This window comes from Epinephelus lanceolatus, chromosome 18 (assembly GCF_041903045.1).
Source record: "Epinephelus lanceolatus isolate andai-2023 chromosome 18, ASM4190304v1, whole genome shotgun sequence".
Lineage (NCBI taxonomy): Eukaryota > Metazoa > Chordata > Actinopteri > Perciformes > Serranidae > Epinephelus > Epinephelus lanceolatus.
In genome coordinates, this window is record NC_135751.1 from 4,865,296 (window position 1) to 4,972,938 (window position 107,643).

The 107,643-nt window shown below is 40.4% G+C and overlaps 2 protein-coding genes and 1 long non-coding RNA gene across 8 annotated transcripts; all 3 read left to right on the top strand.

Moving 5' to 3' along the window:
• The first annotated feature begins 25,775 nt into the window (after positions 1-25,775).
• On the top strand, positions 25,776-27,357 carry LOC117268884 (uncharacterized). The gene is made up of 2 exons (XR_013488008.1): positions 25,776-25,961; positions 26,600-27,357. It is a non-coding gene; the product is annotated as an uncharacterized LOC117268884 (long non-coding RNA).
• Positions 27,358-30,128: 2,771 nt separating this feature from the next.
• Positions 30,129-42,035, top strand: LOC117268811 (glucose-6-phosphatase catalytic subunit 1-like). The gene is made up of 6 exons (XM_033645508.2): positions 30,129-30,392; positions 36,232-36,454; positions 36,598-36,707; positions 36,798-36,903; positions 36,988-37,103; positions 39,788-42,035. The coding sequence occupies exons 1-6, from the start codon at positions 30,341-30,343 to the stop codon at positions 40,309-40,311; spliced, it is 1,131 nt and encodes a 376-aa protein (XP_033501399.1). The 5' UTR covers positions 30,129-30,340; the 3' UTR covers positions 40,312-42,035.
• A 3,477-nt stretch (positions 42,036-45,512) lies between these two features.
• Positions 45,513-101,508, top strand: nbr1b (NBR1 autophagy cargo receptor b). Of its 6 annotated transcripts, none has more exons than XM_033644112.2 (23): positions 45,513-45,761; positions 53,217-53,279; positions 56,309-56,327; positions 56,445-56,467; positions 57,979-58,167; positions 60,204-60,281; positions 63,103-63,356; positions 65,903-66,028; positions 69,071-69,277; positions 69,857-70,016; positions 73,065-73,148; positions 73,351-73,536; positions 73,685-73,801; positions 75,252-75,327; positions 75,650-75,760; positions 79,134-79,310; positions 81,043-81,315; positions 84,345-84,555; positions 84,786-85,037; positions 85,617-85,702; positions 87,213-87,291; positions 91,728-91,821; positions 94,926-101,508. In XM_033644112.2, the coding sequence occupies exons 1-23, from the start codon at positions 45,660-45,662 to the stop codon at positions 95,097-95,099; spliced, it is 3,141 nt and encodes a 1,046-aa protein (XP_033500003.1). In that variant the 5' UTR covers positions 45,513-45,659; the 3' UTR covers positions 95,100-101,508. The 6 variants fall into 6 exon arrangements, with proteins under 6 accessions (XP_033500003.1, XP_033500004.1, XP_033500005.1 ...); XM_033644113.2 differs by having other exon boundaries at positions 81,046-81,315; XM_033644114.2 differs by having other exon boundaries at positions 79,134-79,304.
• Positions 101,509-107,643: the final 6,135 nt, after the last annotated feature.

The window sequence follows — 107,643 nt, forward strand, 5'->3', positions numbered from 1 at the left end:
TCACAGGGTGAAATGATATCTGAAAACCTCTGACCTGTTGACTTCAGGCCTGCCTCTGCCCATTATGTAGTTTTTAAGGTGTAGTGCAGGGAAATATGATCAGCCGTGAACACTGTGTATTTTATTTTGAAAATTAACCGGATGTTTTATCGTGTTTCTGTGCACGACTTCCTGCCCCGCACTATCTACTCTGTGCTGAATTGCTGCGTTGTGCTCCGGCGTCTGGCAAAAATAGAAGTCCTGCGTATCTGTTGCGGAGGGCTCCGGAGTGCCGGAGCTGAGACGGAGCCGGAACGCAGCACAGCCGCAGCACACACATTGACGAGACGCAACCAATACGTATCTGGTGGAAATTGGCTTTTAGTTACTGCTGACGGACCAGGTAGCTGATTCGGCCAGAAAGACTGATACCCTTTTTCAGCAGTCATGGGCTGGCTTGACTTGGGCCATCAGCCCAGCTCAGCAGGGGCTTGCATTTCCATTACAACAGGGCAAATTTCTTGAAGGTGTGTCTTCAACTGATGATGGCTGGTTTTGAGTGATGACGTTTAAATGCAGTGGGCTGATCCATGGCTTAAGTTCCCTGTTATTTTTGTTGCATATGTTTTTCCACACCAGGGCAGGTAAAAGACATTTACCTGTTGAAGGTGAGTTGTTTGCAGAGGTTAAGTAAGAGCTTGCTGTCTGCAGCTCTTCATCTTACATCTAACTGTGGCTGTTTCTGCTTTCACTTTCCTCCCTGCCATATTATTAGACTTGCCTTTATTGAAGAAAAGTCACGAACAAAGTTCTGCTAATTCAGTAACAACACTTTTCATTTACTATAGATTCCTCACAATAAAAGTCCCCTTATTCCCCCCTTATTAAACATGCATTTCCTTCCTCATCCTTAGAATTAGGGGTCTAGGCCTTATGAAGACCCCCTGATAACCCTCCATAGCCCTTTGTTGTGTTTTTGTTCTGAAATGCTTTTTCTCATAGATCTCTGATAAATGATAGCTTAAGCCTAATTCCTCTCATAGCTTCATTTACTATGTGATGAAATTGTATGGTACTAATATAAGATGCTTCCTGACTGTAAATGTTCTGTATATTTATAGCGTTCTACCACTTCTTGTATTTTATGACAAGTATGCCTTGCAGTACTCAGTTCACTTCCCAAGTGGAGCTAGTGATTAGAATGGGATTGGTTATTATTTGCTGCCTGTCTCTTGTTAAATTATGTATGCTCTGCTGGAGGTCTGATAGACTGAAAGCTCCAAATAAAGTGAAACAATGCATAGATCTAACTGTGCATTCCCACCAAAAGCTTCATAGTCGCCTGCGGGCGCTCTGGTCGCTCTGACATAGCTCACACTGACAGATCCAGCAGGCAATTGCAGCGGCCAAAGGGGCGAGGCCGGGCGCTGCAGATGTGTCCATCTAGGCTGACTTTATGAACAAATATACTTATCTCTTATACTTATATCATTTATGTCTTCATTATGTATACCCTATTCATAACTTTCATTACACAATTAAAATAATGCTAATAAACACATTTAGCCTTTATGAGTCTTTTATAATTATGATTTTACCCTCCTGTTGGCACGTAGGACCACTGAGAAATGTAATTCGTAATAAATAAGCGGGAGCTCATTAATCGCACTTTCGGAAGCCTCCTTTGTCTTGTATCAGTGTATTTGCTGAGGAAACGCAGGGTCCTGAGCCATCGGGCTGTCTGGGTCCACAGAGTCCTGCGAACCCGGCAACTCCACGGGGAATGTCACCGGCTGGTACAGCTCCGGGAGAGCCCAGACCTCCATATCCAAATCCCGGTCTGCAATTGGCTGCTGCTTCGGCGACGGCACTGCTCATTTGCATAAAGTTCAGCTTCTCTCAACTTCTACTTGACGCTCTGGTCGCTGGCATCACACCGCTTGCTGCAGCCAACGCCCCTGACGCCCTTCGTCGCCAGTGTGCATTAAAAATGAATGGCTGCCGGCCGTTTATGACGCTCATGAAGCTTTTGGTGGGAATGCACAGTTAGTGTACTGCAAGCTCTATCAGTTTGGATTCTTTGATGCTTCCAGTCCATAGCAAAGTTTAAGCCAATTGGAGCCCTGGTCATTCTTTCCTCATCGAACATCTGGTAGGATTTGAAACCTACATTGTTTACATTTATGTTTGTGTGCTGGGAGTCTTGTTCACTGGCCTGTTGTTCGGCACATTACTGCCAACAGTTACTGATCACTGAAATTGTGTGACACCATCAGCAGGGTTGTGTGGCGCATCATCCCTGTGCACTTGCATGTGCTTGTGGAAATACTAGAAAAAACTTTGACAAACATTGTTCCACAATGCTGCCAGTGGTCATTGTTTTCAGCTAAGTTGTACTTCAAATTTGGACCTCTTTCAAAATCTCATCAACATTTGTGATGATGATTACAACAAAAAATACAGCCTTGGAACCTTACTTAACAATATGTCATATGGTTGACTCCTTAGTGTAGCTAAAGATAGAGTGCCTTGATGGGAGTTAATAAAAAAACACACTTTTATTGTCAGTTATTTTCACTGGAGCAGTTTGTCCTCCTGTATGGTAATTTACCAGTTACTGTCATTAGTCTGATTGGCATAATATCATCTGCAATTTTAAATAACTGATCATCATTAGCAGTCATTAATAGACAAAGATTACAGCAGTACACAAATGCAGCAACCCTGGGGAGTGTATTGTCAACTTTAAGCACCTGTGAGTGACCTCCATTCTCAGTCAAGTCAACCTGTAACAGTTTGTAGGGAGCCATATGGTTCATGATCCATTAGCTACTGTACATACAGTGACGTAGGTTACTGTATGTGTCTGTAAGAAGTTGATGGAAGGGGTGTTTTAGTGGACTTAATGTGGTCAGTGTATCAAAACACTGGCAGGTGTATGGAAGGGAGCATGAAAACAGGAAAACTGAAATAACACAATAACAGGAGGGGGAAAAAACACTAAGTACCAGAAATTGGTTTGGATACAGTGGTGGCAGAACAAGATTTATGAAGAACAGTTAATGCAGTGTTGTATTTCCCAGATCACAAAGAATATAACATGTCCGACCTCTGTTTTACTGCTTCTGTGGACATAGTGGCAGCAGGGTAAGTAAGGTACCCCAGACATCCCTCTCCCCAGCCACACCCTTCTCCTCCCATGCCAAGGTACCCCCACACCAGAACAATGTAAAAGATGGCCGCATGCATGTTTCCATGCTTGTTCGTTTGTCTTGTAAGTTTTACGCGTTTTATAACTGGCTCTAAGTTGTTTGAGCTCAGGAACTGCTTCCCTTACCACTAATTTGGGGGGTCTTCTTTTAAAGTTGTTTTACCTATCGCTGAATGAAATATAACCTAGGCTACCCTCCTGTTCCCTCCCTGCCTGCTTCCTGCTCAGGTCGGACTGTCTCCCTCCTCTGCTCTGCTCTGCCTTCCCCCGCTTGCTGCTAGCCTCACTCCGGGCTCCTCTCCCTTCTTTCCCCGCTCTCCATAAGCCTTCATATGCTACACTCACTCACTGACTGCACACATATTGATCGCCCTTTCCCTCCCCACTTCCCCTCCGCGCTATCAGCCCTTATGGGCTATTGGCATTTCACTCGCATATGAAATTGACTGGCCCGGCTGTGTAAGCCAGTAGGCTACGCCTCATTCTCTTCCCTGTTTGTTCAATCAGGCACAAACAATGAGCTTCTCTCTCGTACTGTTCTTTGTGCTCCCGCTCTGGGACTATGGGTATACCGTCGAGAGAGTGTCCCAGCAATGCTGCACTCTCCACCGATCGTACCCAACGCGATATCAGTCTCTCTGCCTGAACTGCATGAACAAACACTGACATGCTCCTTGAGGGACTCTGACTCTGAAACAGAGTGGCTGCGTCTTCTCTACCTTCACGTTATAAACAGCTGTTATGTATTCCCTGAAAAATCTATCATTAGGCTAACTTTATTGCCATGATTCAGTGTAAAAATAAATCACATTGCAGGATGGATAATAAACAGAGATTATTGATTCTTTTGTTATTGTTATTATCTGGCAATGTACAGCCTAACCCTGGTCCATTTGATCACAACATAATGATGTGTAGTACTCCAGCTGATTTTAAGTGTAGAAATGGTCTGGGCATTGTTCATTTAAATGTGAGGAGTTTAATCCCTGAATTGGATATGGTAAAGGTGTGGATAAATTCTACTGATGCTGATGTGGTTGTATTGTCAGAAACCTGGTTATCTAAATCTGTTTATGACAAGGATATTTGTATGAATGGTTATGTGTATCGTTCTGATCATCCTAAGAAAGGCGGTGGTGTTGCTATTTATGTCAAATCTAAATTCAATGTTGATGTGGTGCACTCTGTCTTACTTAGTAAGCAACTTGAGTTCCTGGCCCTAAATCTCGAAATTTCTAAGGATCACCGTCTATTAGTCGTTGGCTGCTATGGACCTCCATGCACCTAGTAATGCACTGCCAACACTGATAAATTTGTTGTCTCAGTTACAGTATAACGAGATTGTTGTGACTGGGGACCTAAATTGGGACTGGTTGATGCCTGCATCAGACGCTTTTAAAGCAGAATGTGATTCTTTAAATTTGACACAAATAATTAGCTCCCCCACTCAACCAAATGCAAAATCTCCTGACAAATCAACACATAGATCTTGTACTAACTAATATTCCCTTTAAGTACTCATCTGTTGGTATCTTCCCCAGTGACATTAGTGATCACTGTGTGATAGCAGCTGTCAGGGATATTAAGGTCCCTAAGTGTAAACCACGCATTATTGAAAGGCACAATATGAAAATATGACTTGTTCTATTTTGACTGGAACAGAATTGCTCTTATTGATGATGTTGAAATGGCCTGGTCATTTGCATGACAACTTTCTTTCGATTTTAAACAAGCATGCACCAGTCCGTGTATTTAGAATAAAGGGGCAGGACAACCCATGGTTCTCAACAGAGCTCTCAAGCCTGCTCCATGACCGAAACAAAGTCTGGGCAAACGCAAGAAAATCGGGCAATGAATTTGATTGGCTACTATTTAGACAATTGAGAAACACATTTACGTTTCTTTTTAGAAAAGCCAAAGCAGACTTTTATCTATCTGTAACTACAGACAATTTAAATGATCCAAGGAAATTCTGGAAAGCAATTAAGTCCTTATCTACTGCTTGTGATACCTCAACTAGCCTTCCCTCAAATATAACAAAAGGTGATGTCTCCATTTCTGACAAGCATGACATGTTAAATTGTTTTAATGAGCATTTTATATCCTCTGGATTCTTGTTCAATTCTGCCCCGTCTCCTACTGAGGAAACTGTAAATGGTGAGAATGTGGTTACTGTGGCTACAGATCATGCTTTTAGCTTTGTTCTCTTCACAGTAGCTGAAGTTCACAAAGCCTTAAAACAACTGAATCCCAGGAAACCTGCTGGTCCAGATTATCTGGAGCCTGTTTTCCTAATACTAGCAGCGGATATTATAGCTGAACCGCTGACCCATCTTTTCAACCTGACCTTGGTTTCGAATGTAATCCCCCAAATCTGGAAGGCTGCCTTTGTGTTGCCTCTATTAAAAGGGGGGGATCCTAAGGTGCTAAATAACTACAGGCCGATATCCAAACTTTGTGTATTAGCCAAAGTTCTGGAATCCCTTGCTAGTAAGCAAGTTACCGATTTTTTATACACCCATTCTCTTTTATCCAAGCATCAGTCAGGGTTCAGGAAAAGCCACAGTACTGTAACTGCTGCTGATGAAAGTTGTAAATGACATTACCAGCTGTCTAGACAATAAGCAGCATTATGCATGTCTTTTCTTAGATCTTTCTAAAGCATTTAACGCGATAGACCATGATATTCTCATTAATCGACTTCTAAAGACAGGTTTTTCTGTACATACTTCAGGTTGGTAGAACACAGGCTACCCAGTTTGAAGGTCTCACGTCAAAATTTTTAATAGTTTCTAAGGGGGTCCCACAAGGGTCCGTATTAGGTCCACTTTTATTCACAGTTTACATTAACTCTCTGGGTGAAGATGTTAAAAACTCGTCCTTCCATTTCTATGCTGATGACACAGTGATTTACTGCTGTGCGCCTACCCTCAGTAAGGCCCTTGAGTATCTACATCATGCTTTTAACAGAGTACAAACACAACTGTCCCATCTGAAGCTCATCCTCAATGCTGAAAAAACCAAGCTAATGATCTTCTCAAACAGTAAGACACCAGACTTAAATCAGAGCATTGTTACCACTAAAGGTCAATACATTGAGGTAGTCTCTACGTTTGAATACTTGGGTTTTTTAATTGATAGTCACCTCACTTTTATGCCTCATATACAGAGTTTGGCTAAGAAGTTAAAAGCTAAATTAGGTTTCTTTTTCTGAAACAAGGCTTGTTTTTCTTTTAGAGTAAGACGTAGGTTGGTTGAGGCGATGTTCTTGCCTTGATTACGGCGATCTCTTGTACATGCATGCACCTGCTCATTGTCTACATACGCTGGATACTGTATATCATGGAGCTTTAAGGTTTGTCACTGGTTGTGGATCCCTCACTCATCATTGTACACTGTACTGCAAAGTTAATTGGCCTGCTCTTTCTGTACGACGGCTAACTCACTGGTATATCTTTATCTATAAAGCCATTTTGGACAGACTCCCCGGTTACTTAGGTGAGTACCTATGCCAAAAACTTAGCTCTCATTAACATTAACACCATGACTGTCCCGAGAGTTCGGACTGAGATGGGCAAAATGCCTTTCATGTACTCTGCCCCCACAACATGGAACATTCTACAAAACACACTAAAACTCCAGGACAGAATCACACTAAATGAATTCAAATGTGCTGTAAAGGCTATAGAATCTGAATCCATTAGCATTTGTAACTGTTTTAATTGAAAGCCATACTACTATGCACTTTTACTGATTTTTGCACCTTGAGCTAGTTTGTGTCAACATTTGTTGTCATTGTTGTGGCTATTGCTCTTGCTGATGTTTTTGTTATGTCTTGCTGTGCATCGTAACCTTTAAGTCTTGTTTTCAGGAATCTGCGTTGCTGCCTTTCTTGGCCAGGATTCTCTTGTAAAAGAAATTTTAATCTCAATGAGTCTATTACCTGGTTAAATAAAGGTTAATAAATAAAAAGTTAATCAATCAATCAATCAATTTTATTTATAAAGCCCAATATCACAAATCACAATTTGCCTCACAGGGCTTTACAGCATACGACATCCCTCTGTCCTTATGACCCTCGCAGCGGATAAGGAAAAACTCCCCAAAAAAACCCCTTTAACGGGGAAAAAAAACCACCACACATCACCTGGCAGTCAAGACAGACTTGTCCAAGGCAAGTAAAATGCCATGTCATGCTGGTAGATCTAGCAACTCATCAGCCTGACCTGGCAATTGATAAAAAAAAAAGGATTAACCACATATTTTTCACAGCTGATGATAAAAATGGCTTATTAGCCATCTCGCTTATCTCTCATCTCTGTTCAGAGTTGCGCATGCACAGTACTGATCAAACACTCATCAGAAAATGGCAGCAGGTAAAGATAAAGTTTATGAGCTGAAAGCAAGCATTTCAATTATCCTGGAAACAGGAGGTTAATTGGGTGGCATTAGAGGATGTGGATGAAACTCAAACAATGTATTACTCAGTTTGCTGCAATTTTGAGAGCAAAGCAGATAAAATGGGGTTGTTTTTCCAAGGCACATCGAGTTTTCAAAAAATGGAAAAAAAAAATTCTGGAGATAGCAAAAGCCAACAGCATCTTGCTTGCATGGCAGCCAAGAGGGTTGCCAACCTCTAATGGGGCCTTGCTGGTGCTTGTACAAAACATGAACCCTGAGGCAAGAACTGATTGTCATGTTTCAAAAAATGTGCAGCCTTTACCTGCATACTCCATACTACAGTGTCATTGCTCCTCAGCAAAAGAATGGGATTGGCCTGGGTATTCAGTACCACCCGGGCAAGTAAAAACTGAATCTGGGTGAGTGGATCACTAGGTTTTCTCTTCTTTTTTTTTCTTTCATTTGCCCAGCCAGGGCCATAACCAAGTGAAAAAACATGAACATTAAACCTCTATAAAGAATCCCAGGAATGAGTCCTATAACCCAGAACTGAGAGTGAGTTTTCTGCTAGATGCCTGAAATAAGGTCTGTGTTAAACACAATTCAATTCAATTCAATTCAATTCAATTTAATTTAATTTATAAAGCCCAATATCACAGATCATAGTTTGCCTTTACAACATACGACATCCATACTTTTACTGCATGTGTCCTAAAAAAGATAGTTGCTAATAAGTGGCCAAATGAGACGACAGAACTCTTGCTGTGGTGGTGATGTTAAATCATGCAACCATAGTAGTATAGTTCGTTTATAGCCTAATGATATCTTTTTACCTCTTGCGATTGCATAAGCCAGTTGGCATAGGTGGGTTCTGAGAGAGGATTTTAAGAATGTTGTGCTGTCAGACTGTCAAATGTGTGGGGTGTAGGGAGTTCCAGAGCATGGGGGCAGTGCAGTTGAAAGCCCTGGCACCCACGGTGCTGAGGTGTGACGTGGGAATGGTACAGGAGACCAGAAGAAGAAGAGCGCAGGGAGAAGGTCAAAGAGGGAGGGGGGGCTAGGTTGTGGAGGGCTTCGAAGGTGAGCAGAAGGTTTTTGTCGTCAGCCAGTACTGAACAGGGAGCAGGTATAGATGGATGAGAATGGGGTGATGTGGTCAGATGATTTCGTGTGGGTAATGATCCTGTTAAGGAGTTAAATGGGGAGGCCAGAGAGAACTGCGTTACAGTAGTCAATACAGTATGTGACAAATGCATGGACCAAAACTTGGAGTGCTGGACTAGGACAATGATGGGTGGAGGTGGAGATGGAGATGTTGTGGAGGTGGAAGAAAGCAGTCCGGGTGATGTTTCCCAGAATGACATCAAGACTCTTGACTTGGCTGGAGAACAGCAGAGAAAAATTTACAATGAGCCCAGCACTACACACTGTGGTGAGAAGCCCATAGAAAATATTCCTTCCAACATCTGAAAGAGTGGAGGATGCACAAGAAACCTTACTATTCTTGGAAAAATGTAAGGGTTTTCTGGTTGTATACCTATGTACTGATGTTAAACTGAATGCCACACTCTACAGTATATTGTGCTACGCAAGAGCCCATGATCGGTGGGATGTTGCATGCATAGAGATTATCGATCAGCGGATGTTCCGATCTGGTGGAGGGGGTCTGGAGAAGCGGGAACATGGCTGAAAGGGGGCACAGAGAGGTAGAATAAGTAAAAAAAAACAAAAACTGAGGCAAACCTTGTGACAGGCTCGGCTGGAGAGAGACTCTCATGTTCATGGTCAGTGGGCCCAAAAAAAATACTGGAGACACCTTACAATGCAAATGGGATGCTTGATATACACGGAATACTTAATACCATCCAAGGTCCCGCTCTATGACAGCATGCATTCGCCCTTTAAGCGTGGCCATTGGGACAGCTATACACAGTGAACAGGAAAATAAATCATAATTTACATTTGTAAATCATGTTATGTTTTGTTTTTTTGTTGTTTCTTTCATTGAGAAAACCATCTTTAAAAGCCTTAAATTGCCAAAGTAACAGGAAAATTGCTTCCAGAAAGATATACTCACCAGCTACTTTATAAGGTACACCAGTTCAACTGCTCACTAATGCAGATAACTATCAGTCAAATGCATGGCAGCAACTAAATGCATTTAGGCACGTTGACATAGTCAAGACAACCTGCTGTAATTCAAACTGAGCATCAGAATGGGGAAGAAAGGTCATTTAAGTGACTTTAAATGTGGCATGGTTGTTGGTGCCAGACAGGTTGGTCTGAGTATTTCAGAAACTGCTGATCTACTGGGATTTTCATGAACAACCATCTCTAGCGTTTACAGAGGATGGTCCGAAAAAGAGAAAAAATATCCAGTGAGCGGCAGTTCTCTGGGAGAAAATGCCTCGTTGATGCCAGAGGTCAGAGGAGAATGGCCAGACTGGTTCAAGATGATAGAAAGGCAACAGTAACTCAAATAACCACTCATTACAACCAAGGTCTGCAGAAGACCATCTCTGAATGAACAACACATTGACCCTTGAAGTAGATGGGCTACAGCAGAAGACCACTCCTGTCAGCTAACAACAGGAAACTGAGGCTACAGTTCGCACAGGCTCACCAAAGTTGGACAACAGAAGATTGGAAAAACATTGCCTGGTCTGATGAGTCTTGATTTCTGCTGCGACATTCAGATGGTAGGGTCAGAATTTGGCGTAAACAGTATAAAAGCATGGATCCATCCTGTCTTGTATCAACTGTTCAGGCTGGTGGTGATGGTGTAATGGTGTGGGGGATATTTTATTGGCACACTATGGGTCCCTAAGTACCAACTGAGCATGGTTTAAATGCCACAGCCTACCTGAGTATTGTTGCTGACTGTGTCCATCCCTTCATGACCACAGTGCACCCATATTCTGATGGCTACTTCCAGCAGGATAACGCACCATGTCACAAAGCTCAAATCATCTCAAACTGGTTTCTTAAACATGACAATGAGTTCACTGTGCTCCAATGGCTTCAACAGTCACCACATCTCAGTCCAATAGAGCACCTTTGGGATGTGGTGGAACAGGAGATTCTCATCATGGATGTGCAGCCGACAAATCTGCAGCAACTGTGTGATGCTATCATGTCAATATGGACCAAAATCTCTGAGGAATGTTTCCAGCACCTTGTTGAATCTATGACACCAAGAATTAAGGTTTGTTAATTTAATTTAATTTAATTTAATTTAATTTAATTTAATTTAATTTAATTACATTTAATCGTTTATTTGGAAGGGACAATGCATATTAATGAACATCAGTATGAGATACAGATGTAAATATGCCAGACTTAGCAGAACTGCTAATTTACATCCTTAGTCCCTTTGCAGGTCATATACAATTAGAAAAAAAAAAATAAGATGAGCTAAGACAGTAATTAAAATAGGCAGTATACAAACAAACAAGTAGTATACATCACACATACATGGGATAAAGTGTAGTGATAACAACAATGCCAGAAAGTGCTATTTAAAGTGCTTTGATTGAATAAAGTGGATTTAAGGAGCGATCTGGATGAAATGGTCCTCCCCTGCCACCTGGGTCATTTTTTTTATTTATTTTTTTTTTTTTTTTTTTAGTTTATTTACAAATCATTTAAAATACAAATGCAATTTCAATTCATAATTTACAGCAAGTTATGACTTTGTAAAAAGGGTCTCCCCAGAAGCTATTCGTAGCTTATAAACGGGGGCCCAGAACATCAAACAGCAATACAATAAATTATGAAAACAATTCCTATTTCTACCTACATTCTAACCTAACCCTAAAACAACCTAAGGTAATTCCATAAATACAGAGAGTATAGAATTTAAACACAATAACAACATATCAGGCTCAGGTGCATGAGAGCAAAATACAATGACCCAAGCTTGAATTAAACATATTTCAACAGCAATTTTTGTTTTAATTTCTTTTTAAAAATAGACAGAGATGCAGACTCTTTTATTGTGCTCTCAACCTCATTCCAAGTCTGTGGACCTTTAACATGACTTTCTTTTGTAAGATTTGTAATTTCTCAAGATAATTAGGATATGTGTTGCACCATATAACGTTACAATAGTTCAAATGAGGCTCAAATAGAGACCGATACAAGTTTAGAAGAGCATCAAGGGGAAGGAAGTGTCGCACTTTAAAAATAAACCAACGTATTTAGATAATTTCTTTGTCAGTTCATCAATATGCTTCCTATAGTTTAAAAATTCATCAATGTAAATTCCCAGAAATTTAATAAATTCTGCCCTCTCAATAGCTGGAACCATTTATCTAAATACGCATATGTTCAACATTATTTCAGTTTCTATTTGAGCGAAATACAATGAAATTGGTTTTATTGATATTTAAAGATAATTTATTACATCTGAACCAGGTGTCCACCTTTATCAATTCTTCATTCATAAGGTTTTGGAGATTTTCCTAGTTTTTATGTGACAAAAATAAATTTGTGTCATCAGCAAAAATGACTTTATGTAAAATGTTAGAAGAATTCACAATATCCTTTACATATAAGATAAAAAGAAGCAGTCCTAATATCAATCCCTGTGGGACCCCATATTTCATAATATTACATTGTGATTTACTATTATTTACATGTACATATTGCTCCCTATCATATATATAACTTCTGAACCAATTGAGCGCTGTGCCCCTGACACCATAATGTTGCAATTTACCTAAGAGGATTGAAAAATCAATCGTATCGAACGCTTTTGATGAATCAAGGAAAACTCCAATCCCACACTCACCTTGATCAATAGCGTCGTTGGTTTTTGTGAGATCTAAAATTGCCATACAGGTTGTGTTCTTCTTTCTGAAACCATATTGTGATGGGATAAGTATATTCAATCCATCTAAATAATCACTAAGTCTACAATAGACAATTTTCTCTAATACTTTGGAAAAAGTGGGTAGTATAGATAATGGTCGATAGTTGTGCATGTTATTTTTATCACCAGACTTAAATACTGGGATTATTTTTTGCAATCTTTGTCATTGTAGGTACCACCCCACAAAGCAGAGAAAGATTGATGGAATATACAAGTGGATCGAAAATTTCATTCACAATGGCTTTTATGATTTTACCAAAACACTAGGATCTAATAAAAAAAAAAATCCAATCATTTGGATATACTGATCATTTTAGGTTTGATGGAGGAAAAAGGACAAAGACAAAGTTACAGTAGTAGAGAGTGAAATTGAAGGGCTGTAAATAGAAAGACATGGAATTTATTTTGAAATAGAAAGACACTGAGTCAGACAGGGTGAGGAGTGGTGGAGTGGAGAGGGGATGTGCAGAGGATGCTCGGTCAGACACAGTCTGTGTGTATCCATGCATGTGTTTGCAGACCAGCAGATGTGTTTACACGTGGACATGCATGCTTACGTCCGTTCCTCCCCAGCCATGTGGTAGATCACGACATGGCCTGATCCTGTGTCACAGTGGAAACTTGTGGCTGGGAAGTGGAACAGTGTCACACACAGTGCTGGTCAACATGAAAACTAAAGTATTTTTCAAGGAGGAACTTCTGTTCATATCTGATACTTTCTCCAGCTCTTGCCTACATTTATTTTATATCTTGTTTATACATTCTAAATTTTGTGTAGACTGAATAAATAGAAGAAAGGCATTTATTTTGAATTTAATCAAATTGTGTAAATATTTGAATATTTAAGCTGACTTTCTATATTGGATAAAATACCACCTATATTCTATACCTATATCATCTTATATCACATTACCATTTTTGCTTTGGCTCTGTAGTGCCTAGCTCTCCTACATGCTTGGTACACAGGAGAAGTTTCAGTTCAGCAACCTCACCTTTATTTGGTTTGCCAACCATTGGTCCCTCAGGCGCTCCTCAAAACAGTATCTGCTGAATTAATCATGAAAAAAAAAAAAAAAAAAACCACACACATTTTATTAGCTTTGATGGCACGGAACCAAAAGGAACTTCAAGTGGGTTTTTGGTTCTGAGTTGTATTATCTGTTGTTGTTGTTGTTGTTGTTGTTGTTGTTGTTAAAGAAAATTTCCATTAGGTTACAAATTGAGGGAAATAATCTTAATTTAAGTTCCAAATGATGGTTAATGATGAGCATTCATGCATGCATGAACAGAGACAAAGACACACACACACACACACACACACACACACACATAGTATCTGCAGCTCTCTGGCAAGCAACCTGAGGGCACAGTTGAGATTTTGGAACAAAGTCCCATGTAAGTTCTGGGTGCCTCTCTCAGCAGCTTACTACACCTAGTTATTTTCCATGGTAGCAATAAAGCTTTCACCCAGAGGAGTCTATCACTGAAGTGTAAGTAGTGAGTCTCAGCACAGAGGTCACTGTCAAGACACACAGAAAAGCAGGCATTTGTGGTAATGAATGTAAACAAAGAAATATCAAGATAATATCAATACATATAATAACTGTTAAAGATAAAAATATGCATTATTCTACAGGCTAGTTACCTTGCACACCCCTTTTTAGGCAATACATTTAACTTTTAATGTTGCATGAGAAAAGGCTTTAAGGATTAACACACGTTTGCCAAATTTAGCCTAAAGCTATATCAGGTAACATTGGATGTGGTTGCCCAAATCCAGTAATCAGCAGGACATTAGAACTCTGATGGCATCCAGGATCCCCCACCCACAGGAATTATCACACAGTGGATGTGCTTATTGTTGACAGGGCTTTTGAGAGCCCACAAACTTAAGTAACCTAATTAGTTAATGATGTGCCCCTTGGCCTTAAAAATAACACTCATGCTCTGTCTCAAATCATATACTTCTGTTAGTACACCGCATACACTATATACTTTATTGCAGAGTGTGCAGATTTTGACAGGGTACTGCTGTTTCACATCAAGCATGGTCATTGTGCACTTACCTGAAATGGTGATTGCAAGAGTTAAAAGCTTTTCTTCTTAACAGAAAACAGTTAACAGCTTTTGGGGCAGCAGTAGTTGAGTTCATAGGGACGTGAGTTGGGAACTGGGAACAGATGTCAGTTCAATCAACCAAGTTCTCTTTATTCATCCATGGGGTGAAAAGTGTCCAGTGTTCCCCACTCAACTTTTTGACAGTTATGAGTACAACATTTGGGTTCCCATAGTGCACTGCATTTTGATACAGTATACTTGTCAGTGTTAACACACTTGTGCACTCCACTCAAAATAGCAAGTATAAGTACAGATCCAACTTACGATACCACACCAGTTAGTAGATTGCTGCAGGTGGTAAGCTAGATTTTTCTAGATTTATTTATTTATTTATTTATTTTTTAACATATTTCTATTGGTTTTTAACAACGTATAAACTGCTACACAGCATTACAAAAGAAAAGGAAGGAAAAAAAGTATACATAGAACCTTCAAAGGAACAGGCAGTTGCAGAGGATAAAGGCCTAATCAGGGCCCATCCTACTCTGACTGGTTACAAGATGTACAAAATAAATAAATAAATAAATAAATAATAATAATAATAATAATAATAATAATAATAATAATAATAATAATAATAAGTGAATATAACTTACCTCACGTGGAGTTATAAATAAAGTGGGGGTTTAGAGTCAAGCTTTTATGTATTCCAAACATGTATTCCAAATTCTTATAAATTTATCAGAAGAGCCAATGTGCTATGCTAATGCGTCTTAGTTTCTCAGGTTAAAGATGTTGCATCACTTTTCTTAACCGCTGAGTAAAGCTTCCAGTGGAGAATGATCAATCTCCATGCTAATAAAGTTACAAATTTTGTTACGCTGAGTTTAGATCCTGAAAGACTCTTATTTTTCTCTCCTGCTGTGCCAAAGATGGCTGTAGCGAATCTGGGTGAATTTTCATTTCAAAAATTTCTGAAAGTGTTTTGTAGGTCAAACTCCAATACGCAGACAAATTAGGACACAGGATGAGTGTGCTAAGGATGCAGCAGAAAGTCTACAAATGTCACAAGTGGAGTTTGACTTTTGAGAAACGAAGGCAATGCAGCACCTTAAATTTAATGAGGCCATGCTGGGCACAGATGGAGGCTGTGTGGACCCACTCAAGAACTCTTCCCCGCTGCTCCACCGTCACAGCCCCAACTCAATCTCCCATATAGACCTCAGGTATTCCAGTGACGGGTCTTGTAGATATGAAAAAAATGTATAAATAAAAGATATTGCACCCCTTTTGGAGGGCTCAAAAGAAAACAAAGATTCCACTGGTGTTTCTTCAGGCAAGTTGGGAAAAGATGGTGTATTACTTTTCATATAACTACAAACTTAGAGGAATTTGAAGAAATAAGATCAAAGGTAGGAAATACTTAATCTATGAAAAGGGCCTTCTTATTTCCTACGCCATTTCTTTTCCAAATATCAAAAGAATCGTCCATGGCAGGTTAAACAAGGAAGCAATATATCGTGCAATGACAATTGTGCAAATACCATTAGTGCAAATTATGTGAAAATTTGTCAACAAATCACAAATACTACTGAGGTACTTCTGTATATTAGAATATTGTGCATTTTTAAGTTTTGTAGATTGTAGCAACAATGTTCAGGTCAGAGCTGCATCATGTTTCAGCCTGGGTGGAACAACAGGAGCAGATCCAGAAGTCTTCTTTAGCAGTTGCATGCTATAGACCTACACAACTTAAATGGAACCACACAATTGGGCAGTTTTGATTATAACAGGCCACCATGTCATCTTTGCTCTCTGGTCCACGACAAAAGCACCACAACTTAACAGCTGATTCCCTCTTCCCATGTGTTCTTTTCTGATTCCCTCCTGGAACAGAAATCTCAGCAAGAGGATGTGCTGTAGCTCCTGATGGCTCAATGATGGCCAAGGGCTTGAATGGCGTGTTGGTCAGGCTTTAGGAGCGCAAGACCTGCAGACAACACATGGCAGAAAGACAACAACAATTTACAACAGACTTAAATCATTTCCTATATTTTGCTTCATTTGTCAGGCTGTCTACATGATAACAGTTTCTGGTTTAAGATAAGATCAGGTGTTTCTGTAATAATGATGATGACAAACTGACAGTTTTATTTTTGTAGTTAAACAAGCTGAATGGACATTTTAAACCATATAGTGGTTGATAACTGATTGATGATTGAGTAATTATGTTGTATATCTCCTATGATGTGAAGATAAGGTCATTTATTTTTCACAATGATGTAATACACCTGAATCTTTGATGCCCACATTGAAATTAAGCAAAACAAAAAACCATAACCACCAAACCATAACTTCACTTGATTACAGCCAAGTTAGCTTAGCTTTGCAGTGACGAAAGTGTTGTCGCAGTCCTGCGGTCGAAATGTGAACAGATCCTGCACCAAGCCATTTGTGAAATGTCCATAAGCTTCAAGAGATTTATAGTTTTTGAATTGTTCATATGTGTAGGCGCTGATACCATAAACAAGGTAGTTTGTTATATCCAGCAATGATGTTGGAGGTAGCAAGTCACCGTCGGAGCTCCAGTCTTTTGTTGTGAGGTTGTATGGATCTATGTAATTGATTGTCGACAGTTTAGCTAAATACAGATCCCTTGCCTCATTGATAAGTTTATCTCTGTACGGTATCTTCCCATTCTTCTTAGTCTTCTCCAGGTTGGCAGGTGAGGAAACAGTTAATAAACTTTCAAGTTTACTTAGACATGTGACTGACAAAAACCAATAGTCAAAGACTCAATTGCAAGAACAAATAAAAGCAGGGAAAGGGGGCAACCCTGCCCTGTTCCACATTTTAGGGTAAAATAAGGTGATCTTAAAGAGTTTGTCAGCACAGAAGCAAGAGGGGACTGATAGAGCAACTTCACCCAAGTTATAAAATTATCACCAAGTCCAAACTTTTCAAGAGCAGCAAAGAGAAAGTTCCATTCAACTCGGTCAAAGGCCTTCTCAGGGGCCCAACCATGAGAGTATAAGATATTGTAAGGCTGGCATTAGCTTGGTCCACTTTAATGTCCAATCTCCACGTAGGACAATTGAACACTTAACATCAGTGACGCACCACTTCACATCACATCACTCCGCCAATCTTAACCACAACCGATGCCTCAGACAAAGTGCCCATATTAAGTAGTTCCTGATCCAAATCAAACAGAATACAATCCACATGTAATCAATATCGATCAAACCCTGTCAATTCCCACAACAATTAAAATAAATCCAAAAATAAATCTCATCTTACATTCTTCCCCCTCTTCAGATGAAATGTCCTCATTTCAAAGACTATGAAAAAAATAAATCTCATCCCAAAATCCAAATCATCCCTGAAACACATAAGAAAAAACACAGTCTCAATAGCTTAACTGCTGGGTAAAGAAGGAAATGGCAAAACACCACAACAGATACCAGAATAGAAACAACCAATAAGCTAATTTTGCGATGAAAGCATAAAACATACCATATGCGATTTTAATTACCACAGCGGGCAAGAATAATAAACACATACACCTACCTGATGTCAAGTGACTGCAATGTAGCCAAATGGAACGGGCGAAAAGAGAGAGGAGCTGCTCCTACTAGCTTGTAGCCTACCACTGCTTGGGAATGACGGACGAAGGGCCCACGGTGATGTTTTCCTTGGCAGGTAAGTTTACTTTTCACAGTCACACACAAGCTGATGATACACGAGGCCAGTTGGTGACTTGTCTGCTGCTGCAAATGTGTAGTAGTGAAAGTCTTTCAGTTTTAGGGTAGCTCAAGAGTCATATGGCATGCTGACTGCCCATATATGGGCATATGCAGTACTCCAGTTGTAAAAAAAAATTAGGGGGGATGGATTTTATCACATGGGGACATGATTTGTGCTGATGACAGCACAGAGGGTCTGCCATAGCACCACTGCTCTTACATAGTTAGGGTCAAATGCACAGGACAAGTGCAAAATCATTTCTTTAGATGGGTCAGCCAATGATACTAATAATAATCAAAGTCAATTTTGGTTTTAGAATATTGAATTATAGTGTATTATAGTGTACTGAATTAGTGTATTTGTAAACTACATATTTTCTTGAAAATGCCCAACATTCAAGTGTGGATTTTAAAAAACCCCACTGAAGATAAAATAGTTTTGGATCTAAAAATAATTTCTCACCTTCCTTTTAATATCACTACAGTGATATTGTGTTAAATATATAGTGTACTGTGTATATAGTGTTAAAGATTGGAGCAAGAATCGAAGCCCTGTGAATTGGTTCGAAATTTTAATTGTAATGGTGACGACCGGGTTAGGTGAGACCTTATGGGCACTTATGGGCAGCTGTGAGCAAATCATAGAATGCAGAGAACAGGAAGAAGGTGATATGCCAGTATGAGCCCAGGGTGGACAAGCGCCTGTACCTTTACCGCCGAGCCAGTAGAAGTTTATTAATGTTGCAGGCCCAAAAGTAGTGACGAAAATTTGGCAATGCTAGACCTCTTCAGGTTTAGAAAGTTGAAGAATATGTTTCTTAATATGGGCTGGTTTATTATGCCAAATGAAAGCATTAAGTTGTTGGTCGAGATTAGCAAAAAAAGGATTTATTAAGACAAATTGGGATGTGTTGAAAAAAATACAGAAATTTCAGAACAATAACCATCTTAATAAGATTAACTCATCCGGCAAGGGACAGAGGGAGGGCAGCCCATCTGGACAAGTCTGACTTGCATTTATCTAATAACAGCTGTAACTTCTTCAGAAAAAGATCCCTGAAGGAGCTAGTAATAAACACCCCCAAATATCTGAATCCCCCTTCAGCTATTTTAAAAGGGAATATGGATTGTGGAAGTGACCTCGCCAAATTGTTAACAAAAAATAGTTTGCTTTTCTGAATGTTGAATTTATACCCTGATAGGTGCCCAAACTGATCTAGAACTGACAAAACTGAGGGGAGAGAGGATGTGGGGTTTGAAATAAATAAGAGAAGGTCATCAGCATATAAGGAGAGCTTGTGGACTAGACCAAACTGAGTGATGCCTTCGAACTCATCCTGGTTTCTAAGCCAGATGGCTAGCGGCTCGATGGCTATATTGAACAGCAGGGATGAGAGTGGACAGCCCTGCCGGGTCCCATGTTTGAGAGGGAAGTATGCTGAATGGACGCCGTTAGTATTTACAGAAGCGGATGGGGTAGCATACAGAAGTTTAACCCAAGAAATGAAGTTAGAATCAAAGCCAAATTTCTCTAATATAAAAAAATAGAAAGCCCCACTCCAAGTGGCTTTCTCTGCGTCAAGCACCACTATGATTTCAGGAGTGTAGGACGCTGGCGAGAATATGATGTTCAGCAGTGTTGAAGAATGGATGTCTCTCTAATGTGAAGCCTGTCTGGTCCAATGAAATTATTGATAACATCACATTTTGGAGGTGGAGGGTGAGAACCTTAGCCAGAATCTTAAAATCCACGTTTAAAAGCGAGACTGGTCTATAGTTACCACAGGAGGTAGGATCCCTGTCTTTCTTCAGAAGCAATGAAATAGATGCCTCATACCATGCCTTCATACAAGGTCGCTGGCAATGTGCCTTCAGTAAAGGAATCATTAAACATTCTCATAGGGATGGGGGCTAATAACAATGAGTATGCCTTAAACTGTAAAATTGTTGGGACCAGGAGACTTGAAGATATGTTAACCGGTCTAAAGGGTTAGGGGTCGTTGCCGTAATTGGGGTGCATTCAGAAGCATACAGTGTAGTATAGAAATCAGAAAAAGACTTATTGATAATAATCAAAGTCTTTCCCAGACATCATCACAGCTCATCTCTGCTGCACGCTGCACTTACTTGCTGGTCTGTTTACAGTGGCGTTGTGCTAGCCTACGTCACACATTTCATTTACTCTGATTGGTTTTCCGTCTTTCCAATTGCGTAAAGGGGCACTTTGAGTGACAGCCGTTGATACCGCCCCTCGGGAATAGAGGAAATGTACACTCCATGTCCAGACCCATTTGCATTTCATGAATTGGGTCTGGCCATGCCAGGCTACATTTATCCCTTCTCATTTGGGAAATATAAAATATCACCTGTCCCCGAATAGTAGCTTTAAGCTCTTCCCACAGAATGCTACTGCTGACATCAGGGGTATCGTTAAACTGTATGTTAGAACAGATTTGAGACGCAACAATATCTTTAAACTTATTATCCGACAGCAACTGCGAACTGAACCTCCATAGTTCAGGTGGGATTGTATGACGTGGAAAACTAATGTCAACTGGGGTAGAAGCATGGTCAGAGGTGGTTATTGGGTGATACTCACATGCATTCATGCAGTCTAGGAGATTGTTATCAAGTAAAAAGAAATCAGCTCAGGAGAATGTGTGGTGTACATGAGAAAGCTCTGCCATGGGGGTTATTAAACCTCCAGGGATCCCAACTGTGATGCGTACCTTTTTACTATGTTCGCTGATTTGGATAGTGTAATTTGTGTAGGGGAAGATCTGTCAAGAGTCACATCCTGCACCAGATTTAAGTCCCCACCTATGATAATGTGGTGACTGTCAGCGTTTGGGATTTTTGCAAAGAGCCTCGTAAAAAACTGGTCATCATCCCAGGTGGGTGCATAAACCGAAACTAAGGACACTGGTATATTCTGAAGCATGCTCGAAACTATGACATAGCAGCCGTCAGTATCTAGAATGACGTTTGTTGGCTAAAACAGAATCAGAATCAGAATCAGAAATACTTTATTGATCCCTGAGGGGAAATTATTTACGTTACAGGTGCTCCTTGCAAGAGAGGAAAGATACATGAAAATATAAGAAATTTAAACAATAGTATTAACAAATATATAGTTAAATAAACAGGAATTATTAACAAACATAAACGTAAATAAATATATATATATATATATATATATATATATATATATATATATATATACACATACATATATATATATTGTAAACAAAACTTACACAAACAGAATATATACAGTCAGGGTGAATGGGGTTATTGCACAAGTTAAATTAAATTATTGCAGTGTGTGAAAGTCTCAGGGCCACTCAGAGGGAGGAGTTGTACAGTTTGATGGCCACAGGCAGGAATGATTTCCTGTGGCGCTCAGTGGTACATCTTGGTGGTATGAGTCTCCCACTGAAAGTACTCTTGTGCCTGACCAGCACATGGTGGAGTGGGTGTGAGACATTGTCCAAGACAGTTCGTAGCTTAGACAGCATCCTCCTCTCTGACACCACCATCAGAGAGTCACACTCCGTTCCCACAATGTCACTGGCCTTGCGGATCAGTTTGTTGAGTCTGTTGGCGTCCGCCACCCTCAGCCTGCTGCCCCAGCACACAACAGCATAGAGGATAGCACTGGCCACCACAGACTCATAGAAAATCCTCAGCATAGTCCGGCAGATGTTGAAGGACCTCAGTCGCCTCAGAAAATAGAGACGGCTCTGGCCCTTCATGTAGAGAGCGTTAGTGTTCTTAACCCAGTCCAGTTTACTGTCAATGTGTACCCCCAGGTACTTATAGTCCTCTACAATGTCCACACTGACCCCTTGGATGGAAACAGGGGTCACCGATGTCTTGGTCCTCCTCAGATCCACAGCCAGTTCCTTTGTCTTTGCTACGTTGAGCTGCAGATGGTTCTGCTCACACCATGTGACAAAGTTATCCACAACAGCCCTGTACTCATCCTCATCACCCTTGGTGATACATCCAACTATAGCAGAGTCATCAGAAAACTTCTGAAGATGGCAGGTCTCAGTGCAATAGCTGAAGTCCGTGGTGTAGAGGGTGAAGAGGAAGGGAGAGAGGACAGTCCCCTGCGGGGCCCCGGTATTGCTGACCACTCTGTCTGACACACAGCATTGCAAGCGCACATACTGTGGTCTGCCAGTCAAGTAGTCTACAATCCAGGACGCCAGGGGGGCATCCACCTGCATTGCTGTCAGCTTGTCACCCAGTAGAGCTGGACGGATGGTGTTGAATGCACTAGAGAAGTCAAAAAACATGACCCTCACAATGCTCGCTGGCTTATCCAAATGGGCGTAGACGCGGTTGAGCAGGTAGATGATGGCGTCCTCAACTCCAAGTCGGGGCTGATAGGCGAACTGGAGGGCGTCCAAAAATGGCTTGACCATGGGCCGGAGCTGCTCCAAAACAGGACCCTTTTATGAATGATAATGGCTGTGCCTCTAACTTTATCTGCAAATTTTGAATGGAATAAATGGCTCATCCACACCCTCTTAATACATGGGGTGTCAGATGTTTTGAGATGTGTTTCTTGCAGAAACATCACATCCCCTTTAAGGTGCTGTAACCGTGTCAAGACCTTACCAATTTTAACTGCATTGTTCATGCCCTTAGTATTCCAGGAAATTAGACGCACTCCATTACCTGTCCTCACAGCATTAGCCATCTATAGGAACAATAATAACAAGTTAGATTAACACAGCATGACCCAGTGTATTCTGTACTGTAATGGGGGGAGAGAGAGAGTGGGGAGGGAGGGTAAAAAATAAAAAAGACGGAGCGAAAGAAACAATGACAACAAAACAAGGAACATCATCTGAGCTCTCCAGCTCACAGCTAACAGCTAAACTAAGCTTCCGGGGTCTCTTCCCTTACAGTAACAATAATTGACCCCATAAGTCACAGACAAAAACTTAAGTAAACAGAAAATCAAGTACTATGAAGTTTGACTAATCGCCAACTCCCAATCTAGCGCCAACCCATTCCATCAAGTGAAATCAGCTGGCTCCAATTGACGCTAATTCAAGCCTCACCTTTCAAGCCTCAACTCATGCACGCGCCCAGGGAAAGTAAAAAGCCCACACTAGTCGAGTGCTGAAAATGTTGCAAAATGTCAAAAAGCAAAGGAAAGGAGCGAGCAGAGGCTTTTTCTGCAGCGGAGCAAACGCTCCTTATGGAAGTGTATGAGGACTATAAGGACATGATTACGAAAAAAGGCAATACCGCAGCAATTAATAAAGCAAGGGAGGTGGCGTGGCAGAATACTGCCGACAGGCTAAATGCGTAAGTGACAAAGAAAATTCAGCATTTCAGCATAATATCATATTATATAAATCCCGCATCAAAGGGACAAAATATATGTAGATAAGAACACCTATTAAATCTAACAATTCAAGTATGCCTAACGAAATTCACCAAATGTGTAAATTAATATCAGTGATAGGCTATTTATCACATTTATCTACTGATTCCTATGTACATTTCAGATGATGCATTTAATCAAATTATTTTAGTGAATCATTGCATTTATCACATAATGGATTGTAGATTATGATATTTCCGAAATGATCAGTTTATAGGAAATAATCACATGACATTTATCTATTGATTGTAGAAAATGACATTTAGCAAATCCATCACTTCAGTGGAGATAAGGAAACCTATTAAGTGAATGCAGGTGATAGTGAATCAATTATCTATTTCTCATCATTTGGGAGTCAGTTGTAAGCTCTATCCCTTATTATATCAAAATAAGGAAAATCCACTTAAATGTATGGAATGTGCTATAGGATGAGGAACAGACAAACCACAATGGTGTGTCCCATTTTTATCCCTCACTGTTATGTCTCAACAGAAGCAATCTCAGTAGCCAGAGGAGGACTTGGCAGCAGGTCAAGATAAAATATAAGAATATCCTGCTTGGTCTGTCTCTGTGTCTCTCTGGGTCTCTGTGTCTCCCTTCTCTTGGATGCACTCCTTATATGGCGGTTGTCAGTGGAACTTAATTGTCTGTGAATTTGCTAGCCAATTGGAAACAGAGTGGGGTGGGGATGGGATGGCAATCACATGTGGTCTGGCGTACATATACAATCTTTTTTTAATACCTCAGTTTCATTTTATTATAGTTTTGTTTTTATTAGTTTGATTTTGGCTTTATTGTTGTAAGTGTTTTTTTAATTATCTTATTTTTATTACATTTTAATTAGTTTTTTAATAGTTAATGTTTTTTTGATTAATTTTGTTATATATTTTATGATCTACATATTATTTTATTATTACATGACAGTTTTGAGTGTGTAAAAGCACTGGCAGAACTGTCTTTTAGGTGTCTGTTCTTGTCTACTGGACATTTTTTTTATCATAGATGGAGCTAATCCATAGCCTGGCGTTGCCAGACCCAGTTCCCAAAACGCGAATGGGTCTGGACATGGAGTGTACATTTCAGTAACACTTCATAAGTCAGCCCACGTTTTAGAGTGTACCTCTTGCCCACTTTCCCGGGAGTTAGCGTATAACTCCCAGGAACTTACATGTACTTTCCTGGGAGTTAGAGCATAATTCCCCCGGTCACTTACCAGATACTTTACCAGGAGTTAGAGTATAACTCCTCCCGGTCACTTACCACATACTTTCCAGGGAGTTAGTGTATAACGACGCGGTCACTTGGCATATACTTCCCTGGGAGTTAGAGTATCCCTCGCGGTCACTTAGCACATACTTTCCCGGGAGTTAGAGTATAACTCGTCACTTATGTAATTTCCCAAAACTTATGGTTTAATTTCCTTATATGTTTGTAGTATGTTTTATTCAGTCATCATCATCACATACAACATATGAACATATACAGATTTTTACAACAACAACAATAATAATCATAAATATAAACATTCTTGGTAACACACAAAAAATGCTAATTAATATATGATGGTAATGACCTTACATAAATCCTAAATTAAGCTACCCATCAAACATCATTTATAAGAAAAAAGAAAAAAAAACTATTGCAATTTATATCTCAAAAAAGAAAGCCTTAACAACCATTTGTTTAAAAATCAACAATGAGTTACACATTCATAAATTTAAGTCAGCATCATTACAAAATCTAACCCCAACAACAGAAATACATCTTCTTTTAATTCCCTTCTTAGCTTTTGGGACAGTAAACTTAGAAACATATCTTAAACCATATTTCCCCTCCCGCACCTTCGTTTCTACTTACAGAGAAGTAGAGTTTATTTCTTACAACATTCCCGTATCATCCCTCAGTTGTTTTCAAGTTGCTTGAATGTTTGTTTGTTTGTTTTTACCTGTCAATCTAACTTCATCGCTCTGGCATAGTCTTATTGATCAAACAAGGTGTCAATCACAGTCACTGTGCTTAGACCAGCTGTCATTGGTCAAACAGGGAGGTGCACACTTCCCATTGGTTAAAGGTAGAAAGTCCCACCTCTCAGCGAGGAGCTTGTACTCATAGGCGCAGGAATGACACAAGCAGACGACAAAGAGAAACGAGTGAAATTACACAATGTCTATGGTGTGAAATGTTGATGTAAACACCAAGCTAACACTCCGAGATACTCGCAGGAGACGTGAGGGAGGAACCGAGGACCTGTGCGATGGGAGTTTTACCGCGTTTATCAATGTCTTGGTGAGTTAATGCTAACGCAGCTAGCGATGTTAGCTTGTGCTGCAGGTGATATTGGCGCCCGCTGCCGTGTAAAGTGTGTGCTTCCCTCCAACTGTTATACCACACTAACTTGGCGTTGCGACCTACTCCTAACAGTAAAGTGCTACAGTTGTTTTGCCTCGAGGTCGTTGCCATTTGTATTTGTGTTAGTAGTGTACTGTATACATTTGCACTGTTACAGTTGGTTATGGATGTTATTAACGATGAATAGTCAAGCATAACACAGTGTGTGTACTGGTGTAGCCCACAGTTTCGAAATATGTGTGTTAATAGCATACATGATTTTGTTATTCATAGTTAAGTTGAAAAATGTTAAACAAATGGTTAAAAACATTAACTTTGTAGTTCAAAGGAAATACGTGTTATTTGTAATTGATTAGTATGCTTAATAATCACAAGTTATGGATTAATAGGCTAATAATACCTGATGTGAAATGTAAAGACGGGATAAAGTATTCCATGCTGAGAATAATTGTACAGTTAAAAGTTATTCATCTGCTCACTTTGTGTTACTATGATGTATTTATGTGATATTGATTATGGCCATAAAACAATTGAAGTTGACGATGCAAAATAGTAATAGCTCTGTTTCTACACAGGTGAGGTTTTTGAGATCCTTTGGAAAATTACATGTGGATTTGAGATTGTACCTGACGAGAGAGATGGTGAGCCACCCATGAACCTGATCTCTGCCTTGACCCAAGGAGTTGGATCAAGATCACCTATTATCCGCAGGAGCCCATCCATTCTTCTATCTCCATCACTTGAGCATCACACTCTAGTGTGGTAGTAGTATCAAAACAACCTTTTCCTCTTGACTTGTGACTTAAAAAGTGCATTTGTCACAATAAAGGATTAAAACTAAACTGAACAGTTTATAACAGAAGGAACAAAACTGAACTTGAATAACACAACCAGTGGAACTCTGTTATTTTTTTGTCAGAGACACTTTGATTCATCTTTGTATTATTTTCTGGTAATATTGTTACCTTGTGAAGCATTGAACTAACTGTTTTTAAAGGGTTAACATCTGAGTGCCACGCTACCGACTAAGGACAGGCAAACAGTGCAAACTTCATAATCCAGCCCGGTCTCTTTTGTTGGTATATACTTAGGTGGAAAGTACTGCCTAGTTTTCCTGTAAGTTTTGGGGGAAATTACCCAGTACTTTCAGACTAAGGATGGGCAGACAGTGCAAACTTCATAATCCAGCCCAGTCTCTTTTGCTAGTATATACTTAGGTGGAAAATACTGCCTAGTTTCCCTGTAAATTTTGGTGAAAGTACACTGTAGATGTGAGAACAGCACTTACCGTGTGGTTTCTGTGTAATAAATAATAAAAACATTTTATAACTTTTCATGACTCATTATTGTGTATTTTAAGATATATGTAGGCTATATTACTACATTACTGTAGTGTTTGTGTTTCATCCTCGGATGGCACTACAAGACTTCCAGAGATGTGCACTTGAGAGGGGTAAGTTTGCTTTGTACTCCAGCCTGCCCATTAATTAGGCAATTTGCAGAATATAGACCCATTTCTTGACATATTCATATTCAAACTCATTCAATGAAATGTAAACAAAACATAAATATTAAAACCCTGGACTGTGGGTGAAATTGCCTGATGACACATATGCTACATAAAAGTGAATCAACTGCCATGAGCAAAGGGCAAAAGCATTTGTTGCACTTCATACATATACAGATTCATATAAGGAAATTAAACTGTAAGTTTTGGGAAATTACATAAGTGACAAGTTAAACTTCTGGGAAAGTATGTGCTAAGTGACCGCGAGGGATACTCTAACTCCTGGGAAAGTATGTGGTAAGTGACCGGGAAGAATTATGCTCTAACTCCCGGGAAAGTACATGTAAGTTCCTGGGAGTTATACGCTAACTCCCAGGAAAGTGGGCAAGAGGTACACTCTAAAACGCGGGCTGACTTATGAAGTGTTACCTACATTTCCTCTATTCCCGAGGGGCGATATCAACGGCTGTCACTCAAAGTGCCCCTTCACGCAATTGGAAAGACAAAACCAATCAGAGTAAACGAAACGTGTGACATAGGCTAGCGCAACGCCACAGTAAACAGACCAGCAAGCTGCAGCAGAGATGAGCTGTGATGATGTCTGGGAAAGAGCGTTGCCGTCTTTGCGGATTTCCTCCTCACTGTGGACTCCAAGTTGCATGGTTGTGATTCCCAGCTTGGTCGCTTCCCTGACCTGCTCCTCCATGAGTGCAACTAGTGGAGAAACAACAACAGCCACTGGGTTTTCAATGAGTTCCATCTTTTTCCCGATCAACGGAGCCAGTTGGTAAATTAAACTTTTACCAAACCCCGTATGAAGGACGGCAAACACATCCTTTTTTTTCAATAAAAGCTTTCAGTGCAGCCGTTTGCTCTGCTTTTAAAGAAAATGTACGCTCCAGTTCGTTCAACACATTTACCATCGCAGTTTCAAAATAAGTAGCCATGTTGGTTGTTTATGAAATGCATTCAGTCCGCTCCTTGTCCCTCCTATTCTGATGACATGATTTCAGATAACCCGCCACAAAGTAATAAACGGTTGTGATTGGCCCGGTAAGCTTTAACCAATGCCAGAATGCGCCTTTATGATTGCATGGCCAGACTGATCTGTGGAGCGAAATAGAATATGAGCTCGCGAGATTAGGATGGTTTCACCAGGCTAGCTAATCCTGACCTTAATCCTGCCACAGACCAGGATTTCCCAGCAGCATAAGTTACCATGGTTACTAGGCAGGGATTCAGGTTAACGACCTTGATGGAACGGAGTTGTGGCTCAGCTTGATGGAATGGAAACCAGAGTTTAGCTCGATGTATCAGGCTTAGTCAGAACCATGGTTTCCATGGTTACCGATGTGAGTGTAATCTTAGCCACTCTGATGGAACAGAACTCTGGCTCACATTAGCCAGACTTGGCCATTTAAGCCTGGATTTGCCTTTAGCCTGCTTGATGGAATACCCCCCAGGTGTGCAAATAATTCAAAAAAGTGAACAAAGGCAAATAGGTGACTGCATAAGACATCTATGGCTCTATAAAATGATTAAAATCACCAGAACATCCTTCATGTATATAACAATAACATCCATTATGAGGTAGAACTGGTTAAACGATGTAAACACAGGTGGAGAAAATAACAATGAGAATTATGAGCCAACACAGGGCACCAAGACAACTTAAAGTAGGCAGGCCATGAAAGCATTCCTATACATCAATTGAGATTAACAAAATGCCTGTATGTATGAGACACTGACGTCCATCATGAATTAGAACAATTAGGTTGTACTGATGCACTGATAACACATACGTTTATTAAAAGTGTCAGACTTCAATGAAAGCCTATCCTTTGACTAAGAAGTAGAGTAACAGAAGGCAAAAATACTTCAGATAACCCAGCGGCGATGAGAGATGAAAAAGAGAATTAAAAAATCTGTAAAGAAAAAAATAATAATAACTAACTGCAATCTGCATGTAGACAAGCTTCCTGAGTGTGAAAGTGTTCTACCGTTTTTTTTCCCCCGGGAGTTTTTCCTTATCCGCTGCGAGGGTCATAAGGACAGAGGGATGTCGTATGCTGTAAAGCCCTGTGAGGCAAATTGTGATTTGTGATATTGGGCTTTATAAATTAAATTGATTGATTGATTGATAAAGATAATCTGAATTCTCTTATTAGTCTAAACGGGAACAAAGAAAGATGAAAGACAGGGAATTCAAAAATATTAGGCTAGCAAACACCGGATGCCAAATCAACTTGCTGGTAATTTGGTAAAATGTCCGGTCAGTGATTTTTGTTCAAAAGTACCAGCTCTCATAGTAATCAGTCAGGACCGTGGCAGGCTAATGCCGCTAATGACACGGTCTGTAAGTTAACTCAAGGCCCGTCCAGGGCTAGTAAAGATGCAGTCATACAGTTAGCTTCCGCGGCTATCCAGTTAGCATAATAATGGTTTACCCACGGTGGGATTAATAGTCGCCCCCGGCCATCAGGCCTCTTCCATGCGGACGGATGTTATGAAGCCTTTAGCCTCTTGTAAGGGAGTCTTCCTACCTCCATCCTTCATCACGATGACAAGCCTGGCAAAGAATAGCAGTGCAGGTTTGAAGCCCGGGTTGTAAAGCTCCGACATCACGTCCCGGTATTTCTGGTGCTGTTCTACCACCTCCGGCCTTCACCTGGTACTCCACACCTGGTACCTGTGCAGCCTGATAATGATGGGCCGTGCTCTCTGCCCCTGCTTCAGTTTCTCAGATAGCGTACAATGAGCTCTGTCACATTCTGGTGGTGATTCCAGGAAGCCTTCGCCAAAAACTTCCATGAGCAGCTCTGCAAAGAAGGTTGTGGGCCGCGGCCCCTCCACTGACTCAGGTATGCTGACCATCTGTATTGCCGACTCCAGGACTCAAGGTTGCTAACTTTAGCTAACAGCTTAGCGTTGCTCTCCGCTAGTGTAGCACAGGATGCCTCCAATGTCAACAGGCGCTCGTCCTGTAAGTTAGCATTTGCCTTGAGAGAGGTTATCTTCTGAGCGTGGTCTGACACTATGGTTTGGATGTGGTCAAGCTTTGCTTCAGGTGTTGAAATGGAAGCTTTAATATCGGCAGAGAGGGCTTGGCGGTGTTCTTCCAAGAGGTTAGCTATGGCCGCCATGCTAAATTTGCCACCTGCTTCGTGTGAGGGACTGACCGTAGTACCTTGGTCTTTCAGTCTGTCTGGTTGCATACGTCAACATATTTCGGTAGTCCAATCCAAAAAATACCACTGCTTTGTTGTGACTTTCAGGGTCTTAAAAGGTGAAATTGTCAAAAGTTGCGGGAGCAAGACTCGACATGTGTCTACTCCATCTCAGCCAGAAGTCCCTGAAACGTTGTTGTTGTTGTTGTTGTTGTTTTTTTTACCAAAATAACCTTTAATTTTGAACTGATGTACGTGATTAGTCTGGAGGAACTCAAATGGAAAAAAAGGATAAATATCTGCTGAGAATGCTACTGGTGGCATGTAAGAAATCCTTAACCAAGAAATGGCTGAAAAAAAGAAATGTCTAATGTTGATGAATGGATTGACTTGGTTCATAATATCTGTAATGGAGAGATTGACTTTCAGTCTGAGAAGCCAGAAGGACATTTTTATTGAGAACTGAATATATTGGTTGGTATATGACTTTGTCTGATAAGTACTAGAAACCCTGTGATGTGACTTTTAGCCCCCCACTGTATTTTTATGTTTTTATTTATGTTATGTTTATCTCTTTTCCTTTTCTGCTTACAGTCTTCATGTTCAGTTGGTTCTGGATTTTGTTAACATTTTATACTGCTTCTAAAAACCAATAAAAAGAGAATTACAAAAAAAAGAGAGAAATGTGCAATATCAGTGAAAAAACAGGAGCCGACAGGACCTACATCTGCTCCACGAGGGTGCCTTACCAGAAGATCTATTTAGCTAACGTGCTAATGATTGCGATAGAGCAGACAAACACATAGGCTACTTTAATCCACTCCTACACTTTTTTTACTGGGATTTTGGGTTCTAGAAAGGGTTAAAAAATTGACACCACTTTCTTAAAAAGGTGTTTTTGACTACCGTGGTGATGCTAAAAACCCGATGGCATGTTTACTTATGTCATCATACCAAACCTCCTCTCTGCCCATCTGTCCCCCCTCCCCTCTGTTGTCCCTCTCTCACTCCAGTCCAAAGTCCAAGTCAGAGGACCAGATGATCAGCTGGAATATAAAAGAGACTCTGCATCTGACTCACAGCACACAGCCACACACATACTCACAACCCATCTATCCACAGTCACAAACTCTGCATGAGCTGATTTTTGTTAATACTTTTAATGTTGATAATTTTAACACTTCAACTACATCATAATAAAACACTTAATGACAAGATACAGCTTTACACACAACAGCCGAGGACATCTCAACAGTCATGTGGCATCTCAGCAGAGACTTTCCAGACCACTTAATTTAAAAACTTATACACACGCAGACACATACACACACACCACTGGCTGCACTGATAAAACTGCTGTTTATAGCAGCACAAGAGGACTTACTTGTTGTTTGTATATCCCACATTCAAACTGAATTTGGCAAGAGGAGGATGCACTAACTGGTATCACATCACAAAATTCTGTAAGTAATATTCTGTCTCATATATGCTGCAGTAATATTGACATTTTACTATATAAAGATTGCATTGCCTTATCAGAGCACCATTGCGCTGTCAGTAGCTTAACTTGGTATGTTAAGACAGGTGTTAAGACAGGCTTAATGTTGGATGCATGACCCAGTGGTCTGTTAAAACACATTGGTGTGCAAGTTAAACTTGCAGTTTAACCTGTAGTTTGGTCAGAACACAGCTGCTGTGTCTTGTGGCATCAGCTCAATGCCACAACAGGTCCTTGTATATCTAAACCTGTAGAACACCTGGTTTAGATGAGGGATAGATGTATTTTCAAGACCGATACCCACTGCAGTTTAATGTAAGTTAATGTATCTGACAATATTTAACAAATAACCGATACTGCGGTAGACTGCAAAGAGACAGTTATGGGGCAAAATGTTACATCATTCAAGGTGATTTAGTGGCGTTTAGCGGTAAGGACTGCAGATTGAAATCAGTTGAAACCTCTCAAATTAGAATTATTTTATTGTTTATTATTCAGAAGGTTCCAAACTAACATACCAGGTAATTAAAACCAGTAAAAACACTGTATAAAGCAGTGTTACCTTAAAAAAATGATCGTTTGTCCAGCACTGCTTGTTGCACAGAGTTTTCTAATGACAGTAGCTGACATGAAATGGTAAAAAACACAAATGGTCTTTTCTAGAGCCAGTGTGTGGGGCAGGGGCAGGTGCCTTTTCATCCAGTGATGCAGACAAGGGTTTTGTTTAAACATTGAGAGGGACACAAATGTTTGGGGCCTGTGATGACCATTGAGGGCCTTAAACACTTTATTTTCTGCATTCTGGTGAATTTGCATCAATTTATGGTGGAAATGTACTTATTTATGTAAAGGGAAACAAAATTCTGGTAGCAGGTGACAAATCAAAATAAAAATATAATAGAGTATAATGCAGTAAGACTCTCAGACATGCTGTACTGTTTTCAGATGTTATTCTCCTGTAGATCGGCTTGTCTTATCTTACTGTGTATAAATGAGTTGTAGTGTTCTACAGTGAAGTTTAAATGCTTCTGGATGTAGAGAGTAGAAGCTGCTCTAACACACGGACACACTGAGGATGATTTCTGCCTCAAAGTTCTTCAATTACATATGAAGTTAACAGAGTGTTGAAGAGAAAAGAGTTTTTTGATAGAGGGAGTTTGGTTCATTTACATAAAATTCAGCTTTCTACAAACATGGGTCTTCTCCTGAAATGCAAAGCTTATTTCATATTTTCTCTTGTCGTTACTTTCCCATCAGAGAATTTTAATGTAACCTGCGATCCAGCTAAATTCTTCATTTCCTGTTGGTTCAGAAATAAAATTAAATTCACATTTTTTAAAATTCAGTCTGCCGCCCAAGAATTTGTAAACAATTAACTTCATATATAAGGGAAAACTGCCTTGATTTCAGTAAATAGTCGCAAACTAATACTCAAAATTATCCTCTAAATAGCTTGAAATATTCTTAAAGAATCCCAGAGAACAGACGCCTGCAGTGCTGCAGCTTCATGCTCCTCCTCTCATTCTCTGTGCTCTTGGCACAAGGCATGTTCAGCACCAAACCGCATTTCAGTTTTATTTAATTAGCAGAGATTCAGTGTGGGAGATCTAAACATTATTTCGAGTTGAGTTTTGGTTTATAAAGATGTATAAGCTGGAAACCAATTCAGCATCTGTGTCCACTCACACGGGGCAGTTTGTGATTTTATGCCATCTTACTTGTTGTTAAGCTTATAGTGGGTTATTGCTGAAATTAGTCTGGCTGTATTGATAAATTTTAATAGTAGTTCAATCTCATAACAGTTACAAATAATATCTACACAATGATCTAAATATCTAAACAATAATATGCAGGGTGTTTGATTTAAGTGCATTAACTGTGGTGACTATGACCTGGGACGTTGATGAGGGAGGAGCAGGCGCTCTTGCGGTCTGGCAGAATTTAAACTCAAATTGGGTTGTCAGGTGGTGCAGCATGCTTTTAATGGAAAATTGATGGCACAGGCCAAATTTAAAAACTAAAATATTAAATTAGAAAAAGAAATCGAAAAGAAACGTCTCCCAAAATAAGGCCCTTATATAGACAGAGGGCAAAAGGACAGGTGCTTGAGCACCACCAGGGGTATATCTGTGCACTTGCCTAATCTCCATAGACAAGGACCTACTCCCTAAGCAGATATAAATGTATATTTCTAAGGCAACAAAAGCACAACAGTTCTTATTTTCAGGTGATTATAGACTGAAGAAAACATAAATATTATATTAATATACATTTCTGCTTATTTATCCCTCCAAGTTCTACACAATGGGCCCTCAAATGCATGGACTAGTACATTTAAAAAAAAAAATCCCCCATAAAGAGTATAATGTAGTAATGGTAAATGGTAAATGGGCCTGCATTTGTATAACGCCTTTCTAGTCATCTAGTGACCACTCAAAGCACTTTTTACACTACGAGTCACGTTCACCCATTCACACACACATTCATACACTGGTGGCCAAGTCTACCTTACAAGGTGCCACCTGCTACTCAGTTTTAACACACTCACACATCGATGGAACAGCCATCGGGAGCATTTTGGGGTTTAGTATCTTGCTCAAGGATACTTTGACATGCAGCCTGGAGGAGCCCCAGATCGAACCGCTGATCTTTCGATTGGTGGACGACCCGCTCTACCTCTGAGCCACAGCCGCCCCTACTTCCGTATTTACCATTTTCTAATAATGATGGACATACAGCACCAATTTATCCAAATTACCTGCATTTTGACCTTAAGCGGCCCGCCCATCTTTTACTTATTCCATTTCCACTTTTGTCTATTAGCTTGCAGTTGCTCTTTCTAGCTATACTATTAGTAAACCTTAATACATGCTGTTAGTAAACGCAGTAAACACAAATGAGAAGCCTCCTGACTGATTCACTGATTCAGCCTACTATAAATTTCACAAACTTGGAAATACACATCCACATTCATGCAGCGGTCACATGGCCTGACATACCACACTTACCTACAGTGTTATCTTTAACTCATTTTCGTTGTAGCAGTAGCTGGATGTTTATATCGTTACGTTAACACGTGGCCAGGCACGACTGACTGTCTCACTTTGACCCACTGAGCAGTTTACTTCCGGTTAAGCACTTTGCTAACTTAAATGGGGATTAAAAAATGATTTAATTGTGCAGCCCTTCTTGACTTTTGAAATGTTATTGGACCAAATGAATCAATGCAGATAGTGAAACAAGCATTTTGTGGTGCTTGTAACAACAAAATGTATCCACTGATCTACAGACGTCTCTTTCACAATGGAAGGCCATGAGAAAAAAGTATTTTTGGGGCATCATGTGACAAACCCAAATGGTATAATTCCACCTTTGGCCACTATGTAGCATCGGCTTCAAAGGCTGGCACTGTTCCTGGGGGCTTGGCTCTATTACAATAACAAGTTACCCATCAAAAGTGCATTAACAGATCCTAACTTTATGCAAAGCTAGTGAGCGGAATATGCTCAGGATATATGGGCTGTTCACTAGCTGATGCACGGAATGCTAGTTAGCCAGCATTCTAACAGGAATTTAGCATAACGTTGCAAGAAGATAACCAATAAAAACACAATCCACTGTAGAATATAGTCTTTGTAACACAATGTTAATTTCCACTTTTTAATACATTTGAAAGTAATGACATTGATTGTATCTATACTGCAGTTGTCAAGCAATGTCTTCTGCTAGGATACAGCAACATTACTTGGACAAACCACATACAGATCTGCAATAGACAATAATACTAAAACTGGTAGTAAAATTTATGCCAACTTGTTAAGTTTCTTTATGATTAGGTTTACATTTGCTTATAATTATTTTGGACAGTAATTTTTTTAATTAAGATTTGTATTAATATATTGGGGGTGTTAAGCATATTTTAATATTGGGTCCCAATGTATATTACTACCTTGACACACACACACACACACACACACACACACCATATGCACAGATAGTAGGTGTTACACCTTTTTCCACCCTCTTCTTTTGCAGTTGAAATGGACTTACTCCATAGGTGTGGTGTGAGCAGCACACACTACCTGCAGACCCACTTTAGCCACAGACAGGGCTACTTCCTGTCAGTCTCCATGGCAACTGACCTACGCAACACCTTCTTCCTATTGTTCCCCATATGGTTTCATATAGAGCAAGCTGAAGCCATCAAACTGGTGTGGGTGGCAGTAGTGGGAGACTGGGTCAACCTGATCCTGAAATGGTGAGAAGGGGTAATGATGATGATGATGATGATGATGATGATAATTATGATTGTCATGATGATTCTGATGACAGTGACAACAATGATGATGATGATGATGATGATGATGTATCCACAAAGTATGTCCATGATACCATTTTAAGGCTTCTTTTTGGAGAGCGTCCCTATTGGTGGGTTCAGGAGACGGGTTACTACGGCAACTCCTCCCAACCAATAATAGAGCAGTTCCCCATGACCTGTGAGACTGGGCCAGGTAAGAACACACGTTAGGAGTAACATTTGTGAGTTTATTTATTCTCAGATTTAATCCATCTCTTAAAAAGTTTACCTCCTCCCCTGACAGGAAGTCCATCAGGTCATGCCATGGGGACTGCAGCAGTCTACTATACCATGATGTCATCACTTGTTGCCATAGTGCTGAAGACAGAAGAACATCAAATCAGGAAATGGTGAGCTCAACCTCACCTTTATTCACTGTATAATACCTCTGTGCATTGCATACAGTCAGATCAGTAACGTGGATTGTCCTCCAGGTGTGTGCGTGTCTCACTGTGGATGCTGTTCTGGTGCGTGCAGCTGTGCGTGTGCCTCTCCAGGGTCTTTGTCGCTGCTCACTTCCCACATCAGGTCATCACAGGAGTTGTCATAGGTATGGACAGACAGTCTCACTCCCAACTCGTAAAATACAGATGCTAGGTCAGTGGTCCTCGGCATCAGATGCTGATGCACCGAGGCATTCTTTAGCAGCCGTATGAGACGCACTGGGCAGCGGCATTTTTTGACACTCCGAGCAACTGCCTTAGTATAAAGATCCAGAAAGTTCAGACTTTTATCTGGGAAAGGACTGTTCATTTCATGTGTGAAACCAAAAGACAGTTGAGTTATTTACATAACAACGTAGTGTGCTAGTATGCGTACTATGCACTAGTGACATTTCATGTGATGTTACATTATGTTTGCAACACATGCTAATATTTAGCCAAACATGTTTTTTTCTAAACCTAACCACATACTTTTGTTGCCTAAACCTAAGGAAATAAACCTGAAAACAAAAGTTTTTTAGCCTAAGTTTTAAGTTTATTTTCAAAAGAGACTGCCTTTCATCATCAACATCATCATCATCATCAAACCAATGTTTGTTTAGGGAAAAGTGACTTAATTGCATTAAGCTCTTTTATAGCAATACCCTGAGTTCACATTCCTCTTGTAACTTGTTCCATTTATTTGGTGCGAAAAAACTAAAAGCTATTTAACCAAGCTCTGTACTGATCTGAGGAGTTTCAAGGGATAAAATTCCTGCAAGCATGTGTCATAAGAAATTTGATTTTTTTAAACAGAAGTGAGGTAGAGGGTAGCTTTCCTAGCGATGAGAACTGTGGTAGACTGTATCAAGTGATTTTAGTGTGGACTGGGCTGCATGCATATACAAAATATCACCATAATATAAGGCTTAAATAATGGTAGCATGAATTATTGTCCTTCTATTTTCTAAAGAGAAGCAGAGAGGGGAGACAAGCAAATCTGTACAATGCACCCAATTTAATTTTCACATTCTTTGTGAACTCAAGCACATGTTTTAAGTCAAAGCTTGTGATCTAGCCAAATACCAAGACATTTGTAATCTGTTATGCGTTCAGTGTGGGCGCCATTCAGGAAACGGGTGGAGTAGGCATCATGATCACAGGTCCTTGACCTTGTGCATAACATGAATTAGGTTGTAGGTTCATTTAAAACCAGTCTAAGTTTTTTAAAGGATTTCTGCATGCACTCAAGTGCACATTGAAGGTTTGATACTGCTTCCTCAATAGAAGGTGCATAAACATGAATAATTGTATCATCTACATAAAAATGTGCTTTGCAGTTTTTTTTGGGAGGCACAGATATCATATAAAAATTGACAACAATTTTTTAAATCTTAATTAATTTAACAACTGGAAAGTATACATTTCCTGTAAAAAAATAAAATTTATTTTGAAAAGACGCGACGCATGTAATGCCCTCTCTGAACGTCCAGAACTGCTGCTGTAGGATTATCTAGGGAGTCATAGTTTGACTTTGTCCTAACAGACATCTACTTCGACACGTTGACATGATGAGCACTAGCCGATCACAGCATGTGGTATTTGCCAATCACAGCACAGTAGAGTGATACTTCGTGGAATATGCTTGGGGAAAAATGTGTATATCTGATGCTTTGTCAAATAATGGTATCATAAGCTTCTAAGATCTAAAATCATTAGATGCTTAGTCATTATCATGAGATAGTTGAGCAAAATGAACTTATTAAGCGTAGCATAAGTTCAGGCAGGACACACTGTCAATGGAAGGGATTGATGGAAGGGAGTCAGCTGATAGATCACGTTTCCTTTCTATGCAACCTATCGGCAGATCTCATTCAGGGCGCCTTATTTAATCTGCTTCGGCCTGCCTAGTGTTGCTGCTTCCTCTGCAAGCTGCTTTGCAACGTGCACCCCCCCAGCTCCTCCTTTTCATGTTGTGTCTGACTTACCAATGTCATTTCTGCTTGTCATTGATGCTTGCTCTGCTCTGTCTCCGGGGGATCTTTGCTGATGCTTTCCCTGCCTCAGGCTTTCCATGTAGGCGCATGGAAGGACAGAAAGTTGTGCTCTCCCTGCCTTAGGCATTCCATAAAGGCGCATGGAAGGGAGGAGAGGTGTGCTCTCTCCGCCTTAGGCTTTTCTGTGTAGGCCTAAGGAACGGCAGAAAGCCCCCAGAACAGACCCATACCGCCAAATATAATACTGCAAATGGAAATAAAGTTTTCTTTGAATGAAGTGGTCCTGACTGAACTATGATTTAAATAAGAGTCAAAATTATGAGATAGTTAATCAAAATACAGTATTGACATAAGAAGTAAAAATGATGGTATAGTAAATCAAAATCATGAGACACAAATCAAAGGTCAAGTCAAAATTTTGACCAGTTGTGTTGTGCTTTTCATGTGGATGTTACAGTGAAATATCTGTCTAGTTATTACTACAAACAGAAGAATTTAAGAATTTACCAAGAAACTTTTCTTGTTATAGCACTGTATGATTGTATCGTATGTTTTTTTTTGTTTGTTTGATTTTTCAAGTAAAAACGTAAAAAAAAAAAAAAACTCCTTACGTTTTTCTTTTCCTGGTAGAAATGGGCTTCCATATTAAAACTTGTCTCCCCTCTCTGATTATTTTTCAGTTCTGATTTATTGCATGACTACAATTGAGCACAGTGTCATTAAAACAGGTTGTACAAGGTTTGTGTGTTACTACATGCTAAATCATAATGAAATAAAGATGACTTAAATGACTGAATAAAGGTTTTTCCTCTCAGGTATCCTGGTGGCAAAATCTGTCAGCCGGATCCAGCAGATCCACACGGCTGGCCTACGTTCCTACCTCCTCACCTCCCTGCTCCTCCTCTCTCTGGCTCTCCTCTTGTACCTGTGCCTCCTTCTGGTAGGAGTCGACCTCCTCTGGAGTGTAGAGAAAGCACGGTGCTGGTGCCGGAGAGCAGAGTGGGTCAGCGTGGACACCAGCCCCTTGGCCAGCTTGTTCAGGAACACTGGGACTCTGTTGGGTCTGGGCCTAGGGCTCCACTCTCCTCTGTATGCACACTCTAACTCAGTAGTGGTCGGCAGGGAGTCTGAGGGCACCATCTACAGGTCAGTCTGTTTAAGTGCAACACTGGTGCTACTGCAGTTATTTGACTCTGCTTTTCGGCCAGCTGTCCACAGCGGAGCTCTGTTCTATCTGCTGTCGTTCTGTAAAAGTGCCATGGTGCCTCTGGCTACTGTGGCTATTGTTCCTTACTGTGTCACTGCGGCACTGGGATACAAAGCAGAGAAGCTATTATAAGGCGGGTGGCCTTTCATTACATGTACTGTTGCCTGGGTGCACATCTTCACATCATCATATACTGCTGAAGCTGCTGGTTTAAACCTACAACATTTGGTCAAAAGTATGTGGACACATAGTTTCATGTCCTTTTTGTCTGGGTCCGGTTTTTCTGGTTTAGGCCTCATAGTTCCAACACTGCTCCATGCACCATAGAGAAATATTTTCCCTGTTAGGAAGAAGCTGACTGGTCTGCAAAGAGCCCTGACCTCAACCCCATCCAACTCCTATGGGATCAGCTGGAACACCAACTGTGAGCCAGACCTCACATAAATAATGTGTGTGTGTGTGTGTGTGTGTGTGTGTGTGTGTGTGTGTGTGTGTGTGTGTCAGCATTAGTGGAAAAGTCTATGAGGTATTTTGAGGAATTAAAGGCAGATGGGGGCACCAACATTTCCCCACATGAAAGGGATAGTTTGGATTTATTGGATTGGAGTTGTATGAGATACTTAGCCATAGTCAGTGTATTACATACAGTAGATGTCAGTCTGCACGCACCCATTTTGGAGAAGCAACAGGAGTCTGACATGGGAGCTAAGCAATGTACTGCTGTGAACGGGAGCAGCAGCAAAACAAGTTTTGTGGATGTGTTATATTGAGAATACACTCACTGCTTTACCTTTCCGTCAGACAGCCCGGGGAAGCTATTAACGGCTTCAGTTCCCCATCTACGGGGAAAGCCACCAGACACCAGTGACAAATTGTGTGACCTTGGTGAATCCGAATTAACCCTTTCAAATGGCAAGTTACACAATAACACAAACAAACTAACTGTTCGAGGGAGCAGGAGACCAGAAACTCCTACGTTAAGTGATGTTAAATCACTGTTTTTCTCGATGGAGTCTGGTTTTGAAGAGGGCGATGTAATGGCTTCATTTTCCCATTGGAAATCACTGCATGACATTAAGGTAAAGCTGTGAAAATCTAAATATAGGGTACACACTTATACTGATATTCTATTTTTTAGGTGGGACTTTTTTTAGGTGGTTAAAATGTGTTTTGGATAAGTACTCCATACAACCCTACTTAAAATTAATCAGAACTATATCTTTCATGCGTTCATTCATGAATAATCATCACAGTCAGAACTATAGGGTTGATGGGTATGTTGGAGTGTATGAAGAGAACTTTAGAGGAAAAAAGGGAGAAGGTATAAGCCACCTGGGAAAAAAAAATGAAGAAAAGAGTTGCACGTACCATATTCTTTTATTGTTTATTTATTATCATTGTTTGCTAGCTAAGTTGCTTATTTCTGTTGATTTGTCATGGTATCTGTTTATTTTGTGTAATAGATATAAAAGAAAATAATAATATATATATATATTGTGTGTGTGTGTGTGTGTGTGTGTGTGTGTGTGTGAGACCTACTATTTTCCACAAAAGTTCCCACAGTTTTGGTTGTATGACCTGAGAGGTTGTATTTGTGGTTTTGCCTGAGCTCCTCTCGCTGATTTGAGGTGGGTGTGGCTCGGTGGGATAAAGGTGATGCCACATACATGCACCAAATTAGGATTAAGCAATGTTTATTTCAGAATCTGATCACATAGATTTGGGTTTGTTTGGTTGTGTTGCCAGGTTCACTGTTTATCAAATCTGACTATGACTGATACAAAAGGATGTTTTTATCCAAGTTTTGACTTTGACCGTTGTATATTAATATCAATTGTTCGAAGATTTAAATAAAATGCTAGATATAAGATGAGCATTCTGTGTTTTTCTTAACTGATACAATTTCGAAGAATGATTACTTTTACAATTATTATTATTTGCCAATATTATCTAGCATTACACCCTTTGCTGTCAATCAGTTTGAGACCCCCTTTTAGCTATGTTAGCACCGTGGCTCTGTGGACAGAACTGTGTCTGTCATTCCTTCACTTTGGTACACACTGAAATATATCAACTACAGACTTTGAATGGGTGTGAAATTTTATACAGATTCATTGTACCCAGATGATTAATCCCTCTGATTTTGGTGATCCCTGACTTTCCCTCTAGTACCACCATGAGGCTGACATTGTAGTTTCGACTGAATTATCTCAACAAAGATTGTCATGAAATCTGGTGCACAAATTCAGTCATCGAACCCGGCACTTGGTCAGTGACTTCCGGTGTCGGACACTGATGAAAAAACTCCCGTCATGGGGGAAATGCGGCTGGACAACAACAAAAGTTAAGGCAGTGGAAGTCCAACAACCATGGATTCTCACCAGGGAGGCCAGTGTTTGCTTCCCCTAAGATTGTAAAGCCAAACTCTGTTCTTTTTCCTTAAACCCAACCATGTGCGTGTTGGCAAAATGTAACCATGTGCATTTGCTGTTGAAGGAAAAAAACCCTCAATTGTACTTTTCTAATGCAGGAATTGATCATAATGATTTTGATTTAAAAAAAATGTTATGCTGGTGGTATTGTTTTTTGGCTTAGTAGAAAGACCGATTTGACCAATGGCAACATACAGTCAGGTCCATAATTATTTGGACAATGATACAGTTGTCATCATTTTGGCTCTGTACACCACCACAATGGGTTTTAAATGAAACAATGAATACCTGCTTAAAGTGCAGACTCTCAGCTTTCATTAAAGGCTTTTTTCAAAAATGTAGTATGAACCGTGTAGGAATTACAACCATTTCTTCACACAGTCCCCCAACTTTAAGGGCTCATAAGTATTTGGACAAACTAACATAATCATCAATTAAACAGTCAGTTTTAATACTTGGTTGCAAATCCTTTACAGTCAATGACTGCCTCAAGTGTTGGACACATAGGCATCATCAGATGCTGGGTTTCTTCCCTGGTGATGCTCTGCCAGCCCTTTACTGCAGCCGTCTACACTTCCTGCTTGTGTTTTGGATGTTTTGCCCTCAGTTTTGGCTTCAGCAAGAGAAACGCATGCTCAATTGGATTCAGGTCAGATGATATGACTTGGCCATCGCAGAACATTCCACTTCTTTGCCTTAAAAATGTCTTTGGTTGCTTTTGCAGTATGCTTCAGGTCAATGTCCAACTGCACTGTGAAGCATCGTCCAATGAGTTTTGAAGCATTTGGTTGAATCTGAGCAGATAATGGTGCCCCAAACACTTCAGCTTTCATCCTGCTGCTCTTGTCAGCAAGACAAGACTTCACTAGAATAAATACAGAGGGTTTATCACAAGATGCAAACCATTGGTTAGCCTTAAAAATGGAAGGCCAGATTAGAGTTTGTCAAAAACCATCTAAAAAGCCTGTACAGTTGTGGAACAGCATACTATGGACAGATAAAACAAAGATCAACTACCAGAATGATGGGAAGACAAGAGAAGGGAGAAGGGAAGGAACTGCTCATGATCCAAAGCACACCACCTCATCAGTGAAGCATGGTGGAGGTACTGTTATGTCATGGCCATGTATGGCTGCCAGTGGAACTGGTTCTCTTGTATTTATTGATGATGTGACTGCTGAGAAGAGCAGCAGGATGAAAGCTCAAGTGTTTGGGGCACCATTATTTGCTCAGATTCAACCAAATGCTTCAAAACTCATTGGACGATGCTTCACAGTGCAGTTGGACAATGACTTGAAGCATACTGCAAAAGCAACCAAAGACATTTTTAAGGCAAAGAAGTGGAATGTTCTGCAATGGCCAAGTCATATCATCTGACCTGAATCCAACTGAGCATGCGTTTCTCTTGCTGAAGCCAAAATTGAGGGCAAAACACCCAAAACACAAGCAGGAAGTGCAGACGGCTGCAGTAAAGGGCTGGCAGAGCATCACCAGGGAAGAAACCCAGCATCTGATGATGTCTATGTGTCCAACACTTGAGGCAGTCATTGACTGCAAAGGATTTGCAACCAAGTATTAAAACTGACTGTTTAATTGATGATTATGTTAGTTTGTCCAAATACTTATGAGCCCTTAAAGTTGGGGGACTGTGTGAAGAAATGGTTGTCATTCCTACACGGTTCATACTACATTTTTGAAAAAAGCCTTAAATGAAAGCTGAGAGTCTGCACTTTAAGCAGGTATTCATTGTTTCATTTAAAACCCATTGTGATGGTGTACAGAGCCAAAATGACGACAACTGTATCATTGTCCAAATAATTATGGACCTGACTGTAGCTGGATCAAAGTAATTTAAAAAAAAAAGGTAAGAATAAGCCATAGTGCAAAACCTCTTTAAATTTTGTAGACTTTTTCATCGACATTCTCATTTACAAAGATATTCTTGGCCCTCTTCAAGCGTATTTATGTGTGTACATTAAACAAAAAAATTAAAATGGCTTTGCTCTTCATTCACAGAACATGTTTTTATTGTCTATATGGAGGGTATGTACAGAGTTTGACAAGCAAGCATTTCTGTATGCAGCTCCTTATATGTGGAATCCTCTGCAGAAGGACTTAAAGTTGCAGTCACTGGTTCCTCTTGGCCATTTCAAAGAACTGTTGCAGGATTGTTGTGCCCAATCGTCTATATGCCAGTGTCAGCGTGTATTTTAGTTGATCTTTGTAATCATGCTTAGTTGTCTCTGTTTTATGGTTTTATAGTTCACTTATAACATGTATTAACAAACATGTTGGCTTTTCATTGTGGTAATCTAATTAGGTGTTTTATATTGCTTGTTTTAGAGCTGTACATTTTTAATTTGTATTTTTGTTCTATGTTGACTGTCTGTAATTTATGTTGCTGCCTGTCTTGGCCAGCACACTCTTAAAACAGAGATTTTTAATCTCAAGAGTTTTTTTTGTTAAATAAAGGTTTTTTTTAAAAAGATGGAAAACAAACATCTTTTTTCTTATCCTGTTATCAAGTGCAAAGTCCAAAGATTATTCTCAGAGACTGGTTCCTTACATATCCTTATATTTAACACATGCCAGTTAAGTTTTTAAGGCCTTAGACGATTTAACATTACTTTATGTAGGCTACTTTCCTAAATCTTTGTCAACGGCAGTAAAGAAGGGTCTTTGGTTTGTAAATAAACGTCGAGAATCTAGCGAGAGTAATAAATAGATTGGATCCCTGCTGCAGTCCTGATCATCACAGGTGACGCTCCTGTGCCGCCCTCCAGCGGCTCTTCTCCGCACCGCACCGTACCGCGCTGCTGCTTTTGTTTTTTTCCGCACAAGCGGAAGTGTCGATCTTAGTTCCGGACACATGGTGCAGGGTGGGCGTGCCCAGGACGCTGATGTAAACACAAAATACGCCTCATCCCCCGCCGGATAAGTCACAGTGGAGCGAATTGGCAAGATTAACCCAAATAGCCTTCGCTGGTCGGGGAAAACGCTCCGTGTCCGTCGTGCGTAATATGCGTTAAGGCGCAGACGGGCGTCGCCATGGACTTCTACATCAACCTGAAGGTGAATTTCAGAGGAAATTCCAAAAATTTCCTTCTGTCGGGATCCGAGACCAAGAGCTGGGAGTCGATGGAGGCCATGGTAAGAGGGGGGAGAATCACCGGGCCCGTTCTGAAACACACCGATCACCGCACAGCCTGCTGCCGCCTCTGTCTGCTCTCATACACTCATTTCTAGTCGCTGCTGCTTGCGATTGATGACATTGATGTGCCACATCGGAAGGTTGTGTTTACTCTGAGGGACATAACCTACCAGCTCTGGATATGCTCTAACAGATGCTAATGACAGACTGTAGCATTACCGTTGCCATCATGCAGCGTGTGTCCTGTGAGCTGCTGTGATAAAGCACAGATAACAGTGTCACAGAGGGCAGGGAGGATACATCGCTGGCCTGACAGGGTTATTATAGTGGTTTGTTGTCATGGAAACACTGTTTACCAGCTCAACACACTGGTCTGAGCAGTTTGAAACACACATCCACCATTTGAATGTGTTCCTTTGGCCTGTTAGCTGAAATATCAGTCAGAGGGCATTTATAAGTCTGCAAATTCATTTCACAACAGCATTATTGCACAAAGCTTTTCTACACACTGAACAATCAGAGAGAGAAGTGGGATATCGGGAATACATTATGAAATTGTTGTAGGTAGGCCTAATCCTATAATGCACTGCCCTATTTATTGGAAATTGATTCATATTAGAGGCCTTTATTTTGTATATTTAATCATGTTTACTGTTTTCTGACTGGTTTCTGGTTCAGAGCGCTTCTTTCATATTTACCTGTTGTCTTGATGAAGTTAGTATAATGTGCATATCCGAAGCATTAATTCTGTCAGTACAGTAACAGAGTCATATCACAGACTGGGTATGCGCTGTCTTGGTGTCCCCAGTGTAAAGGGTGACTTTGGAATGTTTCAGCCTGGGCTTAATTTTCCCATGTTTTTGTGTCTAAGTGACAAATCGGAACAGCAGTTTGTACAACTGGTCCAGTAAGTGGAGAGAGCGCTGCAGCCAGCACCGGCAAAACCTGCTGCAATGTAATCCCTGTGGGCAATTGAGCACTATCAGTTTATGTTGACTAAGATCACACGGAAAGCTTTATAGCAGTTTAAGGTTGCTTTTTGTAATTACTTTTAATGAGAATGAAGCTTTTTTTTTTTTTTTTTTTTTGCTGTTTTTGCGTTGCTATGTGCCTTGTGTTTCTGCACACTAGACACCTGGCGTTTTTACCACAACTCTCTGAACTGAAAAAACTTCAACTCAGAGTGGAAAAGCGCCCCACGTCATCTCGGCTTTTTTCCCATCACAACAACAAGTGGACAGTTAGTAAACAATGGAGGAAAAACTGGTGCTACTTTGCATGATCCACCCACTTTTTTTTAGGGTTTCATGTACCCATACAGATCTTTGCTTCCCTGTGCCCAACAAACTATCTGTTGACAGCCTCTCAACTACCTACTAAGTATTATAAAATAAATCAAATGATAAATGGTAGATTGATTACAGGGGAAGGTCAAGGTAAGGAGGTAATAGGGTGGTTGCCTGGCAACAATAAAAAGGTGCAGCAAGTGTTTCTTTACTATTGGCATTCAATTTAAAAAAAGAAAATGGCAATGTGGTGTGCCTGGCGTTCTGTGACTTGTGAAACTTTTTCTGTTATCGGGGCCTAAAAGTGCTTGTTTTTGTCACTAACATGCTCAGATTGTTATTACAAGTGTCTGACAAGATTATGAAGAGGATCCCAACGGAGATAGACCTTTTTGTTAAAGATTAAGATCCTTTTTATTCAAACAGAAATCGCCCCCAAATCTCCATCACCAAATCCATCGGACTCCATTTGAATAAACAGTGATTTTAGCATGTATAGAGGCAGCATGTCTTCACATCTAACTAGGTGAATTAATGGTTTACCAAACCTGCGTTGGTGATTATTGGTTTGGTAAACTATTAATTTACCCAGTTAGATGTGAAAATATGCTGCCTCTATACATGCTAAAATTACTGTTACAACATTATTGTTTATTTAAATAGAGTTTGGTGGCTTTGGCAATGGCGATTTTGAGGCTGATTTTGGTCAAACAAAAAGGATCTTACTCTTTTACAAAAAGCTCTGTTTCTGTAGGAATCCATTCCATAATGCTGTCAGACACTTAGAATAACAATCTGAGCCTGTCTGTGTCAAAAACAAACACTTAAAGGTAGGGTCTGGAGGATTTTCCAGTTGCTGTTTGTAAACACACATTCAAATTTGGCCCCTCCTATCAGGCTCAACTCTCCCAGCTGTATGGAGCCCGGAGGTATGGAAGAAGGCTTCACAGAAGGTTCAGGCAAGGCTCGCGCTGGTGCACGCTCGGGCACGGCACCTGCGCTCTCTCAGACCGCCCAGGAGCGGTCCGAGCTCACAAAAACATCAAAATACAGTTAAAGGGTCCGACTTCACCGCAGCTTTTTGTCACCGCCCCCCGCTGCGGCATCCTGCTCTCGTCTACTTTCCAGGCGAGGCGCAGTTCATTTCAAACGGGCCTATTGTCTATGGTCTATGGATCAAGGCGAGCGCTTCTTCCTATGTGCTCAAAATCGTAGGTGCTGATTGGCTGAAGAGGAGTCCTGTGTATCTGTGCTCAATTGCTCTTCCTCCATCCTTAAACTACCCGGATATCTGTCACAGTAAATTGAAATTGAATTTGAATCGTGAGAACTGAATGTGGAGATACATAGAAATAAATTCAATTTCAAATTATACTATTCAGATTCAGTTTTTCAATGCAATGATTCAGATTAAACAATACAATTTCAAATTATGTGATTCAAATTCAGTTTTTCAGTGCAATTATTCAAGTTTAGAAATTCAAATTCAAATATAAATGATTCAAATTCAGTTTCTGGCGGCACATATTTCAGCCCATATTGGGCCATCATGATAATAGTATGTATAATATCATGATAACTCCACTACAGAAGAGGCTTGATGATCAGTAAAATTAGGTGGGGAAAAAAAGTGGATATATCGGCCAAATGAGGTGTTATATATTGGCATATTGGATATTGGCAAAAAATCCAATATCGTACATTTCCACTAACAGATGTTCATTACTTTTATTAAAAAATATGTTAAATATTTTTATTGTATTCCAATTCAACTCATTCTGAGGAATTAAAAGTTCATTGCTGTTTGAAAGGGTAAATTGCATTATGATGCTTTTATATTATCATTTTATCACTGGGATAATATAGTCTTAAAACAACAAATAATATGGTTTACCTCAATTTTGGGGAGGCCAATATGTCATCAAACTTAAGTACTTATGGTGACAGGCCTAGAGCAGGGCTCAAATTTTTTTTTCTAGGAACTCTTCCCAAAAGCAGTCCTGTATCACTGAAGTCATGTTAACCTAATAGTGTACCAATGAGCCAGAATAAGCTTGGAGCCACTAAAAAACTGTGGGGGGAAAGACCAGAGGCCCTGTTTTTGAATCAGTGGCATTGTAATTAGCCAGTGTCAAAGAAGAAGGTGAAATGTGGGCTGGCGGCTCTGCACCTTTCAATTTATGGTTCATTTGTCTGAGTGCTGCTGAGTCACAGATGTAAGACTTCACTCTGAGTTGTTTTTTCACCAATGAGAAAGATGTTAGTGGGTTTGGTGTACAGGTTTAGCATCATCTGTTTTTTATTCAGCATGAAGTGCTGAATAATACCTGGCGACATGAGCTGCTCGTTTAATCGAATTTTAATCTAGATTATGATTTGGGCTTTCAACGATTATGAAAACAAAATAATCAACATAAAACGATTATGCGCTTCTTGTCAGTTTACTCTCGTTGTCTTGTGTTGCAGATCAAACGCACCTGGAAGCCGCGCATGCGCAATACTGCCCCCTCCCCTCCTCTCCTCTATTCACTCCACGAGCCAGTCAAGTAGGTGAAAATGATTAATGTGAGGGGCAGGTGATCGCTGAAGTTTTCATAAACAGTGTCTAGACTACGGCAGAGGGAGAGCGAGAGAGGTTGGTCTGTGTGTGTGTGTGTGTGTGTGTGTATGTGTGTGTGTGTGTGTGTGCACATCAGGGCCAAACTCCGCCGTGTGTGATACAGAGAGCAGAGGAGAATTGTAAACATGCGACCACGTGGAGACAGAAATGACATGCCATCGTGTAAATAAGTCATCACGTGCGCCGCATAATCATTTGCATTATCTTGATTTCAATTTTGACCAAAATAATCGTGATTATGATTTTTTCCATAATTGAGCAGCCCTATTTTATTGGTTCCTGTCAAAGCCTAATGGAAAGAAATGGATTTCAGCTAGTAAAGAGCCAGCAGGAGTGTGACTGGAGCCTGCTCCTGAACACTGCTTCCTAGGGCCGGGTTAAAATAATCGATTCATCCGATTCAAATCGATCTTCACTGGGATGACCCGATATCGATTCGTAATATCTGAGATCGATATTTAGATATGCCCTTTTTCCCATGGATGTGTGAAGCTTTAACCCTGTTAATCTTGCGGGTAGTAAACGAGCCGCAGCGCTAAGTTATGAACAGCCATAGTATTGAGAAGCTCCGACATCACCGGCTCTTTTATCTCTAACTGTTAACTTACTTTTTTTACATTTGGGTGTAATTTATTATTGTGCTGCTCCTCCTGCTGTCTGTGCGTCCTGGCTGCTGCACCACTTTTACGCACGCACACACACACACACACACACACACACACACACACACACACACAAACACGGAGTAAAGATGCTGCGGTGGAGACAGAGAGGTAAAGATAACTTGAGCTGATGACAATTATGCTTGTTACTGTGAGTGCAATAAAACCTCTTCGAGGAAAAAGCCAATACTTTATCAATACAGCTGATCAGCAACAGGTAACCTTTTGGAGAAAATTTCAGTTTATTATTTATTGTTTATTGTTTATTAGGATCCCCACTAGCTACAGCAGGGCTGCAGGTATTCTTCCTGGGGTGCTGGGGTCAGTCTGCTCTGTCCACAGTCTCTCATCCATCACCGCTATTATGATGTTATAAACAAGCACAGAGCGCTTTCCATCTCATAGAATTGTTACTAACAAGCTGAAACAACAGCAGCTGTTTATGCTAAACGGTTTAGCTTCGTTAGTCTAGATGGAAACGGGGGTCCACGTGCATCCCCTGGATTTTTTTGTGGCACCTGATTTTTCTTAATTCTTTAAGTGTCTATTTTCAGATTTTGCCAGGTACCAAGCTGAAATAATGTCCCAAAGGCTTCATTTTTAACCCTTTATTGCACCTGTCCCCAACCGGAAAAAGAAAAACAAGATATAGAAAGTGGTGTAACTTTTGAAGTAAACAACATACAGAGACAAATAAATACACTTTTCCATACAACTCTGACCCAAGGAATTTAATGGAATGGTTATTTTTGACATTTGACAACATCTTGACTCTATTTCTGGACAAAAACAACAAAAATTGGCAAAAAAATGTTAATTTCACAACTATATTTTCCTTTTTTTCCATGTACCTAGGGTGAAAAAATTTCACCACCTGTTTTTTTTTAATCATTTAAGTGTCTATTTTAAGATTATACTAGCTAGCAGACTGAAATAATGTCCCATGGGGTTTATTTTTAACAGTTTATTACACCTATACCGAATCCAAAGAAACTGAAAATAGCTTAGCTTTTGAAGTAAACAACACAGAGAGACAAATGAACACATTTTTCCATACAATTCTGACACAAGGAATTCAATGGAATGGTTATTTTTGACATTTGACAACTTTATTTCTGGACAAAAACAGCAAAAAAATGTACATTTGACAACTATATTTTCCTATTTTCATGTGCATAGGGTGATTTTTTTTTTCACTACCTGTTTTTCCTTAACTATTTAAGTGTCTATTCTAAAATTATACATAGCAGACTAAAATATAGGCTAATGTCCCATGGGGGTTATTTTTAACAGTTTATACTCTCCTGAACCTGAAGAAATTGAAAATAGCTTTGCTTTTGAAGTAAACATGTTTCTATACAATTCAGACTCAAGGAATTCAATAAAATGGGTAGGCCTAGCCTACTACTACTAAACATTTCAAACCATATTGACTATTTCTGGGAGGGAGGGGGACAAACAAAATAGAAAAATACAGAAAAGGGCCAAATTCTGTAGGTGACTGAACATCAACTGCCAACTTTGGCGTCGGTTGGGACAGTGGGCCTGCACCTTGCGACTGTAAGATGGTTGTCTCCCACTGCTCTCTCTTTTGGAACAATTTCAAGAATAAGAAGAAAAAAAGTAAGTAAGTGAAATTAACAATTTTTTGCCATTTTTTGTTATTTTTGTCCAGAAATAGAGTCAAGACGTTGTCAAATGTCAAAAATAACCATTCCATTAGATTCCTTGGGTCAGAGTTGTATGGAAAAGTGTATTTATTTGTCTCTGTATGTTGTTTACTTCAAAAGTTACACCACTTTCTATATCTTGTTTTTCTTTTTCCGGTTGGGGACAGGTGCAATAAAGGGTTAAAAATGAAGCCTTTGGGACATTATTTCAGCTTGGTACCTGACAAAATCTGAAAGTAGACACTTAAAGAATTAAGAAAAATCAGGTGCCACAAAAAAATCTGGGGGGTGCGCGTGGACCCCTGTTTCCATCTAGACTACGTGTGTCTCGTATCTTATAACTTACCGGTGGTCATGTGACCTGCAGGCAGTGAGTCTCCTCAGCCGCGGGGGGAGGAGCAGAGAGGACAGCAGGACTGATACTGACTGATGTCTGTGTTCTTTATTCTTTCTAAACTTGACTCAGTATTGTGATTTCAGGAATATGATTTATTTTATTGACATTTTCATTTTGTTTCCAGTGACATTATATTGTGAGTTTATATTGTGACTTTGCTGTTTCAGTATTACTGTTGCTGCTCTAGAAATATTTAGTTATAAAGTATTCAGTTTTAATCCTGTTGTGAATTTATTCTTTAAAAAATAATTCCTTGTAAATGTTACGCTATTAGTTCTCTGAGAATCTCTTTCACATACTAGCAAAAATTGGTATTGTTACTGAAAAATCACCAGTTGAATCGATATCAGATTGAATAATAAAGTATATAAAATAAAAAAAATAAAATGAAAAAAAAAAAAGAATCGGGACCCCTTGAATCGGAATCGAATCGTTTCAGGAAATCAGTGGCGATACCCAGCCCTACTGCTTCCTCTAGTTAAGCAGGGATAAACACAAGCCATAGAGTCTTCTAACAGGTCACCTTTCTGATGGCGAGGAGACACATGCATTTGAAACGAATAGATCTGGACACCAAATAGCTTGTTAGAAGGATTTTAATGCTGTGTAGCGTTTGAGCACCCAGCTCTTCCTCAGACGCACACACACACACACAGCTCAGCCTGAGTCACAGAGTTAATCCCTATTTGAAATGACTGTTAGGTCTGAAGTTGTGATTGCTTTATTTTTTCATCTATACCTTGGCATTTTCTACCCTTCCTTCTTTTTGATGGCCCACATCCCCTGTCCTCAGATCTTTGTGTGTGTGTTTGTGTGCAGGTGAAGCGTTCCTTTGGCCTGTGCAGTCTTCAGCTGACCTATTTTGATGAGGAGAACGAGGAGGTGAGAGACTCTGCTGTCACTCTGGCTTTGTCTTATTTGCTGTTTTTACACTTAGCAATAAGTCCTTCATCAATGTCATGGTTTACTGTAGCATTTACCCGGCAATGCCTAATAAACAGTATCTTATGAAAGATTCTCAGTTGTCACATTGATCTTCTATTAATTCTTTATACTGAACAAGAATGTGAAAAATCATAGATTCTGACTGCAGAAGACTTATTTTACAATGTCAGTAGTTAAGAAAACACCATGTCCTAACTGGATGCAACGCCAGCAGGCCTCAGCGACTATATCAGTTTGATTGTATTGTTTTCTATTTGACTGTTATAACTGCCTGCAAGCAAAGCGACGTTTTGAGCTGAAATTGTGTTGGACACCCCGTTTCTATTTGTATTCTGTCATTCCTGTCGGAAACGCCGCAATGAGAGGAATGGCTAAATCACAAGGTTTAATGAGGAGTTACCGCCTAGGGCTTCAGCGATATACAGATTTCAAGTTACACCGTGATGATAGTAATAATTCTGTATCATGATACCGTAAAACTGCGATATTTTGTGAACAGTTATCGTACCATGAAAATCTCATACCATTGCAATCCTTTTTCCGACAGGATACCCCTTTATTTCACTAGAAAAATCTAAATAAGTTGGCATCTGGCAACTGGATGAACATTTCTGCTAAGAATTGTCGGGGATGCTAGTAAGCTAGCTTGTTTTACAATGTGGAGATGGTCGTATTTTATAGTATGGTATCTACAATAATGATATCTATAACTTACCTGTGATAGTATTGTTGTGAGTTGGGTTGAGCCAAATACTCGGATAAAACAAGTAGCTGGTACAGATAATGTACTTATTACGAGTATGAGTATCATATGAGTAAAATGTGTCATTATCTGTACTCATGATAGAGGAAAATTCTCATTTGGGTAGCTATGATTAATCTTGTACTCTTGTGATAAACAAAAATGATCCAAAGCTCAATTCTGAGGCTGTTCTGCAAATACTTTTCTCATAGGTAATAAATACTGCGACTTCTGATCAATCCATGTAAATTTTAGACTTAAAATCACAATTCCTGATTAGACCCAACCCACTTCTGATTTAAAGTCCACCCACTTCTGGCACCCATTCCGAGTAGAGATAAATTAGTTGGTTGAACAGATACAGACACAGAAACAGATAATGGTGTACTTGCTCATCCCTAGGTGTGAGTTTGAATAATAAGGAAGTACGTTCTTATCCATATTTTCAATGGTTTCTCTGAAACCATAGCTGCTAGGTAAGTGATTTGTTTACATATTAAACAGATCCAGTGTTGACACAGACTGTCCGACATATAACGCAATGTGGCACAATAGTCTGAAGCTCACATCCAGTTAGGTCCAGTTAGGTGTTAAATAATTAATAATTCCGACAGGTTGTAATGCACATATGCTGTGACTAACAAGTGTAGTTGTAGCTAGCTTTGGAGTTAAAGGGAAACTTTGGTATTTTCCAAATTATTTTCCCATGTTTATGTGTCTGACTAAGGGTGACACCAATTTTTGAAACTGGTCTGGTATTGAGTGAAACCGTGAAACAGGCTGCGATGTAATCGCTGCAGGCATTAAGCACCGTTTGTGTACGTCCACTAAAATGCTTGTTTTTGCCACTAACAGGCTCAGATTACCATTCCAAGTGTCTGACAACGTTATGGAAAGCATTCCTACAGAGACAGACCTTTTTATTAAGAAGCAAGATGCTTTTTCTGTAACCAACACAAGACACTCTTTTGAATAAACAATAATTTTAGCATGTTGAGGGACAGCATATTTTCACGTCTAACTGGGTGAATTTAGGGTTTATTTCAGTCAAAAGAGTTGGTGATTGCTGGAACGGTGAAGACAAGAACCAAGGGGCGTCGGTGGTTTAGTGGATAGAGCAGGCGCCCGATGTATAAGGCTGTTGCCGCAGTGGCTCAGGTTTGACTCCAGCCTGTGGCCCTTTGCTGTATGTCATTCACCCTCTCTCTCTCTCCCTCCCCCTTCATGCTTAGCTGTCCTATCTATAAAGGCAGCAAAATGCCCAAAAAAGCATCTTAACAAAAAAAAAAAAAAAAAAAACACAAAAAAACAGACAAGAACCAAGACTGCTTATGTGAGTTTTTTTATTTTGCTTCTATTGATTTTGAATAAAGTGTGTTTTACAGTAATACATTTAAATGAACTCTGGTGGGTTTGACAATAGCAAATTCTGGGCTGTTTCTGTTTAAACAGAAAGGATCTTACTCTTTAACAAAGAGGTTGACCTCTGTAGCGATCCTTTCAATAATGTTATCAGACACCTATATTAACATCCTGATCCTGTCAGTGGCAAAAACAAGCACTTTTAGTGGACGTAAATTGATGGTAGTTGCCTGTAGGCATTACATTGCAGCCTGTTTCAGCAATGGTCTCTCTCAATACTGGACCAATTTCAGAAAATCATTTTTCTGATTTGTAAATTAGACACAAAAACATGGGAAACTGGGGTCCAGGTTGAAAAATTCTGAACTTACCCTTTAACCTCCGTCACTGTATTCAGCTGTTGATTAGGTTGGTGTGAGATTCCTGTAATTCATGTCAGTCTTGGTTACTTTTTGATTCATTGTCCACATCTACTTAACAGTGCAGAACTCATCTGTCCGTTTAAAGGGGTACTCCCTTGATTTGGTACTGCACATCCATAAGTTGGGGGACTTGAAAGACACGGATTTATAAATTGGTGCTACCTGTTAAATGCCAATGTGTTTGAAACTTGACGGTCTCAATTTATCGTCTGTAAAATATTTTGTAGTATGCAAACCCAGGCTGAGGTAACCTTGATGACATCACATTGTCATTGGGGTATTTTCAGAGCTGCTGATGACTAAACTGAGCATCATATTCATTACACTGGTGGAGTAGCCCTTTAATTCCTGCAACTGTGTCACCAGGCAGATAATAAACTGATAACAAAGTGTAAACGTTTCCAGAGTTACAAAAACTGTTTTCCCCTTTCTTCCTCCAGGTGTCCATTAACAGCCAAGGTGAGCAAACAAACAGTCATAAGACACAGTATACTAGACAAATCCCAAAAATCTATGAGATTTAGAAGGAGTTACATATTGATGTCATTTTAATAAATTCTTCTGCTTTTATTCCAGTGGAGTATGAGGAGGCATTGAAGGTAAGTTGATTTGAAGTTCAGTTGCTGTTCACTTTTATGTACTTATGGGAAACAGTTTTGTACAGTACATTTTAGATCCGCCCACTAGTGATGTGCAGGTTGACCCACAGCCCACTAGTCAGGTGGTTATGGCAAACTTGTTAGAAAATAAAGCAGGTTTTGGGTGAGTGGGTCATTAAGTGACAGCAGCATTATGAGTAAGTTACTGATAACTTACATAAACATTGTGCATTAGTCCACCTTGTACCTTTTCTTCCCCTCTCTGTCTCTGTCTCTCACTCACACACACAGCAAGCAGCTTTTTCATCAGCGCTGTTGCGCTCAGGTTTTTATCAGATTTTTGACCAGGAAAATCTGTTGAAGCCCGACGTACTTAAATCCCTCTGGTCATAACATTCAGTAAAAATATTTCTCTCAGAGAATATGTAGGTCTTACACCATATTCGAAGAGCAAGCAAGCACACATCTCTCTCTGTCCACTCTGAATCCGTCAAATATACACTTCTGTTATAGTATAAAATAAACACTGTACTTATCAGCTGTCCGCTCGAGATCATGATGTAACCACTTAAAAAATGGGTGAGTACTTGATTTCTAACCAACATTTTAACTTTTTCTTTTTAAAAGAGACACACATTTTATATTGTGATATATACTGGAAATGACAAACAATATAACCAACAGCAAAATAGGTTGTTAATAGCAATGGTCAATATCAGAAACTTTCAGCTCTGAGTTGCGGGTACGCATATGTTTGTGGGTTGGTTGTAGAAGATCTGCTCTGTTAACAGGCTGGATTGGTGCGCGTTTTAAAACGCATCACTACTGCCCACAGTGGTAATCATGTAATGACAGTTCCACTTTTGAGGCTTTACCATTTGCAATACCTACATTTCAGATGAGTGAAACAGTTCATCCATTTGTTCCCAGATGCTTTATACAGTGAAATCCCTCCAACATGGCAGAGCCAGCTATGCCAAAACATGTTACATAATATTGCTGGATTATATTATACATGCTGGGTCTCTTCCCAGTAGGACAAACCTGGACGACCTCCACAGGGAGGCATCCAAGGGGCATCCTAATCCGAACCTAGAATCCTCTTCAGCTGGCTCCTGTCAGCATGAAGGAGCAGCAGCTCTACTCCTCCTTCTTTGGGTTTGACAAACATCTTCTGAATATCGGAGGAAACTCATTCCTGCCACTTTTATCTGCAGTCAAAAAGCTTTGCCCTCAGGCTCAGCTCCCTCTACAGACTTAACCCTAACCTCTACCTGAATCCTCCATGTATATTGCTTCAAATAGTAACTTTAGTGATACTCAAATATACTGTAGTAATGCAAATCTCCTGGAATAAGTCAGTAGATGGGGTTATATCATCTTGCCATTGGTTATCTTAGTTTCACCTTTGTTTCTAAAAAAACTGCATTTTCTAACAGCATGGTTAAGAAATGAATCCGAAATTGATTTTAAAAAATTGCAGCAGGTGAGACTGTTTCCATGTTTCCCAGAGTGCAGCAAGGCAGGGGAATCGACTCCACATGAATGTGTACGAGACTCGCGGCCAGCCAGCAAGGGTCTCTACTACCAAGGCCAGTGGGACAGAACCCAAGAGGGGCTTCAGACCTCCACAGCACTGCCCCACCCTGGCCCAGGTGGTCAGCCGCAAAGTCCAGGCTGCAGTGCCAGAACAGGGCATGGTAAGACCCCAACACATAGCAGCTCATATTGGGCACTGAGCATTTCTTTGTCCATTTATAAGTCATGATACTTCAGGTGCCACTGATTGGATTTTTTTTAAAAAAACTTGGGAAATGGTGCATCTCACTGCTGTACAGCAGTATTTTTGCAATATGAATATTTGACTCTAATCTCAGTGGGACTCTCTTGGTTATATAAAGGTGAAAAAATTAACAACATACTGAGTCAGTGATCACCAATCCAATATTATTAATGCAAAGTGAAAACAGAGATACACATCGTCATCTTTAAGATGCGCCTTTATTTTGAATTAAGTTCCCACGGCATGTCTATGTCACCATTTCCGTCCAAGCACACCTCCTTCCTAAATTTTCAAAAATAGCAGCTTAGTGTCAGAAAATGATATGCAGCCAAGAAAAAGACAATGAGGATATTTACTGATATTTTGTCATATCAGTGGCAGACCCTTGAATTAAATCAAATCAAAATCCTCTCAAGGCAGACTCTGTAATATCAGGAGATATTGTATCATGATGAATGATTTAAATAAAGAATCTTTGAATAATAGTGGGGTGGCATAGCTCAGTATTTTTCTAGAATCATTCAATTTTGTGATAAAAGCACCAAATTTGGCAGATGTGTTGACAAATATATTAAGAACAAATCTGGATATTGGGGCATCAGAAACTCACCCCCTGGTGGCCAGAGCAGGCAATTGAATCCTACCTGCCCATGGACCCGTCCCGTTAATTGGATCCACTCCAAAATGTAATGGCTTTTACGTTGGACCATGCTACATGCCTCCACCAAGTTTTGTGAAAATCGGTTGGACAGGTTTCACGTAATCCTCATCCAAAAAATTAATGGAAATGAATGGGCAGCCCGTGGACACGCCTCCTGAGTTGGATCAACACCAAAATGTAATGTATTCTAAGTTGGCATGTGGTACATCCCTACACCGAATTTTGTGAAAATCGGTCAGGCAGTTTTTGTATAATTTTGCTAACAAACTAATAAATTGGGCGGCATAGTTAAAAAAAATGTTAATTTTTGCAATAAAAGCGCCAAATTTGGTACATTTATAGTTTAATATACTGGAATAGAACACTTTGGTCACCCCCCCCCAAGCTGCTGTTACCATGTTTTCAGCACCACAAATATAATTTAGAGACCAGTTAAAGTGAAAAATATGTTTCATTCGGAACAAGCAAGAGCTTTCGCTATCTTGCAGCCCACCAAATGGCTGCATGTCTCGGACCAGAGATGTCATGTGCCCTTCCAACGTTCCATGCTTTGACATGCTGTGGCACCATATCCAGCTTTGCTGGACATGGAAAGAAGGCAGCATGGTCAACATGGAAGTCGCTGACAAAACTGACAGATGCACTACTGAAGCTGGCAAGTGGACCAAAGGAGACCCCAGATGATGCAATGAGCATTATTGAGAAGTTTGTCATACTTCTCTTTGACAGAACCAGCACAGCTGTACTGAGTGTTTCCGTTGAAAGAGCTTCCTTCTTGCGTCATCTACCTTGGTGCAGGTGCTGGTTCTCTCAAAGAGAAGTATGACAAACCTCTCAATAATGCTCATTGCATCATCTGGGATCTCCTCAGTGGATCCAGTTAACGGGACGGGTCCATGGGCAGGTAGGATTCACATGCCTGCTCTGGCCACCAGGGGGCGAGTTTCTGATGCCCCAATATCCAGATTTGTACTAAATATATTTGTTGACACATCTGCCAAATTTGGTGCTTTTATCAAAATAATGAATGATTTTATAGCTATGTCGCCCCACTATAATAATAATAAAGCAGGTTAGGTGTGCAGCATAGGTTATCGTGTTCATATTTCATTAGAATAATCCCTTAAAAATTACACTAAGTTGCTTCAACACTAATTGTTGTCTGTCAGTGCGGGCAATATAAGAGCTGGCTGCTGGTGAAATCATAATGAAAGCTGAATTGTTAGTTGCATTGACAATAATGAAAAATGCTGTTATGCATCTAAATCATACCATTTTCCACCATTGATCAGGTGATTATGAAAGATGTGAAGGGGACCAAAGAAGAAGACAAGACCCCTCCAGCCTGGTTCACCTCTTATATGGAGAAGGTAAGAACAGTAGGGCTGTCCCAAACGATTATTTTTCTAGACATTATTTTTTCGATTAATTGAGGCAATTATGAATACCAAAATATTTCTTATTATTACCATTTATTGAAACATCAGTGTTTCCCCTACCATTATATTAGGGGGGCGCCCCACCCCCACAACGGCACCCCCTATCCCCCCTTGAAGGTCAAGTTAATTTTATTTAATTTTATTTTCTATATAGCACCAGATCACAACAGAAGTCATTTAGGGCTGTAGTTTCCCGGCGCAGCTCAGGGTGGCGCAGGGTGGCGAACCTCATGCAGAACTAGTTTCGAGCAGCGCAACCCGAGGCGCGCTCAGTTTGATAGTTTGGCACACCGAGGTGCGCTGAGATGGGTGTCGCGGCGCAGCAGGGGGAGGTGTCGACAGATCCAGCTTGGCGCAGTGACAGTTTCGTGCCAAAAGGCTTCGCCGAAGGTGCGCTAAAAGCTCACCAGCTGAAACCAGGTCTACTGTCAGCGCAGGGGCAGCACAGCCGGTGTAAGTGAAAGTTTGGCTGACCAGCGGACAGTGCGCACACGTCACCAAAACCTCACAGGCAGGTTTCCAGAATGTCAGGCACATTAACAATGCCATAAATAGCCACAAAAACCACTATTCAATGCAACTATCTGCAATCAGCACATAAATGTATCTCTATACTGACTGTCCCGTCACATCTGATGTCAGATCAAAGGGGATTGGCACCGTTGGGCACGTTTGGCACGTGTAATGGAAACCCAACCTGATTTGATTAACACAGCTGCAAACTGAGTTCACATCCCTCTCAGCCAACCACAAACAGCCACAGCATCAGATAGGGAGTATATATTCAGCATCTGTCATCTTAGAAAAGTCAAAAGAAAAGAAACAGAGAGCGCGCATGCGCATGAAAGAAACGCAACATTGATTTACAATTGTGGTGACCTCCTCCCAGGCTACCTTTGCATCATCAGCCCGTGGAGGTCTGCTCGCAGTTCCGTATTTTCGGACACTGCGAGCTTGGACCTCCCGGACCAAAACATCAGTTTCCTCCTGGGAGAAGTTTGGCGGCTAACACTGCTGCTCTCTTCTGCCATGGCGAATTGAGTAAACTCTCATTACGCCTTCGCACGGCACATTTAAGGGCGAGGAGAGGGGCTCATTTGATTGGTGTGATGTGAATGGCCTTCTCTCCTCCCTCTTTCTGACTTGCGCAGGTAGGAGGGACGGAGGTGGGATAAAGGAGTAGCTGCGCCAGCGCGCATGGTTTGCCAAACTTGCAAAATCCGCCTGGCCACACCCAGTTGGCGAAGCGCAGGTGCGCTGCGCCCCCGCCTTGTCCGGCCGCAATATTTTTTTTCGTAGGATGGTAGGGGAAGGTACCGCCTTTTCCGCCTCTGATTGGCTAGAAGTGCTCTCCTCCGATTGTTTATTTGATTCGGCCGTGAAACGTCATCTCATGTTCATGGCATGCTGTCAGCTAGTCTGTTTTGATCGTCTTTACCACCAACAGAAGTAAACCCAACAGTGTGATAAGTGCGTGCCGTCAGATTTATATTAATGGAAAGCACATCGCCGAATTTAAGGTTGACACCTAAAGTATATGTCCACAACATATGTTCTCATAGGCACGAAAAGTATCCAAGGGATGAGGAAACGGTAAACTAAGCGATTTCTTAAGGCACTTTGGCAGCACGCTCTGGAGGACAGACATGTGACAACACACGACATTAGTTAGTCCAACTTTCAGTTCCGTTACAGTTCTGTTAGCTGGTTTGGAGACTTGAGGAGTCCAGCCTTACAGAGAAAAAGTTGCAACACGTCTGTCCTCCAGAGCGTGCTGCCAAAGTGCCTTGAGAAATCGCTTAGTTTACCGTTTCCACGTCCCTTGGATACTTTTCGTGCCATGAGAACATGTGGACATACATTTTAGGTGTCAACCTTAAATTCGGTGATGTGCTTTCCATTAATATAAATCTGATGGCACGCACTTATCACGCTGTTGGATTGACTTTGTTTACTTCTGTTGGTGGTAAAGACGATCAAAACAGACTAGCCGACAGCATGCCATGAACGTGAGATGATGATTCACGGCCGAATCAAATAAACAATCGGAGGAGAGCCCTTCTAGCCAATCAGAAGCAGAAAAGGCGGTACCTTCCCCTACCATCCTACGGAAGAAAATATCGCCGCCCGGTCTGCGAAACTAGAGCCCTTAAGGTTATCTTTCCTATAGAAGAGGTCTATACCTTGTCCTTTTATTAAACAAACTAAATAGCCTCATGTTATTTATATGTCATTTCTGTCTCTACATGGTTGCACGTTCACAATTCTCCTCTGCTCTCTGTAACGCACACGGCGGAGTTCGGTCCCGATGCACACACACACACACACACACACACACACACACACACACACACACACACACACACACACAGATGCAGGTGAGCACACTAGAGTGTGGTTCGACCCAAGTGACACAATTATAACCGAGCCCGGCCCGAACCCACAGCATGGCAATGGAGTAGAGCATGTGTTGCGTTCAGGCGTTGTCACGTGAATAACAAATTCCAGCACTTGAATAGGCCATAGCACAATAGCACAGCACTGCTGCTGCTACTGCACGCCGCCATTTTTTTGTTTGACCCGACGCGTCGATGCAGATAATTCAAATTTACGTAGTCAATGATGTCAAAGATGTCGATGCGTCGCCCCAGCCCTAAAGAACGGTCTGATGAACAGATGAAACAGAGGCAAGCACTGAATCAGTTAGCACTCTCCTCACATCTCTCCTACCCCCACCCTTTCATCTCTCCAGTTTAAGGACCAGGTGGTTCGTGAGGCAGTGGAGAAGATCTGCCGGGAGTTCTCTGGACAGTGCTGCATTCACAAACCCCTGGGAGGAGGAGCAGGAGCAGGAGGTGGAGGAGGCAGAGGGGAAGCAGTAGGAGGAGCGGAGGCCCAGCAGGTCCCTGAGGTTTCCTCCTCCACTCTCCCTGGAGCTCCATCCTCCTCCACTCCTCCATGCTCCTCCTGCAGGGGGCAGACCACCGGAGGAGGCTATCAGTGCAGGTATGTGCTGTCAGCAGCTAACTGACTACTGCAAGTCACTTTGGACTCATAAATTAGATACAGCAATAATTCCATAGCCTGCAGGAAATAATGGACGTAGCCACCATGACATTACCCATTGGTTTGTCGACTTCTGTTTTGAAGCCTCAAGTTTGCATTTTGGTCGCTATCTTGGTTTTTTGGAGCAAGAAGTGACCATATTTGGACAAGAGGATGGAGCTAACCCTAACACTAGCTGCTGGCAAAGTTAGCATGGTGCATTTACAGCCATAGTTAATAACTAATTCATTCATTCATTCATTCATTCATTCAGAGCAACCAAATGTTGAACAAGACTTATTTGTGTTTGTTGCAGTTAATAGCTGCAGCTATGCCTATATTCTGAATTTGGAGTTTCGCCATGGTTATGTTACCTATCCAATGTTGTTGATGTGGTAGCGACTTGTCAATGGACGGTACCCACCTGTCACTCAGAGCAGCCACGCCCTTAATTATGCATAACTTTAAGCCTTAATAACATTTAAACTGGTAAGTTTTATAAAAATTCAGCTGTGATGAACAGCTTTAGAGCAAACCAAAACAATGTTTTGTACCAGGCTGTAAACATGTTTATTTCCTCTGTAAAGTTGTGCATTTTAACATGGGGGTCTACCCTGGAAATCCAGAGTTCTCACAAAAAAAAAAAGAAAAAAAGGATGTGTTTGCCGTCTTTCCTACGGGGTTTGGTAAAAGTTTAATTTACCAACTGGCTCCGTTGTACAGGAAAAAGATACAACTCAGTGAAAACCCAGCGGCTATTGTTGTTTCTCCGCTAGTTGGTCTCATGGAGGAGCAGGTCAGGGAAGCTGGGAAACACAACCATGCAACTCGGAGTCCACAGTGAAGAGGAAATCCGCAAAGACGGCAACACTCTTTCCCAGACATCATCATAGCTCATCTCTGCTGCAGCTTGCTGGTCTGTTTACAGTGGTGTTGTGCTAGCCTACGTCACACGTTTCATTTACTCTGATTGGTTTTTCGTCTTTCCAGTTGTGTGAAGGGGACTTTGAATGACAGCCGTTGATACCGCCCCTCGGGAATAGAGGAAATGTACACTTTGTGTCCAGACCATTCGCGTTTTGCGAATTGGGTCTGGCAACGCAAGGCTAGGAGGTTGCTGCCTGGGATCAAACCACGTCTTCCAATTAGTGGACAAGCCGCACTACCTCCTGAGCCACAGCTGCCCCACATGTCCCCACAATTATGAATTACTCCTTTAACCTTAGGCTACTGAAGCATTGTCATTATATTGCCTTAAAAAAGCTAACAGGAGTCATTTTTTATACCCATTAAGGGTAAGAGTTGCTTCTTACATTTTGATACACTACTCTGCAGATAGTCTTGTCGCGAGTATCACTTAAGCCCAGTTCAGACCAATGATTCGCAACGAGAAAAAGCACTATTGAAGTTGCAGCAGTGTGAACTAGCTGGCCTGAGCTCGACTCAAGCTCACCTGCAACTCAAATGGTCAGTTAGCTGGCGGCTGGTTTTTCACCTGTTTCAACAGTCAGTGGGCTTGTAGTAAAGTCACACACACACACACACACACACACACACACACACACACACACACATTCTCATTGACTGATTAATTGGTGCTGGTTCTTTTTATATTATTGTGGCATATTTATTATGAATACAGTTCATCTGATGCTCGTTTTGTTTCTGTTTTCCGCCGTTTCATCTCTACTTCAAATGCAGCTGGAGCCAGTATCTCACTATCACTATCTTCATTAATATTTTAAAAAGCCAAAAATTCTATTTAGCCACAAAATAAGCCTGAAAAGCCAAAAATCTGAATGAAAGTGCAGAGAGTTGTTGCATGGAGATGATACACCGTGTTATCTAGTTGCATTGGTATGAACTGGCGGGTTTTAAGAATGTTGTAGAATTGCATTGCAAGTACCTGCCTGTTTCAGCCCGTCTTGTTGCAAATCTTTGGCCTGAACTGGGCATTACACATTACTAATAACTGTATGGTGTTATAAATGACATCATTGTTCCCAGTGTTCCAAGTCATAGTCATGTTTATCCTATGAAGGTGAAGTCATAGACAAAGTTGATGCCTGATAGGTACATTCGACTTATCAAATTTATTTTTTGAGAGAATTAAAAGGAAGGGCAGGAAGAGGAGGGTGGCGTAGACACAGTGTTGAGATGACACAGACAAGTTTTCTTCCACAGATATCTGAAACTAAAAAATGGGATTCAGTTTCCTTTTACCTGACCAGTTTGGCTCCTACTTGCTTTCTCTTTCATGTGTTTTGGCCTCATAAATGCACAGCAACAAACAGTCCTCAGCTTGTCTCAGTAGACAGTGTTGTGGACTCCCTTAAGGTATTTTCTGCCTCAGCTCAGTTGGAATTACCCGTTGTCTCATCTCTCTCTCTCTCTCTCTCTCTCTCTCTCTCTCTCTCTCTCTCTCTCTCTCTCTCTCTCCTTACATTTTCAACCTTTCTCTGCCTCTCCATCCTCTCTCCATCTGTCTTCTCTCTGTCTCTGGTCAGTGTGTGTACTTCCTGTACTCTGTGCGAGCCCTGCAGTTTCTCTCATGATCCCAGTCACAACCTGGTGAGAGCCAGGACTCCTCTGTCCATCCCGGAGCACGGATCACCTGCCCCAGACCACAGCAGGTATGACATCAATGTATTAGTGATTAGTGTGGTGTTGGTAAGGTGTCAGTGAAGAGCCCAGAATGAATTTTTGAGCCAGTGGAGGGGACCAGATGCTGATCAAGGTGATTCAAATATTGATGTTATGTGCCTCACAATATAACTGAGGGATTCTAAATATTGTTTACTGCATTAGTAGAAAATTTATGCGTGCAGGCAGGATGTTAGATTGTTTATTCACTAACATACTCATTGCTCTGTTCTCTGTGAACAGCGAAAGATGGTTTTATTTCTTATCACCAAATTAGTACATAGTAGCTCAACAGTTTCATTTTGTTCTTTGATGAAAATGTTTTTGGTACATGTTTATATTATATTTTATATATATACAGTCAGGTCCATAATTATTTGGACAATGATACAGTTGTCATCATTTTGGCTCTGTACACCACCACAATGGGTTTTAAATGAAACAATGAATACCTGCTTAAAGTGCAGACTCTCAGCTTTCATTTAAGGCTTTTTTCAAAAATGTAGTATGAACCGTGTAGGAATTACAACCATTTCTTCACACAGTCCCCCGACTGTAAGGGCTCATAAGTATTTGGACAAACTAACATAATCATCAATTAAACAGTCAGTTTTAATACTTGGTTGCAAATCCTTTACAGTCAATGACTGCCTCAAGTGTTGGACACATAGACATCATCAGATGCTGGGTTTCTTCCCTGGTGATGCTCTGCCAGCCCTTTACTGCAGCCGTCTGCACTTCCTGCTTGTGTTTTGGGTGTTTTGCCCTCAGTTTTGGCTTCAGCAAGAGAAACGCATGCTCAGTTGGATTCAGGTCAGATGATATGACTTGGCCATTGCAGAACATTCCACTTCTTTGTCTTAAAAATGTCTTTGGTTGCTTTTGCAGTATGCTTCAGGTCAATGTCCATCTGCACTGTGAAGCATCGTCCAATGAGTTTTGAAGCATTTGGTTGAATCTGAGCAGATAATGGTGCCCCAAACACTTCAGAATTCATCCTGCTGCTCTTGTCAGCAGTCACATCATCAATAAATACAAGAGAACCAGTTCCACTGGCAGCCATACATGGCCATGACATAACAGTACCTCCACCATGCTTCACTGATGAGGTGGTGTGCTTTGGATCATGAGCAGTTCCTTCCCTTCTTCCTTCTCTTGTCTTCCCATCATTCTGGTAGTTGATCTTTGTTTTATCTGTCCATAGTATGCTGTTCCACAACTGTACAAGCTTTTTAGATGGTTTTTGACAAACTCTAATCTGGCCTTCCATTTTTAAGGCTAACCAATGGTTTGCATCTTGTGATAAACCCTCTGTATTTATTCTAGTGAAGTCTTGTCTTGCTTACAAGAGCAGCAGGATGAAAGCTGAAGTGTTTGGGGCACCATTATCTGCTCAGATTCAACCAAATGCTTCAAAACTCATTGGACGATGCTTCACAGTGCAGTTGGACATTGACCTGAAGCATATTGCAAAAGCAACCAAAGACATTTTAAGGCAAAGAAGTGGAATGTTCTGCAATGGCCAAGTCATATCATCTGACCTGAATCCAACTGAGCATGCGTTTCTCTTGCTGAAGCCAAAACTGAGGGCAAAACACCCAAAACACAAGCAGGAAGTGCAGACGGCTGCAGTAAAGGGCTGGCAGAGCATCACCAGGGAAGAAACCCAGCATCTGATGATGTCTATGGGTCCAACACTTGAGGCAGTCATTGACTGTAAAGGATTTGCAACCAAGTATTAAAACTGACTGTTTAATTGATGATTATGTTAGTTTGTCCAAATACTTATGAGCCCTTACAGTCGGGGGACTGTGTGAAGAAATGGTTGTAATTCCTACACGGTTCATACTACATTTTTGAAAAAAGCCTTAAATGAAAGCTGAGAGTCTGCACTTTAAGCACGTATTCATTGTTTCATTTAAAACCCATTGTGGTGGTGTACAGAGCCAAAATGACAACAACTGTATCACTGTCCAAATAATTATGGACCTGACTGTAAATATACATAAATATATAGGTACCTATATATTCATCTTCAGCTTTTTTACAGATGGTGTGATGTTTGCTTTCAGAATGTGCTGGAATTGAATCCATTGTTCCCTCTACCCGTGAAATGTTGTGTATGTAGGTACCTATATAGGTATATAGTATATGTATACATATACATGTGTACCTATATAGGTACCTTTATACACAACATTTCATTTGGGGGCGGGCGCGGGCAGAAAGCGAAACAAACTAATCATGTCTTGAGTCTACAAAAAAAAAAAACCTTTTTGACCAATCATTGTGACAAATGATGACAAACACCATCATTTCTGACAGCGAGCGGGCTCTCTGCCAGCCGGCACGGCCACCTGGGCTGCGCAGCCTGCGCTGCAGAGCGCGCTTTAAAAAAAAAAGACAGGCAGGCCAGAGCAGACCACTTGCGGGACAGGCCATCGGGGAACTCCCTGGTTCTCCCGTGGGCCAGTCTGGGCCTGTCCAGATCCACAATGGACTACCTCGAGAGGCACAAGCTGAAGGTTTTGCCGAGGTCCTCTCATTCCCCTGACCTGAACATCATTAGAAATCTGTGGCTGGACCTCAAAAGAGCAGTGCATGCAAGAAGCCCAAGAATCTTATGGAGCTACAAGCCTTTTGTAGGAAGAATAGGTAAAAAATCCCCCAAACAAGAACTAAAAGACTCGTAGCTGCTTACAAAAAGTACGTAGAAGCTGTGGTAGTTGCCAAAGGGGGGACTACTAAGTACTGACCATGCAGGCTGCCCAAACTTTTGCTTCAGGCCCTTTTCCTTTTTTGATATTTTGAAGCTGTAAAATATTGAAATGAAAAAATGAAATTTTGACCAGGGGTGCCCAAACTTTTGCAGGCCACTGTATGATTAAAAAGCCTGCTAATAGTATTGAACCTGGCCCTGATTTTATGGGGAACAATTTGGTGCAGGGAGGTTGTAGTGATGGTACATTTTATGTTTTAAGGGAGTTACTGTCATAATGGCACACTAGCTCAAATGCAGGTGACTCTTTCAGGTTCTACAGGCGTGGTGACCGCAGTTTCCGAAAGGCGGAGAAGCAGCGGCTGAAAGCAGAGAAGCGCTTGCTGAAGGCTGAAGTCAAAGAGATCCGCAAACAGCTGAGAATGGAGAGGCGGGGCATCCAGTGGAGCTCCTCCCACAGAGACGGAAGCTCCTCCCCTGTACTTCTGCAGCCTCGAGCCACCCAACACAACAGCCCTGAGTAGGTTACTAGAAAAACATGGTCCAAACTAGATTGAGTACACACTAGAGAAAAGAACTGATTTTCTTAGGTCTCAGTAAATGAAGAAAATTGGTTATGCAGGTTTTTGAAACAAAAATATAAATTTCAGTTTCACTAGAAATATATCTGTATTAAGTCAGCTATAAGTGTGTGAAAGCTAGTGAGCAAGCACAGAAGTGAAAACCATTTGTTAGACTATGAATAAATGGTTAAAATAATGTAGATAGCAAAACGTTATGGATGAACGTTTAGAATAGCTAGCGTAAACTATCTGATAAATTGTGAAATAGTGTCAAATAATGGATAAAAAGTTAAAATAACTAGCTAAAAGTAATTTGGATAAATGGTTGAATAAATGGTGGTGGGTGTACTTGAGATCCCCTGAGTGGTCTGTGTGGGTGCAACTGACAAAAAAGGTGCACATTTCGACTATAGATTCATTTAATTTTGCTGAGATGTGCAACAAATGCTCTTGCCTGGTCTGAACATTGGTAAAAACATCTTCAGAAGAACAACACAAGATGATTGCAGGATGAAAGGACTTTATTGTTTGCCCAGGCGTCCAAAGCGCCCCTGTCCCCTGGTGGTTCCAGCTATGACAGCTGCATTTCTGGATGAGAACCTTCCTGATGGAACCCGACTGCGTCCTGGGACCAAGTTTATCAAGTACTGGAAGATGAGGAACACTGGAACAATTTGTTGGAGCGCTGATACTAAGGTAAAGATCTCTACTGTAGCACAGTCTACTCTCTTGTCAAGGGGTCATTTAAGTAAAATGTTTATCCTCTTGGGAGAACGAGTGTGTTTAACAGATAGAAACACGCCAGGTGGATTAGAAGATATCTTTTGCCCTTACAGGAAAATGAATGGAGTTTCTAAAATGGAAAGGGAACATCCTCTTGGGAGAATAAATGGACTCAATTAATATCATATACATCTGCCAATTACATTTTAAAATCTTTTGTGTATATGAGTAGTGCTGCACGATTTGATGTGCGATTGCGATTTTGGTGAACAATATCGCGATTTGTGATTGCAATTACAATATAATAAATAAATGGTATCATGAGTCTTCTTGCTTGATTCAGTGTTTCCCCTCCATTATATTAGGGGGGCCCTGACCTGACCTGACATAGTTATTGTTATGGACAAGTGTGTAAATGACCATCAACAGACTGCTGTTACGCACAGTCAAACACGCTGCTCGCACAGCAGCGCAGCACGACACTGTACACACACCCTCAGTTGGAGCGGAGCTTGTGTTGCGTTCAGGCATTGTCACGTAAATGACAAATTCCAGCACGTGAATAGGCCATTGCACAACACAGCAGCATGTCATGTGGGCCGAACCCAAGCCAAATTTTGCCAAATTTTTCATTTATTATTATATAGTTTGTTATGGAGTCTGTGATTTCTCTGTGTCTCTTTGAGGACTTGTCGTATGGCGTAACGCTTACAAATGTATGCGTAATTGTGCTTTGCTGTTGTTTTATGAGGCTCTGGCGGCTTTCAGTTGTTCAGTCTCGCGCATGCATTCTTCCTACTTCTCTCTGTGCTGTCTCAAGTGTTGATATAGATTGGTCGTGTAGCCACTGGACCTGTCAACTTTAACTTTTTAAGTTAACTTAAGTTTTACACAGCATGTCTTTCTGTTCAACGTCACCAAACCTGAACTCAAAGTATCGCCATATGATAGATGTTGTTTGTTTTCTTCGCCACCAACTCAGCCTGTTCATGGTCGTGCTCATGCTCTTCTTCAGCGTCCATGTTGGTCACAGCTGCACGCCGGGTGATCACCTGACCATACGTGCTGCACACATCAGGATAGCTTGTGGGTGCAATGTCAACAAACTCCACACACTACAGCAGAGGCAGTCACGTTCACAGGCACACACGTTAACATTTATTATATACTAGTCCATACCCGGGGATGTGTTATGTATAGAGGATCAAAAACAGTATATTAGAGGAGATGCAAAATCAGAGCACTCTAAATGCACTGTGTAATAAATATTAATGTAAGACAAACAATGCACACTGTATTTAGAAACATGCTTTATGGCAAAATACATGGAGCATAGTTTTGGCTGACGGCACGGAGGCACGCGCGTGCACGGGGCTGTGCGCAGGCACACAGGTACAGACATACACACACAACACGGAGAAAGAATGAAATAAACAGTGCAAAGTGCACAGCGCAATGTTTAGTTTGTAATGTTTGTAGGCTAATGTCAGTAAAGTGAAAATATGTAACGGCTGGCTCGCGTACACAGACGCTCATTCGTTCAGTTAAATAATTACCTTTGTCTTCAGCAAGTGTTGGTGCTTGAAATTGAATGTCCCAGCCATAAACTGTGGTCCGAGCGCAGGTGTTTTCCATGTGGTTTCGATCCGTAAGTGTTGGAGATAAAGGCTTCCCAGCCAAACTGTGGTCCCAGCGCAGGTGTTTTCCAAGTGGTCTCCACGCATGCGCAGCTCGCGCTGCTAATGGTGCTCACAGTATGAATGGGTAGTGGAAACGCAAATATAAACAATAGAAATGTGGGAAAAATGCAAAAACGGCATCGTGACTGTCTGCACATGACCAAGATGAAAGCCTATGTGCAAGTTCAGAGAAATAGGTCAAAGTAGTGAGGAGGAAAACAGATGATGACAGACGGACGGACGGACAGAGGTTTCTCCATTTAATAGTAGGATACATTAAATTGCAAATTGCAGCCTTTTATGCGGTTATGTAATCACACAGCCTGACATCACGATTGCAACTGCAATTACTTAATCGTGCAGCACTATATATGAGGCCATTTTGACCTGAGAGTGGGGCTAGGTCAGAGTTGCACCAAAAATGTATCATCATCTAAAGACCAGGAATATCAAAATTCAGAGAAATCTGGCCAGTAGCTTTAGTATTGAAATAAATTGTCATTAGAATGTCTTTATGCATAGGCATGCTAGTGGCTCAGTCCAGTGATGGCAATTTTCAGTGGCTGGTCAGCAGGTGCACCACTTTGGTCCAAGCATATACTGAATGGAAGGTTATGATGTTCATGTACCAATTAGAGATGCACCGATCCAGCTTTTTCAGTTTCAATACCAATCCCAATGCTGTGGCTTTGAGTATCAACTGATACCCGATACCGATCTGATACCATGGTTGACCTAAAAAGCTGTATACCTTTACATGTAGAACAGAAAAGACTAGAGCAGAGATATTGGATAAAGCGAGATACCCCACTCAGCTCACTTCCTGATACAGTAACGTCAGCGTCAAAACAAGATGAAACAGATTAATGCAATGATGAACTATTTATTTTTAACAAAAATAAACAATTGTGCAACAGCAGTTGAAATAGTGTGAAATACCTCCACGCAGCAGATTCTGTCCTTTGCTCCATGACGTATGATGTAGCTTGCGTCACAATAGATTTAAAGGGAAGGGATCGCCTCAGGTATAGGTTGCATTTTCCGATACCCGATCCATCTATTTTGATGATATCTGGGCCGATATTCGATCCAGATATCAGATCGGTGCATCCCTAGTACCAATATTTGTACCTTCCAAAGGATAGAACTGCTTTAACCATGACTTATACACGCTAAAAACTGAATGCTCAGGCTTGTAATGTATTTTAAATATGCTTTATAACCCCTTCCTTTATTTTGTAGTAAAAGCTGGCAAGAGTAAAGTTACAGCCAGAAAAACAAATAATAAGCTGAAAAAGGTCATTTGACTCCTTGTTTGTTTTGCCTTCTTTGCCCCCTGCAGCTGAAGTTCATGTGGGGAAACCTGGCGGTGGGATCTGGGGACCGCTGGAGAGAAGTTTCTGTTCCTTTTCTCCAGCCAGGACAGGTGAGCGGGATGTTTTCATTTTCACTTATGTTTTTGGAAAAGTACTCTGAACTTGTCATCTTTCTTGTTTTTTTTTCTCTTTTTGTACCACTGAATCACATGCATATGGTCAGCACCATGTTGTCATGTGTGCTTTATTATACAGTGTATCACTGCTTTCTTGAAATGTTGAAGAGCCACAGAATCATGTCTGTGTGTCCAGGTTGGTATAGTGAGTGTCGCGCTGTGCGCTCCCACGGTGGAGGGCTCCTACACCTCTCACTGGCGTCTGGCCCATGCTGGAGAGCAGTTTGGACCCAGGGTCTGGTGCAGCATTGTGGTCGATCCTCTGGCCCCAGCGCCCATGATGGCTGATGGGATCCTGGTGTCACCCTGTGTCACACCACAGGTAGAACAAATGAAACAGGAAACACATGGTGGAACAGAGACAGTGTCAGAAATGAATGTGTGATTAGATGTATAAATACACACACAGAGACATACAGTGGACGTAGGTATGTACCGTATCTAACTGAAAGGTGTGACTTTGTCTGTAGGGTAAGAACCCAGTGGCAAAAGATGGAAAAGCCTGTGCAGCTTCCAGAGAGCAACCGTTAATGTCAGTGGACCAAGAAGAGTACTACATCCCATCTGTGGACCTGCTCACTGCACAGGTAATCTGCAGTCACTACACTGCTGTAGACTTTGCACTAAGGCTGTGTGACATATTCCTAAGTAACACAGGATAGGCAGGAAGAAATTTATCAATTAAGAGTGGGCTTGTCAAAACAGTGAGGCCCTGACTGTGTAATGCCGACAGGATAGTATCTGTCAGGGTGAGAGAGATGAAGTCCATCGTGTGCTCCATTTAGTTGCTGAAGAAGTCCTCTGCAAAATGCCTAACACATAATCTAGAGATGCGCAGATACCACTTACTTAAAGTCAGTAAATTCAGACCTTGCATCTAACTCATTCTCATGACTGCGACATCTCAAGAACACTTTGAGGGTACTTCTTCAAATTTGGCACAAACTCAACAATGAACTGATTAGATGTTGCTGGTCAAAAGTTCAGGTCACAATATCTTAAGAACACTTTGAGGATTTTTTTCAAATTTGGCACAAACTTTCACTTGCACTCATTGATTAACTGATTAGATTTCGATGGTCAAAGGTCAAAGTCACTTTGACCTTGCATCCAACTGATTCTCATGAACGCAATATCTAGAACACCTTGAGGGATTTTTTTCAAATTTGACATAAATTATTAATTAGACATAGACTGAACTATGAACTGATTACAATTTGGTGGTCACTAATCTTGGGTGTCCTCCTTGAAACTCTGCTGATTGTATAGATCCTCTGTGCTGCTGTGGGGCTAGATGAGTGTGAAGCATCCATGTTTTCACAGACATGGATGCAACCCCTAAGTGCAACTTGACTGGTGCACGGAGGTATACAACCACAAGGCAGTAATTCAAGTTTACAGTGAGAAAACATAATTGGATTTTGATTTAAGAATACAAAAAAATATATTTTTTTTGGAACATATTGTTAAATATGAGCACAAAATGACTGAGGATTTTATCTAAATGGATTAAAAATAATCTTTTGTTTCATCTCAATTTTATATATGTAATAAAACATACTTTATAATAAAACTGTGCCTTAACACTTCTGGTTTTAAATAAAAGCTGACCACTGCCATGACATTAAAATGTATTGATTGTGAAGCACATGCAGGAAGTGGCAAATTTAGTACCAGCAGTAGGCTTAAGTGCAAATTAATGGAAACATTTGAACACATTTGGTTTTTTTTTTCATATCAAAATCACTTTTTTTCTTCAGTTTTCAGAGCCCAGGGTGCCGTCTACAAATGTCTTGTTCTTTCTATCGAATAGTCCAAAACCCAAAGATGTTCAGTTTTACAGTAAAATAAAACAGAGACATAAATCTGGGAAAGTCACAAGAGAAAGATAAAAGTATGGACAACATCCAAACAGCAGAGGCTGAAATCCTTGCTTTTATCCCAAGTATGGGTCAAACCTATGAAGCACCCCCTCCTACATTTGCTATAATGCAGCTTGAAGGCATTTTAATTAGCTGTCTGTTGTTGATCTCTTAGGATCTTCTGTCTTTTGAGCTGTTGGACATCAACATCGTCCAAGAGTTGGAGAGTGTCCCAAACAACACCCCTGCTGGTAAGAAGACTTGTTGTGGTTTTCAGTTGTTGGTGGTTGGTTGTGGACATTGAAAGCTTATGTTCAAATGCTGATCCTGACACTGTTTTGCAACAATGATGCAGATTTCTGGTATTTTAGTAGACTGAAAAATGGATAGTGGCCCAATAAAATGCTTCACTGATAAATATACAGTTGCTGCTGCTTTTTTTTTTGGTAGCAGCTCCCACTGTACTGTAATTATAAATCAACAAGCTTGTATCAGTGTGATGTGTTGGTAACTGGAAGGACCTGACCGATAAACACACTTAAGTTCAGTCTTTGACATCTTTTCTCCATCCAGACATGACCCCATGTATGTCCCCTCTGCCTCAAGATGTACACCTGCAGGACAAGAGCAGTCCCTCTTTGGGTCTCATCCAGGAAGAGACTGAAGTCATCAATAGCATCATGGGTAAAGGAGTTTTCTATTCAGATTTCATAAATGAAAGAAAATCCCAAATTGTGCAAGTGAACTGAGCAACAGTTGAGATGGTCTGAGGCCTCATTCATCAAAGTCTGCAGAGCTCAAGTTCTAAATGTTTGTGTAGGAAATGTCCATATAAACATGGAAGTCAGAATTTACTAAATATACACAAAGAGCAATGATTAATTTTACCTGCCTCATTCATCTCTTCAGGCACAAAAAGACTCATTTATGTACAGAAAGGTCCACAGAATGCCTTACATGGTCAGCACAAAAGCCTAGTATCCTTAATGTAGAGTCAACTGTTGTAGCAACTAAGAAAGAAGAAGATGAAAAGCATCACAGACAGTGAGAGAACACAAGGGATATACTGAGCCAACCTTTGTAGAGACCTTTACAAATTAAAATGAGAGATCATCTTGTGATGTGATTACTCCAGCTGTGATACAACAATCCACAACTTAAAAATGAATATGGGCCAGGGCCGTAAAATGGGGGGGCCAACAATCACCTTCCTTAATGCCTACCCAGATACTTGAAGCCCCTTGCTTAGACCTAATCCATCTTCGAACTCGACCCTTATTGTGATTTCAACTACACACCTGTAAAGTTTCATGACAGCATCTTGCATTGACATTGGCAGTAATCTGTCCACAGACAGACAGACAAACGTATAAACGCTCTCCTAAGTACTAAAAAACAGTTTCTGTGGTAGTGCCGGCTGCAATACATTTCACCGTGATGACAGACAAACACACAGACTCACGAGGTAAAACACTATCAGCCATCGCAATGTTGTTGCATCTGGTAATGACAACGGAATGTAGCTGTCTTCTTTTTGCTGGTGTGGTACAATATACTTTTTCATAGTACAGTACATAGTGATACATTGATATTTATCTACTGTGATGAAATGCATAGCACAATGATGAACTGCAGTGGTTTTAAGGTGGAGTGAGAAACATGAGAATAAAGGACATCTTCATAGTCAAGCACCAACATATTGGTCTACTATACAATAATTTTCCCGTCGTCAACTAGGGCGGGGTATCAGTACTTGATGCCCTTAGGTATGACTGAAATAATCCAGTACCAAGTAGTATTGAAACATCTCCAGTCAAACGATACTGCATTTGATGCTTTTTGGGTTGGGGGGCTGGTGAAGTTGAGCGTGGTGTATTTGACAGAGTTAGGAGTTTAGAGTTTCGAGAAGCCACCGAAACATTCATTTTAAAAAAAATATGAGCACCAAATTATAATTCATTCAAATTTACCAGAAAACAAGAGAGAAGAAAAAAGTGGTGGCTGCCTACCTCTGAAGTAGTCTTAAGCCCCATTTCCATCAAGCATTCTGGTATGGTGTGGTTCAGTTCAATTCAGTACGCATTTTTTCTGTTTCCACTGTGAAAAGTTGTGGATAGTACCAGTGGAACCGTTCCTTACTGTCCCCATGTTTGGTCGCCCACAGTCACCCCCCTCACCCTACTGCAGTCCGTTGATTGATCAATAGCAGACAGTCACTCTTGCTCAGGGCTGAGCTGTGGCTGGTTTTATGTGACCTCTGTTCATATCGTGACAAGTCTTACATATATTAGTAAACTGTATGAAATGAAAGGATATTTTGCTGCCTCTCGCAGCAGCTGTAGACTGAGAAAAAAAGAGAAAAAAAAACTTCATTCACTGGGCCCACCGCCAGCAACTTTAAAGGTGGAACATTTACTTGTAATGTTATTCACTGCATGAGGTGAAGAAGTTAATCCATCAGTACACCTTAAATTTCAGTATAACAACTTTGACCATTCCATTAGTTTTTATTCTCTCTTTAGGATGACACACACTTTTAGTAATGAGTGGATCCTTTAGCGTTTAAAAATATTTATTAATATCAACCAGATCATGTGAACTCCATATATTCTAATCCTCACTTTGAGAAAATAAGTGTTGTGGAGTGCAGTTCCTGTGGGCTACAGCAACACTAAACCCCTGAGCTTGCCTGAGAAGGACTAAATGCACAAACCCACTATTTTTAAATATCCCATGGAGAGAGACTCTCACTGCAGCCTGTTCTATATTGTTCTGAAAATGTCAGAGTGCAGCCTCGTTCTGTGGATGATAAATGAGGTGCGGACTTCAATCTTAGTCATCAGTGATGAGGAAATACAGTGAGTGCTGGACGGAGCAGTGAGTAACAACAGCCTTGCTTACATTTAAGAGGACTGTTTGCGGTGGAAACGCTTAAAGGACCTAGGGTCTAGGTACCCCGTCTTACTTTTGGCTCCAACAGTACCATACCGAAAGTGATAGGTGGAAATGGGGCTATAAAGTCAGAATGTGTCCATTCCTCGGTTATGTATATTCCTTTAGTCCATGAGGGTCTGCCAATCAACCAAAACAGGTTTTAATAAGAATTAATCAAAGTTGTGAATATTGTATTCAGAGAGTAAAGATTTTGTGTTGTCAGTATGCCGCATACCGTAATCCTCTACTGCCATAAAATGGATGTATGACTGATTAAATGAATGGTTTGTAATTGATATGTTATTCCATAGCCTTATAGTTATAAAAATAATATTCATACTGGTTTACATAAAGAATTTTGTGGTATTTCCTATCTTTGCTGAGCAAGAGTTATGTGTGAAAGGAATTAACGACCTGTCCCGAATATACTCCAGTTCAGTTCAGTGATTGTAAGCAAATAAAATCTTAGGTTATTAAGTAAAGTTTTACAGTACACTACACACCACTCAAGTGACATTAAAGGTATTGAATGAAGTACTCTATTGGTATCGGTATCAGTAATCCGTATGGCTTTAAGGGTACTGGTATTGGTACTGGTGATGTTATTTTTTAAGTGATACCCAGCTCTACTCAAGATGCAAATATGCTTTATCCTAATGTAAGAAATTAATGAAATCAATAACAATGAATGATTCTGGGACATGACACTTCATTATTAAAGTGCAATGATTGTAATTGAATGTCGTTAACAGCTGCTCTGTATCTCTCATATGGAGCAGCAGGCATTCAGTGGTGCAGACAAACAAGATGAAATAAAGGGAGAGCATTAAAGGAATCATTTCAGTGTGAAAGAAATAATTTCCATGTTTTCCAAATAAAAGCTGGAATGCACCTTTTCATAACTGACAATCTATCAAATAGGATTCCATGGTTGACAGTAGAGATGGTTTGTGTGTTTGTATTTAGGAATCAGATTACCTGCGATTATACCCATGTACCACTAGGAACTGCTGGTCCTAATGGTCAGCAGCGGTTCTTATTCTACACATGACAAGGAACTGATAAATGAGCTCCCTGGTCTGTTTAGAAGACATAACATTGTCTACCTGTTACTGGTTCTCAGATGTCCCTCATGGGGCAGGATCTGGAGCAGAGGGGGGCGGAGTCCCAGCTCAGGAGGAAGGGGAGGATGACATCAGCGGGACTCAGTTTGTTTGTGAGACTGTGATTCGCTCAATGACTCTGGAGGAGGCCCCGGACCACGCCCCTCTGAGAGGGTCCCGCCCAGGGACAGGTAAAGGTCAGTCAGCAGGGGTTAAGGCCAATTCAGACTTTCCTCATCAGCATGTCTGGGAGGGTCTGCTGTGGTCTGCGTGACAAAACTGTTGTGGTCTGTCCATGTCTGCGAGAGTCCACGCAGACCCCTATGTGGACACCTGTGTGCAGCTTAAAATTTGTTACAAGTCTGAAGTTGTCCTTTTAAAACAGTCCTTTGACCAGTAGAGTTCTGGATGTTTACAGTGTGGGTCTGCATGTTGTTTGCTCTTTTGCATGGGCATGAGGATGCTCGTGCACCCAGGGTGATGCAAGACACAATCCTGTGGTTTGACACTATGCCGCTGATCTACAAGTTGAGGTAATGTGTCAGCAGAGGCAGGAAGATGAAGACTACTAGCAAGTGAACATGGTTTTAAACAAAAAAGGTTTTAGGGGTTGAGGAGAAATTGGCTTTGTAAATATTGTATGAGGAAAATGAATTTAACACATTTTTAGGGATACGTTTTTGCTCTGTGGTCCATTAACAGTTGAGCAAGCTTGGTCCTGGCAGTCAACTTTTCCCTTTTCTGTTATAATTAGCCAGTTATGCTATGTGCTGGGTTTCTTGATGTTGAAGAGAATTTGAAAATGGTTAAAGGACGTAGCTGGTGGACCTGTAAAAGCAATACTCAACACATTGCATTGGTGTCAAAATCTTCACAGACAAATTACGTTGTATACACATCTAAAGTTGGCTAATGTCAGCAAAACACTGGTTAACTAGCAAGCAAAGGTATAGCTACGTTAAGAGGACTTAGGGGCCGTACACATGCTACGTCTTTAACCGCCTGGAAAACGCGAGGTTGGACCTGGGCACTACTCTGTGCCTGCTCTGTGCTTGCTCTGTGCCAACTTTCAAGGGTGCAGAGGCAGGTTGTGTCTGAGGTTTAAGATTTTCAGCCTCCTTATTTCTGTGGTACTGTTAAAGACATTTGGAAAAGGACAGATGACATATTTTTAAGATAACATTATGACATGCCTTAGTGACTGAAATATGTGGTACTATCATATAGCTGTCCACCTCTGTGAGAGATGATTGGACATTTGGCATGTCTTTAAAAGTTGCCTTTGGCTCTGTTGATCAATTAAATATTCTCCCAATGATGAAGGCTAATTGATGTTGTGATAATCAGTTGAAAGACATTGTGTGTAACATCTATATTCTATTTTTATATTCAGCTCCAGCAGAGGTTTTATGCCTCCATGCCAGCGATAACCATGGCCTAAGACATTATGTTTTTGGTTTGTCCATCTGTACGTCCATGCCATTCTCTTCAAGGTGATATCTCAAGAACACCATGAGAAAATGTCTTCAAATGTGGCACAGACATCCACTTTGATTCAAGGATGGACTGATCACAATTTGGTGGCCAAATGTGAAAGGTCAAGGTCACTGTGACCTTGTCAGTCACATTCTCGTTAACGCAGTATCACAAAAACACCTTGAAAGAATTTCTTCAAATTTGGCACATATGTCTGGTTGGACTTAACAATGAACTTACTTGTTTTTGATGGTCAGAGGTTAAGGTCAGTGTGACGTCACAAAACATATTTTGGCCATAACTCAAGATCAACATCCATGTTTTTGCAGCCTGACATGTTTGCGGAGGTAACTGCGAGGCAATAATTATATTTTCACTCTGCCTGCTGCTGCATGTGAAAGATAAAAGTATTACAGAACAGTATCAAACAGTGGATTTCCTGTTTGCCCCCAGTAGTGCGTCCGGCTGCTCAGGGCGGCTCCTCCTCCTCCTGTGTGAAGAGTAAAACAGTGACAACAGAAGAAAGCCCAGACAGCAGCCCCAGCACCTCTGAAAAACCCTTGAAACCACCAGCCATGCTGAAAGCTTCTCTCCTTCCCCCGTTGAAAGTCTCCCTGCCTGCTCCGCTTTCTGTGGCCCTGACCTCAGGACCCGGCCCCAGCTCTGCACCGACCCCTCTCCTTGCTCCGCCCAGGTCCTCCACGCTGCAGGAGCACACAACCAAAGGTGTGTGGTAATATGTTAATACAACATTGTCAACGTTGTCAGCAACCAATAGTTGTGCTCTTTCCAGCACCAAACAGGAAGCAGCAAACTAGGTAGGCAGTAAACATGGAGGGGACTCCAGGGGATGCTGCAAAAACTTGAACAAGTCTTAGTAGTGTTTAGGGGGCATTATCTTTTGTCTGCAGTTCATTTGAAGTAATGATAACTAAATCAGTAAAAGGGGAAATGTTTTTACAGCACTAAAGAAGTGAAAAAACGTTGACTTGTATTTTGCCCTCTCATCTTATTTTAAGCTAATCAGCCTTGTTAATTCTGACTACAGACTGATCAGTCTCAGTAAGTCTGAGTGAAAGCTGCAGACTCAAGGGGCTTTTACTGAAACAGCGTTCCCCTATGTAAATCACTTTAATGTTAACCTTATTTTTTTCAGTCAAAGCTGAGCAGGATGATGTTATATCTACTACAGTTTTACTCAGTCGTACCACAGTGAAGCACAGATGAAAGGTTATTATGGATATGTGGTCCTTTGTTGAAGTCCATTGTTAAGTATACGTATAGTATAGTCAGCTTTTGTGTATTTAGACAACTTAAGTCCATCCTCAGTAATTGTTCAGATATATTACAGATACACATTAACAGGCGCATTTAAGGTTATATCAGATTTGGTCTTTTGTTAAGAATGCATATCAGTTTTAATCAGTTTTTTGTAATTTGTCTGCCGACAATAATCCTGGAACTTTCTTATTCTGATTGCATCACGAAAGACAGACAACTGAAAGTAATGTTAGCCATTACATCCACAGCAATTGATAATGTTAGCTTACCTTTTTATCAATGTCAGAGTGCTGCCTGCATTTTTTCAGGTGTTTTGTTGCTGCTCCTTGTGCAATTCTCAGTGGATTGTAAATTAATTTAGTCCATAAATCTTTTTCTTTCAAAAAAGTCAGATGTATTGACTGTATAAAATAATCGACGTAGCCACCAATGGATGAAGCCTTATGTTTGGCATTTCAGCTGTCGCCGTGTTGGATTTTTTGAGCCAGAAGTGCTTTTGATGAGAGGGTGGAGCTGTGGAGGAGCGAGGGGTGGATCTGACCCATGGACTGTAGTGACACTTTGCAGAAAGCCTGTCACTCCAAGTGGCCATGTCCATAAATATGCATAATTTTAAGCCTTAATTAAATGTAAATGGGTGAGTTGTATAAAAATTCAGCCCCTGTATTGTTGTCATGAATGTTGAAATTATTTTACAACAATTTTTTCTAATAATAATTTTTTTTAAATTAATAATTAATTTTTTTTTATATATATATATTTTGTACCAGGCTGTAAACATGTTAATTTCTGCTGTAAAGTTGAGCATTTTATCATGGTCCATGTGGATTGACTCATTCTTAGAACTGCAATTTTTGGCATTCCGCGTTGGCTTCATTTTTCAGCCCAGGAGGCTGCTGTTTGTCAAATAGCATTACTGACAGAGACAGAACATTACTGAATGTGAGATCCTTCTTATAACATCAGTGCAACAGTTCAAGCGGCCAAATCAACTTTTGAACAAGAGATATTTTGGGAGATAAAACACGACGTACCTGCCTGGAGGAGCATCAAACTCTGCTAACTTCTTTCTTTAGCAACATTAGCTGCTCTGTTTCAACAATGTTCAGCTGAAAAACCGTGCATGCAGGCTGAAATTCAACTGTGCTGTTCTGTCAGGAGAAACAGTGACTTAACCCATCGGTGAGCAAGAAATGATAATGTTACATGTAATTTGTTAAGCTATGAGTAGAGGAAAAAATGTCCGCTAGGCACTAGGCTAATTTATGCAATGTAAACATGCTGAGCTAATAATGAGTGATAAGCAAAAATCAATTGTTTTGTCCATAAAGCTTGACAGTAATTACTGAGCTGAATGGGATACTGTTGTTGGATGATGTTGTTGTTGTGTTTTATGGCTGTTTAGAGAAGTTTTCCTATAGGGCTTTAAGCCAGATATTCCTGAAGTTTTATGAAAAAGAGGATGGTTTGGTTTAAAATGAAAAGATTTCTTCCAGAAATGTCTCTCTGACAGAAAGCCCTGAAGGTTAACTTATCCCATTTGCTGTTTTATTCGTGTTAATGGAAACAATTTAAAGTGAACTTTACTGTAGTTCTTAATTATGTGTTGCTTTCATCTTTTATGGCCATAAGTAAAAACCAAAAAAGCAGAAGGCTGCATCTTCTGTAACAGACTTTGTTAAATGGGCACATCGCCTAATATTGACCCCTGAATCAGATCGAATCGAAATCATATCGTGGCAGACTTTGTAATATCGGAAAATAAGATATTGTTGTCCAAAGAATCTAATATAATATTGTATCATGATGAAACTGGTGATTGACGCCCCTAATTATAATGTTCTGCAAAAACTCTCTTCTGGCCATTATTTAGCACCATAACTCAGGAACAGAAGGGGAGACATTTGGTCAGATAATGAATTGGTGACACTAACCTTGGGTGTCCAGCTTGGGTGTCTCATCCATTGTAGATCAGATGTGCTATCGAGTTGAAGATTCGTGAAGCAACCATGATTTTAATTTGTAGCTTTTTTTGCAGCAACATCCATATTTGAAGCATTGTCACTGTCATGGCTACATGTGAGTCTGGACAGACATGAATGTAAACTGTAACTGTAGCTTGATCAATTGGCGGAGACATACAACCATGAGGTGGTAATTCTAGTTTGGTTCTAGTCTTGTCTTAGACATGTTATTCATCAAGAGGTAATGGCAGGATTTTAAAAAAGCAAAATTATATTGAACTATTCATAATGGCTCACAGTTGAGGACTTCCAGTCCATTGTGTTGTGACTGAAGCAGCGACTCATATACTTATTAAATAGGCCGATTGGATCTTTAAACAGCATTTTATAGCCACAATCTTGTCCAAGCAGTTTTAAAAGTTTTAAGAAATTGCAGTGTTGCAGAATTTTGATGGTAAATATTCTCTGTATCATCTGTGAAACTTTGTAATTTTGTTGATCCTAACATAGTTGAAGGTGAGGAGTCACACATGGAGAACATCAGTGTGGAGTCCAGGGTGAAGCAGAGAGAGAAAGGTCCAGAGGAGAAGAAGGAGAAAGAAGTAGAGGAGAAGAGAGATGGGGCAAGGAGTCGCTCCTCCTCCACCTCCTCAGAGGATTACATCATCATTCTCCCTGACTGCTTTGATACCAGTCGGCCACTGGGGGAGTCCATGTACAGGTATGTGACTCGTTGGCTGGGCAGGAACGGCACCTGTCACCGTGCAGTTTCAGTTCAGACGATGGAAATCTGCTGTCAATAAAATCTGTGGTGCCTGCAGAAACATGGTTACAGGCAAGTAGAATTTATACACAAGACCAATATGGTTTAGATGTATTTTAAAAAATGAATTGAGGACCTCCAACATGGCCACATTCTTTTCAGTTTTCCCACTCTGTGTCCCATTGCAGCTCTGCTTTGTCCCAGCCTGGTGACATCCCAGCTAAGACCCCCACAGATCCAGAAACCCCATCGCTCGACCACCTACACAGTTCCACCACACAGGAGGAGTTGGATGAGGCAGATGAAGCTGCAGCAGCTCCAGGGACGGGGGTGTCAGGCACCAGCAGCGCCAACGACATGCTTTGTACGTCTCAGACACTGGATGATGAGCCGCTGACACCTGAAGTGGTAGCCCCGCCTACAGCCATCGTCACACCAAGGTCAGTATGTTGGATGGGATAAAAACCAAGCGACTGCAGGCCTTTATTTGGAACAGGCTTATATTTGAGACATGCCTTTACTTCTAGTTTCCTCTGATTTTTACAAGTATATTTCATCCTGTCATAAGAAGCCCCCTAGTTTTTTAATCCGTCCCTTTTTGATTTGCTTCTGATGCAAACTCATCATCTCTATGTTTACCTTTTGTCTTGATAAATTCAGTATAATATAAATAATGCTAATTCCGACAACACAGTTATGTCATATCACCACTCTGCTGCTCTGACACTTGAGACACAGTACTAATTTTTTTCACATATTATTTCCAGTGGCACCAACGTTTTTTTGTTAAGCTACTATCAGTGAAACACTGCACTTCCTTTGCAGTTATTTCACATAAAGGCTTTAGGTGCCTCAAAGGTCATCATCACTCCCATTCTTAGTATGATTCGAACATGAAGTAGAAGGAGGAAATTTTGAGCGTTAGCGACAGTTGTTAAACTGGGTCATTTTATGTCGGTCCCCAGTGTTTGTTGCACTGGTTGTAAATATTTAAAACATGTCTTGCTCTTGTTGTGCAGTCCAGGGAGCAGTGTAGAAACAGATGTTGACCCTGCTGCTGCCGGGCAAGGGGAAGACAGTTCTGAATTGTACCAAACTGAGGATGGTAAGCATATCACTGCATTGCTACCAATGATATAACAAGACTAAGGGCTGTTTCACACCTAGCTCCTTTAGTCTGGATTTTAAGACTTTTCCCTTTTGATCTAACCAGAATTACTACCACTTTGGAATTTTTTACTTTTAATTATATTTTGTCTTTGTATGTATGTCCGGTTTGTCTTTAACTTTGTATGCTTTTCTGTGTTGACCAGGTCACTCTTGAGAATGAAACTCATTAGCTGTGTTCGAAATCATTCACCCATTCACTACTCCCTTTTCACTATACAGGGAGTTCAATGTAGAGGACTTTAAAGTGAACTCATCTGGAACATGAAAAACACTTTCAGAGACTACTCAGGTTATTTTGTCGGTGTCGTTAATAACGTCATTGCTGTTGCACAACTAACACATATCAATGTTGGCTTAATTCATAACAAATGCTGACATGCATATATGTAATAAATACATTATGTTATAACGTACGTTTATTTTCTCCCAATTAATAAAGAACATTACAAAGTACTTTGTGGCCGTTTGTATTGTTATGCACTGCTCTGCTCCTATTAAACATATTAACATTTTACTGGCAGACAGACAGGAGGACAAAGAGCAGGGGGATTGCAACCTGTCCTAAAAAACAGTAAAATAAACTTCAAACATATCATCGAAAGTAAAACATGTACAACAGGTAGCAATTGAGTTTCTCTCTCTCGTCTGTGTATCTATTTTTTCCGTACCAAACAGTCCGCCCGTTCCTTCAGCGCAATATAGGGCATAATAATTCTCGCTGTACATTTGGACAGCGCTACAAAGTGGCAAAGTCACTATATAGTGGACTATATAGTGAGTAGTGAGTGATTTCGAACACACCCTATGTCTCAATGAGATTACCTGTTTAAATAAAGGTTAAATAAAAATAAAACAGGTTTGAACCCTCTCCCAGACCAAACAGTATAACCCTGGCCCAGATAAAACTGAACCATGGTACAGTTTGTTTCCAGTGTCAAAACGTTTTTTTGTTTTGTTTTTTACGTTCTAGACTTTCAGACCAGTTACAGGAAGTTCTGGCAGGCTGTCTGTAGAACTGGAAAAAGGAACAGAATGAACTGCAATAGCACACCAGGAGAGTAGGAGACCAAATGTATAACTGACATTTGGTCCAATGATTTTATAAAGACAACAGGACATACACTGTAGATTTGTCATGTTTAGTCCTTTAATGCACTTGCATAATTGCAGTGTGAAACCAAAACCAATTGCGACAAATGTAATATAACAAAAACACAAACTTTGGTTTGGACTTACAGGTATGAAAAAGCCCTAACAGTCTTCAGCCACACTCGCAGCTTGCAGCACTGAGGCACGGCTGCTTTTAGCATCTTGTAATTTTTGCTGGTATTGACTAAGTGTTCCACAGATGTTGACAGATATAGATGGGAATAAAAATATGTTTTACTTTTTAAACTGGATTGATGTATGAAGGAGTGGAGGATAATGTGATGTTTCTCCCACAGCCTCTGGTCCTGAACAAGCTCCGACAGATGATAATGAAGCTACTGAGGACATAGAGGAGGACAACCCTGAAGACCCCAGGTGTCACAGACACACACACATTCACATTCTCACACACAGTCAAACTCAAACCAGCATATATAGCCTACAAGAGCATCAGCTTGTTGAATAAAGGAAACATCGTTCTGCTGGCTGTATCAAGGCCCTCTAGCCTAAGCTTATTAATTCCATTTCACTCCGTTTAAGTGAAACTCCATTTTCCATTTCCATTTTCATTCGCTTATCTGGGGCCAGGTCGTGGGGGCAGCAGGCTGAGCAAAGCACCCAAGACATCCCTCTCACCAGCGATGCTTGAGCGATGTTTTCAGCTCCTCCTGGGAAACCCCAAGGCATTTCCAGGCCAGATGAGATATGTAATCCCTCCAGCATGTTCTGGGTCTGCCCCAGGGCCTTCTACCAGTGGGATATGCCTGAAACACCTCTGATGGGAGGCACCCAGAGGGCATCCTGATCAGATGCTTGAACCACCTCAGCTGACCCCTCTCGACGTGAAGGGGCAGCGGCTCTACTCCAAGCTCCCTCTGGATGTCTGAGCTCCTCAGCCTATCTCTAAGGCTGAGCCCAGCCACCCTACAGAGGGAACTCACTTCACCTGCTTGTATCTGCGATGTCATTCTTTCGGTCACTACCCTGAGCTCATGACCATAGGTGAGGGTTGGGACGTAGATGAGCCAGTAAATGGAAAACTTTGCCTTGCGGCCCAGCTCTCTCTTCACTACGACGGTCCGGCACAGCGCCCGCATTTCTGCAGAGTCAGACACTGTGCCAAACTGCCGATCCATCTCATGCTCCATTTTACACTCACTAGTGAACAAGACCCTGGCATACTTGGGCTCTCTCACTCTCTCCCAACCCAGAGGGGGCGATCCACTGTTTTAGGGCAGAGGACCATGGCAGTGAAACTGTTCTGCATAAAAATCTGGTCACAACAGAAAATGGTACAGGGCAAGATGTTGTTCTAAAAACTTGGTGGTGGCTAGTTAGGGAACTATTGTAGCTGGTAAGCTAAGCACTGATGCATGACCTAGCTGGCTCATTTTCACAGAGTCACAAAAACTCCAGAACTTCTTTCTGTTTTGTATTGGTCTGTTTACTCTCCTGGCATTTTGTTCTATTATTACTATTATTATTACTTGCTATTGTTAATGGTAAGTGGACTGCACTTGTATAGCGCTGTTCTTAGTGTTGCTTTCGTCAATGAAAAGTATGACTAAATATCGTCATCAACGAACCTTTATCACGTGATGAAAACGAGACGAGACGCAACGTAAATGGTGGTCATGTGACGATAACTATAATTAAATATATAATGCAATATTGTTGACGAATAAAAATGAGACTAAATGTGGTTTACAAAATAAAACCTCTGCTAAAATGTCTCCATTTTCGTTGACCAAAACGAGACGAGACGAAATAACGTTATAATGTTTAGTTGCATTATTATTATTATTTTGCAGTATTTCTGTTTCCTAGGCTGTGCATCGCACTGCACAGAGGGATTATAGCCATGAAGATATATAGTACAACATCACTCACTCTCATGTGATACTGCTTTTATACAACAGTTCAACAACAGCTTAATCCTATGGGCCCGAATGACGCATAGTGCATCCAAATTCACACCTGTTTTTCTCTACTTATTTTCTCCGCTACCATGCATCATAGTGAGAAGCCACGCATATCACGTGAAACAGCAGAACTGTAGCTTTCCGACAAGGCCAAGCACTTGTCGGTAGTCCAATGTTTTCACAGTGAAAAAAAAGATAAATTTACACTAAAATTATGTATAACAGAGCTTTCATACAGCTTTGCATACACATTACTCTTGGATGGATTACTCACAAATGCAGGCTTGCACAGAAATGCCACGCATATCACATGAACGCACAGGAGCAGAGCTTTCCAGTAATACCACACACATCATTGTGCTGTCATCCCATCACGCTATAAATCCAGATTAATTGTCTACAAAATAAAAACCTGACGAATTTCTTTACAATCCATGATACAGATCTTGTTATCAGTCACTTCATATAGTGAGGAATATCGTATCTTACCACGTCTTAGGCTTGCGTGTGTTTCTCCCTGTCTATCCACATTTGTAGTCCGGCTTTCAAGATGCAAATATCTCCATATTGTCCAGTTGACACTCCATCAAACTTTGTATGACAAGACCAGCCACTTCACCTTTGCGCACCCAGACAACTGCAGCCTAATGCATGCTGACAGGGCCGTAGTCACCATATACATTGAGGGGGACACGTGCCCCCCCACCAATGCCCAAAATGTCCCCCCAATATATAACTGAAACTGAAAAACAAATATTATCTTGGAGGACATCATTGCACTTGGTTGACTATTTTTCTATGATCTTAGATGTAAATATTGCATGTTTCTTTCAGATAAAACACATTTTTGACTTGTGAATGAGTCAATGGAATTTCTTGCAATAATGAAAAAATACTGGCAATCATGTCCACCTGGCACAAACCACATATTTTGGACAGCTGTGAAGTGACAGAATGTCCCAGCATCATGGTTCTTATATTGCCAGATTCCAGAGTGTCTCCCCTCTTCAGATATGGCAGAATATGTCATTTTCCAACTTGCTATGCTGAGATACATGTAAAAATGGCTAAAAGAATTTAGTCACACGGATTTGTTTTTTCATTGGTATAAAATTAATATAAAATACAGGCACATAGGAGGACATGAAATGATGGCAAATCTGGTTAGCCCAGATTGAAAAAAAAACAAGATATAGCATGTGTATGTAGCCTTTATAATGACTGTGATATGAGCTTAAAAGTAAAGGCAGTAAAAATACCCCAAAAACGCCTAGGGCCCATAGGGTTAAACAGCAATGCTGAGTAAGGAAATGTTAACAAAAGGTGATGAAATAAATTATTTAAGTATGTTATGTAGCTCCGCGAAAAAAAAAACAGTTCCCCCAGTCTGCTGCACACACATCAGGAACTCACAAGCTACTTTGTATTTACATTAATCTGCAACTGTGTAACTTTACCCAGTTTGGCTGATGAAACATTGGCAAACCTGGATGTTGGCACGGCCGGATTCAGCTTCCACTCTCCCTCATCCTCATCAGTACCTCATCAGATGATCATTGATAATTCCTGACCGTTATCGCTTAATTTTTGCTCCTCTCCAGTTTGTCGAGGTCGGCTGATGTTACACAAACACACCTGGAGGTCTGCACTAAAGAGTCCTGGCTTTCCTTTTCCTCGTCCTCTCCTGACGACCACTCATAATTTAATTCAAATGTAATTTGGGGGAAAATATCCATCTTCTTTGTGTAACGCTATAGTGTTAGTTTGTGTCAATGTAGCGAGTGTGACAGTTGGTTAATTAATGGCTGTATTTATATTTATAATACCTGTGAGCAGAGTGATTTTACTGTTACATGTCCCAGTGATGTTATACTCTATACCAGCACTCACGGAATGCCTCTCGTCCAATCAAATTACTCGGTCGGAACTAACTGTTGTATAAATAAATATATATAGCTCTAACTGGGAGCTAATTTAGAAAAGAAAATTTTGGGTTGGTTATACTATACTAGGTACTTAATCATACTATATTGACTGGGTATAATAGAATTGCATTACTAAAAACAGACTAAAATACAATTTTCATTGACTAAATCTAGACTAAAATGTCATCAGTTTTCGTCGACTAAAATGAGACGAAAATAGTCATGGATTATTCTGACTAAAATAAGACTAAAATGCTCAGACTTTTAGTTGACTGAAACTTGACTAGACAAAAAAAGAGTATGAACATGACTAAAACTAATAAAAACTAAAATGACAGTTTGACACAAAGACTAGACTAAAACTAAAATTAAAACAGGCCGCCAAAAACAACACTAGCTGTTCTAGTCTACTGACCACTCAAAGCACTTTTACACTACATCACATTCACGCACTGGTAGCTGAGGCTACCGTACAAAGCCCCACCTGCAACTGAGTAACCATTCCCACGCACTTACACACCAATAGAACAGCCATCTGGGAACAGTTTGGGGTTCAGAATCTCACCCAAGGATAATTCAGCATGCAGACTGGAGGAGGACTAGTGGACGATCCGCTCTACCAACTGTTAGCACAATTGTACATGATTTAATTCAAGACTTTTATCTGAGCAAACAAAATAGCTAATGCTTGCCGACGGTCAGGTAGCAAGCTTGTTAGCATTGTTGATGACAATAGCTTAATACGGTTTTTCAGAGAAAGTTTTTTTCTGTAAAGACAAAAGTCAAAATTTGTTATTTATTTTCCTTTTTCAAACCCATGTTCTGTGTTGTAATATCAGTAGTAGTCAGTAACGTATTGCATCATGTTTGAAGAGCTTAATAACTATGTAGTTTATGGAAAGCGACACAAGAGGGCAGCACTGAGACACATTTTGGATGTAACCTCTTTATTGTCTCTTCTCAGGCACCCAGGCATCACCAGTGGCCTGGTGAAAGGAGCTCTGTCAGTAGCTGCCTCTGCCTACAAAGCTCTGTTCACTGGACAAGGCCCTACACAGGTCAGCAAGCAGTTTATATCTAACAATCTTATTTCACGCCTCATGTTGTTAGGAAGTTCACGGTTATCTCGAAGTACATAAAAGGGGAAATTCCAGCCAAATTTTTCTTGGGTCTGATTCGAGTCTGAGTCTTTCAATATTAGGTGTTCGCCAATATCAAGGCTAAACCTATATTTTTATGATGCAACATTTTCCTATTTCTGTAAATTATGGATAAGGTCTGCAATCACCAGAAAAAATGTTGCCATTGTACATTTTAGCAAATCACTAATAAGTTGCATTTGTAAAGTATTACATAGCAGATACATTGAAATTTAAGGTTTCAGCAACACCATCTCAACGTGTGGTTAGGTTTAGGCACAAAACCACATGGTTATGGTTAAGAAAAGATCATGTGTTTGGCTTTAAAAACCTGGTTTTGGGGGCACAATCTCGTATTCTAAACAAGAGATAAGTGCTGGTGTAAGTAAACAAATATGAAATTGGTCCACCGCTATCATCTAAAATGGAACAAATGAAATAATATTTGTAGAGCATTTGTTTTCATCTACGTCAAATAAAGTTACACACACGACAAATGCTTCAGCATGTTGGTGGTAGGGCTGCACGATACTGGGAAAAATTGACATTGCGATTTTTTTGTCCCCAGTGATGTATATTGCGATTTATATATATTTTTTTAAGGATGCATTTTTTTCCACCAGATGTCTTCAGTAGCTCTACTTGGTGAGAATTAATCATTCTGGAATTATTAGGGTGATATTGCTTTGAATGCAACAGCATAAAATGTGCTGAAAATAGGCATTTGTTCAGTGAAACCACCATCTCTTTCAGAGTTTCCCCTATATGCAGCGGCGCACCGCCACTGCTGAAATATGACCGCTGCTGATGATTTTTTTTTTTTTTTTTAGTAACTACCGTTATATTATTTGGCACTACAGAAGCTTCATATCCAGGTCAGTTCACACACCTGTAAGAGAGGAGAGGGCTCCCTCTTATCTCTTCATAAACTAAAGTTATATTATTTTGTGCGACGGATGGATCATATAATAACATAACAATATGCTATTTATCGTGTTATACGGTGAAACGTTTCACCCTATAACGTGATGACTTACATTGTTTACACGACGGCCTGTCATTTCTGTCTCTCTGTATTACGCACGGCAGAGTTCGGCTCCGATGCACACATACACACACACACACACACACACACACATACACAAACAAACACATGTGCGCGCGTGCACACACAGACACAGGTGAGCACACCAGAGTGCGGCTCGGGTCGCATTTTCCCGAGTCCGAGACAATTATAACCGAGCCTGGCCCGAACCTACAGCACGGCACTGTACAACTGTACACTGTACTGTCAAAGGAGTGGAGCCTGTGTTGCATTCAGGCATTGTCACGTAGCCTAAATAACAAATTCCAGTCCTTGAATAGGCCGTTTATTCTTTATTCCACTAAATTAGACATCTTTTGTTGGTCAGTCATTAAAATGGAAGCGAGTTTTACGCGCATCACTCTGCAATTTAAGCAGAGTGATGCAAGCCACATCGCAAGCCCGGGATGTAAACACGTGCTTCGTGATGGCGATGCTTAAAACATATACTATCGTTCAGGCCTAGTTGGTGGTGTTTCCGCCCTTGCATGTAATTACGGTGCTGCATAAATTGCACGTTGCGCTGTTAGAGTATTTTTGGTGAATTGAAGCCACGCTTTGGACTGCTTCTGTCTCACCGCCATTACGTCTTCTTTGTTGCTGAACATGCTGCTGACTGACGAACGTGACGTTCGTCATCAACGTAAAGATTCGACGTAATGAAAAAAATCGATAAGGGAATAAGCATTAAGGCTAATGATGTCGATGAATTGAACCAGATGGAACCAGTCCTTAACAGGAACCGGTTCTTGATTCCCATCCCTATTTCTCTTACAAGTGCTTCTAATGGCATTTGCAAAAATCCACCGTGGCTGAAAACTGTCAAACTGGGCAGCGCTGATCAAATATAAATCAAGATTCTGTCACTGCATTGCCTGTTTCTCACCTCAAATGTTTTTGGAAACATATTTTAGTGACTGTTTAACTGTAAAATGAGAACGTTTGTGATCCGGAAAACCATGACATGAAAACAGTCAGGTTGAAACGAAGCACTGTCCACTGGCCAGAGCAAAACTTTCATATTTTACAGCTAAGTAGTACACTAAAATATGTTTCTCATCTGATTAGTTGTTTACTTAAGCCGCAGTGGATACTTGCAAATGCCATTAGGAGCACTACAGTAGGGCTGGGTATCGCCACTGATTTCCTGAAACGATTCAATTCCGATTCAAGGGGTCCCGATTCTTTTTTTTTTTTTTTTCATTTTATTTTTTTTATTTTATATACTTTATTATTCAATCCGATATCGATTCAACTGGTGATTTTTCAGTAACAATACCAATTTTTGCTAGTATGTATATTCTCAGAGAACTAATAGCGTAACATTTACAAGAAATTATTTTTTAAAAGAATAAATTCACAACAGGATTAAAACTGAATACTTTATAACTAAATATTTCTAGAGCAGCAACAGTAATACTGAAACAGCAAAGTCATAATATAAACTCACAATATAATGTCACTGGAAACAAAATGAAAATGTCAATAAAATAAATCATATTCCTGAAATCACGATACTGAGTCAAGTTTAGAAAGAATGAAGAACACAGACATCAGTCAGTATCAGTCCTGCTGTCCTCTCTGCTCCTCCCCCCGCGGCTGAGGAGACTCACTGCCTGCAGGTCACATGAAGCTAAACCATTTTAACAGCTGCTGTTGTTTCAGCTTGTTAGTAACAATTTGCTATGAGATGGAAAGCGCTGTGTGCTTGTTTATAACATCATAATAGTGGTGATGAGAGACTGTGGACAGAGCAGACTGAACTTTTCTCCAAAAGGTTACCTGTTGCTGATCAGCTGTATTGATAAAGTATTGGCTTTTTCCTCAAGGAGGTTTTATTGCACTCACAGTAACAAGCGTAGTTGTCATCAGCTCAAGTTATCTTTACCTCTCTGGCATGTCAGATTTCATGGACTGATAAGATCTTCTTTCTACACAGCCTCCAGTGGATTCTTCCACCCAGGACACCATGATGGCTGTGCTGGTGGAGATGGGTTTCGGTGACCGGCCGCTTAACCAAAGGCTGCTGAAAAAATACAACTACAACTTGCTGGACGTGGTCAACGAGCTCGTTCAGATGACTGACAATGACTGGTACTCTACACGCTACTGACAAGACAGAGAGGAAGAAGTGTAGGAGGAAGAGAGAAGGAGAGGAGGAAAGACTGGAAGAGAGGAGTTCAGTTCTGCTCATCTACCTTTTTGCCTTCCTCCTTTTGCCCATCTCTTGTATAATTGGAACAGTTGGATGGAGATCAGTCTACTCTATGACCATATAAGAAGACATTCCAGCAAACACTCTGGATCAAACACCCACTGTCTGTAGTATTACTTTCAGCTTAGGCCTTGATAGTGGCAGGGCAGCTGCTTTACATAGGAATTTAAGAGAGATAAAGAAGGAGACACATTCTTAAAGTCTCAGAGGAGCTATGTGTAGCATTTAGCATTTCCTAAAGTTTAGACCACATATCCCATGAGTCCAACCTCAGCCTACAAAGAGGGCCTTGCTCCATTTTTTGAAAAGCAAGGAGAAATATAAAAGGTGTCAGTAACAGCAAATATTTATTTTAATGTGACACAGTATGCTAATGTTAAGTTGTGTTACCATCAATTCCTGAACAGTTTCATTTCTATGCTGGAAAGTAATGTAACATAATTTACAGTTTGTGTAAGATGCAGCTTTGTGGCTAGCAGAGGTAAGTATTTCCACATCAAAATAATCATCGCTATGAATTGTTAGTGTTGAAATGCTACACATAGCACGTTCCTGCTTTGCTCTTTTACCTGGGACACTGATGAAGTACAGAGCAGTGAGATAATATAGACATCCCAGTTAGTACCATAGCGGGGAGATCCACATCATAGATCACTGTGGTACAGTACCACTTAGTCAGAGCATGTGTTCACATGCTAGTCAGTTACACATTGAAAATCCACACTGAAGTAAAGGTGTGCTATTGCCATACACCAGACAGCTCAGAGCACTGATATACTTCCTTTTAGCTATGTGTTTGTGTGAGCATGATGGTTCCTTTGGCATGTTGTTTGTATGCATCCTCAGAAATGACCGTTGCACATTCCCCAAGATGTAGCTAAGCTAAGAGAATCTAATAGAGGTAGTCATTGCTATTTCTGCAATGGCCTTGACATTCAAAAAAATAGTAAACTTGTGGAGTATCGCCATGTAATGTTTACATTGTGCAAAATCCAAAGTTGAAGATTTTATAGTGTTGGCCAAGGACAGTCTGGACCTATGCTGATGTAGTGTTCAGGTAACAAATATCCTGGGTCTGGGTAGCAGAACTCTAGGCCCAGGTTTGGACTTAGGTTGGATTTGGTTATTTTAAAATGTGCCAATTAACTGAATTCATTTTTGTCACACGGTAGATACTGTATGCAAGACAAAGAGTGCAGCAATGTGTTGCATTAGTTTGGCAAGGTAAGCATCAGTTCATAGCTTGGGTCAAATTTGGCAGTACCAGTTGGTCTCTGTCGGGTCTGGACTTGAAAAGCCTGTTTACACCTGGTATCAGCATGTGTTTCAGTGATCTGAACACAAGTGAACAACCAAGACACATTGCTTTTCACACGTGTTTATCATGCGTCTCCAGCTGACCACTTGTGTTCAGATTTCGTTACTTCCTTTCGTTACGGCCCTGTGCACAGTTACTATATCCACACTCTTGCTAACTGCTCATTAGCATTCTCACTAGTCACCTTAGCAGTTGTGAAGGTACAGCTGGACATACTGCTGTCAGCAGAATTCAAGACATCTCCTTCCACTGGGCAAATTGATGGATGGTCATGCAAAAATTCGTCCAACTGGTCCTTAAATTGACAAGTTAGAGAGTGTTAGCGTGTTGACACCAGAACAACCACCACGTCGTGCATTGATGATGTAGTCTGAACGGCTAACCATGACATTCTTACCCTAACCAGTCCCGCTCTTCAGGCCTAAACCTAACCAACCCAACCAATGAAGGCAACAAGGAGTACTAAATAATCAGAGAGAGATATTGTGGTTGGCAATGCCTTTGCTTTCTGAGGAAACGCATATTTGTGTAGGGGATGCATCAGATGCATTAGCGTTTACACTAGAAAAGATTTGTAGTCAAATGCATCCCAGAGTGGTTTGAGTGATCTGATCACAGTGCATCCTGGTGGTTGTTTACACCTGTATTTAGTGCTGTCCACTTGTGATCGGATCACCCAAGATGCATGTCAATACCAGGTATAAACAGGTAAACTAATGCAGGTATGGGTCGGATTTAGATCTCCGCTTTAGGCCTGTGAGGTATTACTCAATGTTCCCCCTTGAGGATATTCTTTTTAATCATCTAGGCTAGGGTTGGGGGACAATAGAATATACACAATGAGTTGATAAATTTAACAGAGGGAACTATATGTCTCCTGTTGTGCCAGGCTTGTTTTTGCAGGCAGCGTTGCAAATCAATGAGCTGGACTATTTAGTGACAGTATTATCCCCCTTTGCCACCAAAATTAGAACGTGTACGCAGGTTTTTTTCTAATAAAATAGACAACAGACTCTATTGCTAGTTGACCAGAGCTATATATATGACTCTGCAGCAGACGAGCATGCCTTTCTTTTAGTGGTGTGTTACATTTGACATCATGGGCAGGCTGGAAAACAGGTTAGTAAACTGTAGAAAGCAGCAAGGAGGCCTGTGAAAACTCTACGGGGTTAATTCTTTTTAGTTATATTTTACTTATTTGGTGTCTCTTTCAAACTTGGTGCAGACTAATTTGGATTGATGTTTGAGCACTGCTTGGACAGAGATGGGCAGTATTTTGTGGTGGCACGTCATTGCATCTCACCAGTAATGGTGCTAAAATTAGGACGTTCACCCAAGTGTTGAATTTCCATCAGTGCTGATTGGAGCCAGAACCGATAAATACCCGTGACTGCAGAGTAATTTGATCTGTGTGTAAATGGCAATTGTAACCTTTCCTGTTACATACAAAAGTCAGATGTTGGCTGGTGTTAGTGTTTTTTGTGCAGTGGGAAAGGGGCTTTAGATTTTTGTGTGATGTGACTTTTGATTATGTGAGCAGTTAGAAAATACCTTCATATGTCATGTATTAAGTTACTAGATCGGCCCAAATCAGACATTCCAATCTGGTTATTTTATCCTTAAACAATTTGTCAATTGATTTTCCAGAAATGTTATTGGAAAATTCACCTACTCATGAATTATATCTATATTGTGATGTAGAATTATATTTACCCCTGGTATTGTACGCAGGCAAGTATGTGATTAATTCTACCTTATTTGTGTTGGAGACATTTGTCTATACATTCATGTTGGTAAAAAGCAAGTATATCATGATCCTCAGAGCCTGGTACAAAGTGATTCTCTGTGCTCATTTAGGTTCAAGTATTGTAGAGTATGGCTGCATTCTTCTTAATATGATCATTTTATAAATTATGCCTATATCACTGGAGGGTTTTCACACACCTCTCACTGTACTGTATGCATAATCTACTGACAATTACTAGATGACTACTGAAAGTAGAAAAAAACATTCCCCAGTGAACTTTGGATTTGGAGAGAGTGTTTGCACTTAAAAGTTTACAGGACACAGGGACCATTCAGTCAACATCAACTGTTTTTTTCCAGTATTGACTTTGCCCTCTTACACACATTCCCTGGACCTGTTTATTGTCTTAAACATATTAGCTAGCTCTCACAATAAAGATCCTCTGTTTTCCATGAATCTCCTGGTCAGAGTAAAGGTCTCAGAATGCTTCAAAGGAACTAGTTTGTACAATCTGTTGTCCTACTCATTCTGAATGGCCATACTTAAAGGCAGGGTGAAAAGTCTGCTCTCAGAGTCTCCTTCAAGTCTAGTGCTTAGGAAGCAGGATGACATCAGCAGAATTTTCTGAATGAGTTACCTGTCAGTCAATATGACTTCATCTACAGCTTTTGGTTAATTTGTACCAAGCCAGTTCATAAAACATGAAACAGACCAGAAATAAGAGCTCCAGTAGGTCTGTTTTCCCCCTTGGTACAGACTATAGATTGTATAAAATAATGGACAAAGCCGCCATTTCGTCACCCACTGATTTGTGCACTCCAGTTTTGAAGCCTCGGGTCGGGCATTTTGACCATCGCCATCTTAGTTTTTTGGAGCCAAAAGTGACGATACTTTGACAAGGGGTGGAGCCTACTTTAACGTTAGCTGTTAACTTGGTTAGCGCAGTGCATTTACAGCTACAGTTAACCGTGATAATGCTAATGCTAAATTTTACCAGAGAAAAACAGGATTCAAACCATTCAACCAATTGTTCTTACCAGAAGAATCGAATATCCAACTCCTTAAAGGGTCTTTTAGTACAACAAAATGCTGAACAAGACTTTTTTTTAGGTGATGAAATGTTACTTTCATGAACCGAAAACACAGTTAATAGCGACAGCTACGGCTACAACTATCCTTTGTGAATCTGGGGTTACACCATGGAGACATTTCTAACCAGCATTATCATTGTGATAGCAACTTTTCAATGGATGGCACCCACTTGTCACTGAAAGCAGCCATGCCCTTAATTATGCATAACTTTAAGCCTTAATTACAGTTTCAAAGGTGAGTTAAATAAAGACTTATCTGCGTGTAGTTGTCATGAATGGGAAATTTAGCTAGAGAGGCCAAAACTGTTTTTTGTACCAGGCTGTAAACATGTTTATTTCTGCTGTTAAGTTGGGCATTTTAATATGAGGGCCTATGGAGAGTGACTCGCTTTTGGAGCCAATCTCAAGTGGCCATTCAAGGAACTGCAGTTTCTGGTATTTCCATGTTGGCTTAATTTTTCAGCCCTGAAGTTTGTCACTTGGTCCAAACCAAATAAACCAAACCACAGTAATGAAAGCAATCCTAGATGATGTAACAAACTCTTCCTTTGAAGTGTACTGAGGTTAAAAATATTAAAAATGAAGACGCTCCCTGGATTTTGTTCACTGTATTTCTCTTTTAACATCACGTGTGACACAGATCTTTACAAATCAGTCAGAGAGAAATGGCTGCTTTAAAGTGACTGTATTTATCTGAGTCAGATGGGGTGATGACCTCAGATAGGATCCAGCTACGCTGAGTTGAATCCACTCAGCAAAGCTCACGTGTCCTTATATGATTTTGTACACCTGTCATCTGTCTTGTGCTTCTTTAAAGTGATCTGGTGTGGGGGCTAATACTCCTAATGGACATGTGCTTCTTTTGGTAGAGTATGTACAGTTACAGTGAGGTCATTCCATCTTAAACTGGAATCAAACAGTGTGTAACAATGTGAAAATGTGTTTGTTTTTTTCCCTTCACATATGTATGAATATATACAAAAGCTCCTAGTTGGAAGCAATGACTATCAGTTGACTTTATTAGTTTAAGTTAAGATTGTTTAAGGTGCTTTAGCTTTGAATGCTTGAAGACTGTTTGGTGATGATGTTGTACTTATAGGCTTACTGTGTGGTGGTTGAATTTGCTCTGCTGTATGTGTGTGTTGGTGTTTTTCCTTTGGAAAAAAAAGTTACCAGATTGATTGATTGATTGAAGATCGTCTTTCTGTTTGCCATTAGGGCAAAGACTTGAAGGACTTAGGTTTGGAGTTGAAGACATGATTTAAAAAAACAGTACTTGTAGGATTATGATTAATTTTGTGTATATGTAATACATAAATGAGTGGTCCAAAAAATATGTTAATTCTGCATTTTATTTTATTTATTTATTTTATTTTTATTTATTTTTTTTGCCAGGCTGCAAAGTCAAATAAAAGTCACTGTAATCCATAGACACAAATTCTACAATGAAGTTTAAAGGAATAATTTGATATTTTGTTAAAGTTGCTCATTTGCTTTCCTGCCAAGAGTTATGTGAGCAGCAGGAACAATGAAAAAATACCTATCCCTAATTTGATCATGTCTTGGTGACAAGTGTTTTAAAAGGAAATATGGCAATGACACATTTTATGTTTTTTGTTTTTGTTTTTTTTTCCGTTTTGTTGTTTGCTTTTTGGAGGTGTCCTTTTAGTTCATCTCCTGCTACATATACACAGTTCCTGTAGTAAACTCATATCCATCATAGTTTACACGAACTTCTCATCATGTATTCCAGGATTTAGTGTACATTTTGCATCATCTACACTCAACCAAATCTCGCCACAGTCCCTTTAAAAGACATACTGTTCCCCTGTGCGTAATCAATGAAACCCTGCTGCACATGTCTAATCCAAACTCCTACATGGTGAGATGGAACCTGGCTGAAATGTGCACTCAATGAAGGTGGAGTGTTTCATATACTGTACTGTATGTCATTTTGCTTTAAATTGACATGTATGTGTTCCATAAGGGACAGTCAGGTGAAATATTTTCATATCGGGGTATGAATACAAGTGAAGTATTTATAGAGGAAGAGAAAAGCTGGGTAGTTTGAGCTTTTTTTCTGTGTTGCACTTTATGAACATGGTTATGATGTACAAATAGTCTGTCACCAATTAAAGTCATTACACTAAGGAGGGATTCCTGAGTCATTTTCCTTTGTAGTGGTATGAAGACATAACACTGTCTGCTAAAGGACAAGCATGGTTCTCAATAGGAAGCACAGTCCCAATGAGGACATGGGGTCACCAGCTTTACATACTGTGTAACACTCAGTCCAGTTGCCAGAAGAGCATGTTGGCATTGTACATTTCTGCAAACCACGAATATGTTACATGTGTATGTTTCATATGTATCATATCAATGTTTCTAAAGTAACAGTATATGAGCTGACTTTGTCATCTGGAGGTTGAGGGAATGGTGGATGAAGCGACATCTAGACGAGACACCTGTAAAGTCGCAAACCACTATTGAAGGCCAACAAACTACAATACTGGTTGTGATTTAAGGAGGCATTCCTGTGTTTCCAGCAGCTTTTAATGCACCAAAAATGGGTGTTTAGTAGCAACCCATTGCCATTTTTCCAGCAGGGATAGTGCCACAAAAATCTTTTTCTTTTTACTGAGACATCACTGCTTTTCCAGTAGGGATTGTGCCCCCAAAACTGGGTATTTGAAGCCAAATAATGTTCTTTTCCTTACCATAACCAAGTGGTTTTTGTGCCTAAACCTAATCATGTTACCAGAGAATTGTTGAAATGCAAAGTTCAGACATATTCACTACATAACTTAACTTGGTTTGCAGAAACGTATAGAATGCCAAGGTTTTTGTTCTGGCGACAGAGTTGTAAGACTTAATGTTGCATCTGATTCAAGAAATATTGAAATATTTCTAACTGGATAATAAATCCCTTTTTATTATCCACTATCAGGCCAAAAGTATGTAGACACCCTTGTCTATATACTGTAGTGCGCTTTTGCTCTGGGGCTTAACAGTAGAAAATTGTCCATTAAATCCCAGCCCATATTGCAAGGATAAAACATGCAAAAGAATAACAATTTGAGGTAGCACTCAGTGGCATCATAGACATAACTCCCAGGGGCCCTAACATGGGAAGAAGCCTGGAATTAAAAGTTTGTTTTTATTTTCAGCTTTTAAAATTCATCTTATGAATGTCATATGAAACTAGTTGTATAAACAGTTCATTACAAATTATTCCAATAACCACGAAAGTTGCATAGATGCAGTCGGTATTTTTAGAAAGCCAAAAAAAGGTGATATATTTTTATTCCCAGGGGAAAATCAAAGCATTTACTACCACGCTGAAGAGTTGCTGTGTAGCTTTGTGCACGTCAAATAAATTTAAAAATCCAGAGTTAAAAGGTATTTCTCACCCTGTTACTTACTTTCGCATGTTTAAGTGTTTATGTGATTAATGGAAACAACATTTTTTGACACTGGTCCAGTACTGAGCAGTCAGGCTGCAATGTAAAACACAAGTGCCCGTTTTTGCCACAGACATGCTAAGATTAATGTCTGACAAGATTGTGGAAAGGATCCATACAGAAACAAACCTTTTTGGTGAAGAGAAAGATCCTTTTTGTTTAAAAAGAAACAGTCCCATAATCACTAATCACTATCGCAACACACCAGACATCTAAATATACAGTAATTTTATCTTTGTAACACATGCTTCATTCAAAGTCGATGGAAACAAAATAAAACTCACAGAAACCATCCTAGTTTGTTTTTCTGTTTGTCTGTTTTGATTCGCACAGTTAGATGTGAAAATTTGCTGGCTCTATTCACACTACAGTTACTGTTTATTTACACAGTGTCTGGTGGGTTTGGCGATAGTGATTTTGGGGCTGTTTCTGGATAAACACAAGGGATCTAGTGCTTTATCCAAACAGTATTAAATTGTTTAGCCACTAGAAAAAGTTGAGAGCCTCCAAGGACCTGTAGTTGTTCGGGGTTTACAATTCCCTGCGTGATAACATTATAGCACATTGTCAAAATGTAGGCTAATGGTGTTTAGTATGATAGTGCTGCTCTACTGTCTTGAAACATGTACAGAATTCAGTAAAACAGGATGCTAGTCTATTACATCATAGAGTCATAGGGTACTGACATTAGGGTAAATTTACTCATATTTTGTAAATGTAATAGTGTTCACACCCATGATTCGAGATGAGATGAAACCACTTTAGAATGTAAAAAGAAAAGCTGCAGTGGTGTGAACTGGCTGGCCAGCTCGACTCAAGCCGGCCGATGTCACCTGCAAATCAGCTGGTTAAGTCATTGGCCGCTGGTTTAAGAATGTAAAGCATGTCACCTGTTTCAACAGCCAATCGGCCTGTGGTGGAGTCACCAGTCAAGTCAAAATGACCGCAGATGGCGTGTTCGCTTGCTGCGGCAGGTGCTCCAGTGTCAAACGCTGGGTTGCTGCTGCTGCTCGTTGTTTCTCGCCATTTCATCACGACCACAAATGCAACTGTGGCCAGTATCTCACTATTACTATCTTCATTCATATTTTAAGAAGCTACAACATATAGAGAGCCACAAAATAAGCTTGAAAAGCTGGAAATCAGAACTGAAGTACAGAGAGTTGTTGCATAGATATGATACACTGTCTCATCCAGTTGCATTGTGTGAATCAGCACATGCCAAGTAGTTGCCTGTAGCTGCCTCATCTCGTCATGAATCTTTGTTCTGAACTGGGTTTCATGTGATTTTAAAAACCGCACTTGCCAGCATTTAGCCTACAGGCTGGGGCAGGGGCGAAAATCCCATTTCTTAGTTGGGGGGGACAATAAACAGTAAAATTTTAGAGAATAATTTCGGGGGGGGGGACAAGGAAGAAAAGTTGTAGCCTGTCTGTTATACAGCATTTTTTACCGCAATTTGACGCTTTAATCTTCTCTCTATCTCTCCAACAGGCAGGCATAGGACCTTTCTTAGCACTGGCTGAGTCCACCTGCACATGTCCAGATTTAAAACAAAATGACTGAAATCAAATTAACATGTACACATCGACAACAGTCAGGTGCGTTGTGCTGTCCAAGGTGCTGAGTGTGTCTGGAGCAGAACAGGTCTCTGTCTCCCCGTGCGCAGTAGTGTGAATATTTATGCTATTAAGTAAACGGAGAAAACATGTCTCTCATTGTTTAATAGCAGCAAAACAATAAGGCTTCATTCATCAAAGACAGAAACTCGATCTCTCTCCTTCTCTCCCTCTTTTTTCTCTGGCTCAGGTGTGTGGCTGCAGGAGCAAACCGTTTGGGTTTCTGTTTTTTTTACCGGCAGTGAGATCATAACTTTAAAAAATGTTTGAATGAAAAGTAACCAAAAAAATGTGTAATACTGAATATTTCATTTGTTTACAAGGTATTTTGAATTTTGAAACCTGTTTTATTGACCTGTTCATAATAAATTTTTTTTTTTGGACTTTAAACATTTATCTCAGCATTGCAAGTTATTGATAACAAGAGAGTCAAGACTCAAGCCAGCAGCAGCCACATGTAGAAAAGTGGATATACAGTGAATGTCTATACTTATGAGAAATGGCTTAACAACTAAACATTTCCTGCAATTAAACTGGTAAACTGGTTTATAAACAGTGTGCTGCGCACCTCACAACCGTGCATAATAGTCATGGGTAATGACCGCTCCTCAACGGTTAAACTGCACGTCTTTCATGTTTGTCTCACTGACAGGTGGAGAGCCTACAGACAGGTACCCATTAGCTACGAGCCGCTCCGCCACTGACTGCTCTTGTCCTGTCCTCTCTATCACTAAACTCTGAGCTTAATCATTAGCTTTTAGCTTAGCAGCACTCGTAATTGAGTAGGCTTTTAAACAATGCAGGAGAAATGTTGTAGACAGTTTATATTATCAGCCTGGGCCTGGGGCTTGTTGTAACAGTAAATGGGATGTGTTGTAACTTGTGTAGCCTAAGTTAAACTGTTTCTGTGTGAGTGAACATCTTACCCTGCGATGCGCGATGTGAGCAGCGGTTCCAGCCACTGCTACTGCTGCCAAGCAGCCCCGCCCGTTGGAAAGAGTGTGGGATATACCACTACTAGGAATGGGAGGGGGGGACTAAATCTTTTAAGATTTAAATAGCACATTATTGCGCAATTATAATGAGCACCGCTTACATTGTGCTTTCAATAAATACTACTGCATTGTTCAAAAATTATTAATTGTGTCTCAAATTATTCTAGGGGGGGTACAGCTTTGCTGCAGGAGGGGTCATGTCCCCCCTGTCCCCCCCGGGATTTCCGCCCCTGGGCTGGGGGAAAGGACTGTTTTCCTCCATGCTGACCACGCCCCCCAACTATGATCACACACCGACTGTATCTTTGTTGTTGATTTATTAATTTTGAGAATAGATGTATTGAAAGTGGAGGTGGGGGCAGGGGGGTGCACTTACATTCATGTGCACGGGGTCCCAGTATTTGTGCCACCCCCCATGGGAGCACTGCCATCACCTCACAGTTCATATGCTGTCAAAGGCCAATTAAGACAGAGGGAAAATGCTGAATAACAGCTTAGCTCAGCTTCCAAAAATAGCCAGGATAGGACCGGAACTATGGTTGATTTTCACTTCAAAATAAAAGTGGAATGACATTTGGCAGTGTCATGTTAGCACAGCCAGTGATACTTAACCTGGCTCAGTGAATTTTATTTTGATGTTTTGTTGCTTCACTGCGCCAAAACAGAAAAAAATGCCAATATGTTATTCAGGGCAAAATGAAAAATGAACTGATATCAGCTGGTACCTGCTGCAGAAACAATGCTCCCACTTAGTGTTTGGGGGTTTTGGGGGTGGGAGAGGCATTAAAATAAGAGTTTCAGCAGTGGTGGAAGAAGATTTCAGATCCTTCAGTAAAGTAAAAGTAAAATTCCTGCACTGAAAATTTTACCCAGGTATGTGCCTATAGTAAGGACAACGAAGTCTTGTAACTAAAAGTACTTAATGCAGAGTGAGTGCTTTATATTATTACATATTACATCATTAGATTATTGTTATTCATGCATTTGTATACATAAAATAATAAAAGCAGGATTTCACTGTAGCTGGTTGATGTGGAGTACTTAGTACATTTTCTTTGGGACTGCAACTGATCAATATTTTCAATATGGACTTGATGGATATTCAACTTGCTGACTGTTTTTTCCCATTTATCAATTGATTGTTTGATTTGTAAAAATAGTGAATAGCAGGGCATCGGTGGCTTAGTGGTAGAGCAGCCGCCCCATGTACAAGGCTGTTGCCGCAGCGGCTTGGGTTCGACTCCAGCTTGTGGCCCTTTGCTGCATGTCCCTCTCTCTCTCTCTCTCTCTCTCTCTCTCACCCCCTTTCACACTTGTCTGTCCTATCCATTAAAGGCTAAAAATACCCCAAAAAAATCTTTAAAAAAATAGTGAATAGTTAGAAATGCCACCACAATTACCCAAAGTGATACCTTCACAATGTTTATTTTGTCAAACCACCAGTCCAACCATGAAAATTATCCAGAATATATTAAAAGAATTAAAATAATTAAAGGGAAAAGCAGCAGATCTTCACATTTAAAGCTGGAACCCTGAATTATTTTTACATGAAAAATGAAATGACAAAAAAAAAGTGTTGCCAGTTTATTTTATGTCCCCAGACTAATTGATAAACGGACCAGTCCAATCATTTCAGCTATGTTTTAATGTTGGTTTCATTTAAATATATATATGTATATATATATATATATATATATATATATATATATATATATATATATAAATCATATTTTATAAACTTTGTAACTTGTAAATAAAGCTGCCAAATCATTTTAGTGGGGTAAAAAGTATTTCCCTCTTAAATTGTAACAGAGTAGGTGGGATGTGGCATGAAAAGAAAATAGTCAAAGTGTAGGTACCTCAATATTATATTATATTATATTATATTATATTATATTATATGCATACATCATATGATCTTAATTCCACTACAGAGGAGACTTGATGATCATGAAAATTAGGTGAGGAAAAAAGTGGATGTATCAATATCAGCATTGGTTATTGGCCAAATAACTTGTTATATATTGGCATAACGGCAAAAAATGTAATGCTGTGCATCCCTTATTATATAATATGTAAGTATAATATTTGAATAATATGGGCTACACCAATGAGTTTAGGCAGGATTAAGTGATGTCCCATGGTGATTTAATATAGAATAGTACATGAGATCTTACCAAAACACACTTCTCATCACTAAATATTGGGTGA

Bases quoted from the DNA above. Each gene is read 5' to 3' on its own strand.
- LOC117268811 (XM_033645508.2), top strand. From the start codon at position 30,341: ATGAGCAGCTCTGCAAAGAAGGTTGTGGGCCGCGGCCCCTCCACTGAC. The intron at 30,393-36,231 runs GTATGCTGACCA...CTTCTTTTGCAG, and splicing joins CGGCCCCTCCACTGACTCAG to TTGAAATGGACTTACTCCAT. The intron at 36,904-36,987 runs GTGAGCTCAACC...ATTGTCCTCCAG, and splicing joins GAACATCAAATCAGGAAATG to GTGTGTGCGTGTCTCACTGT.
- nbr1b (XM_033644112.2), top strand. From the start codon at position 45,660: ATGGACTTCTACATCAACCTGAAGGTGAATTTCAGAGGAAATTCCAAA. The intron at 45,762-53,216 runs GTAAGAGGGGGG...GTTTGTGTGCAG, and splicing joins GGGAGTCGATGGAGGCCATG to GTGAAGCGTTCCTTTGGCCT. The intron at 66,029-69,070 runs GTATGACATCAA...TGACTCTTTCAG, and splicing joins CCTGCCCCAGACCACAGCAG to GTTCTACAGGCGTGGTGACC.